Source organism: Opisthocomus hoazin, chromosome Z, assembly GCF_030867145.1.
Source record: "Opisthocomus hoazin isolate bOpiHoa1 chromosome Z, bOpiHoa1.hap1, whole genome shotgun sequence".
Lineage (NCBI taxonomy): Eukaryota > Metazoa > Chordata > Aves > Opisthocomiformes > Opisthocomidae > Opisthocomus > Opisthocomus hoazin.
In genome coordinates, this window is record NC_134454.1 from 64787635 (window position 1) to 64893242 (window position 105608).

General features: G+C 40.9%; 2 protein-coding genes across 5 annotated transcripts; both read left to right on the plus strand.

Moving 5' to 3' along the window:
• Window positions 1-3733: 3733 nt before the first annotated feature.
• On the plus strand, window positions 3734-47218 carry TENT2 (terminal nucleotidyltransferase 2). 2 transcript variants are annotated; one of them, XM_075411116.1, is made up of 15 exons: window positions 3735-3880; window positions 6148-6339; window positions 6945-7070; window positions 8979-9228; window positions 10367-10481; window positions 10602-10693; window positions 11522-11588; window positions 16625-16694; window positions 20624-20700; window positions 24006-24134; window positions 28099-28142; window positions 35100-35236; window positions 40336-40427; window positions 44827-44906; window positions 46791-47218. In XM_075411116.1, exons 2-15 carry the CDS (start codon window positions 6185-6187, stop codon window positions 46863-46865), a joined length of 1509 nt encoding a protein of 502 aa, XP_075267231.1. In that variant the 5' UTR covers window positions 3735-3880; window positions 6148-6184; the 3' UTR covers window positions 46866-47218. The 2 variants fall into 2 exon arrangements, with proteins under 2 accessions (XP_075267232.1, XP_075267231.1); XM_075411117.1 differs by lacking the exon at window positions 24006-24134 and having other exon boundaries at window positions 3734-3880.
• A 5096-nt stretch (window positions 47219-52314) lies between these two features.
• Window positions 52315-100845, plus strand: CMYA5 (cardiomyopathy associated 5). 3 transcript variants are annotated; one of them, XM_075410561.1, is made up of 14 exons: window positions 52315-52669; window positions 60255-67810; window positions 67895-72072; window positions 74382-74477; window positions 75135-75368; window positions 77087-77109; window positions 79047-79168; window positions 83392-83541; window positions 85129-85275; window positions 88720-88864; window positions 97007-97140; window positions 97930-98029; window positions 99067-99243; window positions 100202-100845. In XM_075410561.1, exons 1-14 carry the CDS (start codon window positions 52452-52454, stop codon window positions 100452-100454), a joined length of 13533 nt encoding a protein of 4510 aa, XP_075266676.1. In that variant the 5' UTR covers window positions 52315-52451; the 3' UTR covers window positions 100455-100845. The 3 variants fall into 3 exon arrangements, with proteins under 3 accessions (XP_075266676.1, XP_075266674.1, XP_075266675.1); XM_075410559.1 differs by having other exon boundaries at window positions 60255-72072; XM_075410560.1 differs by having other exon boundaries at window positions 52315-52615; window positions 60255-72072.
• Window positions 100846-105608: the final 4763 nt, after the last annotated feature.

A 105608-nucleotide genomic window follows, 5' to 3' on the forward strand; every position in this document is an offset into this window, starting at 1 on the left:
AGGCAATGGCCTCAAGTGGCGTCAGGGGAAGTTTAGACTGGATATTAGGAAAAATTTCTTTACTGAGAGAGTGGTCAGGCATTGGAACAGGCTGCCCAGGGAAGTGGTGGAGTCACCATCCCTGGAGGTGTTGAAAAAATGTGTAGGTGTGGCACTTCGGGACATGGTTTAGCAGGCATGGTGGTGCTAGGATGACAGCTGGACTTCACGATCTTAGAGGTCTTTTCCAAGCCATGATTCTATGATTCTATGTTTCAAGTAAGTTAAGCAATTTCCCAGTAGGGGAAGGATGAGTACATGAGTACAAGTTTTTAATCACTCTTAACCAGGTAACGCTTTTAAAATCACTAGTATCAAATGCTCTTTCATAAGGCTGCTGTGGTAAAGCACATTCTAAAGATATATCTGTCTTGGTTCCTATAGGCCTTGTCTGGTGCCAAGAGATAGAGAAAACAACCTATAGACTTTGTAAGATTAGACAAAGGTTTCAGAGGAATAGGGTTTTTTCCTTCATTTTCTCTCCTTGAACTGCTGAACACTGAGCTGCTTTGACCAAACTTTCCAGCACTTTCAGACAGCAACTATACTTGGTAGTACTTCGAATCTGAAAGTTTCAGAAAATTGCAAATAGCACCAAGCAGGAAATTTAATGTTGCATAATTGTTTCCACTGTATGAGATTGCAGCTGGCTTATCAGAGACCTCTTTGCTAATGACTGCTGGAAACCACTCTCTTTTCTATCTATCAGAACTAAATATTATTTATAGTTTTTAGAGACTGAATTCAGCCTCTGCTTCTGTTATAATCATAGATTACTTTCATTGGTCATTCAGTTTCTTTGTTGTTATTGCAATAAATTAGTTCCACAGACTGTTCTGTTACAATAAGTACAGCATTTTTATTCTAAAGCGGTATTTCTATTTGGAGGCAGAAACACAAGATGAGCCCTAATCCTATTCTATTTTGGGGGATCTGGTGAAATCTCAAATTCCTTGTTGTACAGTTGTGCAGCTGAGTATCTCTTGACCAGCGGTCTAATTCTTTGTTTGAATGACTAAAACCAGAAGTAAGGCTTTGCAGGTCTTTCCTGACAGAAGAGAATCTAACCTGTTAACTTTCTGAGATCACAGTTGGGGCCAGGAAGTAACGGCACATACTGAAAAAAACAGAACAGCTGTCAGCATGCCAAAGCACAGAGACTTGTCTCAGAAGGCTGTTGGCGATTAGTAAAATGTCAGGTTATTTCAGGTGCCTCACTGAAATGTGTAGTTGACAAGTGGATGCAAAAAAGACATGGGGAAAAATCCTTAAAAGTGAACAGTGCGTGCCAAAAAAAAAATGGTTAGATTTGGTATCTAGATTAAGGCAAACACAAAGTAACAGGTTACTTTGTGCCAAGGAGTGGAGGAAAATGAGACAAGGAAAAACATAGCAACACAAGTTACTTTAATGAGGTAAATGCATTCCTAAATGTTGTTTTTTTTTTCCTTTTCGCTGTACAGAAAATGTTGATGCTTAATACGCTGCTATAAACACCACCTGCTACCAGGTATATTGATTGTATCAGGTTATATTTATTGTAGGCCCCATGGCAAATATAAGAAACCTTGAAGAATAACATGTTATTGGTTAATGGATATATTATGGTGAGAAGAGTGGTTAAACGCTCTGGAGCACACTGTGTGAATGTGCCCAGTGGGGAACTCCAGCTACCAGCAGTCACATCACTGACTTTACCAGCTAAGACACAAAGTTTTGTGCCTTGAGCAGTGACTGGAAAGTGAAGTTTTGATTCCAGACAAACAGCATATAAAGATGGCTGAGTTCCAGAGGAAAATCAAAGTCCTGCACTAGTGGGGCACTGGTAGGATTCTCATGAAACTAAAGATCTATTATGCTACTCATGCTCTGTTTAAGCTTTCGTGGGACTAAATTCCTTCACAGGGGAGAACTCTTCCTTCATCCCAATACTTCCCATTTCAAATCCTGATCAACACCCCCCTCCTCCCTGAACAAACAACTCACACCAGGACTTTGTAACATTTCTAAACCACATCCCTTACCCTAGCCCTAATTTTAACTGTGGGTTGACCTTAGCCAAAGACCCCAAACCACAGCCATGATGGAAAAGCTCCCAGGAGAGAATTCTTTATGACGCACAAACGTGCCCTTAGTAGCCCTTTTGCAGGCCCACCACAACAGGACCTTCCAGCTTTGTCTCTCTTCTAATCCTAACTCTTGAAGCGGCCCTTAAGCCCATAAAATCCAAACCACGGCACAGATGAAAATGTTCTCAGAAGAGAGCTGGTTTGGCAGCCCACACCTTCCCCTGGCAGCCTGTCTGCAGCCCTGCTTCATCTAGATCCCTAGGCTTTGTCTATCTTTAAACCTTAACGCTAGAAGTGCACAGGGCTTGAACACCAGACAGCCCCAAATGTGGCCCAGATAAAAAAGTCCTCAGAGAATTCCTTCTGCACCCGAGAGCTTCCCTCAGCAGTCCCACTCCAGCGAGACCCCTAGGAACTGTCCTCTCCTCACCCAAAACATGCCCAGGACCTTAGCCCAGTTAAGCCCAAGCATGACCCTGATTGAAGTCTTTGAGGGTCATTTTTCTGCAGACCAAAGTGTTGCTCAGCAGCCCATTTGCAGACCCATCACAAGCAGACCCCTAGGAACTGTCTCTCTTCTAACCCTAAAATTGCCCAGAACCCACTTTCTGCAGCCCAAACTTTCCCTTGGCAGCTCCTCTGCAGTCCCACTCCACCTAGACCCCTAGGCTTTGTCTCTCTCTGGACGCAAACCTTGGCCTTACCCTAAGACCTCAAATAAGTAACAATAATAAAATAATAAAAATGGCCAAAAAAAAAAATTGTTAAGTGAACTTTCTTCGTGGCTAAACTTTCCCTTGGCACTACCTCTGCAGATTCACTCCATGCACGCCGCCAGGGTCTGTCCCTCATGAATGTAATGCTAACCACAGCCACGGGCTGACGCTTACAGAACGACCCCGAGCCACGGCCAAGATGAGAAAGTCCTGCGGGAAGGATCCTTTTTGCAGGCGAAATCTTCCCTCACCGGCCCATTTGCAGCCCCACTTCACCCAGGCCCCTTAAGTCTATCTATGAGCAGCCAGAGCCGTAGGCCATGCCAGCTCCAGCTGCAGCCTGCTCTCGGCTCAGCAACCCCTCCAGCAAGCAGCTCTCAGCCGAGCAAGCCTCAGCGTACTCCTTCCCCCTCAAAGACAGAAGCTTCAACAGCGTCTCCATCGCTTCGGTGCCTGCTCAGCGCCGAGAGTTCACCCCGGGAGACCGTCCCTCTCCAGGGGAAGGACCCGCATCCTGATGTGGTTCGCGCCTTCGGAACCCTTCATTCGTCAGGGAGCAAGCTCTTGACTTCGGATTTATCCCAGCACACCCACAATCGCTGTCACCTCTGCCTTCTGCTCCTTCGCCGGCACAGCAGGGCCGACAGAGCTCTGTCGCGCAAGCAGCCGGCGACTCGCGACAGCTGGGGACAGGGAGCGGGCAGGCCCCGAGGCCTTCGCAGGGACGCGACGCTGCCGCGGCCGCAGCGGAAGGCCCGAGCCGGTACCCGCCGCCCCCGGCACCCCGGCAGCCAGCCGCCCAGCCCCGGCCCGGGGCCCGCCCGCCGCCGTCGCGCATGCGCCGCGCCGCCCAGAGAAGGGGAAAGGCGGCACCGGGGCCGGAACCGGGGCAGGGTCGGCTGGCTGCTTCCTGTTGGTGTCTGTGCGTCCGGGTGAGGGGGCAGCGCTAGGCTGCGGCAGCCGTCGTCCGCTTGCATCCCGCGGGGAGAGCGAGGACGACGGGGCCGCTCGGCGCCGCTTGCGGGCCCGCCCCACCTGCCTCCGCCCAGGCCCGGCGTGAGTCTCCTGGCGGGGATGGGGAGAGGCGCCGGGGGGGGGGGGGGGCGGCGGGTGGCTGTGCGGCCGGGCGCGGCGGTGCGCAGCGGAGCGGACGGTTGGGCCTGTCCGGCCGTGCGGTGCAGCGGCAGTTACCTCTGTGCCTCCCCAGGAGGGGCCCGCCGGGACGGGCGGGGAGGCTGGGCGGGGGCCTGGCCGTGCCGCCGCGGGGGGCCCCGCCGAGAGTCGCGGCGAGTGCCGCTCCAGCCGCTGCTTTGGCTGGGGCGTGGGAAGGCGGGCGCTCCGCCGCTTCTCTTCCCGCTGTTCGCAGCTTCGGAGACTGGAAACGACGCGTTACTTTAGCGACCGAATCGTGAGTTCCGACGCACGGTTCCGCTGCTGGGGAGTGATGCCCGGAAACCGCTGGCGTGCGCCGTGTGTGACGCCCGGGCTGCGTGGGGCTGAGCGTGGTGCGGGGGCGGTGCGGGCGTTGCTGTCTGTGCCGGCAGCGCCGGGCCGCGCACGGGTATCGCCCCGGTCAGATGTGAACGTCGGGTGGCCTTCTTGTCGCGCAGTTCGGTTTCGTTTCCTCAGCAGAACTGAAACTAAGCTTTCGCTAATACATAACGCTTCCCCCCCCCCCCCCCCCACAAAAGAAAAAAAAAAACAAAGAAAAATCTGCGAGAGCATTAATCGTGACCGCTTGTTGTTGGAGGGGGTGCAGCCGCGTCCAGCTGGGCAGCGCCGGGTTTTCCCTAGCCTGGGCTGTCGTGACGGGACGCGGGGAAGGAAGTCAAACCTGAGCACGTAAGCTCCGTAGTGTTTATTTGCCCCGTGTTCCGCGCTGCCGCCTCCTGCAGCGACAGTCGGAGCTGTCTGAGCGGCTTGGAACATGACGGCAGTCCGCAGCGGTCGGTGAAAGAAGACTTTAGGGCTGTAGGGACACTGACACCTTACTACAGTAAAGTTAAAAATAGCTGCTTTTATTCAGTGTGTGAGAGAATGTCTATTAATGGAACTGTTAATGCAAATTTTTTTTTCCAAGTTTGGTGATTGAGAGAACCTAAAAGGGATACTTTATTCCAAACTTAGGCTGCTGTGTGGGTATAGGAGTTTCGTGCCAGGGCGTGCATCTGTCGGCACTTTTTCCAATTGCGTTGCTGAAACATTGGACTGATAAAAAGGGTTTAATGTAATAATTAGGGAAATACTGCCATTGCTCTTAGGGCTTCTAAATGTTCCAGTTAAAAGTTGTTTAAAGAAACTTCCTCTTGTATTTGAATCCTTATACTGCATTAGTTGGATAAATATTCCTATGCGGAGTGTTAAGGTCAATTACATACACCTGTGTTTGTTGGTGACACATCGTCTTTGTTTGCAGGGTGCTTATTTAAGACTGAAGTGAAAAACAAATGAAGAAACTTGAAAATAATGTCAGGTTTTCACTGCAGCAAAGAGATATTTATAGTACTGATAGCTGGTTTTAAAAAATCTTGTGGTGGTTTTTTTCCAGTGCAAACTCTAAACTTATTGTTTTCAACATGCAAGTTGAGCTTAAGGTAGAACACTGATGGTTTGCAAAATGGATCCTATTGTAGAGGCAAAAGTTTTGTTTCTCATCCAGACTTTCTGCTGATGCGTAATGCATACAAGATCAAACAGCTGTCAGTTGTGCCAGAATCAGTTTTAAATTTGAAAAACTGCAAATCTACATATTTCTATCACAGAATCCATTCAGTAAGCACAAACATAAAGTAACACTGTGTATGATATTCTTAAAGCATGAGTAGATTACTTTCCAAATGCTGTCGTCGTTTGGCTGCTTTTTTGTATATCATGTCACGAAAAATCAACTAATTTGACTTATAGTTCGTGATCAGCAGCATCTTCATGTTCTTATGATGTAGTCAAGTGTTTCTTCCCGTATATTGTGAACCTCATTGTGGAATGTTTGACGTAAGAAACATGTTCCATTGTAGTGTTATTTTTCCTTGAGATGAAAACTCTTGTGTTATGTAATTTTTGTAAAATTAAAATGAAGGGAAGCAAATAAAAATTCACTTTTAAGCATAAACAAAGTAAGTAGGAAATGTGAAACTTTAGAGTGTAGAGTATTTTTATTGTCTTGTCCTGAAAGGAGCTAAAACTAGTCCACAATCACAGTTCTTTTAAGCAATTTCTGGAAATCTGTTCTAGATGACTCAAGTTTTTAAAACAAGAGATTAAAAGGTACCTAGTGTTTCTTGTCACACAATGTAGAATTTGTTGTTGTCGTTGTTTTAATGTAGGTAAAAGGATACATGTTCTCTTCAAGCAGAAAGGAGCATGTTCCCAAATTCTTCCAACTTGGTTCGTCCACCTTTCCCTCCGAAACGTCAACGACAGAGCATTTTCTTCAATAAGCTTCCTGTAAATACACTGCCGGCTCTTGCCTCTCACCAGCAAATTATTGATGCTCAGTTTAATATTCAGAATACAGCGTAAGTACAGTAGAAGTTTATAGTGGGGATTGGGTTGAAAAAGAGTTAACGGTCTTTTGAAGGAAGTATTTCTGTTTGTGGAGGATATTTTTCACTGTTGTGTACAGTAAACTGCATTAAAACTTAAAAAATAGGGAAATGTCCTATGTAAAACAAAGCTGTATCATTTCTGTTGGTGACCTGCAAGTTTTAATGCTCTCCTGTGTTGTGCGTAGTGCATGAGATGCCATTGCATAATTAGTAATTCACAGTTCGGTTTTAGAGATCTTCAGTAGTGTTTGTTTACTAGGGAAAACAGGGAGGAGATGAGAAAGAAACATTTATTCTTGAAGCTAGATTTGAAGACACCATAGTATTCTTCAGGGTCTTAAATTTAACCGTACCTGAAGTTAGTTTGTTTGCTGTCCTCTTCTTACATGTGTACCAGAATGACCGTCTTCTACTTTTTAATGAAAAATACACTATATACTGAAATACCTCTTCGTTTTGGATAGAGAAGACAGATGTATTGCTTCTAAGAAAAAAATGACAGGACTCGCTGAGTTTTGTATTCACTTAAGAAGCAGCATCTTCGTTGTCATATGAATAACAGTTATGGATTGTAGTCTTTCCAGGGGTCTTTCAAGTGGGAGCCTTCCAGCTACTCCAGATGTTACACCGCAGCCAAAGATTTATGGAAATGGCAGTCCAGTACATACATCTGATGCCTCCACATCATTCCGAAGAAGAAAGTAAGTTCTCTGTGTGAGCATGATTAATTCTGATTGTAGTGTACCTGTGGTGAAGCTTGCCTAATACAGATTTCTTGTGCAGCTTGAATTTTGTTGGAATTTGCAAGAGTACTGAATAAAATTAAACAGGCCATGTGATGGCTCTTTAAAGCGTTCATATACCTCCCTTTTGAGAATTTTGAGAATCTGTGACTTACTACTTGTTTTATTGTAATACTATAATAGATTATAGTCTGTGTGTGCTTGGCAGTAAGAGAGTTTGTGTCAATAAATCAAGTGTTCTCTTCCTCTTAATTTGTCGAGTTAAGAGTAAGACCCCACCCTCAATGTTTTGTGGGAATTGTAATGTTTTTCTGACGACACACTAGATGTTTCTGCTGGTTTTCTTCATTATATGATGCTTTATTTTTCAAATAAAAAAGAAGACTTTACATGTGCTTGAATTCTGGTTTTGTAAGAGGAATTATATGGAAACACAGTTTTTCTGCTTTTCAAAAAACTAAACTTACTGGAATTTGTATCACTGCCTTTATTACGTTAGCTGCCACAGAAAGAGGAATTTCAGATGAATATGTGGTTTTATTTTCTTTTGACATTCTAGAAAAAAATCACCAGTTCAGAAGTATTAGTTGATATATGTTTGTAATAATTCTGTGAATCAGCTGATAGTTCTGAAGACAAAAGCTTCCTCCCTATTTCCTGTATTCTATTTCTCTTCCAGATTTAACAGATGAGGAAAATAAGTACAATTAAATGTGGTATTAAGTTATAGTTAAGTATATAACTGTCACATGAACTAAATAAGTTCCTAGTTTCATGCTGCATGCATCCTTTCCTCTTGACTAGTCTGGTTTATGGAAAGCTCTGCTTTGTGTTAGGAGATTTGCAGTCAATTAGATAATCCCTACTTTGATGCCAGCTTTTCTGACAAGAAATGACTGTAGTTTTATTAATAGTTAATACATTGATACATATGAACACTTGATTTCATGCTTTTTAATTTAAAAATATGTGAGTACCTCCATACCAGTTAACTTTATGCAATACTTGATGTGTAGACAAAACATCAATGTCCTCTCTTATTCTTTACTGTGGATGGACCACAGTATTCAACCACTGGTCAGCTTTCAGTACAACTTTTTTTAGTGAAGAGTTCAGATGCCAAGGGGCTGCCTGTAAGATCACTATATCTCTTTAAATATATTTGAATTCCTGTGACAAATGGCTTAATGAGGAGATACAGAGCAGTGTTTCAAAATGAGACATTAGGTTTATGAACTGTGTAGCTTAATATAATCGTTAGTTTGAGTTGTCAAATGAATAGTATTTCTTTTTTGCCCAGATTACCGTTTACTGTCTGTACAGTCTAAGAGACAGACGAATGCTACATTTTGAATGGCTATTGTGATACGTTTATTTTTCTCCACTACCAATTTTTTTTTCTTCATCAGTGAGTATTCAGAACTCCTAAAACTTCTTGCTGCACTTACATTGATTTAAGAGAAAAGTACCCTTACATAGTCTGTGGGTATCTTTTTTTAAAAAAAAGAAGTGTGACGTCACCAAAATAGTATGACCAGCTTTCTGAGTTGTCCTGCTTAACTGAACTTGCCGTTTAGGTTTCAGCTGGTTGATACAGACACTCTTGTAATGCAGTTGCATCAGTTCACTTCAAGGGTAGCTGCACTTCTGCGGTTGTGTATTGTTTTTTCCAGGTTTATTTCATCTAATATCTGAGATGGGCACGCCTTTTGTTCTGTAGAGTACTTGCTTTTAGTGAAATAATCATGTAATTAAGCATATGTTTTTGTACTTGTGCCAGCTGTCTTTTAGTCACAGGTTAGAGCTTGCAAACTAGAAGAATTACTGTCTCTCTTGGGTTTTTTTTGGGTTTTTTTTAATTTTTAGGCGAGTAAGTGAACAAAGTGTTACACGTGATGTCAAACGTCAGCGGATTCATTCACATCATTCTGAAACAACTGCAGTTAACCAAGCAGTGCCTTTAGCAGAGGAACGTAGATACTCCTTCCCAAGATCAATTCACTCTCCACTGTTGGATGCACATTATGTACCAGATTTACTTGGATGTGTCCCTCCATTGCGAGACACTTTGTTTCCAGACCCCATAGAAACCACACCCCCTGTGGCCAAAGATAAGGTAATACCTTTCCATGCCTGTGCTTTACATCTGCCTTCCGAGTAGGCAGGGTCCAATGATGCTGTGGGAGGCCACAAAAATTTCTGCAAGGTTCCTTCATGGTGTTGTGGGGTCTCTGTCGCCGAGGTGTCCTGTAGAAGGAATATCAGTAAATGTAGCTGCTGCTATGGGCCTGTATAGCTTCCTTGTTGTGTGTTTGGAGTGGTTTGGGGGAGTAGGGGTGGTGTTTGCTTGTGTTTGGTTTCCATACTGAAGTCAGGAAACCTGTATGTCTGCTCCAGGAAGTAGAAATTGGAGGGATGGTCCATTTGTCACCTGATTGGGAGGCAGAGAGAATCATCATGGGGGGAAAAAAAAAAAGAAAACCCACCCGAGTAAAGTGAGAGAAGCCTGTTCTGAATAAATACAGTACTGGACCTGTAAAGATGTCCTCTGCCTCTTTTCAGAAGGAGGTAAAAGTTATTGTCCTAGCTGTTTTGGAATATAGAAGAGGATGTCTTCTTTAAGTGGACAGTGGAGTTGGAACTGTGTTTTTTGTTGTTCTTTAATGGAAAAAAAGAAAAAACATGTGGCCAGTCAGTCTTCATGCTTTACTTGCACCAACATGACAGAAGACTTTTTTTTTTAGTATAAATATGCTGGTTGATTATAGCATGTATACAGTATTGTGAAAGAGAAACAGTTAATACCTCTTTCCACCAAAGACCTTTCTTTTTTTTTCCCCACACAAACTATTAAAGAAGTATTCAGATAACTTAAATGGGTTTTGATATTTGTTTTTCTTCCTATTACTGGTAGGCAAACTGTTGACGTCTACGGAAGATATCTCTACTCTTTCACTGCTTATTCCCTGAAAGGCTTGCAGATACTGATGAGGCAAAAGTTATTTTCTGTGGGTAGTCATTTTATAACAGGTTGAACAAATTTAAATTTAAAAACTTTGCAGAAATTTCTTCTGGGGAGTTGTTCAGTATGAATTCAAGCGTGGTAAAATTCTAGACAGTGGAATAGGTCATGTGAAAGGATGCTGGATTTTTTTTTTTTTAATGCAGTCTTATGTGTTTCATGTAATTGCATCTCTGAGAGGAAAAAATGTTCACTTCTCTGTATCTTTTGTGTTTTGAATGTGTGTGTCAAGTTAAGTCAGCAGGTTCTGGAGTTGTTTCAAGCATGTCAGCAACAGACCTGTGATTTGAACAGAAAAGAGCTCTGCAGAACAGAACTCCAGAGAGAAATTCAGCGAATTTTCCCACGTATGTTTTGAATTTGATTACTTAATATCAGTTTGAGTGTTATTCACATTCGCAGTTCTTCCTTCCTCTTAAACCATAATATGTCACATGAGTTTTTATTATGTGATTCTTCTGTTACAGAGAGCAGACTCTTTTTGGTTGGATCCTCACTGAATGGATTTGGGACTCGTAGCAGTGATGGTGACTTGTGCCTGGTGGTCAAAGAAGAGCCAGTAAGTAATTTAAAACATAATGTAGTTAAAAAAGAGTCTGTTAAAACAGTTCTTAAAATGTATGTGCTTTTGTAAGGCTGGATTCTAAAATGAGGAACTAATAGTCAAATCCTTTTGATTTAATAACATATTTTGCACTCACAATAGCTGTGAACTGTGGGCCTGATAATGTTGCAAGTATGAAATTAACCCTATAAACCATTTAACCCAGCAAAACATTCAAAAAAGGAGTGTTACCTTTACTCCATAACTGAAAAAAGCACAGCAAAACAGGGAAGTGCATTGCCTGGAATAATGAAGATAATTGTTTAGAGAACTTGAACTCATTTTAGATGCAGGAACAACTTTTAATAAGTACAGTCCTTTGTAATTTCATTATTTAGATTCATAGCCACTGATTTTAGAAAGCAGCCATAAGAAGGAATTTGATATGCAAGAGATCTGAAGTACTTCTGGTGAGAGAAAATGTTTGTGAGTAGGAGTTAGGTCGAGAGAAAAGATGTAGCAAAAAAGAAATCTAAATAAAGAATGATTCTGAAAGAGTTGAGGCATTAAAAAGCAACAAAAGGACATTGTTGTGTAAGTGGGGCTAGGTTTTCATTTTTTCTGATTTGTTAAAGTCTGTTAGTTACTCTGCATATTGAATATAAATTGTTCTGTCTGGCTTTTGCCATGCTAAATGTGTATGTAGGCTGTGGAATGTGCTGGTGTACATGTTCATGTCTTACTCTGAGAATGAATTTTGTTGGAGAAGTAAAGCATGCTTATTTGGAACATCTAAATGAGACATACCAACTTTTTTTCTTATATTTTAATGTCGTATTTCAGGTAAATCAGAAGACTGAAGCAAGGTATATACTCAGCTTAGTCCATAAACTCTTCAGTACTAAACTTTGTAAGTTCCCGGCTACAGTGAGGTGGTAAGATTATTGGCAATTCTGGAAGAAGTGTTGATGCACAGTTGTAACATGTTTATGTATTTGCATCTTGTCTAGCATCTAATCACAGTATTGTTTGGAGAACAGCTGTAGATATTTAGTAATCTTACTTATCTTGGTTCTGATGGGTAGTAATTGGAAAAACATAATGGTTACCTTGAAGACTAGTGGACTTCAAGAACGGGTAGTGTCTAAAATGAGTTTTGGATTGTGGACCACAGTGGGCAGGGGTATGGAAAGTAGATTTCTGTTTGGGAAACCTCTGTTAGAGAACTCTTACTGCTCTTTTAGATTACAGTGCCTTCCTGGGGGCAATACTCTTAAGAATCTGTAAAATAAGATGTTGCTCACAGTAGACTGTGTAGAATAGTTTTTTTCTGGGAGGGGCTTGATACCAGTGAAATACTTAACTTAGGTGCCTAGTGAAGAAAATACATTGACAGTACGAGCACTTAAAGGAGAAACAGGTCAATTCATAGTTCTTAAAAGTTGTTGTTTATAGACTCCCTTCAGATGAAGAATTCACTTGGGCAGTTCTTGACTTAAATGTGAAAGCCTCCTGTTTCAAAGAGGCTTTTGTACCATCCTCTGAATTATAAAAGACTGTCACTTACTGATATCAATGACTGTGTCCCCCTACTTCTCAGACTTGTGATACATTCTTTGATGCTGCTGCCTATGTTGCCGTTCTGAACAAACCTGCAGTGATAAAAGCAAACCATAAATTTAAATGCAGACTTCAAAATTTCTTCACTGGCAAATGTTCATACCCAGTTTTCAGCAGCTCACTTGAAGAGAGACTTGATGATCCATCGCAGAATAGGCATCTGATACTTAATGACTTACTACTGTTGTATATGGATGTTTGCATAAGAAGTTCAGAACTTAGTCTGGGTTTGCCTAGCATGCGGGTTGTTCCAGTGCTTTCTGAGAAGCACAATGGTAAAACAGTTGTGTTGTCAGAGAGCAGAAACAGAGCTTCTAGATAAACCATCACCTTCATTTTTCAAGAGATTGTGTTCTGTGACAGAGCTTTAGATGAAATCAGGTTTGTTTGACAGGGAGCATCAGAAAGACATGATGGCCATGTGGGAGTCATCCCTGAAGGTTATTGTTTGTGCCATTGCTCATTTTTGATGTTTTCCTAGTTCTCTGTTACCTTGCAAATGCCTTTGGTCAGCTTCATTTAATCAAAAAGTTCCTTGGAAGGTTAGGCAGGACAAAACACTACTGATATTACCACTTCTGTCAGACTCTTAGCTGTGGTATGTAGACCTCTTGGATCATCTCTTCGTAGTCTTAACATCACTATGGGCATGAATTCCTATACCTAGCCATTTGTCCTTGTGCCTGTGTGTGGATGTTCTGTGGATAGAACTGATAGACAAAAGTTGCTGGAAAATGTTCACCTGGTTCAAAATGAAAAGGCTTTGCCACATGGGTCTTTCCACTTGGGTTTAGTTCATTTACAAACTGTAGCCCAACTATGCTAAGGTTCAGTACTTCTGAAACAAGGATGTTGCCCAGTTATTTTGATTAAAGCTTATTTTGTCAAATGTAATTGCTGTCATCTGTCTCTTATCCTTTATATACAGTTAACTGTGATTGTTAGATTAGAGTTTCATTCTAGGAGGTTTGGGACGTAGATTCAAAATTTACCTAAGCTCCAGTTTATTTCATTTTCAGGCTTGAGAAAGGTAACAAGTGTGCAAGGAGTTTGAGCCCATCACATTTAAAGTGTTAGAGCAGAGGCTTTTCTGCATTGTCATTCTGCATCTAAAATACTGACTGAAATGAAGATGTGTACTTTTTTGAATAGTCACAGAATGAAGTAGGAAAAAGCTTATGATATTTATTCACTTGTTTTTGTGGGATGTGTTATTCTTAGAAGTATGTATTGTGCTTATCCTAGAGTAGAGAGATGTAAAGATAGCAGTAATATGTTCTGTTTAAGTTTGGCTGAGTAGGTGTAACTTCTCAGCTTGCTTGTTCAGATACCTGTGCATATCTGTTTTTTACAGTGTTGCCTAACTTTCCAAGAACTGTATGCTGAAGCCAGTGTCTTTTAGAAATGTGAAAGGTGAAACATGAATTTGGGATTACAACTGTTACACCATACTGAAGAGTGTATAATCCAAACCACCAAGAGTAAACATCAAACTGATTACTCTCTTCGTATTTGTCTAGACAGGATTCAGTTGAAAAACAGCTTAGCCATGCTGGGTTGACTGGTGTTTACCCTCGGAATAAATAACAAAGAGCTCATTTTCTCTTAGTTATGCGAAGAGGTATAGTAGTGTTGAGACTAGGATATTGGAGTGGAATCTGCCTATCAGCTGCCTAGTGGGGAGCATGCAACAGCTAGGGCAAGCAAGGTAACTTGAACTTAAATGAATGATTTCCAAGGACTGTGCAGGTGGGTGAGTGAATTCCAGTCATCAACAATTAGTTCATCTTGTTCTAGGCTGTACCCTCTTAGATTCTTCATGATTCTGGATCCAGACTTCTGTATTGCCCAGTTTCTCTTTCTATAGTATAACACTATGCATGAGTGCCAGCTACGTGTGCAGGATGCCAAAGATCTTTTTTTGCCTATACCATGTCTGGGTTTAATATTTTGTACAATTGCATAATCTTTCATTCTGTAAAGGAAAAGAGAGACTTAAGCTGTTTAATCTGAAATTCTGCATGAATGTTAGTTATGAAACAGTCTTCTTTGAAGTGGTTATATTCTTTTTCACTACAGCTGAAGTAGCATTTGTGACATGCCCAGAACTGTGGAGCAGCTATGTGGAATTCTTTACGTGTACTTTGGTGTAGCCTCTCTGGTCATAGCTTCAAGGTCAGATAGTCATTTTACTAAGGCTCTTACTCAACTTCATGTATTTCAGAATTCCACATCCTGTGTTTGTGACTGTTTCTTCCTTTGTATGTATGACAATCTAATGTATAATAGAGATTCTGGTGACAATCTCACCAGTACGAGCTGAGAATGAGTGTACCAGCAGTAAGTTACTGCCTTCCAACATCCTCTTTGCTTTGTTTCACCATGGGAAACAGATTGGAATGATGTTTGGGGCTTTTTTTTTTATTTTTCCTTGTTCAACTAATTTGGCACAAGCATTCATCAGGTGTTCGGAGGCATTTGCAGACAAGGATGTGTTTGGAAGTGGATTGCCACTAGAATGAGTTCAGTTAACTTCTGAAGGGCACTTGAGAAAGGGCATAGTGAGGAAAGTTGAATTGCTATGGCATGCAGATAGATACCCACCATTGTCTACCATGTGGTAATGCATTGGGCATCTTTGTCTGAAATTTGGTAGTGAAAGGGAAGGAGGCAGAGAGCTCTACATGCGTTATAGCTTTGCTTTAAGGATGATCTGGGATTTTGGAGGAGGGATGCTTGGATGTGTCTGCAGGTGCAGCTGGAAAGAGGGGACACATGTAAGTTGTACTAGATTGTGCATTCAGTGAACGTGGATTTGTGTTCTTTAAGATTCTTCCTTTAAAATTAGTAAGTTAATAAGTTTATCTTTTTTGAGTGTCAGTCCGTGTGTTGCATAGGGTCATACAATACATTCAAATCCAGATAAAAGATTACCTTAGACCAAATCTGTCTAAATATGCATATCCATAAAACGCTTTCAGAAAGTCTCAAAAAAAAGTAAAATTTGGTTTAGTTAAATATTGCACAGTAGGGTTTTACCAAACCTGAAATTGTCATCCAAATGCAAAGGAGATGACACCGTTTAATCAAGGTTGCTATCCAAACTGATAGAAATACCTCTTTTTCTTTTTCCCAAAATGTAAGGATCAGCTTTCATTTAAGGTTATTTTTAGTCTGTATTACTTCTAGTTTTATCATACGTATTTATGCTAATTTAAGGTTAATTTATAGAAGCAAGGGGAAAATATATGATATTACATATGGGCAAATTCAAGTGGTCCTAGGTTTTGCAACGGAAGAAATTACTAAAGTCATACTTTTTTTCCCGAATTCCTATCAAGTAACGTGCGGGCTCAGCTTTTTGTTGCCTATTCTATTACTTTCTTGGACATGTTTCTCATTTAGGATTATGTGCAACTACTAAATACAGCCTGAGATATCATCAAGACTAGGGGAACCGCAGATAATGACTGATGTAACAGTTTGGAGGAGCTGAGTGCAAAGGTGTGTTTGGTGGCACTGTAGGAGTCCGGCAGAGCTTAGTATGTTTGGGTTTGGATGGTCTGACATTGAGCCTGTTGTGTCTATACTGTGTGGATAACCATCTGAGGTGCAGTCCTGTGATTGTATTTTTATTGCATGTCCTATCACCATTAAAGCAAAATCTAAATAAAGCTTTTCCTGTCTTTGATGGAAAATATTGTCCTGTTTTCAGTAGCAAGTTGATTGAAAATGTATTTCTTGGTATGTACTTTAGCAGTAGAATAAACAATTTTTAAAGGAAGTTTTAATCATAGTCAGTGCATGGTGCAGATACAGTTATATCAATATTTTTTGATCAGTAAAATGTATAATTTCAGCTGTAAGCAAACTAAATGCAGTTAAAAAGTATGCAGCTGATCATTTGTCCACTGCTCTAGTGTAGTGCTGGACTTAAATGTCTGGCCATGCTGGATGGGGATGTTCTTGCTCTCTCTTTTCTGAACCTTAATTATAACTATTCAGGATTTCTATTACAAGTGAAAGCATTGCAGAACTGCATTCCTTATGTTCAAATTTGTTGGATGTACTTCCACAGATAAGTCTTGCGCCATTGTTTTTCTCTAATGTTTAGTGCATTTTTTTTGCCCACGCACTTTCCTAGATTGTATTTTTGCTGCAGTTGCTAAAGGTTACTTAGTTTAGCACAACCCTTCTGAGAATATTTTTGCTAAATGTAATAAGCTGCTATTTGCTATAAATCAGTCAATATGACTCCACTTTAGGATCTCATTTTAAGATCAGTGTCTTATGTGACACTTCTTTGTGTATTTTTCTCCATTTCAGCAAGCTACATTGAGCGACCTCAGCTGATTCGCGCGAAAGTGCCAATAGTGAAATTCAGGGATAAAGTCAGGCAAGTATTCTGCTTAACATCATATTTAGACTCTGACATGAGGAAGTGCTCTGTATATGTACTGTCCATGTGGGTAGTCCCACTGAAGTCACGCTACGTTTGTTTGTGTTGTGCTGTAGCTGTATTGCAAGTTTGTACAGATAGCGTGCAGCAGCAGTCAGCTTACTTCCTTCATGGCCTGAAACACCTCTCGTGGTTGAGATGCTGTTTAGTTTCTGTGATGTGAATTATTAGCAGTACGTCATGTATTTCTATAGGTTATTTGTACATGGTGGGCTCCAGTTGGCTAATGGTTCGTTATGTAAAAACAGTGGTGGGAAGAAAACTGTTGTGAAAGATAATTTTGCTTGCTGTGCAAACATAACTATTGAGCTATGTCAGGACTAACTCACAGCATTTCCACTATACAAACAACACTAAAACAAACTTTAGTTTCTTGTGATGACATTGTTTTCTTGATCAAAAAACTGTTTCATTTTAGACAAGTATGTTCTGCTGTCTTCTAGGTAGGTATTGTGTGTTTAACAAAGTAGTGTTACATGTTCTATTGACAGTGTTAGGTGCTAATTTTATGACTTTTTTTAGAAGAGGTAAGTAATTGGAGAGAAGTGGATGTGTTGTATATTATTGTGTTCGTTCTATCTTCATTATGAAGACATGAAAATGAATAATCAAGAGGGATATACTAGGACAGAGAACAATGTGTTTCTTGTTGTACGTGATAGAAGTATCTGACCAAGGAAAAAACTGCAAAGCACTCAAATTGGTTGAGAGAGACTGAGTAATGTTCATATCTTCCTGTATTTATGGGCTTAGACTTACGTGTATCACATTCATGTAATAACATAGCTTGACTGTTCTTTGCAAATAGGAGTTTGAACAACTCTCTTGTGTCTGAACTACCTTATCCTGCCTATATGCTGCTAAAATTCTGCAACTCTGTCTTTTAAAAACAGACAAGCCCACTTCTGTGGCATCTTAATAAAATCATATCATAGTGTGCTTTTATCACAATAGACCTTTATCAAGGCAGAAACCTTGCCGTGAGAAACTAAATCTATGTTTTTTACAACTTGAACTAATAAGTAAAGTCCATTTAAGCTTTTCTTGTATCTAAGATGATATAACACTTGTTAGGGTTTTTGCTTTACACTTTTCTCATTTACACCTAATCCCATATTTAATTCTCTATACTTGCCTACCTTTTAAAAGTTTGAATATTTTTTATCTAGTAACTTTCCCCTCTAACAGTACAGAAGGTTTTCTCCCATGCTTTTTGAAAGTATAAAACTCATCGAGCTAAAATTTGGGTTAAATGGCTTAGCTACATAAAACAGTGGTAGTGTACACTAAACAGTAAATTCCTGGTACAAATATTGAATAAATCATGGAGTTATAGTAAGAATTGTTTTTACTCATTTGAAATGAGATTTAAAAAGAAACCTTAGGTATGGAAGCGATTATGTCAAAAGATTGAAGTCTTTTTGTAGGCTTTTATAGTCCATACTACAGTCACTTGCAAAAATAACTAACAGTCATGATATTGCTATACCTTACAGACAGGATTTAAAGAACTCTTGATTTCCTACTAAATCAAAGTATAATCTTCTTAGACTAGAAGCTGCCCATTAGATTTTTCAGAGGAGAAAACAGTACTGTTCACCATCTGGTTTCCTGTGTTTTTTTGGAAGGGGAGAGTGGGAGGAATGAGATGACTTTGCACTGGGTTTTTTGTTTGTTTTTTTTAGTTTTTTTATCTCTTTCCAGTGATTTTTCTCTCATATAACCTGTCACCTCCACCCATGTTTAGGGGGTTTTAAAAATTGGTTTTTTATTTAAGCATCTGTCTCCAGGCTCTTAGCGGCCTCTGTCTTTTGTAGGCTCATATATGTGCACACTCATTCATTTTTTTCACAGAGGTCTTGAAAAATAGATTGGATTTTCTTTACCCAGCGGACTAAGCTTGTTTTAGCCAAAACCAGAACCTAAACATGACAAGCTTCCTGTGAAAGCCAGTTTTCTTAATGCCTGGCTGCTGGGAGAAGGTGGTAGAATTCAATGGGTGTAACCTCTGCATCTGGATTTTGATGTGTTGCCAGTGGTTCATATATACCTGAAAACTGCTATCTCCCCCTTAACTTTGATTTGGTGAAGAAGAAAGTGTCCAGTTTGTGTTTGTTCCCCTTTTCATCTTTAAAGCATTTTTCCTCTACAACCTACTGTAGGGTTACCCTGCTTCGGCAGGAGGGTTGGACTAGATGACCCACAGAGGTCCCTTCCGACCCTTACCATTCTGTGATTCAGTGCTTTAATGCTGAGAGAAGATCCAGTGAACTTAAAGACTTATGAATCTATTTGTTTGGTAGTCTTTCCCAGGAAAGAATTCCAATGCTGGCTCTCCTACCAGGCAAGCCTTTGATTAATTAACAAGATTTCTGTAGTACAGAGGGTATAAAAGCTTCCTCTTCTGCTACATTTGATGTGCAGTTGACCCTTTTCCTCTCCTTTAGTGCTTTTGGTAGAACTTGAGTCCTAACACTACAAAAACTTTTTCAGTTGCCAAAATTGCAACATGTATTAAATATGCATATTAAAGTACAAAATAACTGCAGTAGAACTTGCTTAATCAGCATCTGGTAAATAGTAATCTTGTCAATTGAGGTTAACTGGAATTACACGTGTAGCCTGACATATTTCCTAATTATATTTACACATGCAAATAATATTCTCACTGGTGTTTATGCTTATTTTTACAACTGTCAAGCGGTAGCTCAAGCTTGTTTATTTCCTGTACTATTATGTACGATGCTCTTAAAACATAGAATCACAGAATCACAGAATGGTAGGGGTTGGAAGAGACTTCCGTGGGTCATCTAGTCCAAGCCTCCTGCCGAAGCAGGCTCACCTACAGCAGGCTGCACAGGACCTTGTCCAGGTGGATCTAAAAAGTCATGTTTGATATTAATTCTAGTTTAAAATTGTGTGATATTTTTGATGCAAATAATGTTTTAATGTAGCTAATGGTGTCAAAAACCTTTTGTGGGCATCAAATTAATGTGTTTTCTCTTGTTTAATAAATTCCATATCAATGTTCCCCTTACAATAACTCAAGAAAATCCAAAGGAGGATTCAGGCAAACAAATGCTGTGTGGATGAGACTTGGATATATAAAATGTAAATAGCTGTACATTGTAGATAGCTACTTCTTTGTCGGTAATAGGCTCTTCATGTTGCGAGTTACAGTGTTGCTGTAGCTTATTAACTATTAATTTAATTTGTGGAGTATTATGAGTAGTTAAAGCTCTATATGCAGTATGAAATTCAAACTTTGGGGCGATAGAGCAGGTAGTATTTGTTTGCCTTGTTCTTATTTGCTGTTAACAGCATGAAGCAGTTATTAAAACTGTTTTATCACAAAACATGCAATCTTTACTAATAAACAGTTTTCATTTCAAAGTGCTTGCTAATTATCTCTGACCATCACTGCAGAAAAGAGATTCTTACCTTTTGACCTCTTCCAGTGCTCCTTCTCAGTTCATTGGCATGATTTCGTAAATCGGAGAGTCCTTCCTGGCGTCAAAAGTTGGTCATAGTGAATCACGTAGTTCAAATCTGGCTGGGAGAAGATTCGTTAAAAATCAAAAACATGTTTGATATATTAAGTTGTCATAAGGTCTGAATTTGAATCTATATATTTTCTCTATGTAAAACAACAATTAGATTTCTGTAGCAATGGAATTCAAGTCTGTAAGCAATTCAAGCACTGTCGACAAAACCAGAGTAGAAATCACAGCATCAAAATTCTGAAGAAAGTTTCTAGAGTAGCATCATAAGTTACATTTCTCTACCTCTGTCACTACGTAGGTAATAAATATTCTGAAATTGAATACCATGATTCTTGATTCTTTTTCTTTTCTCCTCCCCAATAGCTGTGTGGAGTTTGACTTGAATGTAAACAATGTTGTAGGAATAAGAAATACATTCCTTCTGAGAACCTATGCATACAGTAAGTTTCTATTGTATCTTCTTATTTCTATAATCTTTGATTTTTAAATCTGTTTAGCTATTGATAAACTATTAAAATTGAGTTCAATGTGTTAGGCTACTATATGTATAATTAGCAAATGAGCTGCATTAGGTAGCTTGAAGATAACTTATTGTTGCTCACTCTAAATATATGGAGAAAACTGATACATCAGCTAAGTATGTTTTTAATTGAATATTATAATATTCAGAAGATAACAATGGTTCTTTATATTAAGGTTCACATATCTGCTACAAGGGCTGCTTCAGTATTCTACAGATAACGAGATCAGTATACCAATGATTATCTAGTGGTATAATCTCCAGTTTCTTTTATTTCGTTACAGCCACTGATAGCTATGTGTGGCTGTATGCTGTCATAGAGTCTTTCCTTGGAAAATCCAAAATACCGCTTCGGTTTTTATGCTAACACCAAAACAAAACTGGTTTGTGTCTCCTTGGGAATTTGCATTTTAGGGAAAGATTGTGAAACAGACTTCTGAAGGGGAAGTAGTAAGAACAGCACGTTTGGTACTAAACTGAGGTTTTCTTACTTAGCATCACAATGTCATTTGGCAGATAAATACATAAGGAGTGGACCTCAGTCTAATTCTTCCAGGCCATTTACAGTTCTTCCTTTACCACCTTCTTCAGTTCTTGCATACGGGAGTTCCTTTCTATTTAGGGTTGGAAGTTATCAGTAGAAGTTACCTTTACTAGTTAATTTTCACTAATATTTCAGTTAGAGTAGTTTCAGTGTTGCATATTCGTGTTACTAGGATAATCTACAACTTGTCCTGGATCAGTTTATTAACTGTAATTTCTTCATACATCCACAAAGGCATGTGCCTGGAGAAGGATTTCCTTCCAAGCTTAAAAAGGTTAGGGAAGTCGTCTTTGTCATTCACGGCTACAGGTGAGGGGTCACTTCACCAAATCTACTGTTGATACAGTTGTTCCTGACTTCTGACACAGATTTCCCTTATTCCTCTCAGCAAATCACTGTAGGGCAGATAAGAACCCAGATGTGAAGAGAGCAGTGGAAGGGATCCTAGTGTCTCCCTTTCTGTTCTACCTTGGTGCCCAGTTCTATAAGGCCAGCAAAATTAACGTTGTCTCCTGATGAAGGATAAATACTGGTTTTCTTCTTGAGGTCACGGAGTGGGTTGGTAGCTAAGGCAGACTTGTGATTGAGATTATCTCCTTTATGTGCTAGACCTTCTTAAATAGGCAAACTGTATCAAGCATAGTCTGTCTTGTCTTCTTTGGATCAGAAAACTCTCAGGTGACAGAAGGCAAACAAAAAGTGGAAACTTTTATCAGACAATCTCTTTACGTACTTTTAGAAGTCGTATCAACCAGGGTGGATAGCATTAAAAGTATTAGCCTGCTTACCTTAAATTTGTGGCTGAAGGGTTTCACCCTGCATGGGAGAAAAAAAGATCAAACTACTTGTCATGTGGAAAATATATGGATCTCTATTCCATTAGAAAAAATTAGATGCTCAAGCAAGCAGGGACTGGTTATCTTAGTGAGCATGATAGAACAAAAAAAACCCTCATAAATATTTCTGTGGATGCTCTTGTGTCTTTTTTGAAATCAGCTCTTCTATGTTGGTGCATAGGTGCAGTAGAAAACATCAAAGATGATACGGCAGAGCGAAGCAGAACATCCACAGAAAATGTAGGCAGATTAAGCAGAGCTAGAAACTGAAGTCTGTGCTGTTGTGTTATCAGTTGTTTGCCTAAGGAGGCATGTCTGCAATTAAATCAGCAATTGATGGTAGGTATTTTTCAATTAGTAGAAACTGGACCTTTGAGCAAATGATGTTACTGAGCATTTTCTTGAGGGAGTAGCTTGTTGGCTGATGAAGGAGTATCAGGAAAAGTTTACTGGCCATGCTGCACACTAACTTTGTTATATACTAACTACAGGCACTAGCAGACAGAAAACCTTACTTCAGAATAAGATTCACGAAAGATCTTTTCTACTGTGGCACACACACACAAAATAGTCTCGTTTGGAATTTGAGCCTATTTGCATTTTTCTTTCATGGAAAAACCCCGTTTCAGTTAATGCATATTCAGATGATGTCTGTATAGTAATTCTTCTGCATCTCACAATTAGTCCTTTTTTTCGTTCAGCCAGTGGGAATGGTTGAACTAATGTCAGGAATGAGGTGACTGGCGGTAATGAGTTCTGCTGTTTCTAAGAGGTCTTCTGGATCTAGGACATTCATACTGAACAAAAGAGTACCACTTGCAGGGGCATGTGTGCTGAACCACTGTTAACAGGTTTTGAGAAAATCACCTGCTTGATTAGGGTACTCTGTTATTCTGAAAATCCTAACTGGTGGATGCCTGTTGTCGTGGATGAAGTGATTACCTATTGATATATTCCTGTCCTGATATACAGAATACAAAACTTTGCACAATATTATTAGGTTAGAAAAGATATTTCAGAACATTTAAGGCATTGTAAGGCCATCGTAAGCCACTTGACTGAGCTGAGGATCTGCTTCCACATATCTGTAAATAATAAATGAAGTACCCTGCAAGGTGCTTAGGAGCTGGTGATGAGTGACGTCTCCCTACAACACACTACTACCTTAATTAGAAGGCTGTCTATGTTCCCCAGAAATTCAGAAGATCATAGCTGGAATATGACTGTATTCATGTGTTTCCTCATGAAAAGCATATGTCTTGATTTAATGAGTTATTGTATCTAACATCTCATCTACATAAAAAGCTATTGAGGATGAGGCAAATTTAAAATTTATGTTTGTGTGCGAGGGTTACTGCTTTCATGGATCCTAAGGAAAACTTTAGAATGACTTCTGTCTTTTCCAACCAGGAGAATTCTTTTCCCTGTCCCCAAAGGTTATATAACCTAACAACAACAAAAAAAAGTTAGATGTGGTCCGTCCTGGCAGCAAGTTAATTCAGGGAAAATTAGTACAATGAACTGGAGAGAACTTAAAAGGAGAATGTGACACTGCTACATTGACTAATGCATCCAGTTTTGTCTTACCTGCAAGTTACCTGGCATAGCCCTTGTAATGTGTCTGTGGATCTTGGTACTCAAAAGACTGTTTTCAAATACAAGTATTTTTTTCTGATTTTTTGTAAGATGGATAGTAGTTGTAGAATAACTAAGTAAATTCTATAAAATGGTTGCAAAAGGTAACCTTAGAATTCAAGAGTATCATGTTGATCAGTTGGGAACAAATGATTCATTGCTGTCTAGTTCAATGTGCTTTTTTTTGAGATGTATTTATTTTACTTGCAGTTGAGAATCGAGTCCGTCCATTAGTACTTGTTGTTAAGAAGTGGGCACGTTTTCATGACATAAATGATGCCAGTCGTGGTACTTTAAGCAGCTATAGTCTTGTATTGATGGTTTTGCACTACTTACAGAGTAAGTATTTTTTCACATGTTGAAACTGTCCCTTTTAAGTTCGTATTTATGTAGTTCTTCTCTTTAATCAAATACAAGCAGGAGTCATCTTCCACACAGAAAAATTTGAAAATGAAGTGGGTTTGCTCCATTTCCTTAGTGCTATATTTTTCTTTAACAAGTGCACCTCTTCTCTAGAGGCAGTGTTATCAGCTTTAAAAAGGTTAAAAAAGACATCAATGGACCTGCAGGACACTATGTAACTATAAAATAAACTCAAGCACTAGTTAACAAAAATCTGCCTGTTAACAAAGAGAAAATAAACTCAAGCTCTAGTTAAGAGATCTGCCTTTTAACAAAAGGAAAAGCATAACAGTTTTAGTGGGTTTTGGTTGTTTGTTTTATCTGGGGACTTCGAAGAAAATTCAAAGGGATAACAGATGCTGTGGGATCATTTTTCTGTCTTCTGGTGAGCAAACGACTGAACATGCGACACATGTATATGCGAGAATGCACTACCATGTGGTTAGATTTTTTCCACTGATTACTGTCTTCTGTAAGGTGACAGATCTCAAAGACCACTAGAACCAGGGATATTTGACTGTCAGTGGCAGTATCTTTTCCTGTGATTTCAATATATTGAAACATTGAATATCTGTACAGAGCTGGAGTGATTTACCTGAGAAATTAAGGATCCCTGTTGAGAATTCGAGAAACCCATGCAGTCCAGAGATGCTTTCAAGGAACAGATTAAAATGAATCTCCCTGTTTATCCCCCTATTTCTTTCTCTCGTTAGAGGAAGTTCACACTTGTGATTTCTGTAGTTTGTAATTCTTGCTTAAGACTTAAGGATTATCATTTAAGAAATCATTTAGCTTGAGTTCTTGATTCTTTATTGGGAGATGAGTGGCTTCAGAAAGGAAGGCAAGGAGCCCCTGAGGTGTACATCTTGGAGTAACATGCATGTGGAACTATTTTCTTAAATCCTGTCAGTTCATGTACAGACTGTATATTTTGCTGCTTGTATTCACTCTGTCTTTGTTTTAATTTTTTTGTAACCTGCTGATTGTTCTTGTTCATGTTATTTTGATGGTAACTGGTTCTTCACATTTAATGATCATTGTATAATGATCAAATTGTGTAGGCTCTCATTTTAGACTTTTCCCCTTTGTCATTTTGTGTGCGTTTATAATTTTTTTTGTTAAATCTGGCAGAAACAACGTTTAGCTCCTCTGACAGCTTCTTTGGCCTGGAATGTAGAAAATTGCTGTAGAGTGGGTAGTCAACTATTTATTAGTTTCAAGGTCACACTACACCCACTCTGTGCTAGCGTGGAAAGCTTTTTATGACAGTTGACTCAAGCTAGTGGCTTTCTTTCAGCTGAATAGTATCTGTCGTAAAGGACCTAGGAAGGTGTTTAGTGTATTTGGGATCCAGTTGGCTGGGTTACTTCTGAATTCTTTGATGTCCATACTGTGTGCTTCTTGTTATTGTACCAGTCATCAGGACAGTAGGACATAAGCTAGTCTATCCAGTGACCGTTTTTTTTTTTTTCCCCCTACATCTGCTATAATGGAATTCCGTGGATTTTGTTGTTTCTGTGGAAAGAAAAGAAAATGTGGCCAGGTCTGCTGTCAGAGCTATGAAACCTCACTGTAGATGACAGAGTACTTCAATGTAGATCCTTAATACACATCTGGGGGAAAAAATCAATCAAAAAATGTTGATTGAGGACATGAAGTGGCACTGAACTTAAAAATGCCAAAGTGATTATTAGATACAAGACTGAAAATGTTGGGGACTACTGGATGTGAAGATTGCTATGCAAAGGTGAAGCACAAGCAGGATGGCAGAAAATGTATCTTTACATGGCGTAGCAATTAGCGACCACCTTAACAATGACTTGATAAGCATTTGATAGTTATTGTTACACTTTTAATGGAAACAGGCCTTTTCACTTGGAAATTTATTCTCCAAATCTATTTTCATTGTATTGCAGTTACTCTAGAGACTTGTATTGGGTGATGTGTGCAGTCATGGACAGCCAGTTACTGAGCTGAGCATAGAAGTAACACACAAAAGGGAAGAGAGTAGGAGTTACAAGGAAGTATAATTGTGTAGGCTTGCCAAGATGTTAACAATCGCGCAAGCATGAGGACATTTGCTGTAGTCATCTGTGGCAGCTGCCACAGCTGTCTAGGGAAAGGAAAAAAAGGTTCAAATAATCCTTTTCTGGCAAAACTCTGATTAGTCAACTGCCTGGGAAGCATCAGCAGTCCACAGACCAAAGAGGAGCCTTATACCTGTGCTTCATCAGCCTTTTCTGCTAAAAAAGGCTGAAGTGTGGCTATGGACCTGTATGTAGCGTGAGCTGTTTAGATTCTGATGTTTTATTCATGCAGATTTTAATGTTCCCCTGCCCCTTCCTTCCTTCCTGCTATATGCATGTGATGCTGCTGAAAGTAGCTTGTGTCCTGGTCATAGAATTTCTGATAGAGCTTTTGTTGATGTTGCTGGCGAGGAGGGAAAAAGCAAAAATAAAAGTAAATAGTGTCCCTGTCTTCACTAGGCAAATTTCTTTCCTTTACTACTTAATCCATTTCCATATTCTTACACAGGTATGGATATGTTTGGGCCTGAGGTTAGTGTGGCTTGAGTTTATTTTAGAGGTACGTCAGTGTCTTGTACATGGACTTTCCTCCAGGTAACAGGTCCAGCTATCTTGTACAGTAAGAAAGAGAAAACTCATGGTGAATGCTAATGGTAAGTGGTAACTTTTCACCTTAACTCTGTGCTCTTCGTATAGCATACAGCCCCGGATGAAATATTGACTGCTTGTATTACTCATATTTTGTTGCCTTTTATTTTAGTGTGGCAGAGGTCTGGAAATTATCCAAAATGTTGCAGAAATAAGATGCTTTTGCACATTTCTAATCACACACAAATAAAATAAAAACATTATTGAAGCAGCTGTGAGCATATTCTTAGTTGTTCTGGTTCTTGGTCCCTATGGAAAAAGGATTCTGTAACATCTCATCCCCTGTGAGACCGTGTCTGAAGGGTGAAAAGTCCCAAGTCAGTCCTGAGTGCTGAATTTAATTATTATTCTCCCTAGTGAATCATGTAGACCAATTGTTTAAAAAAAACATGCTGAAGACATGATGCTAAAGCTTTAACGTGAGGAGTGGTCTAACAGTTCTGTAGCGGCTGCAAGGCTTGAGGGGAATGTGAATACTTCAGGACTTTTTTCTGTCTATCTGTAGGACCACCTAACTTGGCAGATTAGTTTTTTCCTTGCCATTTGTGTTGTGCAATAGATGCTTTCCCCATCCATGACTTTCACAGAAGTTAGAATTGTTCAGTTTACTTTGTGTTTATTAGTATCATTGTCATCATAGTTTTTATAACCTGTTGGCTGTTTACTAGATCAGCTAACAGCATTAGACTGTATTTATGTATTTTGTGGGAATTTTGCTAGCAATGCCTGCTAAGTGTTGGGCATTTTATCGTTGGGTTACTTTTGGAGATTCAGTATGTAATACTTTGCAGCTGAAGAATGTGTGCTTTTGCGGTATCTGGAGAATTCCTGTGCTGTGGTAGAATCATATTAGATGTAGGAAAAAAAGAAAAATTAGTGAAGCTCTGGTTTTTCCTTTAGGGAATCTAGGTAAGTTTCTTGTAGCCATGAATTAACATGAATTTTAGACGCAAAGTCGTACCCAGCTGCTGTAGAATTTTTCATGTCTTTTACAAATAGTAGTAAAAATCTTACTGACAGCTTCCTGTAGCTGAATTAACTCCTTATAGTACTATATACAAAATATAGTCATATAAAGATTTCCTGAATAACTTTTATTTTACAAAGTACATGAAAGTGAAGGGGTTTTTAAGATGGAATTTCAGTCTAACGTGTTGGTGTAGTTGATATGATATTTTCCTGTGAATTGCATGAATCACAGCAACTTTAAACTTTTTTTTTTGTAGCCCTACCTGAACCCATCCTTCCATCCCTCCAAAAAAATTACCCAGTAAGTGTTTCTTATGAATTTACTACATGATGTATGTGTATGAACCTGCTTATCTAAAATATATGAATTCTTAAATATCTCTAGTGGATGAAGTTAAACACAGTCTAAGTCTGGTCATTGATACACTAAACATAAATATGAAAAAGGGTCATTGCTGCTCTTGATCATTTATTTAGTGAAAACAGCCTGTTATGTGTGAGAAGATTTCACAAGTAGTTGGAAACAAGTGCTAATGAGAGCTGCAGACCTAATTCTCTTTGTGTTGGCCTGGAAATACCTGTGTCATCTGTAACTTTGATTCCTATTTTGTAATACATTAAATAGTGTTTTTTCCATCCAGTAGTGTTTTTTCTAGTGTTTCAGAATTCCATACCCTTCCCACAGCTGTTGAGTCACCTGATATTTCTAGGGGCAGAGAGCAAATGATATATGTTTGCTGAAGATAATTTGACACTTCACAAAATAGGGCTTCAGTCCAACAAGAAAAAGGCTTTTTGGGAGTTTGCTGTTATGTCCAGATCATACTCTGTTGATTTCCAGAGGACACTCTGATTCAGTTTGCTTTGATCCTCTGCAGAATTAGGACGGTCATTAGTGAGACTTAATCTAAGGAAGATTATCTACAAATAAGAGCTACCCTCCTAAATGTTTGTCTGGGGACAAAAGAGCTATTGCTGAGTAGTTAGTCACAGAATCATAGAATGGTTTGGGTTGGAAGGGACCTTTATAGATCACCTAGTTCCAACCCCCCCTGCCATGGACAGGGACATCTTCCACTAGACCAAGTTGCTCAGAGCCCCATCCAACCTGGCCTTGTTCTGTGTTCTATAATAGTCTATGCTGTAACTCATTTACAGGAATTCCTCAGCTCCTTTCTGCTTACTTTTCCTTTCATAGTTGCCATAGTTTGGTATCTCTGTCTATTTCGGTTATTTAACTGTTGCTGGTAATTGTGCTGAGGTAGTATGAGAAAGCTATTCTTTCTTTTGCATATATTTCCTGTGATGCTTAACGGGGAATATTTGATGACACTGTATATTAGGGAGAAAAATATTGTGGTGTCAGCCATTTTAGATAATTAGGATAATCGAGATGCAGAAGAAAGCTTTGTGCTATAGTACACTGCAGGTTTTGATTTTTTTACTGTACTGTATACCTTCTAATTTTTTCACTGTTAGTGCTCAAAAGCATTTGAAGCTGTTTTTCATTTCTTGCACACTTGGCTCTATCTGAGGTTTATTAATTGCTAGATTTGCTAATTATGTTCACTTAAAGCTCGTATGCTGTAGCATTTTAAGTTTTGTGTAGCCTGTAATTCAAAGAGAACAACGGTAAGAATTGCTAACTTTTGAGTCCTTTGTAATAATAATGCAAACATTTATATTTGTAGTGTTTGAACTGTGTAAAGGCCTTCAGAGCACGATACAAATATTAGTGGTTTAAATGATTAAAGCAAAATTTAGAATACCATAAGTTGAAAAAACTAATTTGTACTAAATGCAAGGTTTTATCTTGTGTCATGTGAAAGGGGTAAATCACTTGCAGGTTCCTGTGTTTCTAGAATACTGCTGTAAGAATAACATTTTTTACTCTGTTTTAACATAGATTTTTTTTTTGTTTTGTTAGTTATGTTGCCTTTGGAGGATGGACTAAATATTCTAGGATTGCTAATAAAATAAAAAGAAGATTTTATACATGCTTACTAGAAAACCAAATCAAAACTATGGATTAAGATTTTAAAAAAAAATTATGCTAGAAACTTGCAAACATATTTTAAGACTACTGTCTCCATTAGCAATATAATTAAGTGTTTGAAAATTGTGAAAGTTAAAATTTCTAAATATTGGTACTGCAAAGAGATTTAAAATGAAAATGAGAAATACACCAAAATAATTCTGGTTTTGTAGCTTACTTGTAATAATTACAAAACATGGTCAAATGTCAGTATCCAAAAAACGATACTTTTTTCTTGTGGTTGTAGCTGTTCAAAGCCCTGTCTCCATCCTAATACTACACATAAATACTACTTCTTCCCTTCTGAAACAAATCATGCTACCTACAATATGTCTGGGTTTTTTTTCAAAATCAAATCTGTAGCGCTTTCTGCAGCCTGAAAATACTTCTGCACTTTGAAGGAAACTGCTTGTGTTAAATTGTAAGCACTATGTGAAAGAGACATGCTTATCTTGAGTGAGAAACAAAATGCAGATTCTGTGACTCAGTATATCCCTACTGCAGATGTGAAGGGCAAGAAGTCCTGGAAAGCCCCCAGATCTGCCCACCTGTGTATTCTGTTGCCATGGGGGAGTCTCCGGCTGGCACCAAGCTGACGTGTTCTGCTGACGTGTTTTGCATCTGCTAGTTTACAGGGAGTATTGAACCATATCCAACATGGGGTTAGATTCTGGGGATTCCTGCCCTCCCCCCCAGCTGGATAGGGTAGATGAGAGTAGCCCACAAAAATGTGTATCGGTACTGAAGTTCTTATTGAACTTGTCTCCGAGTCAGGACTTTTACAGCTGAGCAGTTGGGAACCTGTGGTGGCTTAGGCCATTATGGTTTCTGGTTGTTTAGCCTGTGCGTTTGTCAGAGGTGAACATTGCTGCAACTGGGAGTCAGACAGGAACGTGTGTCCGAGTCTCCAATGTTCTAGAGCAGCCTGGTGTAGTAGCTTAATTCCAGACAAAGATGTGTCTCCACTAGTGCTCTGGATTGTGAACTTCATGGACTCTAGCATGAGCACATCTTTGTTTCTGCTGCCTCAGCTTCATGAGCCATCATATCCTGTAAAGTATGGGGAGAATCATATGTTGGAAAAGAGCTCTAAGATCATCAAGTCCAGCCGTGGGATGGTGCTTACTGTATCTTCTTCATGCACAGGATTCAGTCATTGGACAGACGTAATTTGCTTCGCTCTTCGCGTTGCACTTTTTAAAAATTATGAACGAGTTAAATGTTCGTTTGTAAGACTAAGTAGGATATTTTATGTGTGTGAATATAGATACCTATCAAAAATGGCAAGGTCCTACGCTGGTGTTACCACTGTAAGCTTTTTTGAAGGAAGACTCTTCTACAGTCAGAGTTAAACTCATTATACATCAAGATACTCAAATGTAATGTCTTGTAAAGATTTTTTTGATGTACGCTTGTGTTCCTTTCTAGTGTGTAAGGTGGAACGAGAATATGTGTGATTGTAGTGTTATGTAGCTTGGAACACGAAGCATGTTGCTGAATGCTAGTGTTTCCTTCAGAAATTGGCTAACCAAGGTAAAGAGTAGAGATCTAGCAAAAAAGGAGAAAAGACTTCGGAGTCCCTTTTTCTGCGGTATTTTGAAATAATTGATAGTTCACTTATACTTCTTGCTAAATCAGACCCTGAATGTCTCTTGCATTTCTTAAACAGCATGAAGCAAAGACACAGAAAGCAAATTAGGGACTAATTTTAAAAGAAGCTGATTTTTTTTTTCCTTTTAGAGCAAGTTAAGAAGGGAAAGGTTACAGGGAAGGCCTACTTGAAACTAAGCTAGTTTGATGGTCTGTGGCAAAGCAGAAGAATGAGCGTAGGTATCCTGTGGCTGGTCTGGTGTCTTGTTCACTGGACACCGAGTGACTCCTTTTTTAAGAAATGACCTTAAACTACATTGTTGGTTATTAATATATTGAATATTGGTATATCTTGACAGAAGTTTTCATTAAGTCTTCCCCATACCCAATTTTAAGTAATAATTAATTTGGTTTTATGTATGAAACTTCCTAATCTCTAATAGTAGTTTCTTCCATAACAGATTTTGTGTATTTGAGAAAGATGAAACACTATTTTTTTTACTTCTACACGTGGTGATCAGCAACCTGCAGTGTTTAAAAAAAATAAGTTGACTGTCAGAGACATGATTAGCAGCTTGCTTTAGTGTAAAAAAAAAAAAACAAACAAAAAACCAAAAAATTCTTCTTTGCTTCCAAAGAAGTACTTTCAGTCATGCTTTGCATTTCGTAATATTAGTTGTCTTTTTAAGAGTCATTTTCATAGTGGTATGATCACTAAAACAGTGGAGATGGGAAGTATTTATACGTGTATCTCTTAAACTAGCTGGCTGAGGTTTTTAAATTAGTAACTGCTATAGACAGTAACTTGCATTTTTATTAGAGCCCTTGTATAGAATAATACGCGTTTATTTTTTGAAGGCAAATGCCTTTCTGAGTAAGGAAAACTTTGATTTACCTGACCTTTGTGAAGTAAGTGTATTTAATATATGTGGTAAAACTTGGAACTGCAGGTTTTGTGAAATTGAACTTGCTTTTGGAAAAAAATTTAAACATCGTAATTTTAGGTTGTAGAGTTGATAAGTTTTAATGCTAATTGCTAGACAAAGGTTTAGAAAATTGCCTTCTAATGCAGGTTAGGAATTTTATCTCTTCTGCCAGAGGTAGGAATCTTTGGAACATGATACATTTCCTGCTCCTCAAATGAGGAGTCTTTCACTTTTATCACTGCTGCTTACGTAACTCTTGATCAGTTGCAGACTCAGTGAATAAACAGACAAACTAAATGTTCAGATGAATGCATTTTTTAGGATTAGGATTCTATCATAATTACACTGGTCAAAGTACAGATTTGTGATTTGAAAGGTCTGCAAGATTTTGTGACTTCCTATTTCATTAGCTGCTAACAAATCTTACTGAAGAAATATCTTTGGATAAAGTTGGATTTTATATCCTTTTACTCTTTTTTTTTCTGGATGTAAGCATACACACACAGGCATACATGTATTCTCCTTTTTTTGCTCTAAGCTGTAGTGCAACTACATCTGATATATTATCTGTTGCTATAACTGTTGATTTTTTTTCTTAATCTAATGGTGTAGAAACACTAATAAAATTAATTGTGGTCAATATATAAAATGTAAATAAAAGGTACTTAAGGTGAAGAATGATAAGAAAAAGCAACGTCCTCTCTAAGATGGTAATAGTGCTAAAGAAAATAGCTTGCTTATTATTCTGAAAAATAATATCCATAAATCTAACATTTTAGCTGCTGAGTATGCCACCCTCATTGTGGTGGCAGATTCTTCTTGCAGGTGGGAAGTTGTCACGTGTTTGAACATTCAAAGCGTAGAAGGAAAATCGTTTTGTTCTTCTGTTCAAAAATGTCTGCTGCTTCCAAAAGCTTACTTATTAGTCTTAGTAGACATCTGTTGTAGTAATTTCATTGCGTTTGTGTTGTATTTTTTGGAGGTCAGCAGCCCTCGTGCTCATTGCTTTTTTTTTTTCCTCATGTCCATTTGCTCATGAGCTGTTATGCGGCTAATACTAAATTCGTTTGTTGTGACTCTTCTACAACTTTCTCTGGGAATGGTCAGAGTGACTTTCACTCAAGTACCTGTCTGATTGCCTTTAAGGTTAAACTGTATATACTGTATAACATAGGAACAACTGTTCCCCTGTCACGTCTTTATATGCTGCATATGTGCTTTTTGTGTCTGTCTGTCTCCATGTTTTTGGTGTGTTCTCTTGGATTATAAGATGTTAAATTCTGAGCTCTGCTAATTATTTTATATGCAGAGTTATGTTATATGAGAACAAGACCTGAAATTTTTCACAGCTGGAAGAATTGCCTCCACACCCCTCCCTTCAGAAGGTGTTGCAATAAGGTTCTAGGAAGTTTTGCCAGAATTGGCAAAAGACGACGGGGGTCCCAAACTTTCCAGTTCTACTGGTTTCATTGCTAACCATACTTTTCTCAGAGGAAGTAAGGCCAGCTGCGAACATGGAAATAGCATTACAGTGTATAGTGCTTCCAGTGATATTCCAATACTATAAAGTTTGAGTCATGCTGGATACTACTATTTAAAATAACAAAGGAGTGGGAGGTCACTAAGTGATCATTACATACAGTTATGGCTGAATAGGTGCCTGAATTTACATAGATGTATTTCTTTATGTGAATGAAAAGCTTGCTCTTGTGTATCTTGGGTTCATTTTCTTTAAAATACACAACACTGCTGTAAAATGTAATATCCTGATATTACGGGATTCTAAAAATTCTTTCTCTAGCAAGAGAACATATGTTCTTCTCCAGGTACACCATTCTCTCAGAAGAACCTAGAGGATGCAATGGACAGATCTAAAACCATGCTAATTTAGTCTTGTGCAGATTCCTTTTGAAAATGGCAGTAGGACAGGGCTCTGAGCAACCTGATCTAGTTAGTGGTGTCCCTGCTCGCTGCGGGGGTGTTGGACTAGATGACCTCTAGGGGTCCCTTCTGATCCAAAACTTTCTATGATTCTATGACTTTCATTTATAACAAACCTGACTTCTTTCCCCTCACCCCCCAAAGAAAAGCATACTTCAGATCAAATACTGCATTCTGTGTATTCAGTTTTTTGTATAACTTTTTTTTTATTCTTTCAGATAGGTTGGCTAGAGCAGGTGCTGCTGCAGTCTTTGAATTTATTATGTGGGAGGATGCAGGTTCATATTAGAGTCAATGGGTTTCATATGCAATTTCAACTCTGTGCTGTGGGAAAAACATCAGGCCTTCCTTTTGGATGTTTTCTGTACCACAGTTACGGGAACTTGGTGATAAGTGCATCAGCTTCATCTACCTTATCTCTGTCCAACTGCAGCCAGCTCAGTACAGGCTATGTTACTCAGCTTCTGCTCATGTGGTTTTACTAGCATATAAATGCAGGTCCAGTTCAGAGATCCTCCCATGTTAAAATTTTTAAGCAAACAGAAGGCAAGGGATGGTTGTAGACGCTCCTGTGCAAGATGATTCTGAGTTCAGGGGAAGTAATTATTATCCAACAGAGGAGCACAAGAGGTAGTCTGTTGCTTGTAAGTTGTCCTCGAACTTCTAATAAGGAAATGATAAGCAGCTTTTTTATTGTGAAAAATACATGCACCTAGATTAAGGCGTGCTCTGTGTGTATACATACTCTCTTATTTTATTTTGACAGGAATCTTTTGATCCTACTATGCAGTTGCATCTTGTTCATCAATCTCCATGCACTATTCCTCCTTACCTCTCAAAAAATGGATCAAGCCTTGGGGATTTGCTAATAGGCTTCTTCAAGTATTATGCTACAGAATTTGAGTAAGTAATAAGCCCATCTTAGTGTTTTAGAATTTGCAAAAAACTTTTAATCCTGCTATTTAATATAGCAACACTTTATAACCCTCAAAGAGAAAGAATAGTAGTAATGAAGGAGTGATAACTGACAGAGGAAATGGCTGAAAAGACTGAAGGACGATGGGAATGCTGATAGAGTGTCTGACATGTTTTGCTTAGCTGTTCTGCAAAATAGCTGCCAGCAGTTAGGGAGCTTTGTCTTTTAAAAATAGCTGGGTTTTGTTATGTTACACTATTCTAAAACTGCCTATCCATGTGTGAGAGAAATCTGATACTGATAGTAATATGAATTATTTGGACCTTAATAGCTGCACTTGTATACTTGTCACCCCGAGTCAGTGGAGGTAACTGACCAGGTGGCTCCTTAGTTTGACCATAATATACATCAATATAGGTCACAGCTAGTGAAGAATTCTCCCATATATAGTTGATTCACGAACTGTGGTGATTTTGCTAGAATTTGAGTTTAATTTTGGCATCTGGACTTTCTTGTAGAAGAAGAGAAGCTAGTTGTGAGGGCATCTGAAAAAGCTGTAGATTACAAAGATTTTGCCAAATTGTCCCTTGAGAAAATCTAAGAAAAAGTGCTTGTCCATATAAATTACAAAATGGTTGTATTTCAGTAAGCTTAAGGGTCTAAAAAATCTGTGAAAAATAGCCATTAGAATTCCTGTATTGAAAATGTTACATAGCTGAGAAGTGAGAAGTCGTATCAGGAAATGATACACCTAGTGCATCAGTTACCTTGTTGGTAACTTTCTGCTACAGAAATAAAACCTAGTCAGGTATGCTGTTTACTTGACCATCTGTGTATCCCTGACAACTATAAATCCTGTTTGAAAGGAGCAGGGTGTGTGTCTCGAAGATGCTAAGATTCCATATAGTTTCATAAAAACTGGTAATTGGCTGGAGAAACCAGTGCTCATGCTGGGGAAAAGGTGGGCAGAATGTAGTTTAAACATTTTTGTGTGTGTGATAGCCAGCTGATGAAAACAATTGCAGTGTCACACTGTCCACAGTATCATGTCATCTTTGCTTTGTGATTCCGGATGGAAACAATATTGTAGGTGGGAAAGAGGATAAGAGTTAATTATACACAACACAGGGCTCTGTTAGTTTTTCCATGAAAGGCAGAACTAATATTTTACTCCTGAATGTGTTGAATATTTTCATTGCTGTAATCAGTATTTTTTTCAGTGTTTGCTTTCCCTGTGAAACATTTACTAGTGTTTTTACGCACAGAAATTTTGAGATTATATTTCAGATACTGTGACTCTTAAGTTAGGTCACACTTAAAAGACCTGTACTGTGCCTGTGAATTTTCACTATTGAACTGTAATGTGATGAAAAGGCCGCTAAGGAGAATACTACAATTTTCATAAAGTGAGTTTTGTAGATTCCTATCTATGGAGTAGGACACAACACTACCAGGCTTGATTCACAGGATCTGCTTTGCTGAAAGAATAGTTAGATCACGTGTGGAGATCATAATTTTGCACAGAACGAGTCATTGGTGCCACCTGTCTGGAATGCTTAACTGGTCAACTATGTTACGTGTATTGATCAGGAAGGTGAAGGGAAGATGGAGACACGTTGTTTTAAACTTACCCTCAGTCTAGCCAGTAGGTATTTCAGCTAAAATCTATGTTTTGTTTTACGTGATGTAGTGAATAATATTTAAAGCCAGAACGGGCCGAAACAGTAGGCCACAAAGGAAGAAACAGATGCAGCACAGAGGTAGAAACAGGAACCTTGCATGCTGTGCAGCCATAAATAAGTTAATCTCCTTGTGCTGTGTGGTTTTTTGTTTTTTTTTTTTTTCCCTGCTGCTTTTAATCTGCTTTGTTTATTTAAACTACAAGCTCTTTCAGAAAATTGCTCATTACCATATATATTTATACAGTGCACATTCCACGGTCCTACTCTGGGATTTTTGGTGTGTCCATAAGAAGTAATTTTTATCCCCCCCTCGTGAGTTACCAGAAATGTGATAGGGAAATTGCTGCATGTATTGGACTTAGACACTGTGTAGGGCAAAGCTTGATTTGCCGACATGGTTGTATAATTAACTTGCCACAGGAGTTCACGTCAGCATAATATTTTTAATGGTGCAGTTGGCGAAAAGTATGCTTATAGCTCCATTTTAACTTCTAAGTATTTCGAACTGTCAAAGGTCTGCTGATCACGCAGTGAATGTCACCAAGTAAAAAAATGTATGGAGGTGTTCTCAAAAGGAAGTCGGTGGAAACTGGTCCATGTTTACCAGCCACTCTGGACAGAGTGTCCGATTTCATTTCTGCAGCTGTGAGTGAAGGCAGCAGGTTTTCACTTGGCTGTCTTTACAAAGTGAGACCTTGAAGCAAGGCCTTGCTCCCCTGGCGTTGCTGCTAGGGAACCTAGAGATTGTCCTGTGGGACTGTGCTCTTTAAATTTATTGCTTCCAATTATGTAGCACTTGTTTAAGATCATTCACTGATTAAGTTGTATTTGGTGGACTTGATAAAAGACTGGTTACGTTATAATGACAATATAAAAAATACAGTTAATCAAGGCTCTCTTCAGGGTAGGATTGGTGAGGTAATAAAGGGATAATTTTCAATAGTATATTGAATTAAACATGCTTTCAATTTGTACCCGTCTTAGTGTGTTTATGCAAGTGGCTTCACCTTTTCCAGAGTGTTCTTATAAGGCAAGATTTTTAACCTATTTGTAGTGTGTTCCTATGTACTTACACCTGGAAATGCCTGGTGTTTTCCTTGCAAATTCTTGCCTTCTCCATAATGAGCACATACCTAATGTGGGCAATGACACCAGAAACCACTGATAATTGAAATAGCTGTTTAAATGGTTATTGTTAACTTATGGATTGAAAGCATGTACACAGGGAATATTTGCTTTATGTTGGCAATAATGAAGTTATTGTGTGCAAGCTAAAATGGTTAAAATTGATACATGTATAATTTGCTATTGGTAATTCATTTCTAACTCGGGCTGATTTTTGGATACCAAGGCAGGGTTAGTGAAGGTTTAATGAGACTAGAAGATAAAGTAGTGGTTTTCAAATTTAAGTAAAAAGCTGTTTAAATGGCTAGAAATGTCACCTATTTTGCTGCTTTTTGCTAAACCAATTTAAACGCACTTATTTTTTGCTGAGGAATCAAATCAAGTATCACCTGGAGAAAAAGAAGCCAAGAGAAGAATTACATGTGTGAAGTGAAACAATACTGCCTGGCTTAACCAAAGACAGATCAAATACTTTGTGTGACTTTTTTTTCCCCCACTGCCCTGGATCTCTCTGGTTCTTAAATGAGGCTTTACAAAAAAGCCAGAGTTGAACTGTCAGCTGCTTCTGCTCCTGACCAGAGTTCTGGAGCTGCAATTTAAGTTTCTTTGCTGTAGTCACATGATTTTCTCTCTTGTCATTTTTTGTGTTTGGGTTTTTTAGAGCAGCTCATCTGAATTTCTTATTAAGCTTGTGTTGATGGTAGTTTATTAAAAAGGCATGATAGGAAAGGGTTTGGTGCTTCACAATGTATCTAATTCTTAGTCTACTATGGGAATTAAGGAGGGGGGGTGATGGGTTAGAATGAAAGCTTTAGCTTGCATTGAATGCTAGAAAATGTCATTACCTGTGCTAAATATCTGAATGCATTAAGAGAAATCTAAATATATGCAGCAGTGGGTGAATAAACAATCTGAGGTGTCCTAAACTATGCTTCATATGCTGTGTCCTGCACCTTTTTGAAGTAGACCCTGTTCATATTCTTAGAGTAATGTAGCTGTTCTATGGAAGTACAGTTATTCAAACAACGCACTTTCATAAGTGGTTTTAGTCATGAGTTGTGTCCAAGATCATTTGTAGAATTACAGGCACAGATATTTAGCTGGTGTGAACTGTCTTCTCACCACTGACTTAATGGAGTTCTGACAGCTGATCTGTGGCCTAGAGAGCACAGAGTTCTTCCAGATTTAACTGGTGAATGATAGACCGTATTTTGATGTACAGTTGATATTTACAGATTTACTGAAGGTGTTTTGATTCACCCAGCCAAGCTCCTCTCTCTTTGCATTACATCAAAAGATAGATTCAGTCAGGAGATCACGTCAGCTGTGCATAACACCAGTACAGCTAGCAGCATGCTACCCAGCTATTTCTAAGCCCCATTTAGTCAGGGCATATGGTGATGCATGATTGATGATCCAGGCATTTCGCTGATAATGGTAGTTCCCTGGTTTAGTTAAGAGCAGCTGAAAACTGGCTGGGTAGAGAAGAACATAAAACTTGAAGTGGTTGCTTTGGCTTCTATTGCATTTGGCATACTGTTGTGCCAGGCATCGTAAAGATCACAAAGATGCTTGGCACATTGTGAAGATTGCCCCATAAACTGCCTGCGGTTCCTGTTTCAGTGTGATCATTTCGTATGGTGGTGTTGTAAAATTGTGTGCAGAAAGCGGTAGAATATCTTCAAAATGCTTATTTGGGTTGTTGCTCTGTTACACTTGTAGGAAATCTAAAATTCAGCATGTACAAAGTATTGGGGCTTTCTAATAATAGGTTCCTTGCACCAGGAATGCTGGCCTGTAAGCAGACTGTCTTTATATATCTTTATACATCTTTATACTGAATGGAGTGCAGTATGTGACTTCATCTGCACTAAAACTCCTTACATTTCTTTTTTCCCCACAGAAAATTCTGAAAGATAGATTTGCGACTATAACTTCTATTGAACTTAGAAATGAATGTAGGTGTCCATATTCAAGTTGATGTTGTTTTCAGAAAAAAATATTCTGTTGTGAATATATGTTACTCATGGATACCTGTGATGTTCTGTTTTGCAGATGTTTTTGTAAATAAACTTATGTTTATGGAAAACTATTCTTGTTTCCTACCCATCATTCCTTACTCTTATACTGATTATATGACTGTTACACTAAGTTACTTATAAAGTACTGTGTTATCCAGGCTTATAACATAGCAATTTGACAATTTTTTAATGTAAACTGATATTATTAATTTAGAATCAAGAGTTATAAGTTCTGCAAATTGGTTTTCTTTTCCCTAGTTGGAGCCATCAGATGATTTCAGTTCGTGAGGCCAAAGCTATTCCAAGACCTGATGGTATTGAATGGAGAAACAAATATATTTGTGTAGAAGGTAAAATGTAAAGCTGCGTTATCATTTTTAACAGTTAAGACACTAAATACATAAATCTGTCGATTAGACTTTACCTTGGTTGTATTTTAATAATGCACAGGTGTAATATATTTATATAGAAAATGAAATTTAACCAATGCAAATAGTTTTGGAAACGGTCCTGCCAAAAACATTTGAGAAGGAAGCTTTATGTCCTATAGTGTTTAAAAATAGTTCTCTTGACCTTTTCTTCAAGAGCACTCGTTGCCCTGTTACTTTTGGAACAGCGATTAGGACTTTGACAAGGTGTGGCCTTTATGACAGTAGTGTGTGTTTCCTGCTCTGAAAATAGTCATCAGTTTTGCCAAGATTGAGCTTCTGAAAATTGTAGCAGGCACATATTCGGATTCCTCTCTAAGATTATTATTTGTTCTAGAAGTGCTCTGGCATCCTAACTCCTACCAGTGACTAGATTACGCGTATGTCAGTCCCCTTATGGCTACTGTTTTTCTCTGGCTTGTGAATGTACAGTTTCTGCAGAGACTGTATGATGCCCTCCAGAACCGGAAGGTAAACCCAGGCTACCTTTTGGAGTTGCGGGTCTCAGCCTTCTTAGTGCAGGCTAAACTGGTCAGTAGCACCACACAGGGAACCTGCTTCTTGTGCTCTTGATGCCTTTCAACTGCCGTAGGGAATTTACATGGAGCAGTTGATCTCCTGCGTAGGAGATGAACCTTGGACCAAGGAAAGACAAGATAATAGACCAAAAGAAGGATTGAGATGTTAGGAGAATGAAAAGAGAAGCAAGGAAGGGATTGAGAGGTGCTGTGTTACTGTGGGAACAGTTAACACAAAGAGGTAAGAAAGGGAAGTGAGAAACAATGCAGCAGATGAAGGGGAATTGGACAGATAATGGAACTGAGGTGGAGTGGGAGCAGAATTAGAAGTGGGTGGTTTAGGACACTGGGGTGAAGAGGAAAGGTTTGAAATGGGAAAGGTGGCCTGAGACCCGGCTGTACATAAATGGAGGCTATTAGGATGAGGATATCAAGGGCTGATGTGTTAGGGTAAAACAGGACTATAACCTGGACAGGGGCCAGATGGTACAGAAAGCGTTGTTAGACTGGGAAAATTTTGCTGGTGAAGGAGGGTGGTCAGAAGTCCTGTGGCTGGACAGACATTCCTCATGATTGCTGGGGTTGGGAGTGCACTCTGTGTGTGTGCTCATGTAATTTCCTGCGTGTTTGCTGCTCTCTGCAGAGAATAATTACCTGCTGGTGAAGTTAGTTATTCTGTGGCCCAGAGCTCACCAACTTCGCTGTAATCATACAGATGGCAGTGTGAAGCCATGTGACGGGATTCCTATTCTTTATTTTACTTTTGGGGGAAAAAATTAACTGCCAGTCATAGAGGAAGAAAATACACTGAAAGATGCCTGCACGCTTGGCTCTGCAGTCTCACCATTGAGAAATGTGAGAATTAGAGTATCTGCACAGCTGAAATGATCTGGGATAGCACGGTGCAGGCACTTCCAAGGCTCTGGTCTGAATGTGGGAGGTGGGAATGCTGGGCAGCTGTGTCTGCTGCTGTCACATGATGCTGATCCGCTGTGTGGCGAGGGGGCTGTGTGTTTCAAGCTATCGATTTTTTTTTTTTTTATGACATTACAAAGTTGTTGAATAATTAGGTTTTCTTTCTGTCAGGTTGGAAAATAGAATACCAGCGTACAAAATAGGCATTTTAGGATTTGTTTTAAATGGGCTTGATTACATACAACTTTTCCTTCAGTGTGCATCTTGCATTTGCACTGTTAAAAAAAGAAAATTATCTATAGGTGTCACATCTGACTGCTTCCTGGTACATGTTGCTTCAAGACGTTACTAAGAATGGGTTTTGGCCTCACATATCAAATTTTTACTTTGAAATTGGAAGGGAAAAATTGAATTTCCTGTTTCAACTCAAAAGTAGGCTTTATGTTTATAACAGCTGTTAAGCTGAACTAGTTTAACCAAGTATGTATATAAACTTCTGCATACTTTGAGAAGAAGCTTTTAAAAACTGGTTAAACATGTCAATGGAATCTGTTTTCCAAGTCTTTGTCAGATTTTCCAGTTAGTGGACTAAGATTTCAGTAATTGGTATTATTGCTTATATTTTTCAATATTTTAAATATATTTGTTGCTAGATTACATACTCTTTGTCTGCAAGTTGCCATAATTCTGCATGCAGCACTGTATTCAGGCTCACCGAAAGTAAGAATTGTGTTGTTTTAATTTTTATTGGCCTTAAGACTGATTTCTCACTTGTATTTCTGCTGTGAGAGAAACAAATAGCATAGCGATGCTCTTTTCAGACAGTTTAAAATCTGGCAGGCTGTTACCATAATGGGGATACAAGAGAGCACTTCTTTTAGCTGATGTTTGTGAACATTCCTTGTCAGAAGCTCTAAATTGCTAGTGACTACTGTGGATTCAGTTTAAATCTTGTCTGTACCAAATAATATTCTACAGTCACGTGCTGAAAAAGACACAGTTTGGAAAAGCTAGAAACATGGCAATTTTATGAGACAATTAAATTGATAGTCATTTAGTAAACTGTATCAAAAACTGTCTAAGCTGCACCTGATTCATGCTTATACTTGTTAATCTTTCAGATCCATGTTAAAAAGTAGTTCTAAAAATAATTCCTCAGGGCTTGGTTTGGATCGGTTCTGAAATCTTATGATTTCATGTATTTTCATTTGGAAAGATGATCCCCTGTAGCCTTTACCTCAGGCATCAGTGCTGAAGTTGTATTAGTCTTTCTTTTAATTTTCTCGTCTCTGTGTGTGAACAAAATAATTTATGATGTCTTGGTGGTTAGGAAATGTAGTGGTGTAAATAGTAGCTGATTGCAAAATTACTCTTGCTGCGCTTCAGGGAAAGAGTTTGTCTTTTGATAGTCAGTAAACAGGCAGGAAGAATAAAGGGAAGATGTGACTCAGCTTTTGTGACGAGGGTACCTTTATTCCGCACTGATGGTTTCAGCCAATTGTACAGCTTTGCTCTTGCTGCTTTAAAAAATATGTATCTCTTAATTCAACATGAAGTATGTAAAGGTCCTAGCATTAAAGAAACAGTTAACATCATGTTTGAGACACAAAAGAAATGCTGTACTACTTCACATGGTAAGGGACATGGAATTCTTAGTGGCATCAGGTCACTGTGTCAAATTATGTGACTGACTTCAGAGGACTATGTACATTTTTATTCGAATGCCAATTTTTCGTTCCAATCTAAATGTATGATGCATTCTAAAGTGAAATAAATCTGCCTGTAAACATCCGCTGAAAACTTTGTAGGTAGTTTGATGAGAAACCTCTCAGAAACCTGCCAAACACAACATCTATTGTGTGAAATAATTTCTTTCTGAATTTAAATAGCTTGCAGAAATAAAAACCCAATGCCATGGAGCATGTGCCAAATCTGAAGTTCCAACCTCCATAATGGTGTAAGCCCTTCTGATACCTGTTTAATGCCGTATTTTACTTGATGTCCCTGTCTGAATAAAAGCAATTCATAACCAGCTAAACAAAAAAGCTGCCTGTTCTAGCAAATACTTTTGTGGTTCTGTGGCCCTTAAGAACTTTCATACATTCTGCCAGAAATATACCATGTTACTTTTGCATTTATTGTAATGCATAGTCTTTGCATCGTAATTTTTTAATGTCTGTTGCGTTAATGTTGGCAGCCCTGTTAGTAGCAAGGAGTACTTTTTTAATCCTTCAATTTAAATTCAATTTAAAAAAAACCCCAAAGTTCCAAAGTATTAATTATGTTAGCAAAAAAAAGAGAAAGCAACATGTAAATTTGTAGTCTGTTAGAAGGTGGAGGCCCCAAATTGTTAACTTATGAATAGATATTGTAGAATAGATATGAACTCATAAAACATATTTTTACAGCAGTTGATACATTTTATATGAAAAGTAATAGTAAATATTGTACTGTACTCCTTGTATTTTGCTGAGAAGCTGTTGAATGAGGTTTATTTAAAGTGAACAGTTCCAAGAGGCACACGTGTAATAAGTTTCAAAATATTTTAATACGCAAAAACATACTGTGATATGTCATCACAGACTATTAAGCACTAACAAATAATTATTGGTGCATAAATTCGGCACAATCATAGTATGCTTCAATAGATACCTGACTTTGTTGTGTATTCCATACTGTTAGTCTGTTCAGGGTTTGGGTCTCTTTTTGGATGAACGTTAAGTAGAAATAAAGATTAAGAAGCAAAGTAGAATTGGCTGCATAAAACACTCTTGGGAAGCAATGATATGTTGAGTCTTCCGGGTTTTGTCTCATTACATGGTCAGTGAAGAAGGCATCCTAGCTCTAGGGTTTTTTAAATCTTTGAATGTTTGTGTTTGGTCTTGCAGAGCCCTTTGATAGGACAAACACTGCTAGAGCTGTACATGAAAAACAGAAGTTTGATGTTATCAAAGCTGAATTTCTGAAGGTAAAAAGTACATCTTGTTTAATATTTCTGGTGACTTTGGTTTTCAAGATAGTTTTGCAAATGATAGTCATTGAACCTGCTTGTTTCTGATGTTTGTGTTATGATTATTTTAATGGTTTGAACTATGTAAATAATAGAAACGTATTCTTAAAAATTGGGGAAAATTGTGTAAGAATACTTTTAATGTCTACTGTTATGCATCAGGCTTAAGTTGAAATGGGTGCTTGAAATTGTAAACACATTATAATTATATAATGTGTTTACAATTATATAATTATAAGACACATTTTCTTGTGTCTATAAAGTTTTAATGATAGTAGCTTTACAACTGCATCTTTATCTTCATTAATTATTTCTTCCTACATTAATTTGGCTGGTAATAATGTTTTATACTTACTATCTCTTTTTTGTAAGTATCACCACCAATGGTTTTCTTCTGTTTTTTGACAACTGAATTAAATTGGTACTTTTCTTTAGGGAGACCACACTCATAATTTTAGAACATGAGTAGTTCAAACTGGAGCTATCCCTGTACTAGTCTGTGGAGAAGGCTAGGACACTTTGAAGCAAGGAAAGATTTAGGTCTTGGTTAAACATCTTTTTTCTAAAAATCCTTGCTACCAACTTTTTTTTTTTATGCTTGTTTCCTATCATAGGCATTGCATTTGGAATTGAAGCTCATATCCTAGTTTTCTGAAGTCTCTGACTATTTGTAATATGGTAATGGCTAGTGATTAGTGTGCAGAACTGGCTTCCAGCTTTAACCAGTTGGACTCCCCTGTTGTACTGTCGTTGGAGGCTCCTGTTTACTCCAGTTAATCAGGTCCTTAAATATCCTGAGGGCTTCTCCAGCAAAAAGGAGATCAATGCCAGATATTTGTAGTAAAACAAATGCTGTAAGGTGTTACCTTAGTCAGAAAAGGATAAGTGTTTTTACTTTGTAATTCTGTTCAGAAATGTCAGTTTCCTTCTGTTTAACTGTGTTAGTGTACAAAATACTGAACTGTTCATACTTTCACATAAAATACTTGATTTTGTGAATCTGCTAAAGCAGTGGTTTACAAAGTAGTTGGGGCTTTCTCACTGTAAGTCAGGGTGAACTTCCCTTTTCAGAGTTTTCAGTTAAAAAATTGTTTTCAAGCCTGTATGGTTTTCTGAAAAACGTAAACACAGTTGTTTGATCCTAGCTGTCTGGAAGCTTATATCTAGACTGTTATGGCCCTGAAAAAATTTCCTGTTTAATAGGAACTGTAAGGAATGGTAGTTGCTTAGAACTGCAAGTACTTATTAATAATCTTGGCACTTTTTTAAGAAGCCCAAGGAATCTGTCTCATTGTCCTTGAGAGATTATTCTTCTTGTGGTTTTCATTACACATGGTGGCTTAAACAAATTCTGCGTAAAGACAGGATGGTCACTGCAGTTGTTTGCAGGTTTGTGGCCTAAAGACGTGACAGATGTGTCCTGGAATTCACAGTGGAATACAGAAGAAAATTGAAATAACCCATTTTAAAGACACAAAGTTCTGGAAATGTTGGAGTATAATATCTTGTATCAGGAATTTTGATATGTGTGAATTTGAGACAATTATTTTGTAGTCAGTGTATCAATATAATGCTTAAATAATGTTAGCATCTCAGTCTCCACAAATCCACTTTCTTTTTGAAAGGCTGTACCTTATTCAGTAGTTGATTGTGTTTTGTGTACTTTTTGAATTTTTTTTTTCCTTCCCTTAAACTCACAAAAACAAACCCCTTCTCTTTTCAAGAAGGGGAAGATGATCAGCCTTGTATTTGTGGATCTGTGGGGCTTACTGCATACAATGGTATTGAAGTATTAATCACAAAGATACTAAGCCTTTTAAAACCTTGTACTGTTTTCCCCAGACTTGGCAGGTGTTACGAGACAGGAAGGACCTGAACTGTATATTACCTTTAAGGACAACCATGCAGAAAAGATAACCAACTTCTTTCACTTTTCTTATTGGATCCTGCTGAAATAAAGAACAGTATCAAAATACAGAGGCAGTTACCCATGGGTTTTTATGACATGTTTTTCTCTGTAAACTTTTGTTAAGGAAATGTTTGTAAGAAAGATTGCATATTTTATTATTGACATTTGTTAATACAGCTATTTGTTCAAATATGTGTTTTCTGGAAATGCTTGCGTTGTTGACTTCTAGAAGAAACTTCAACAGCGAACCACAAGCATAAATCTGTTTTAAAGAAAGGATGGGAATATACTGATTTTTTTTTTGTTTTGATAATCTGTGTAATTGTTAATTCAAACATATTTAATGATGAAATAAAGATGTTCAGACCTAAACAATGTGCAAGTCCAACTATATCCTTAAGGCGTTGCGCACACTACCTGTTTCTTGATGAACAGACAGCCTGTGTTTTACATCTGCTTAATTGCAGTAAGCACTTTTGCTCAACTTGGCACTTTCCAGTTTTATTTCCCTTTTGCTTGGAACAACAAGCAACAGTTTATGAAATTTAAGCTATATTATGGTTGTGAGTGTTTTGGATGTCAAGAACTGTAATCTAAACTGGAATTTTCAAACAACAGTTCTACTACAAAGAAGCTGAAATAGAAAAGGACAAAGTAAATATCACAGAATGTTCAGGGTTGGAAGGGACCTCTGTGGGTCATGTAGTCCAACCGCCCTGCTGAAGCAGGGTCACCTGTGGCAGACTGTCCAGGCGGGTCTTGAATAGCTCCAGGGAAGGAGACTCCACAACCTCTCTGGGCAGCCTGTTCCAGTGCTCCATCACCCTCAGAGGGAAGAAGTTCTTCCTCATGTTCAGACGGAACTTCCTGTGGTTTCAGTTTGTGCCCATCGCCCCTTGTCCTGTCGCTGGGCACCACTGGAAAGAGTCTGGCCCTGTCCTCCTGACACCCACCCTTAAGATATTTGTAAGCATTTATGAGGTCCCCTCTCAGCCTTCTCTTCTTCAGGCTGAACAAGCCCAGCTCCCTCAGCCTCTCCTCGTAGGTGAGATGCTCCAGTCCCCTCATCATCCTCATAGCCCTATATAAGTGCTTCATACTCACAGAGAGTAGGGAAGGTACTTGTTAGTGCTTTTTTTTTACGTATTTGAAGTAGTAGTGATGTCTGCTTGGTGGGGGGAGGGGGCCAGGGAATAAGCACCCACCAAAACGCCCCACAACCCAACCACTGCTACAGTGAGCTGGGCTTCTGTTTTGATTTTGTGTAAATGTTTATAAATTGGTCAGCTACTGGAAACTTAATTTAAATAGGTAATCCTGAAAATTTTAGCTTTTCCAAAAAAGCTGTGAACCCTCTTTTAGACCTGCTGTAGCACAATTTGTGCCTCTCAGATATTTGTTATGGAAGACCCATTCATTGTAAAACTGTACTTACCATTGATGTCAAATTTGTATTTTCATTTTTTTAAGTTTAATATTTTGTATGTTTCCCAATGGCATAAAGTTTATATATGGAACATACAGCTTATTTTTCCAGTTCATGTTATTTTTTACTGCGTATTTAAAATATTTCTTCTAATTAAGTAGGAGACAACATGCCCTGTAAAGGTAAGGCCCCTGTGCATATCATAAACGTCTGTATGGCTATTCTGCACTGCGTTGGTGTGCAGGTAAAAGTTTCATCTGATACTGTCTCAAAGAAGATTGTGAAAACCCTTGTAGCTTTGTGAAATAAGTGTTATCTCTTCTTGTGGAAGCTTTTATGTTTAATTTATTTCAAGTTTTACAATTCAGAAGTTCTAGAAACTGAACTGTTTGCCTGCTGCGAGGTTACCTACTATGCACTTCGTCATGATCTAGTCTATGTAAGATTTTGGCTTGCTTCTTAAAACAGCTTCCTTCTGCAATTTAAAGAGTCTTTTAGTTTTCTTCCGACTCTAGCAATCCACCAAGATGTTCTCCCTCCATGCATATATTCCCTCTCAACTGCCCTTCCTCTTTATAAGATGGTAGGCTTAGTCTCCATGAAACGTTCACTTTGACCTGCTTTATGTAAAATGGAAGCACAAGTTTTTAGTACAGGATGGTATCTGGATTCAAAGATGCTCTGCAAGCCCTAGATGGATTTTGGGGATAGGGGAGGGCTGCTCTTTTTTTAAAAAGGTGCTGACTATTCTTTGTCTAGAAAATGTAAAACTTTCCTGGTGCAGAATAACTAACAGTAGACATAAATGTTCAAATCCAACAAAAATGTGTTTCAAGGGAGCTGGATATGAGGCACAGAACTTCATGCAAGTCTGTCTCTCAGGAGTTTGCACTGTATCAGCTAAGGTGTCAACATACCTCACACCTTAAATTACTGCTTAGTGTTTGAAACCACTTATTCCTAACTGTTATAAAGGAGACAGTTAAAATTGCAGTACTTCCATGCAACTTTGTAAAACTGACCGACCAACTCAGCGATCTTTTTAATACAAGCCAAGATCTCTAACCACAATGGACTGTGTCTTTCGAAAGAATCCTTCTGCTTTTTTTTTCCTCAAGTTCATGTGCTTCTGATAAGCTACGTTTATAATTGGAAATACAAGGTCTAGATGGTCGTTTTCCACAACTGTTTGGGGACAAGCCTGTTTGTCACATCGTCTTTAACAACGGAAAACTCCCCAGTCATTTACTGTCTTAGCTAAGCAAGGTGCAAGGTGGTGCAACCTGGCTTAGTTTATAGCAAAAGAAGCTAGTGGGTAATCTGGCAAGAGCATGGAAAGTGGCAGTGTTCTCAGATATTAAAAAATAATCTGAGAGGTTTGGAAAACAGATTTTACCAGATGTCATATTATATTATTCTCCTGTCAAGGCAAACAAGCAAAGCACCGCTTTCCGTGGAAGTGCCAGACAACTGGAAGGACGGTGAGTGAAAATACTGTTAGTTGTTAAATGATGGGCTGCAACTTTTGTCAGAAAACTTCAGCTAAAATACCACAAAACAAATGGTTTGGGAGAATGAATAGGAGCTGAAGTTTAACTAACTTTGAATTTAGTTCAGTATAGTCTGAAGTTGTCCAGAGGTTTAATGACCTGGATTTTCATTTACGCTGGGCAGGTACCCAGAGCGAGAAATCCACTAATGGCTATCATAAATCTTAGTGTGAAGATTTCGCTTCTCCTCAACTTGAAAATAAAAACCTTCACACACCTATCCCTTGGCATGCACCCCAGCAAGAACTTTTTCTGAGACACCTTTAGTAAAAGGTGTTTCCAATGGCTGACCAACGTTTCAGCATGTGTGCGAGTTGCTAACTTATCCGAGGCTTCTTACTGCCTTGAAACAAAGATGCTTTAGTTGAGCTCTGTTATGACTAGTTTTGACTACTTCTTTTGGCATTGGGTTTGCCTGTTCTTTCTCACCTTATATAATGTCAGAAACTACTAGTCTCTTGCCTTCGGTTTTAGGAACTCTTTTTAGTCTTCTAGCAGTGCTTTTGATTAACAGGCTCAGAGGTGCACGGGAGGACCAAATGTTAGCAAGAGCTTCCTGTTCAGTAACAGTAGTGCCAGACGTGGCATAGGCTGTATACTGTGAAACTTAATTAAAAGTTTCTCTTCTAGCTCTCTTGCTCTCGCTTCTGAAATGTGATTGTGCAAGTGTAGTCTCTGTACCTTAAGGTGTTCTGACAGTGTAAGAGGTTATTTTTTAAAAAATCCCTTACAAAGAATTCAATATATACCAATTTTAAGACTAAATTGAAGGGTGACGTTGTTATTTGGGAGAAGTGAGCAGCCAGGATAAAAGGATGTAAGGCAATTTGTAGATAATCTGAAGTTAGTGTTTGTGATTAGGGGCCCAAATTCTTATTGGAACCAGGGCTTTACGTGAACTTCGGTCACTGGATGCAGTTCACAGTACATTTGGTGTTAAATTTAAGTCCGTCAGAGATTTAGTGGACTCTGCTTGCTCTGGGTTACCTCGCATGTATTTTGCAGTGCTTGTTACAGTTGTCTTGTTTTCTCTGATCCTTGTGTGTTCTGATATAAATCTTTCCCTCATTGATTTTGCAGACTACATGCTTTTCCTAAAAGCATCATAAGAATATGCTGTTTTGGTCAACTTACAGGTCAAATTAAGTTGCGAGCAGTATAGAAGGGAGAGCACTAGGTCTGGAAATAATTTGAAGGGTTTCTGGTAAAAGGGTACTCACCTTCTGCTTGCTGTGCTGAAGATTGAATCAAAACTTGTGCAACACATGTATGCTTCGAATATAAGCATTTCTGGAAGATTGTAATGCTCTTGTCTTCCATGTGTAAGGAATATGAAATCCTCTACCGTAATGTCATTGTGCTGTGTACACTGGCTCTGTGCTCATCATAAAATCTGGCATTGAAGTTGATACCTATTTCAAGTATACTTCTTTGAGAAATTATGTTTTGACCTTGTAAATTGTGTACCTTAGTGGGCAGGTCAAGAGAGCAGACAGGTTTTGTCTGTACATACTCTTAGGGAAATATTTTACTTTAAGTGAATCTGTCAGTAGGACTTGAACTTAGCATTATGGAGACAGCTTGTACTCAGAAATACCTTCTTGTGTGTTTCTGTACTTGCAACACAAGGAAGAGTTTGCTGATTGATTTTTAACTAGCTATTTAGTTGAAGGACAAAAAATAAAAGAAAAAATGTGATTACACTTATACTGCGTATGCAATGTTTTACACCTGATAGAACTTGGAAGTTCTTTATTTAGAATCAGAGTTTCGGTGCTTCTCTCCCTCTTCCAAAAAATAATTTAAAAAAGAGCCCAGAGTCACTACTTTGGCTAGTACAGGTTGGAAATACTTCCATTGTGTCTGTGAAAGCACGGCATTTTGTGTGAAATGCAGAATAATGAAGGATAAATTTCACTTAACCTAAACCCTACACAGTAATGTAGTTTGTCTTTGCTTTAAATTGTAATTGGTTCAAGTCCAGTCAAAGAGGAAATTCGAAATGTCCTCTGATTTTACACATCAACAAATTTGGGGTTCAAATATATTCCCTGTGTATTGTTAAAAACTACGTTGCATCTGATACCTCTTACAGTACAGTCTTAATTATTAAAGCCATTTGTCCTAGGCTCACCCACCTGTAATTGTATTTGACCTCTCTAGCTCAGATATGAGGCATTCTAGGCTCAGGGGTGGAACTTGGTTTTGAACGTGCTAAATGTGCCTTTTCTGGGAGCCACAAGAGAACTCTCCCTCTGCTTCACCAGTGCTGTCCACCCCAGATTCACCGGCGGTGGCTCGGTCAGGTCTGCTGGGCCTCAGCCCCTTCCTCCCTGCCGCCATCGCCATCCCCATCTTTGCTCGGTGGTAGTGGGCAGGGCGAGCGGCTGGGGAGATGGCCGTTGGGCGTTGCCACATGTCCTAGCACCCGGTTGGTGCTAGGACCCAGGGTAGGACCAGCAGCGACTCGGCGCCGTGGCTTTGTTGCCTTCTATTTAAAGACTGCCCTGAGTCAGGAGAAGCGAGAGCTGCCGGGGATGACAGTTGCTTCAGGCAACCCTGGGGAGGACAGGGTCGGGGGGTAAAAATCACCGGCAACGGCCTGAGCTGGGAAGGACATGGAGGGGTACCATGGCGCCGAGTGCGACAGGGCATCCGAGACCTTGTCCTTTGTAGAGGATGAAGAAGAAGAGGAAGAAGAGGAGGAGGAGGAGGAGGAGGAAGAAGAAGAGGAGGAGGAGGAGGCTGTGGACCCAGAGGAAGCAGAGGAGCTGAGTAACAGGTACTGCCTCCCCCAGGACTCGAAGCTGCCAGCTCCATCCCAGAGCACAAGCCGGTAGTAGTTTTACTGCCTTTTTACAAGCAGTGCTGGTTTTACTGCCTTTCCCCCTTCCCCCCCTGCCGCAGACAAAGGTGTGGGGTGGGGGGGTGTCTGTTACTGGTGGGTGTTTCGGCTGGGTATGGCTGTAACTAGGTTTTGTGCAATGTCTGCCCTGAGCCCCCTGAAAGTTTTTCTATTTAAAGATCCTCTGGCATGCCAGCTCAAGTGGCATCTCCCTCTGCTCCCTCCCACTCTAACTGGCTCTTCGTCACATATCGATCTTAAATGCTCTGCAGATTTGCTTGTCAGGGAGAAAATGGTCAAAGATTATAAGGGCACGTTGAAATTTATTCCTTTTTACAGCCTTTTCTCCTTTGCCGCTTGTCCCTTCCTCTTCAGCCTCTTCCCGAAAAAAGGGAAAACATGCTCACCACTGCCCGTCATGATTTGTGTGGCTGACCTCTGGGGTGCAACGAGGAATATTTTATCACATTGATTTTTTTTTTTTTTTTAAAGTATTTTTTTTCTTAACACTTGCACAGAAACAGTTTGTTTTCCTGATGCTGCGCTCCTACCATCAGGAAAATAACGAACGAGGCGGTGGCTCGGTGCCCAGCGCATGGCAGTGGTCCTGTGCAGGATGTGGAGGCGTCTGCAACCTGATCCGTGTGGACGGACTCCTCTGGCCATGCCAGCGCTGGCGGGTTCAGAAAGAGACAGTGAGGCCTGAGAGTGCCCTGCCGTGTATCGGGTCACAAAGCTTCTTCATTGTCCTGACTAAAGCCTATTGGTTTGGGGTGGATACTGTAGGAATAACCAAAGACATGCATATTGACAGCTTAAGGTATTTCCAGAAATCATTTTTTTAAGAAATTTGGATCATACTGTTCCTAGAACCTCAGTGCTGTGGAGCCATGGTGGATTGACAGATTGCTCTGAGTGTATCACAGTTTAAAGCGCTTTGTAAAGTTGCATATGATCACTAGGAGAGAAAAAGATGGCAGAAGTGAGGCTGGGAGGCTCTGTGCAGCCCAGCCCACCCCGAGTGCTGCGGGAACAAAAGCCACACGTAGCCCAGGACTGTAGGAAAACCTCCTTGCAGAGGGAATAGAGAGCTAGTTTTCCAAAGATGCGGAGGGACACCCCAGGTACGTAACGGTGCTCTTCTCCCAAGGGAGACGTTGACGCTTCAGTCCCATACTGGCAGAGAGAGGAGTTACATGCTGGTAAATGCTGCCTGCGCATGAGTGCAGCCCTATGAGGAAACCAGCTGAAGTCGGTGGAGTGAAGCTACTGGCTGCAGGCAGCTAAAACGCAACTGACTGGATATTTTTTAAAGGAATCTGAAATTAAATAGCTAATAATAAAGCTCAAACTGTAAAACATAAGTGGAAGTGGCTAACTTTTCTCTTGAAGGGAGGGAAATCAATGTAGCCTCGCAGTTATTCACTGCTTGTGCTGGGAGGGCGGCTTCTCTGTGGGTGCCTGTTAGCAGCTCCCTGCAGCTGGGTCTTGCCTCTGGCCAGCAGCCTCTGCAACACAAACTTGGGCGTAGCATCTCACTGCTTAGTTAAATCACAGCAACCATTCCCTTTAGCTCTCAGTTATATTAAGCATTGCAGGGTTTATCTCTATTCTTAACTGTCTTACTAATAAGAGAGGTCAGAGTCTACTAGAGAGGTTTTAAACAGCTGTGCTCAGTGGTAGCGGAGTATAGTTAAATCCATTTGAATAATTTCATTAGATTAAAGGAGAAGTGCAATTTTGGGTTTCACACAGATCCGGCAACTGCACCAATCACTCAGCAATAGCTTAGTAAAGTTAAATAAAACTGACTCTTTAACTGCTTAAATGTTGTTGCAAATGCCAGCATGGTTGTGCTTAAGGGCTTCTCCTGTGCTGACTGCCTGGGCAGAGCTCCTGGGAGGTGCTGGCCAAGCAAGAACAGCCGGGCCGAGCACCTGAGACATACTTATGCAGGCTCTAAGCTAATTATTTGTGGATAAGCAGGTTTTCAAGCCCCTGTTGCAGAACAGATTTTTTTTTCTGTCTGTGCGCTTTGAAAACCTAGCTTATGCAAACTTGGCTGAAGACGGCGTGTCCTGGACCCTGCCGTCATTGATTTATTTTTAACAACCCCAACACTCTGCTGCATTTGTCTTCCTCTTCTGCATGCAGTTGAACAGCACCTGGTTGTGCAACACTGCAATCAGCAGGGAAATTCCCCATTGGCTCCTATTTCCACATTTCAAGCATGCTAAATATCTTCATACCTATTTTATAAGAGAGTTATGCAGGAAGACGGCTGGCCCAAGGACAGCAAGTGCCTGTGTGGAAAGAGGCAGAGGAGCCTGGTGTTCACCCAGGACACCAGCCCGTGAGCCCTGGCTGACCCACTCTGCTTCTACACCAGTCCCCCTGCAGCGGCCATGGGGAATAAAATCCTAAAAGCTGCAGCAAAGCTTATGACTAGCCCCGAAATTATGATACATGCATGTAAAAAGTGGAAAAGTTCAGGTTCCACATCTTTATTACCCTTTTTAATGTAATCTTTAAATAATTTGCTTTCCTAACACAGGTTTTTATGCAAGTAGTGAGACTAACATGCAGCATCAGAACCTATTGCAAAGGTAGGATAAGGCATCGTGTCCTTTTCAGCGTAAATAACCCACTGATCTTCAGAGGGTTCATGCAATATTTCTTACCTTTGGGCACTTTTACTATCCAAGACAGATGGATTGTGGCATATGTCTTTTATTTCTAGCTCAATGTAGAATTAATCATCTGAAAAGGGAAAATATTTTGAAGGCATGTATTGTGTGTTTTAAGGCAAACATGAGTCTGAAGTTCACAGGTTTTAGTTTTTGTGTTGGTAATGGTGAGAATAAAGTCCAGCTATAGGAAAACAGTTTACTGGTTAACCGGTTTACATGCTCACCTGAATATTCGTGTCTCTAACAACTACATGGTGGGTGAGCCACTCTGACACAGTTCTGTCTCCTGGGCCATTCCCGGCTTATTTGCTTTTGCAGCGGTAAGGTCTCCAGATGTGTCTGTGTGCAGGGCTTACGTAAAAATCGCTCTGTAGCCAATTCGTACAGGTTTCCAAGTAGCTGGTTTGCCTGGAATGGGTATGGGGCTGATTTTACCTGTTCATTTAGTGCTAACCAAAGATCAGCGAACGGAGAGAAAGTCCTGGATTATTTATTTATTTATTTATTTTTAAACGAAGAAGTCCTTCCACAAGGTGATTGAAGGTGTGGAAGCTTTAGAGCCAAGTCTACCTTAGAAAGACTGGTGAAGTGGAAGAAAGGGGAAGGACAGTAGAGAAGGGGACTGCCTGCCACGCAGGAGATGCTGCAGCATCTAGGAGACTGAGGGAGAGGAATGGTGGCAACTGGGATGGTGGGAAAGAAGGGGTGGGGAGGGGAGTGCTGGCAATTTGTCTTCCCAGGGTAAAGTTTATCATACCCTCCTCGCAGGGAAGGTGAGGGCGGTGGGAAGCAGGGGCCTGCCATTGCCCTACGCGAGCCGTTTTGAGGGTCAAATGCCGAGGCGGGGGCATTGCGGCAGGCAGTGGCACTGCTGGCGACCCCACCATGTGTCCCGGCCCCTGCCACAACTGGGAAATGCACTTCACTACTGTTTGTTCTCTTCAGCTTTTTAGATAATAAAATAAAGCCCTGGATTGACGTTTGTAGCTGAAATAACACTCAGACTCCAACAAGTTCCCTGTTAGGTCTCAACAAAGTGATTGTGATTAAATCGCTGTGTAAAGGTGGTCTCCCAACCAGACCAAAGTGTTTGTTCAATACCTGTGCTCCCTCCACGACCTGTATGGTGGAGAGTCCAGAATGCAGGAGCAAGGCAGTCCTCTGGGGCACACAGGTGCTGTGGTTTCTTCAGCAGCACCTGCAGCTGTGAACAGCAATGCCACCGGGCCATGCCACGACCTGACGTCCGGAAAAGAGACCAGCACTGCAGCAGGTTGTGTCACTTCCCAGGCATTTGCAAGCATCGGGGATGGAGCAAAATGCCTGAGTATGGCCCAGCTCCTGGCTCCCAGCTACTCTTAATAAAAATCAGCTTTGTGGCAGAGCAAGCAGCCATATTATTGCATATAGATAATCATTCATTTGAATTTGGACATATGCATGAGCCACCATGGTGCCAGAAGGGGCATCATTAATGCTGAAGGAAGGAAGGTGGCAGTAGGTCAACAAGTGAAAGGCTGTGTTAAAAGCAGCAACTTTCTGTAGCTCCTAATTCTCTTACCCTGAAGAAGCAGCGGATGAGCTATAGCCCTAGGAAATACAGAGCAATAGGCAGAGACCTGGCTGAGTGTACTGGTTGCTGTAGGGGGAGAGGGGCAGGGTGGTAAAGGCAGAAACTACAGGAATGCACAGAACAAACAGAAGAATAAAACATTTCCTTCAACTGTGAAGGCAAGCTGACCAATACCAATTCCCACCTCCCCTGCACTGTGCCTGCAGGGCTCATGCAGGAGCCTTCTGGGATTGAGAGATCCTGCTGGTGGAGGCCACTGCCACAGCTTGACGTCTCCATCATTTTGTCTGGGTTGTTTTCATCTTGCAAGGTGTTATGCGGCAAACAGCAACACATTTTGATGATACCAGGAGTGACAAGGTCTGATGTGAAGAGGATGAAGGGAGGCTCTGGAGGATATTAGAAAGCTGATGGGCTGGCTGGCTGTACTCCTCTTTGACGGGGTGGTGTAGCACAGATGGACGGACCTCACTCAACATTCTGAACACGACTGCTCCAGCAGCTGCACAGGAGAAAACTCCTCACTGGGATGATACATAAAGGAACATGTGCCCAGCCTGCCCAGCTGGACTAGAAACCTGAAATCCCATCGGGCACAGCGCAGAAGTCATAGTGAGAAGCAGAGGGCTGTGAGAAGCAAGGGGAGGCGATAACAAAAATCTGGTTTTGAGCTATTATGACAGGAAGCACAAAACCAGTTGTCAGTGCCTTCAAGAATAAGAAAAGGTTTGAGCCAATGTTCTAGCATGGAAATGACAGACTGACAGCACACGTGCCGATGGGACTGGGTGTGAAATGTCTGTGTGCTAAAAGAGCAGCACTGGCTTTTGTCCCTGGATGTCAGTGGCTTCACATCTGCATTTATGGAGCTGAAACATTGCAAACATCATTTTGCAGTGGCAGATACTTCCTCTGACAAGGGAGGGGTCTTTCAGGTGCTACTGTGCAGTGTGCGAATTGCATACAAAACTAGAGCAGCGTGTGGAAGTACACAGGAAGAAAATTCTTGACTTCTCTGTCTTCAATTCCAGTCTTAAAACTATAAAGCGCCACCTCATTACACAGTAGAGGAATATGGACTGTGACCGCAACCTTGAAAATGCGACAATGGTGTGAATAATGCAAGCTTTTTACGTAGGCAGGGTCAAGGCAGCACATTCTTATTCAGTAATGTTAGCTGAAGTGGCAATACTGCTCTGTTCTGCACGGGGTTTTGTTTAATAACACCAGGTAGTACAGAAAAATAGGTTAAAAATATATAAGGGTTATTTAGAAGTTGAAAAATCTAAGAAAAAGATTAGTGGTCTATTATCGTGGCCTCAGGTAAGACCTGAAAGTTTGCTTTGTACTGTTGCTATTATTTTATTTTGTTTTATTTTGCCTGAGTCAACATAATGCCAAGCTGTGAAACTGGCAAAGGAAAAGCTAGCAGCCAAGTTGGTATAGATTTGTTTGCTTTGCCTGTTCCTCCAACCTGTATATCTTACCTTATGGAGCAAGACTTGCTAGAGAATACTAACCAAGGCAGATAATCAGCTATATATCCCAGGGTTTTTATTTGTTTGAGGTCTGCTTTTGGGTTTATTTGGCTAAGATGTGATTATTATTGCATTGTCAGACTCTCTTTGAATCGTGGGCTTTAGTCCAAGCTGCCCTGCTAGTCATGGTCTGCAGGCCAGCCCACGCATCACAACTGGCTTTAAGGCTTACTGCTGGACTTTGATAGAGTGTTGTCCCACCACTGCCTACTCAGGCCGTTGTCCCACAGGGTGCATTCAGTCTTCAGTTATCACCGAGCACATCAGAGATGAGCTGGTCTTTGCACCAATCTGCATAGACCTCAGCGTGGGCCAGCCCAGGGCAGCCCTTCTTGTGCTGTGCTCTGGAAAGCAAATTCATGAAGAGGTAAGGCCAGCACTGCTAGTATCGGGGTTACCTTTCTGTTTCCAGTAGCTACTGAGCATTTTTGCTGAGGGCCTTTTACAAAAACCTTATGGTTCGGAGAGTTTGCTTGATGGAGTGATTATGACTGTCCTCAGGATGTCCTCTTCTCCTTCTTTAAAGCCTTCTGCCAGGTGCTCAGCGCCCTCCAAAGCAGTGCCGGCTGCTCCTCAGGGGTGTATCCCCCCATCTCTGCAGCCTGCAGGTGTCTCTGGCACCCATCTGCTGCTGGGTCGCAGCCTGTGGCAGCCAGTCAGCTGGGTTCTGCTTCTCTGATCCCACGGTCGGGAGCCAGGTTTCTTCATTCTTACCGAAGAAGTGCTTTTTCCTAATCACATGGAAAGTGACTCTTCCCCCTGTTTAGTGGAAGTAGGATGCAGTGTGGCCATATGTTTGCATCCTTCCATGCGAGTGACAGGCTTCACCACTTTGCTCTGCTGAAGTTTCTGCCTTTCTTTCCATCAGCTGCTAACACCATTTCCCTGAATGAACGACAGTCTACTCAAGTAATAGTGGAGTTGAGTGTTACAATTACCTTTTCTATGCTTTTTTTTTTTAAATAACTCTTGTAACCTTAAAAATAGTTTAGAAAACTAGTATGTCTTTTAATTGCTTTTGCTATTCTTTACACTCTCATTTCTACGACAGGGTTTTTTTCTGCAGCTTCCCAGAAAACGTTTCTCCAGCCTTTTTTTTACCTCAGAGATATTTAATTACAGCATATCATAGTGTACTGATTGCATATCATAAGGTTTGAAGTTAGCTTTATGACACATTGTTTCATTTGGGGAGGGCTCTGTATATTTTTATTGGTGAATGTATTCTAAATTACTTTGTTAAATATCTAAAGTGCTTAGAGGATGAAACATATGAGAGGACAGTAACAAACTAACAGATAGATTCTCTGCTCCTCTGAGCATTGTATAATCATTTACACTTGGGCAAAGCAAGTGTGAGTGCTATTAAAACACTGACGGTATCTTTGAACTGTTTAATGCAAGGTTTAAATTATACTGTGTGATAATCAGGGACGTGCAAATAGCCCCAGAATCAGCTCCATCTCACACTGGCAGAACAAGGTCAGACCAAAGACTGTTTTTCCTGCATTATCAATAGCATGTAAACGCCTCCCCTTCATTGAACTAACCTCGCAACATGCAACTTTACAAAAATTTATCTAAAACAGAGTTGTCAGATGAAATATGGCTTTGCCTATGAAATACAAGCTGTTTCAAAATTTGTACACATGTAGTATTTTTACAACTTTGAAAAGTATTTTTGCTTTAATGCAAAAATTTAGATATTACTGCATTAATTTAATTTGTTGTGTGAGTTTATGGCACTTTTTTTCTGTTGTTCTTTTTGTTTTTAGTTTGAAAGATCTTATCCAAAGTGAAGATGTGAAACCCAAGCTGCAGTACATCATGACTAATCCTTCCTTTTCTATGGTAACAGTTCAAAGTGAAGACAGTGGGATAACCTGGGAAACAAGCTCGAGCAGATGTTCTACTCCCTGGACCTCTGAAACTAGCACAACTTCTGATCTTTACAGTATGGAAAGTTCACCAGTAGGTTCTCCTCCAGGAAAAGTTATCTTTATTATGGATGAAGGTAAGATTGTTCGGAAAAGGAAGCGCAGACCTTCAAATAGGGTGCCAATGGCTACAAGCCTGAAGAGAGGCCAGGGCAATAAAAAACGTGACTCTTCTGGAATGCAGAGGCAAGAACAAAGAACTGTTCTAGGGGCTGTGCAGGCCTCCATGTTGAATGTTGAACAGGTGGAAGCGCAAGACACAGATGAGGAAATGCTGGAGGACAAAGAAGATCTAGAGAACATTGCAGAAGAGCCAGTCAAACGTGCTCCGATAAGATCAATATTTAGAGAGAGCAGGCTGAGAAAAGTAGGGCCGATCCTTGGAGGACCAGTACAAGCTAGAATCCAGCTGTTCAACTCAATTTTTGGAGGGACTGGGCTAGCCCCTGAAGCATTGGAGAAAATCAGAATTCAGAGAAGTATCTCAATTTCAGGAGATTCTGAAGCACTGCTTGAAACATCAGTAAAAGAAAAATTGCAGAAGTTCAGTTCACTTTCAGAAGCAACACATCCAAAACTTTTCCAAACAGTAAGAAGTAGAAATCTTGAAACACCATCTGAGAGAAGAAAGAAGCAAAGACAGCAACTCGCAGCACATTCAAATCAAAGTTATTCTTCACCATCAACACCTCTTAAAGAGCAGCTCACGAATACAGATGATGTGTCATCTGAAAATATTAAACCCATTAAAATGAAAGGTAAACCAAGCAGATTTTCAAGCTTTGATGCAGAAACAACTCTTAAACGTGAAGAAAGAAAAGACAGCCAGTCTCTTCTGGAGACTTCAGATCAGGTATCGGGGCAGTCATTGAAGTCCTGCCCTCCTGAAGAAGCCAGGAAGCAGCAAAGTTATTCACCTGCAACCAAAACATCCATAGCAGAGCAATCAACCTCCATTTTATTGGAGTCTGATGATAAATCAGAGACACAAGTGCCAGTTCCATCAGCTGAAACTGCAAACAAGAAATCAGACCAGTGCCTGCTGACAGCTTCAGGTCTGCTGGATGAACAGAAGGAGCAGAAAATTCAACCTAATTCTGCACCTCAGTCTGTTTCAGCAGATACTGTTGACGAATTAGGTAGGCAAAGTACCCAGCCTATTTTGCCTACAGCTTCTGTGTCAGAACTTTCTGAGAGGGAAGCATGGAAGGCAGCAGTTGAGTCTTATTTACCTAGTGCACCATCAGCTAAGCCCAAATATTCCACTCTATCTGAAACAATACAGGAGGATATTATTCCTCAGTCACCAGAAACTGCACAAACTCAATCTGCACAGGTGCTTTTACCACATTCTGTAGGTGAAACAGAGAAGCAAGAAACTCAGTGTCACTTATCAACAACTGCTCTGTCAGAAACTGAGCCTTCAGGTCTATTCTACTGTGCTGAAGAAAAACAGGTTCAGAAGACCCCACCACCAGAAACACAAAATGTTCACTTAGAGAAAAAAACAGAGTCTAAACGAGACCTTTCCTTCTCCCTTCAGGAAACAGAGGAGCACGGAATTAAACTAAATTCACCTATTCCTGAAAATATAGATTCTAAATACTTCAGCATTTCATATCCTATTCGCACAGAAACACAAGAATGTCAGAAAACTTCAGCTATAAGTAAAGCAGTAGATTTGGATCACTCTGACTTTTCCATCAAAAATAACAAACAAGCAGAGAGAGTGCAAATGGAGATGGAGCATCTAGACTTATACTCCAGCAAACAAACTGAGGAATCAGAGAGAACACAGGTGGAGAAAGGCCATCCAGACTTCTCTTTTTCTGGGGAAGAAACAGATGAATTGGAGGCTGCACAGCTGGAGATGGAGCATCCCGACTTTTCTTTTTCCAGGGAAGAAATGGAGGAACGAGGAAGTGCCCAACTAGAGACAGAACATCCCGATTTCTCATATGCCAGGGAAGAAATGGAGGAATTAAAGAGTGCCCAGCTGGAGACCGAGCATCCAGATTTCTCGTATTCCAGGGAAGAAGCAGAGGTATCAGAGAGTACAAAACTGAAGACAGAAAATCCAGAATTGCTTTTTTCCAGGAAAGAAACAAAGGAATCAAAGAGTGCCGAACTGGAGATAGAACAGCCCGATTTCTCATATGCCAGGGAAGAAATGGAGGAATTTGAGAGTGCCCAGCTGGAGACCGAGCATCCAGATTTCTCGTATTCCAGGGAAGAAGCAGAGGTATCAGAGAGTACAAAACTGAAGACAGAAAATCCAGAATTGCTTTTTTCCAGGAAAGAAACAAAGGAATCAAAGAGTGCCGAACTGGAGATAGAACAGCCCGATTTCTCATACGCCAGGGAAGTAATGGAGGAACTTGAGAGTGCCCAGCTGGAGACGAAGCATCCAGATTTCTCGTATTCCAGGGAAGAAACAGTGGAATTGGAGAGTTCACAACTGGAGAAAGAGCATCCAGAATTTTTTTCCACAAAAGAAACAGAAGAATCAGTGAGTGCACAGCTGGAAATGGAGCATCCAGACTTTTCTTTTTCCAGGGAAGAAGCGGAGGAATCAGAAAGTGCACAGTTGGAGACAGAGCACCCAGATTACTCATATTCCAAAAAAGAACCTGTAGAATCAGAAAGTGTACAACTGAAGATGGAGCACCCAGATTTAACATATTGCAGAGAAAAAATGGCAGAATCTGAGAGTGTACAGCTGGAGATGGAGCATCCAGACTTTTCTTTATCCAGGGAAGAAGTGGAGGAATCAGAAAGTGCACAGCTGGAAATGGAACATCAGGAATTTTTATTTTCCAGGGAAGAGACAGAAAAACAGAAATCTGTTCCTTTTGAAGTGGAACAGGCAGAGTCTTATTTCCCTGAAGAAGCAGAGCAAGAAGATACAGCACAGCTTGCACCTGTATCTTCAGATTTATCATGTTGGATGGAAGTAGTAGAGAAAGTAAGTGCTACGGAACTCAAATTGGTACCTCCCGGTATATCTGATTCCACTAGCAGAGCTGAGACACAGCAGACTGGGTATCTGGAAACACCATGTTCAGATTTACCATATCGCACAAACAAAACAAAGCAGCAAGAATTTGCACAAGCAGATTTGGACAATTCTCTTATGTCATATTTTGGTGACAAAGGAGAACAGCTGCAGCCTGTACAGCAGGTTTCACAACCTGGAGGTAAGCTGTATTCCTGTGCTGAGGGAGTGCAAGGAGAAACTACTCAGCTGCAGTCAGAGCACTCATTTTTGTCATATTCTGCTGAAACACTACAGCAACATAAAACCTCACAGCTGAGGGCAGAACAGCCAGAGACATTATGCTCCACTGACAAAAGAGAACAACAGGAAATACTGCAACCAAAGTTGGAACAAGCAGATTCACTATATTCCCACAGAGAAACAGCACAAGAAGCTGTAAAAAGAGACTTAGAAGGTCCAGAGCCATCATGTTTCATTAGTGAAGCAGAGCAACTTGAAAATGTACAACTAGCTTCAGAAAATAAGGATTTCTCATTTATCACTGGAGAAGTAATGCGAGAAGGCGTGGAATCAGGGATTTTTGGCTCCTTAGGCTCAGTTGACAGAGCAAAGCACTGGGAAATGGCACAAATGGAGCAGAAGCAGTTGCTTCCGTCCTGTTCCATTGCTGGTAGTCAGCAACAGGAACCAGAACCACTGGATGTGGCCCAGCCAGATATATCATATTCCTCTGGCAGAATGGAACAACAAGATACAGTACAACAAGATCTGGAACAGCAGGAAACAGCACAACAAAAAGCTATGAAAATGGAGTATTCAGATTTTTCAGAAACCTCGGGGAAAGGAGAGCCACAGGTCACAGACCAAACTGATGTGGCACAGCAAGAAATAGCTCAACAACAGTTAGTGCATCCATCTTTGCCATATTCTTTCAGTGAACCAATGCAAGAACAAATGCAAACAGAGCCAGCGTATCCAGGACAGGTATTTTGTCTAAGTACAGAAATGCAGGAGGAAATGACACAACACAAATCAGAGCAACCATTTCTTCCAGGTTTTGCTGGCGAAACAAAGCAACAAGAAATAGTACATCTAGAGCTGGAGCAAACACTTTTGCCATCTACCAGTGGAAAAGAAGCTCCACTGGAAATGGAAGTGAGTTCAGAATACCCAGGTTTGTCATATTCCTTTCATGAAGCTGAACAACAGAAAACATTGAAACATCCAACCTTACCATTTCGTTTGAAGCAACAAGAACCTGCACCACTGGTGAAGGAACATCCAGATTTTTCATGTGACACTGCTGAAGCAAAACCAGGCAACATCATAGAGCCAGAGTTGGGACATCCAGAGCTCTCATACTCCATGGGAGAAACACAACAACAATCAGAACATTTGGATTCACCAGGAACCCTGGGTGAAGCAGCACAAGATGAAAGTGTGGAAGCGGAATCTAAATACCCAAATTTGTCATGTACTTATGGCCAAAAAAACCACCAAGAAACTTCACAGTTGGATTCTAAATATCTGGATTTATCGTTTTCTTTTGGTAAAGCCAAAGAACAAGCAACTCAAGAGTTTGAGTCTAAACATCAAGAATTGCCTAAAGTGGCCAGAAAAAGAGCTTCTCCAGCAATGGCACAAATAGATTCGAAACATCCAGATTTGACATACTCCCCTGGCAAAGTAAATGAGCTGGAAGTTGCACCATGGGAAGTGACGCATCCTGATTTGTCACATTCCACCAATGAGACAAATCAACAAGAAGTAGCACTGTTGGATCAGAAACAGAGAAAAATTTCTGTCAGCAGAGAAAAGCAGCAGCAAACCACAAAACAGCAGTTAGAGCAAGAAAAGTTATTACATTCTCCTGGTAAAACAGAGAAATTAAAACAAGTCCAGGAGGATTCGGAAGAACCAGGCTTATCTTTTTCCACTGACAGGCTGAACGATCAAATGGCCTCACTAGAGGGAGAACATCCCGATGTGATATATCCTCTGGACAACGCAGGGGTGCAACGAAGAGTACAACACGAAATGGAGCAGACTTACCGCTTTGGAACAGCAGAACAGAAAACAGTTCAGCCAGAAGGGGAAATTCCACATTTGGCCCATCCTGTGGGTATGGCAGAAGAAGAAGAAGGAATGGCAGAACCAGGGCAGGGACATCTTGACTTGCCTAATTCAGTTTTCAAAGCAGGAGTGCAAACTGCGCAGCTGAAACCTGAACACCCTGGTCTAGCATGTTCCCTTGACGAAGTGCAGGAAACCACCCGGCTGGGGTTGGAACAGCCAGATGCTTTGTGTGTTTGTGACAAAACAGAGCAGCTCCCACCTGCCCAGCTGGACCTGGGCCACGCAGACTCGGCATCCCCTGCTGACAAAGTGGGGCAGCCAGGGATGGAGCACATAGCCATGGGATGTCCTGATGAGGGACAGTCTGTCAGCAAAGCAGAGCATCCACAAACTGCAGAAGATAAACTAGGAGCTCCAGATGCATCATCTCATAGTGGAAAAGTGGAGCAAAGAGAAGTGACAAAACCAGAGCCAAAGCATCCTGATTTACCATATTCCATTGACAAAACACAGACACAAGAAACTACACAACTGGCGTTAGGAAAATCAGATCTATCATCTTGGCTTGGCAAAACAGAACAAGCACGCACAGCTCAAGAAGAGCAGGCAGGTTTCTTGCATTCTTTCAAAAAAAATGCACGAGGAGAGAAAGCACAGCCAGAATTGGGACATTCACAGTTATCTTATTCTGTTGGTGAAGCAGAACAGGAAACTGCACATGAGAAATCAAACTATTCAGATGTATTTGCTGGCAGATTAGAACACCAGGAAATCATACAACCAGAGGCAGAAATAATGGATTTATCGTGCTCAATTGGTGAAACACAGCAACCTCAAATTGCTGAAGTGGATTTGGAGTATCCGGATTTATTGCATTCCACTGGCATAGTACAGCAACAAGAAAAGATTCAACCAGAGGGGGAACAGCCAGGCAATTTTTCATCATTGCTTAGCAAAGAGGAGCAATGCGAAAGTTCAGGAATGCAGGCAGAACACCCTGAGCTGCGGTGCTCTTCTGGGAAAACAGAAGGACTGCGGCATTCCCAAGCAAAATCAGAATATGCAGATTTGTCATTCTCTGTTGGCCCAGCAGAACCTCATAAAGCAACACAGCCAGACCTGAAAGAACAGAATTTGTTGCATTCTTTTGTCAAAACAAAGCCATCATGGGGTGCCCCATTGGAACCCGAACACCCAGATGTCACAGATGCCGTGGGCAAAGTACTGCACCCTGATTTGTCCTCTTCCGTTAGTGAAGAAAAACAAAATACACAACCAGAGGTCAAACAGGAGAGAGGAAGCTATACATTACACCCAGAGGAAACAGCACGACTGAAATTGGAACAGCCAATGTTTTCAAGTTCTCCCTGCACAGCAAAGCAACCCAACAGGGCCCTACCGGAAGGGGAATTCCCAGACTTCTTGTATTCCTCTGGCAAAAAAGAGCAACAAGAAATGGCAAAACAAGAGTTGGAGCATTCAGATTTATCATATTCCGCTGATAAAACACAGCAACAAGAAACCACACAACTTGGGTTAGGACAACTAGATTTATCATCTTGCCTTGGGAAGACAGAGAAACCACGAACTGTTCAAGTGGAAGCAGAGCATCAGGACTTGCTGCATTTCACTGGCAAAACAGAACATCGAGGAACAGCACAACCAGAGATTGAGCATCCAGATTTGTCAGATTCCAGTGACAAAGTAGAGCAGCCACCAGCCACACAACAGAAGTCAGAGCAGCCTGTAACACCCCATCCCACTGGAAAAACAGAGCAGCAGGGAACAGCACATCCAGAGCAGGAGCTTCCAAATGTATCATATTCCATTTGCAAAACACTGTCACAAGAAGCAACACAGATGGACTTAGGGCAACAAGATTTGACATATGCCCTTGGTAAAACAGATGAAATGCAAACTGTGCAAGGTGAACTGGAACATACAGGTTCGTTGTATTCTTCAGGCAAAAGAGAACAAGAAATGGTATTGCCAGAGTTGCAACATCCGCAGCTACCTTACACTGTTAGAGAAATAGGAGAAGAACCTACACATCAGAAATCAAGCTATCCAGATTTGTCATATTATATTGGTCGACAAGAGCACCAGGAAGTTGAACAACCAGAGATGGAAGACATGGATTTATCCAATCTAGTGGGTAAATCAGAGAACTTACATCCTGCCCAAGAAGTACTGCAACAGCCAGAGCTTTTGGAGTCTTTCAGCACTCTAGAGGAAAAGGGAATGTCCCAGCCTGGCTTTTTGCAGTCCTTTGGTGAAGAAAAGCAGAAACCAGCTTCACAGTTAGACTTAGTGCAACCAGGTTTGTCACATTTGCTTGGCAAAACAGAAAACCAGGAAACAGCACAAGCAGGGTTCATATCTTCTGATTTTTCATATTCCACAGGAAAAGCAGAGGAGCAGCAACTGGAACAACTAAAATCAAAATATCCAGATTTGTCGTATTCTCTTCGCAAAGCAGACACTCACGAAATGAAACCACCAGATTTATTGTACTCCTATGGAAAGACAGAGCAACCACAAACTGCCCAGCTGGAGCATCCAGAGACATATTTCATGGGTGAAACGGAGGGGAGGGATGGACCCCAACCTGAACTGCAGTGCATGAATTTGCAGTACTCTGTTGTTCAAACGGAGCAACCAGTAACATCTTCTATATCATATACCTTTGATAGGACTGAAGAGCCGGGAACTGCACAAATGCACTTCAAACAATCAGGTTTATTAAGTCCTACTGATAAAGCAGACGAGCATGGAATGACCCTTCTGAGAGCAGGGCATTCAGAGAAGCGACACACTGGTGCTCCTTCATCTCTAACTTCTCAGCTGGAAACTGAGCAAGAGATATCCTTTTCCACTGAGGAAGCAGAGACCCAAAAAATTCAACTCTATTCATCTCTTACTGAACAAACGATGTCTGTACCTTTGGCTGTTTCGCATTCTGTCACTGAAACAAAACCAGAAGGAAGTCCAAAGTCTTCACCTGTAACTGGAGGCCCATCCCCCAAGAACTTAAATTTATCTTACACCTGCTGTAAAACAGAGCAGTCAGAAACTGCCCAGCCTGAGTCAAGTTTGTTCTTTGCAAGAAAAGAAGCAGAGAATACAAATAATCACCTACATTTGTCCGGGGCTGCACCATCAGAGGCTGAACATATAATATTACCTGAAACACAGAGAGATAAGACTCCACATTACTTCCACACAACTACGCAATTACAATCTGAACAATTAAATGTATCATATTCTACAGATAAAGCAGAAGGTCTAGAAGGTCAAGAATGTTTAACTGTACCTTCGAAACTGGAATGTGAACCTTCAGTTCCATTTTATTCAGCTGATGAAACATGTCAGCAAGAAATTCCACCTTATTCAAAACCAGTCTCTGAGTATATGGCTCCCACACAGTCCCTTGCTGAAGAAGAAAAGCAAAACATGCAACCACTTATTCCCCAGTCTGCACAATCAGAGTGTAAACATGGAAGTCCACCACATGATGAAAAAGAGTTGCAAAAAACTTGGCTCCGTTCACCTAAAACAGCAAGCTTGAAGGCAGTGCAGTCAGAAAGTATGTCTCTAACACACACACAAGACCAAGATGAGCAAGAATCTCAAGATCTTTTGTTGGACACAAAATATTTATCATCAGAGCAGCTAAGAAGTCCCCCCAAATTCACTACTGAGCAGGATAAGCAAGAAATGCTGCCTGATGTACAGACAGTGCCAAGGTCAGTGACCACAGAGCTGAAGGTGGCTGCTGTAGCAGATGGGCAAGCAGTGTCATCAGATTCACTTGTACCTTTTGATACACTACATGAGAAGTCAGTATCAGTGGCTTTCACTGATGATGAAGAGAAACAAAATATTCCATCATCTTTGTCTGGTGTAGTAGGCATGCTTGGAAAGCAATCTAACATACTTTCAGGCATTTATACTGAAGGAGAGTATAGACATGAAATACAACGATATTTTGCAGACCAAAAGCATACATCCTTAGAGCATCCGGGAGCTGTTTCATCAGATCTTGCTCATGAAACTGTGACACAAAAACTTGAGCTTTATTCTGGTGAACAGGGCAGCCTTTCTTCATCAGAGATGAAGTCTGTTAGCTCTACTTCTGATGAAAAGCAGAATTCAGATATTCCACCTTTTGGGCTAGCTAGCTGGCTGGCAGAAGAGGTGAAATCTTGCTCAATTAGTCCAATAAGAGCTGCAGAAGAAGACAAGCAAGGAATTCAGCTCTCTCCAAATGAAGCTTCTGATTTTGAATCAAAAAAATTCCCAGCTGGAAGCTGCACAGAACTTACAGTTGGTGGTACTAGAAAGTACAAAAGACACATATTTAAAGTTTCTGATTCAGAGTCAAGTGAAATTTCTCACAGAATGTCCTCAGACACTGGTGACAGAACGCAAAGGTATGATGTACGATCTCCAGCAGGAGATAATCCAGGTCCAGACAAAGTTTCAGAGCGTGAAACTAGCATTGGAAACCCTACAAAAATGGAAGCAATGCAACATCTGGGGTTAGACAAAGTGTCTGAAGTGCCTGAACATTACCTGAGAGGAGAAGAGGAAGAAATGGAGCATGCGAGTACTGTAGAAGACAGTCAGCATGCACCAGAGACTACTGAACAAAAAGATCTATTTAATATAATTTCAGAAGGTTATGAAATACTCAATATTCATGCTTCTACATGTATTTCTTCTGTTGATCAAGAAGAAAGTAAGCACATGCCAGATAAATTAGAATACTTGGAAACAAATCCTTCACTTAAAAGAAAATTAGCTGATGATGGCCATAGAGCCCTAGCTTCTGGAACAACCACAGAAATTTCAGAAAGCTCAATGCTGGGAAAGCCTGCAAGCCATGAATTAAAAGAATTGGTCAAAAATGATGATGTTGAGGGAATTGGAGAAATACAACAAGAAAATCCCATGTTGCCAGAAAACAAGAACAATGCAGTGTTGGATCCTAAGAATGGTATGGCCGATATGGACTATTTTGAAAAATATACATTGATTGATGATAAATCCCCAATTAAGCCACATTTTGAAAGACCAAGTTCATTGTTTCCTGTGACAGAAGATCCCAAAGAACCTGTGGAAGAAGCCACAACTTCTAAAGAAAGTGCTGAGGTAGATACTTTGGAAGAAGAGTTTTCCTTACTTGAGGACCTGGATGAAGTCTTTTATGGTACTGTGAAAGGAGAAGACAAAATGCAATCCTATGCAGATGCTCCAGACCCTTTACCTCTGCAGAAATCAATTGATATTAGCAGTAAAAAGATTACAAATGTAGAAGATGAACAGAAGTCACCAGGGACCCCACTCTTTGATTCAGAAGAAGGGGTGCTAGAACGATCTCTGTTGTTCCCTACAACTGTTGCTGCAGTTAATCCAGAGCTTCTAGAGGAGCCCCCTGCTCTGTCATTTTTATACAAGGACCTCTATGCGGAAGCAGTAGGAGAAAAGACAAAGGATGAGACTCCCTCTGATGAGGAAAGTGGTAATTCTAATGTGTCTTTCCATAGTAGAAATTCAGACACAGATGATGGAACAGGAGTATACTTTGAAAAATATGTTCTTAAAGATGAAATTCTAAGTAAGGCCATAGGGCCTCGAAAGGACCAGATACCAGAGGATGAGTCCTTTAGTGGAGTAATTTCAGTTCAGAGTTCGGAGGACAAACACAGGCAGGGGTCTGGTGATGTTGAATGTGTCAGAACTGAGGATCTGCCAGAATGGGGTGTTGTGGAGAGAGAGAAAGTCCAGGTTGATAGTGACATTCAAGCAACAATTTGTAAACCAATGCATGCCATTCCTTTTGGAAGCAAAGTAATTCTTTCAGGTGCAATAATTGATACCACTGAACAAAGAGAAGAAGAAAATGTACCTGTAGAAACAACTGAGGAGTTGCCAGAGCAATCAAGTCATCAAGCGTATGGTCAAGTAGTGGATTATCAGGGAGCTGCATACCAAGAAGCTGGTAATAAGCAGGAAGAAAAGCATGACATAACAGCAGTTCCTCAAATGGAAAAATATGTCCCATATGTCAGGACTCCTGTTGAAGACAGTGAAGATGATCAGTATACTCAGGAAAATCTTTCCTGTGTCCCTACCATTCAGCAAACAGAGAAACCAGACATGCAAAGAGAGGAACACCACCCTGATGTTTATGAAGATCTCGCTGTATCAATGGACTATGATGTGATTACACAAGAAGAACTTTTGCAAGATGAAATATCATCTCAATTAACACACGAGGAGCTATTATTTGAAGAAAGGGACTCTTTTGATCATGCTGGTGATAGTTATGAATTTGTTAATGAGCCAGAGCAAAGAACACCTGTTGAGCTCGAAGATTCAGGTTTTGTGGTGATGTATCCTGAAAAATCAGCAACAAACGTTCCTCAAGTTGAGAGCCCACAAAAAGAACCGAAGAAAGCGCAAGCAGACACATATTGTTACCACTGCAAATGCCCAATATCTGCTATTGACAAGCTTTTTGGAGAACATAAAGACCATGAAGTCACAGCACTAGATGATGCTGCAACCAAGATGAAGGTAAGACTCAATTTGGGTGAGGGAAGAAGCTACTGAGGCTAATTTCTCCAGACCTCCTGTGTTGTTGGGAGAGAGGCTTCAGAGAGCAGTCCACAGGCTAAATCACATTGTTTATAAAATAAAAACTATTCCTAAACATCTGTTAGAGATGATGAAGGGACACTCTCTTATTAAGATATTCTCTACAGTACTAGGCTTGCTAAGCTGATATTTTTGTTTGTTCAGAAGTTTGAATGACCTTGTCTATATTGTAGCTTTTACCAGACTATCCGTCTTTTAGCCTTCTTATCTGTGTAAGTTTGTTCTGGTTTGTATGTGTAGAGGGAGAAATGGGAAGAGTGTTGTTTCCATGAAAAGAAAATTTTAGTAACAGCAGCTCGTTTCACTTCACGAAGTACAGAAACCTCCATATGTGAGGACCAGGATCATTATAAAGTTCTCCCTGTCCCAGTTACATGTGTTGGTTGCTCACAGATGTTAGAAAAGTTACACAGTTTACACTACATACTTTTGTTGAAATGGCATCCTCATTTTCTGTTCAGTTCATGTTCATCTGTGCTAATGGTGTTTTAGCTGCAGTGCAGGTAGCAGCTTCGCAAGTCCTACTTCTTCCCACTATCTCTAAGCTGTATCACTCTAAAAGACAGGTGAAAATGCCCTTCATGATAGTCCTCTGCTGGAAATACTAGTGAAAATGCTTTCATTTCTATGGAAGTCATTCTTCATTAGATTGCAGTTCTGCTTGTGAGAACAGCATGCATGTGATGTCTCATTTTTCCCATCTTAGATTTGTTAATGTACAAGTATACAGATGTTCCTTTTTTGGTTACCAGCTATTTAATCTCACTGCAGTGTCTGAAAAATGAGGTCTCTTTCCTGGCACATGTTCAGTTGATGGTAATACTAATTTTGTGTAAATTCACTACAATTCCAGCAGAGTTTGTATGGATGGTATTCATGTGATTTTTATGTTAACTTATATGCAAAAAAAAGAAAACAATAGTAGGAGGAGTCAATGTGGCCGTTTCAAATATCAGTATTTACAAACCATCTCCATGGTGTGCAGGTATATGACAGCAGAGTTGCCTTTTATATATGGCCATTCATGCTTGACTTAGAAGTGATAATTAGCCATCAGTAAGTTAGTAATAAAGTCACAGACCCCAGCCATCCTTTGAATGTACCTGCTTTGCAGTGAGTCCAGTTAAGCCACAAATAAACATCCCATGATATCACTCCCTGGCTGTGGAGCACGGACACGAAGCCAGTATTCAATCTGACCACAACACAGGCTTGGCTTCACATGACTTCTAGCGCTCAGGGCTCAGGTCACTCTGAGATGGCATTTGTATGTTTCTTGTTGTTTCTGTATAATTAACAAGAAAACATTAAGACAGCAAAATGCTTGTTGCTTGAATTTTAATTGTAGAAACGTAGCTTCACTGTAAATGAAAGGAACTATGGATGACACCTGTCAGATTCTACATGTTATCTTGGCAAAGAGAAGTTTGCCTCTGAATTTTGGTGATTGACCCTAAATATTTATAAAATGAGCTTTCAATTTTACAGGCCAATGTGACATTTATAATTAATGGAAACTCATATGCTAGTTTTCAACATATCTAGCTGTAGAATTTTGCCATAATAGGAAGCTGTTACCAAAGGAATTTAACCTTCCTTTTAGATTTATACCAAGTAATTAACACTGAGTATTTTCATAAATTATAAATTACAAATTGCACCTGAGCAAATGTCCAGCTTGCTTTCACAAAAGGTCAAGAAGGACTAAGAAAAAGTTCTGAGTCGTCTCTGATGCCTGTTGTCCCTTGGACTGCTTTTTTTTCCACATCCAATTCAACTGCTGTTTTTGACAAATTCTGGTTTATAGGAAATACCTTTAAAATTCTGATTTAAAAAATCATGACACTGCATTATCTATTAGCCTCATAATTACCTGCATTATCTTCCTTTTTATGGGCTTGTTTCTGTGATCTCTTGAGGACCCTCATGAGGCTCTGAGTACCCTCAACCTCTGGCAAAGCTGCACTGGAATCCATAACAATCAACAGCTTGTACAGACACTCAGCATCTTGTTGAACTAAGCTTACTCTTTTTGCTTTGGAAACAATTGTGTGTCGGTTCCAGTTGCTATTTCTGTGTTTGTCTTTGTAGCCAGGGAGATACTTGAACTTAATTTAGCAATTGTTCTAATGGTGGCTCATGGCAAAACAAAAATATTCACCTAAAATAAGTTGCATGTAAAATCTTTATGAAATATGCTTATGTTACTGAAACATTTTAAATTTCAGGATCAGTTAAGTGAATTGCTAATAGCACTGGAAGAAAAGTCGATGAAGATTGAAGAGTTTGTGAGTGATATTGAATTGCTGTTTAACACTGTTGAGGTAAGTCCAGTGGTTTTCGTTTTCTTTCCCTCTTTGAAATTACTTCTAAAATATGCTTGCCTTGTTTTGTAGCATCATTACTTCCACTAAAATGGGCTGTTTCTCCAGTCCTCAAATTGACTTCTCCCACTGGAAGGTGCTAACTTTAGAAGAAGATTGCTTTTTTTGCACATTATTGCAGAGTGGAATATGTGACTGCCAAGCACTGAAGGAAAAGGTTGCCTTAAGTTTATAGGTGTAAAAAACTCACATTGTTTTCTGTCGTTATTTAGAATCCTGTGTGAAGCATCTGAATGAGTTGCCCAATGTCTTAAGTTCTTAATGTCCGAGTTTTTAAGCCTTGAGGACTGTATTAATTTCAGTTGAAATATGGATTTTTAGCTATTTTGTAGTCAGACTTTCTGTCTCAGAGCTTAAATATAGAAGTTTAATTTTAAACACTAACAATGAAAAAAAAAATCTGCCATTGTTTTTAATATATTTCTCTAGCATTATTTCTCCCAGATGAGCTTGCTTACAGAAATAAAGTTCTCTTATTGTCAGGATCCCAGGAGTCTGGTGGATGGCTCCTGTATGGGTAATTCAGAATTTCTGTGTATTCATTAAATATTGTAATTTTATTCTGCAGATCAATTTACATTTGTTTTTATTTTGCAGGAAAACTGTAAGAAAAATGCAGAGTTATTAGAAAAGCAGAATGAAGAGATGCTTAAGAAAGTGGTAGCACAGTATGATGAGAAATCAGAGAACTTTGAGGAAGTGAAGAAGATGAAAATGGAGTACCTGTATGAGCAGATGGTTAACTTCCAGCAAACTGTTGATTCAGCAAAGGAAACTTTGGAGACAACAGTAAAAGAAATGGAAGAGCTTGATGGATTTGTCTTCCTAAACGTGAGTAAAAATGGCTTTCATCTTGTAGTTTTTCTGATACTAGTTAGGAAAGCACTTGTACTGTACCTAGGCTGAGAATGAGTTATTTACTTTCCTCTTTTTTTTTTTTTTTTATATCTAAATCCGGCAAGCTCAGCTATTCCACTCTGAAACTGCTTTTGTTATGTGAATGCTGAGAGAGAATTGCAAAGATGATGCACAGGATGAAAACATGACCTATACCATTAAAATGGTTCTGTTTTGTTTTGTGAAGAGAAGACTAAGAGACAGTTTAATAATTTATCTAGAATTAATTATCCACTAAGGAATAAGAAATGTTAGAGTAAAAGGTACTTTACTGTATGAAAACAAAGATGAAACAACAAAGTGTAACTGAAAATTATCCAAAGCAGAGTTGTTGCTAGGCTGTGGGGTTTTTGTGTTTTGTTTAAATGAGCAGACACAGACAGTAGTTCTGCACTCATATTATGAGGCTGTGATAAATGTTTACTGCTGAAAAACAGTGAGCAGCTGTGTGGTGAAAATGCGATAATGGGCTAGGTTTAGGAATGTGCATGTTAGGTGCATGGCTGTAATGGTCCTTTCTGGATGCAAAAAAAATCCCTTGTGAGTCTGGATGACTGGAGATACCTAGATCATATAGTCCTCAGTCGTAACCAGACAGGTTTCAGAGGGTCTTGCATGTTAATGATTAACGGTCTCCAAGATTGTTCTTGTGCTGCAAGACTTGTCTGTAAGTGAGCTGTGGCACCTTCTGCTCAATAGAAGCATATCAACAGTTGTGAAGCGGATGGGTTTTCTGGGACAACAATCTTCTCTCATTAAGGAATTAGTACATAGTCTGGAAGTTGCAGAGATCCTGGGAAGCAAGAGATGAAATGTTCAAATTACTGTCTAAAGGCTGTCATTCATGCAAAATAAAGCAGCTTTCCAAATACAAGCCAGCAGCCCGTATATCAGCAGTTATAGAAATGGTGGAGCAATGTTTGTCTTTCTCCGCTGGTCCAAGCTGTGCAGTGTCTTAGTATCCTGTAACCAAGTGAATGCTGTGGCACATTGGCCATTTCGGGATGGATGAAGAATATAGCTTATTTTCCTCACCTTTGTGACGTACTGGATCAGTGCTTTGGCAGAAAGATGACTTTGTAAGCTGAAATTCTTTTGTGGGGTGTGAAAAATATTAGATTCCCTGCCCCTTTCAGTTAGTGATAAAGGGCGGGAACTTTTCTGTCCATGAGCCAGGAATCTTAGCTTTAGCTAAAGATTCATGGCATGGAGCAGCTGAGAAGATCTCACTCCTTGGGTACAAATCTCACCAATCTCTTCTAGCAATAAGAAGTTACGAAGGAGATTTCAGCCAGAATTTGGATTTAAGTGTACTTAATGTGCAGGTGATTTCTTTCTGTGAAAGCCTTGGTTTAAGAAACTAATTGACTGTGCTCTGGTCTTTAAGTCTGGTTGTTGAATACTGACCCCTCAGGAGCTTAAAACCGGATTTAGACTCTAACAGCCTGCTGGGCCAGAGCTTTGAAGTGGAATGTTCTTAAGGAACAAAATTCTCTGGTGGTGTGAATGAACAGCATCCCAGATAACATCAGGTTAATAAAACCGTGTGTATTTTACGTCTGTGGAGAGTAGCAAGACTGGTAGATGAGTAGCTCTTCAATATTTTCAGCGTTTTGAAAACTGTTAATATATTTCTTTTTTCCCTCCTCTAGTCATCTAAAGAATTGAATAAAAGGTATGTGAAGTATGAGTTAAGTGCACTGTAGTGAGTACTATGCCTAGCATGCTGGATGCTTCATTTAGTATTTGCAGGCTTTGAAAACACACTGCTAAATTCATAGCTACTTTTATAAACCTTGCAAAGAATGAAATTAAGAGAAGAGGTTTTGTACTTGTTGCTGTAACTGACTGGTTTTGAAGTGTTTTGTACGTGTTCTGTTATACATCAGTTAAACAAGTAGCATTTTAAAATGTCAGCTCAATTTTAAATCTCTACACAGATGTTTTTAAACAGATGTTTCTTGTAGTTATTATTATACACAGGTATACTAAAAAAACCATTTTGACCATGCTTCCATCTCTTAGATGTCACTGTTATGTTCTTTTTTCACTTGTCTAGTTCTGTATTACCTGGTCTTTGAAAGGTTACAATGCAAAGTGTCACTCACATGGCCGGGGTTGTTGGGCTACATTGCTGAATGCAATTCCAGAAAAAAATAAGATTAAGTAGCTTGCAAAAGCTTATCAGGAGACCATGGGCTGATGTTTTCCCATGCCTCTTCATCGGCACTGCCTGATTCAGAATGTATCAGAGGGCTGGTGCCTCAACACAGCTGCATCCTGGCCCGCCTGCACATGCCAGTATATACATACAATTGCAAACAAGTCTCTGCTTTTGGTGACTTCCTCAAGGAAGTCATTTTGGTCAGACCCATCCATTACGAGAGAAGTGTTCGATTATAAGCCTGTATTGCCCCAACAGATTTTCCAAGCTGAACTGCGAATATTCAGAGAGGCTGGCTGCAGGCTTCTCCTGTGCAAGCCCCAAAACCTACTTTGGCCACACCAGCAGCGCTCCCTAAAGTGCCTGGGCGTTGTACAGTGCATATCACACATACCCTTGTCCCTGCTGCCTCAGCCATCACAGCGGTAAGTGTGCTGACATGGACTGGGGTATAGCAATGACACGAGGGTTCCAGTCTGTGATCAAATTACAACCCCGGGAGAGTGGTCTGAAGAGAATGTGCCAAACGCCCCTTCATGGTTCCCATTAATGTGCAGAATTAGGACTATAATTTTGGACTCGCCTGTTGTAAGTCAAAATGTGAGAGTCTGACCACATATCTGCCTGTAGTTTATTGTGTAAGGATAGAGCAAGTATAATGGGACAAAACAATTTTCCAAGGTTTTCTGTATACTTGGTCTAGCATACTTACACACTAAACCTAAAGTTTATTCTGTTTTGTGCACGGGTTTTGTTATTACTTTGCTTTGATAATATCTGACTTGCTAAAAAAGGTTAAGAACAAGTCTATATAACAATGCTTGTTTTTCTAAAGAAAGTATATTTTATATTTGTTGTGCTTTGTTAAGATTATGCATAACTAAATACTTTGGTGACTGAAAAGAAAGAAAGGGAGAGAAAATTCAGTTGCCTTGAGAAAAAAAATCTTTCATTCCCTTGAAGCTGCTTCTGCCTCAGAGTTAAAAATATGTTGGGTTTTTTTCCTATGATGCACTCAACAAATATGCACTAATTAAGTGGAATCTATCTTCCTTCTCTTTTTTTTTTTTGCTTGCCACAAGCAGCTGCTTTACATTATGTCTCTGGAGTCAGCTGCTGTAGTTTAGCTCTAAGGTTTGTAACCTTTAAAGGCACTGCATTAGTAAGTCCAAACCCCTGTGCTCTTGGGAGTCTTGCTGTGAACTTCAAATCCTCATGTTCTCAAGAATCAAGGGTGTACAGACCGCGTGCACTCTCACCGTGCTGCTAATCTGAAATTGCAGTATGCTCTAAATGTTTAAAATGAGGGAAACAGCTTCTCCTTGCATGTTGTCTTCAAGTTCACGTGAAATATTCAGAGAAGTGTATGTCGCATGGTCTTTGCTTCTGAAAGCTATGTGATGCCACAAGGGATTCACACAGACAGCCATGTGTTTTCTTCCAACTAGGTTACTTTCTGCAATGGATACTACTCTCTCTTTAGAAAAGGTGCCCAGTGCTTTTTCACTGTTTGAGCACTACATGGACAGTCCAGGACAAAGCAACCAGCACTCCTTAAAACATGTGGCTGGTAAGAATCTCTGAATATCGTCTTCACAAAAGCTAATGTTCTAGCAATGCTTTGGAAATTTTAGGAAGCTAAAAACAGAATCTATTTGAGCAGCATAAATTTGCAAACCATGTTAATTAGCCATCAGAGTTGAATGTAGAATGAAGTCTAATTGTGCACAAGTGTTTGGCTTATCGTAGGACACCAAGATGAGCAACAGAGGGAAATGTGCTAAAGTGGGGGATTCTTGCATCATTTCAGATATTTGTACCTCAGACTAGGAGAAGATGTCTGTCTGTAAATCTCCCAGGGCTAAAGAAGTTGTGTTCCCTTGCAGGCAGGGAAAGAAGAGGCAATGAAACGGTCTCCTGAGCTCTCCTCCTCCAAGGGGGGCAGCCCCAGCATCGCTGGTGTGGGGAGGAGAGCAGGGGGCTGGCTGACGGCCAAGGTCCCAGGGCTTGTGCCAAGGGAATGGAGGCACCTGAAACCCCCATGGGATGTGAAGGGAAAATGGGTAGCTGTAGCCGGAAACAGCCTTTGCTGCGGAGGGCAGCAGTGAAAATTGTGCATGAGAAGTGGGTTTGTTCACCTCTATCTGATATTTCATGAACTGTAAAAAGCCTGCCTGTGTGGGCTTTCTGCTCTGCCTGTACGTGCACCTATAGAAATTATCTGGATCTGGACAGCTGTCAGTGAAGAGTTTCTGTTGCCTAATGGGACACTGGAGATGTGCCATCTTGCGCAGACTCTCCGGTATGTAATAAGAGCCGAGTGAACTCTGCGTTGTCGCTATGGGGAGACCACCTCTCTTCTCCACACCACTACTTTTATTAGACCTAGAGGAACTTAATATCTCTGAGACCTTAACTGCTTTGTCACGTTTGTATGATTTTGCCTGTGGCAGTCAAAGCTTCGCAGGTGAAGTTGGACAGGCACTTGTGCATGCAGTGTTATCTCAGTGTTGTTTTTTTAGGAAGTCAGAAAGATCGTTTTTGTAACCCACTCTGTCAGAGTTAACTTAGTGGTGCAAATGTGCTGTGTGTCTTGGTTTAGTTCATAAACTTCCTTTTGCAGTCCCATGGGTACAACCATGCCTTCCTCCTGGGCTGCTACCTACTGGCAAGGTCATCCGGGAGGACAGACTTGTTTTGTCATGCTGTATTTCCTTTTCCCGCAAGGCACTCCAACATGTTTTTCCCTAAACTGCTGAGATCAGCTCTTCGGTTTGATTTACACTAGCTACTGTGTTTGCTGAACACCAGGTGACTCCAGACCACTTTGCGTTGACAAACTGGAAATGAATGACTGTTCACTAGCAAGCGACCTTCAAAGCTCCTCATCCTTTATACTTTCTTCTCTTTCTAAAATACCTGGTTTTCTTTCGTCACTTCCACTACAAAGTATTTCAATCACTATTGTGATTTTTACTTTGGTAAGCAGTAGACAATTTTTTTTCTCCCAAGATTGCACCCTTCCCAAAGGAAAATAGAGGTAAATGCCTACATGAAGGTTTATTTGGAATTGAACGCCTTGAGTACATTATTTGTAACATACTGCAGGCAAATGCCAGACACTCAGAATTTTTTTCTACTCAAGCCATTTGATGAAATACATGTGAATTTGCAATGTTTCTTCAATCCACATATTTTTCCTTCAGAAAGTATAGTCTTTTACTGAACAATTTCACAGAACTTTATTTTCACCACTTCAGAAGCGTCTTCCCTTCAAAATGTCCTCCATTTTCAAGTTTTCCATATCCACTAATGAAAAGCCCTTTTCCCTCATATTCTTCCTCCTTTCACGTAAGCCACCCACAGGAACAAACACATGAGCATAAAAAAACCCTTGCAGCATGCCATTGAGCATATTGGAACCCAGGCTCTGCCACAAGAAGGGTGGGAATAATTTAAAAATCATAAAATTATTAATTCCAAAGCCTGCCATGAGCCCTGCCTGTTTATACCAGGAAGCAAGGACCTTTGCTGGTTGTAACAATCTTCTATTAAAGTCACAGAGCTCATAACTGCTGTCCTTCTAGTCCACCAAGCCAAGGAATTGTTATTTCTCATTACATTGTAAAGGGGAAAATATCCATGAAACATTTGGGATTATTAATTTTTCACCCTGGGGCTGTGGAGATCAGGTAGCATGAAGGAAGAACTTCTGTACACCACCGCACTTCAATGAAAACCAAACTGGCGAGAAGATGTCACACATTTCTGTTGAAAAATATGCTTTAGTCACACTTGTGGTCCAAATATCTCATTTCTTTGACTAAAATTCATTTAGAAAGGGACGAGTGTTTTGATGACTCATAAATGTTCTGTTTCCAAAGAAAATAGTTTGACTTCTTGCTTTGATATTACTTCCTTTCAAAAGTTTATTTCATATTGTGCAAAAGAAAATTAGAAATCAATGTTTCTCAATGTTACCAAGCTGAATTTTGATCCATAATTTTTTTTTCAGAAGTTTCATTCATTAAGCTAGCTTCTGTTCAGATTTGGCATAATAAGAAATCTTGCAGTTATGGGGTTTCTATGATCATAAATCACAGTTTCTAGGCAGCTTCACAGGAAAAAAACCCCTGGTTTCCCCACCGTGTCCACTGAAAGGAAGTCTTGTCCTAAGACTGTAAGTTTTTAAATTGACTAGCTCTAGATGTAGTCAAAAGACAAAATGCAGATTGCTTTTAGCAGTGAGAAGGATGTTTTTTTTCAATGGGAAGCAGATGTAATCCTACTGTACTGGTAGTTCTCTGTGTAAATCATAAGAAAAGAGACAGCATCTGCATTTGCCTTGTTCATACCACAGGGGATCAACATCATTACTGTGAAGATAACTGGAAAGAAAAGCAAAAGCTTTCTGCTGAGATTCTAAGAGAATTCATGCAATATGGAAATTTACTGGGAGAAGAAATAGAACCATGTATTTTCATTCCCTGCAATCACTTGAAAATGAACATTTTTTGGGGCTTTTTGCTTCTTTTTTTCCCCTCCCTCTCTTTTAAGCTGTCATTGTAGAGGGGAACAATACCTCATCAGGGATGGATCTGTGCCAATCGGCAGACAAAGTTTGTATAATATCTGGGGAGCCTTGGAGATCTATGAAGCAGTCTTTGTGAGGGTTGCTCCAGGTTGTCGCATGGGGTTCAGGTGCTTTGGCAGAGCTTAGGTTCACCTGCGCACCAAAGATTCTCTGTCCACTGGGTCTGTGGGGAAAATGACCATGCCAGGCAGGAGCACCTAGCTGTGCACCTGCAGCAGGAGTCCACTGCAGAGCAGGGGTGGACCCGAGGCTGCAGGGAGCGGAGCCTCTGGCTCCCCAGTGCTGGTAGAGCCTTCCTTTACCTAAAGCACATCCCTGCCGGTGTCAGTGTGAGTGGATTCGATACACTGCATGAATCCTTTCCAGGTGTGGCAGGTCCTTTCCCCTGCCCACATTTCTGAGATCAGCTACTTACATCTGTCTCTGGAGGAAGCTTCCTTCTTCTGCAAGCTCCCTCTCCACATCAGTGAGCTACCCCCTGCTGTTTGCTACAAACAAGTGCTTTTAGTCTCTGCTTGCGTGGACACCCTCTTCACAGGGTGTCCTCTCCTGTGGTGCCTGTGCTGCAAGGCAAGGTGAAGTGATGGAGAAGGTGGTTACCCAAAGGATTAGGCTCCAGGGTCTTCTGGTCTTTCTGAGGAGGTGGCCTGAAGATATCAGGAGTCTTTGGGGTTTCATCAGCACGTGTGCCTCAAAGTGGAGCACAGAGCTAGAGAGCTCTCCCTGTGACTGAAGGGAGCAAGTCTCTTGGGGAAAGGAGAGCAAGCACTGGAGCTGTACGACAGCTCTGCATGTCTAGGATCACCACAGCCCTGGGACCCTTCCCTGGTGGAGGTCTGAAGCGAACAGCAGTGCCATAAGTCATCTACATGATGGTCCTGCTGTACGGGGAGGGACGGCAAGAGCTGGGTGGGCACATGCAGATGGTTTCAGTGCTAGGACTGGATCTTATTTTGTCCAGACTGTCAGGGAAATGGACAGATTCCAACTCTGAGCAATTACTTTTTTCTGTTCCTAGTTTAGGAGGACCTATGGCTATAAAACTGAACCAGTATTCCATATTTCATGTACTTGCTGTACTTGTTCTGTGGAAATAAGCAACCTGAGTGAAAATAAGCAACTGCATTGCCTTGCAAACCTGCATGTTATTTGGCTGAAAATACAGGAGTGAGAATAATGACAGAAGACTTTCCTCTCAGTCCCACAGACACCAACTGTTGTACCCCAGGAACCAAACTCAGCCACCAGCACCTCTATTGCCATCTACTGGGCTGTGAACGATGGGGACACCATTGACTGTTTCCAGGTCTACTGTATGGAGGAGCCACAAGCCAGCAAAGATGCAGGGGGTGCGTAAGGTCCTGCCTTCATGATGGTGGATGTTCTTTCTTCTCTGGTCTGGGATCAGCAGAGGAGAGGCCAAGCTGCGTGGGAGGGCCCAGGATGCAAAGGGAAGAGGGGCTGTGAAAACATCACGTGTAGGATTAAAGATGGGTAACAGTGGAGGAGAGCGTGAGGTAGATGCCTTTCCTTCTCCTTCCCTTCATCCTCCAAAATGCAAGATAAATAGAACAGTCTGTAAAGTGCAGGTCAGTTGTTTGCAGAGAAGCAGCAACATCATTGCTGAATTGTGCTTTTATGAAGTGGCCTGACCTTCATAGAGGATGTGTCCATGCTGCCCCATGGTTGCTCATGGGGACTGCAGATAGAGCTCCCTAAGGGATGGGCTTCATTAGATTTTTAGGGCCCTGTAAGTACTTTGGAAATGTGCCCTAATAAAAAAATTACAGGAAAAGGCAATCGGTATTTCCACAGTATCTCCACATGTAGTCAAAGATTTTTTTCAAAATGACATTAAAATATTTTGAATGTTGACTATGAAATTGAGAAAAGAGGATTCATTAAAAAGCACTGACTGATGGTAAAGTCACTTTAAGCAACAGGGCTCTGCACAAATCCATGTATGTATGTGGGTGCATGCTAAAAGATGCTGAGGGCTTTTTACAATAGGTGATTTATAACTAAGGGCTATAAAGTCCGTCATTAGAAATTGTCCTGTTACAGAGCGGTGAAACCAGGGTTGATAACTGCTGATTGTACGTCCCAAATTTGCAGACTACTCCCCAGCAGGACTGAGGGTCATAATCTCCCGTTGCCATCAATGGGGTTTGAGTGCACTCAACTCAAGGGCCCATCAGAAACTTTCTGTCAAAACTGAGTCAGAGTAAAATATGGAGCTCTTAGCTAGTAACGCTATCTGGATTTTTTTAATTGACCATTTTTTGCATGTTAGTTGTGGCCAGTAGGTCAAGGGAGGTTCTCCTTCCCCTCTACACTGCCCTAGTGAGGCCCCATCTGGAGTACTGTGTCCAGTTCTGGGCTCCCCACTTCAAGAAAGATGAAGAGCCACTGGAGAGAATCCAGAGGAGGGCTACGAGGATGGTGAGGGGCCTGGAGCATCTCTTCTACAAGGAGAGGCTGAGGGAGCTGGGCTTGTTCAGCCTGGAGAAGAGAAGGCTGCGAGGGGACCTCATAAATGCTTATAAATATCTGAAGGGTGGGTGTCAGGAGGATGGGGCCAAACTCTTTTCAGTGGTGCCCAGCGACAGGACAAGGGGCAATGGGCACAAACTGAAGCACAGGAAGTTCCGTCTGAACATGAGGAAGAACTTCTTCCCTCTGAGGGTGACGGAGCACTGGAACAGGCTGCCCAGGGAGGTTGTGGAGTCTGCTTCTCTGGAGATATTCAAGACCCGCCTGGACAAGGTCCTGTGCAGCCTGCTGTAGGTGACCCTGCTTCGGCAGGAGGGTTGGACTAGATGACCCACAGAGGTCCCTTCCAACCCCTACCATTCTGTGATTCTGTGAAAGGCACAATTGTAGGGCCTACCAGTGCGACATGTGTGATGTCCTGTGCATGTGTGTGTTCCTCCCAGGTCTGGTGGAAGAATACAGAGTGACGGTGAAGGAGAGCCACTGCATTCTGGAGGACCTCGAGCCAGATCGCTGCTACAGTGTGTGGGTCATGGCTGTGAATGGCACAGGCTGTAGCTTACCCAGTGAAAAATCCATTTTTAAAACAGGTATGTACATGTTTTGGCATCCTCAGACCAGTTCTAGTCCATAGTGTTACTGAATCACAGGAAACTGCTTCAGTTAGCCTATCTGGCAGACAGGAGGCAATCAGTCACAGTGGTGCCCCTTTTTGCTAAGAGATAGCGGCATAATTGTTCCTGGGAGGAGGCTTGCAATCATTCAGATTTGAAGACGTTTCCAGGCTCAGGCCTCGTGACCGAGGCGTTGGGGCAGCACATTATGAATTTCTCTTCTGAGTGCTCTGCAGTGCTCTGGGGCAGCTCTGGGAAAGCCACCCAGCTGCTCCCTGCTACTTCTCCGGTGGAAAATGGAGGCAATGGCTGCATTGCTTTGGCTCTCTGCCATCCTGCCAAATAAATCTACATTGCATTGGTTTAAATTATTAACTTTTCAAGGGAAAGCCTGCTTTACCGAGGTTACACACTGCGTCTAGCTCAGTGGGACACAAATCTCAGGTGTGGCTGAGAGGTTCTGCTGCTGTTTGTGTGGCATAAATTAAGATGAATATTTAGACAAATATTGTCTGTGAGCTTCATTTGACTGATTAATTTTTCTGAGCTTTTATTTCTTTAATAATTTGTATTAACAAAACTAGCTTTAATTTCTTTAATAATCTGTATTAACAAAACTATTGCTTCTTGAATTGTGAGCAAAGTGAAGCATCTTGTGTCTGAGGCCCTCTTGCCAGACACTTTTTTTGGTGCTACAGGATAAAAACAATCATTCTGTTCTTGCAGTCACAAAACACAGACAAGGGTATTTAACAATTTTGTAATGAGTTAACTTTGTACAACACTGACTGTATTGTTGAAATCACTTGGCAGCAACCACAGCTTCAAGGCTTTTGCTTAATCCACTAGACTTCAATTTTATTGATAATTCTACTTGATATTCAATTTGTTGTTCATATTTTTAGCAAAGATTATTTTCCAGAGCATTCAATGTAGAAATTCAAATTTTATGGCCTTAACAATGGAATTGTGATCATGGTGCAGAATTCCTGTGAAAAGGTCAAATAATAATGAGTTGTTATTAGCTAATAAATCATGATTTAAGAAGGGGTTCTCACCTCTCTGAAGTCATTATTTTTAAGAACTGTCTCTGCCTTTTGGCATCAAGTTCACCATTCTTTTTCCCAAAACTGAAGCCTTCTGAAGAAGTTAATTTTCTCAAGTCTTTGATGCCATCCATTGGCCTGTTTCTTTAAGAAAACAAATAAACTAAATCAAATGAGGCATGATTTAACACCTTCCTTCAAGCTGAGGTGAACTCCCTTTGGAGTGCACTGAGCCCCAGATGGACTTGTGGGGACACTGATGAGCACGGACTGATGCAAAACCGTTGCATCCCCATAACACCACAGGCAGATAGATGAGCACTGGTAATGGAAACCAGTTCTTCAGCGTGAGCCTAGCTACTTTGATATAAACCTAGAGTGCTTTGATCCTTCAAGTAGCCCAGTGAACTCAGAAGCAAGAATTTAGAGTTCATTTTCAGTAATTCAGATAAAAGTTGGCACATGCAAGAAAATAATCTGCTGCTACATGCAGTTACAGGAACTTACGCATTAATGGTGGACCAAAGCTGTGCCTCCTCCAGGAGTTGTGAACACCCACAAGGTTTCTCTGTTGGGATTACACCTGTGGACATGGCTGTGGGCCTGGGGAATTCTGGGGAGTGGAGGTGGGTGCTGCTGCACCATCCCCCCAGTACCTCCTGCCTCCTGCTCCTCCACCTCCCAAACTGTCCTCCCCTCCCTTGGGGAACGCGCTGTTTCCAAGCACTATTGTCTGTGACGGAATGGTGCTGAAGGCAGCAAGGATCCCTCTACCCACTCTCCTCCCTGTCCATCTCAGAATGACCTCCAGATGAAAACTCTTCGCAATCCTAAAGACATAGGGGTGAACGCAGCTTCTTCTGTTGTTCGAAACCTGTGTGATTCTCACCCTGTATCTGAGAGACAGAGTAATATCTTACCCTTTTTGGCTGTTTGCCTTTTATAAGATCACTTACATGAGTGCTGGAATACTATGAGGAAATCAGATATATATTCTAACTGCAGTTAACTCATTAAAAACATCTCAGAAGCACAGCAACAACTTTTTCTGGTATGCTCGCTCCGTCTACTCTTTAGATAAATAGTTTCAAATAAAATAAAAAAAGCTTGATGTCCTTTGGCACACTGTTCGCACATACGTGAATGTGGATATGTGTGCCAGTTGCTGAATGCAGGTATTAGGGGATTTAGCTTTTAATTTTTCATTCTTTAGGAACAGATGCATTTAAAACCAGACAATAATCACATATGTCAGAAGAGAATGAAGGGATTATTGCTAAGGGAGCTATGCAACTGTATTACCAGATGAGAATCTATCCCACAGATTCATTGTTCTCCTGAATACCTAGATTAGCTGTTCCTGTAGTAAAACATCGAGTACGTCTTAACCTGAACTGCTGACCTCCTGATTTTCACTAAACCAGGAAATTGATATGTACTTGTGGGTGTTTTTCTTTCCTTTTCTACCAGTAAAAAATTATTTTTCTTGCAAAACAGAAAGCATCTGGAATGCTGTTTGCAGTTCTATAAGATTATCTTGTGATAAAATTGTCTAATTTCTACTTTTGTTTCACTCCTCCTATTTCGAATCCAGTCTCTTTAAAAGCAAACAACTTTCTCTGATCTTTTATTAATTAATAACCTTTCTTTTAGGGATTGGTACTAGGACTGTTTATATGAGTTTCAACAACAGGTCTTAAGGTTGGCTGATGTTGCTGTTCCCTGGAAAGCGAAAGAGCAAATGAATACAACTAATCCATTTTCAGCCTAAGATGTTGGATGTGCAATGTCACACAATTGCTTTTGATTACTTGCATTCAGTGCAGTATTTTACATTCCATTGCAGTTGAGCCTGTAGTTCTTAAATTGACGCTCTAAAATGAGAAATTACAGGAACAAATTTTAGCATTGCAAAAATAAACAGGACATAATTAAGCACAAAGTCAGCATCTCCCCATCAGTTCTACAGCAGCACATTTGTTTCTGATGCAGTTCATGCAGGGACTGCTGAGCACAGGATTAAGGTGATGTAGGGAGACCTGTAGACAGTACTGACTTAGTGCTCTGCTCCTAGAAGATTGGTAGAAATGAGGAAGACGTGCTAGAGAATAGTCGTAAAAATCTACATGGGGTTCTAAGGATGTGCAGAAATGCACAAATATTCACAGTGACTTTCCCAGGGTGGGGTTTTTCCCCCCCACAATGTAACCCTCTGTGATCAAAATGCAGACAAGCAAAAGATCACTGCTGCATGGGCAAAACTAATTATCCCATGTTTTTTTGGGGAGGTCACTCCTCCTTTCCCTCACGAGCATCCCCCTCCAGCCTCTGGCACTGTCCTCACAGTATAGCTAACTTCTCCCTGTGTCCTCAGCACCCGCCATCCCCACCATCAAGGCCGAGGACTGCACGGTGTGTTGGGACACGGCCACTGTCCGCTGGCGTGCCAGGTCAGCGTCGGCAGAGTCCTTCACCCTGGAGTACTGCCGACAGCACTCGTTGGAAGGAGAGGGTCTCAGGTCAGTGCCACGGTCGTGTGTGCCGCGCAGCTGGGTTAGGCAGCCGCTAATGAGCGTTGCCCAGACCGCGGGTCGTCTTGCAAGAGATTGTTCTGTCTTCAGCTGCGCGAGGAAGAAATCTGCTTCTGCGTGCTGAGGAATTTACAGGACGGACACTAATCTGTGAGATTAGGCTGAGACATAAAAGTACTTCCTTTTTGTTCTGCTTAACCAGGCAATCCCTTTCATATGGGGCCAAAACCCTGGAGACATTGCGCTGTATGCAGTCAAGCAGAAGTTGCAGGGCTCTGCTGGCTGGGGAAACAATCACTGCCCTGCCATGGCCCGGGACAGGGCAGCTGAGCTCCATGGGAAGGAGACGGATGGAGGACCCCAGCACAGCTTTGTGCTTTCTGGTGAACAAGATAGGAGCCAGCCTGGGGCATTGCAAGGGTGGTGCGGGTGTCCCAGTAATACTGGTGACCCATCTGCGCTGTCTGGATGCCTCTCAAAGCATAGTGGAGCTCAGCGCTGCCCAGCTGTGCCGGTGTGCCACAGGGGCCAAAGAGCAGCTTTGAAACTGGGGGTGGTGTCTGCTTATGCCACATCCGATCTGCTTTCCCTGACGCTAAGTCTGTGCTGCATAGAGGAGAGGGCGAGGAGGGATGTAGGCACCATTGAGCCATGAAACCATGCGCTGTGTTGAAATGCAGAGAAAATGATGTGGTGCTCTGTATGTCCTGGCTTCGGGTTTTTTGTTTGGTTCCTTTCTTAAAAACAGTGACAACAGTATTGCAGCAAAATGCAGTTGCAAAGGTCTGAGAAGCTTTGGGAGGTGGGGGCCTGACATGCCATATGGAACCCTGTGAAAGACCTGTGGCCCAGCTGAGTTTGTCTTCTTCACCTCCCGGGGAGCCTGATTAGGGTCCTTAGCTTGGGACTTGTTCATCTGGACGTCATGGAGATGTGGTAGAGAGGGAAGAGCTCCACCCCCTGCAGTCAAATTAGTTAAGTGGACTAAAGAGTTCACAGGTTTCTAGTAGACAAGTGTGACACTGAAATTGTATGCACCTTGCTCCTTGCAAAATTAGGCTAAAAATATGAAATAAAAAATTCTGCAGGGTTGGTAAATGATTTTTTCATGCAGTACCAGCGTGCTGCATTCATGCAATCAAGGAAATGCCCTGCCCAGCTCTTCTGCCTCTCGGAGGGTAGCCAGACCTGCTCCATTTCATATATATTTCATCAGGCCATCAGGTCACTGACAACCTGCCAGAGTCGCTGTTGGTCAGGAATAATGGAGCTGCTCCCAAAACCTGTGCTGTGTGTTTGCCCTCAGGTTTCTTTGCCGTTAACTGGAATAGCCTCTTTTTCTTGAAGCTGAACCAGAAAGTGTGCTGGTTTCTGTAATCTGTGAGCGAGGTGTCGATAACACCAAGCAGTTTGCCTGTGTGGTGATAACTGTGGCAAAAAGCTGCGAGAACTGACCCACTGCCTTTCTCAAGAGACCTTGTGGAAAATCTAACATGTTTATAGTTATAGTGAGTCGTATTTGACTTTTTGAGTGTCTCTGTGGGCAGAAGCTGGCTGTTTACTGTGACAAGTGTGAAAAATTCCCATGGGACATAATCATTAATTTTCTCAGAATTGCTGTAGTTCAAATTTCTGTATTTGCAGAAGGGCTATGACCTCTTTTTACAGTGTCAAAGACCACCTTTTACCACTTATTTTACCTCAGAGCAGTGCCTCTCTCTCCTTTTCCAAAAGCAACCCCCTGAGATTAACCTGGAAAGCTGCTGTAATGACATAAGACTTTTCAGTGATGAAGATTTTTTTTTTAAGATTTCTGGGGGTTTTAAAACTTTTTTTTTTTTGCATAAACCCAAGAAAAAATAGTATTTCTCCCATTCAAGGCCCCCAGGGTGCAATTTAGGACTAGAAATCAGTTCCTTATATAGCTGATATAGTGAGAAGCTGCCTTCTGGAAGTACCTGTAAGGAGCTTAGAGTTCCTGTGTCAGATACATATATCAGGTGGAATAAAACTCTGTCTTTATACCACCCAGCATCTGGCCCTGGAAATGCCGTACTTTCTTCTGGTTGCTTTCCTTGAAAGCTTGGAATTTGTCCTTCACAGGTTTCCTGAGCAACGCTAGTCTTGGGTACCAGCCAAATGTGGAGCCCTTTGACAGACAGCCTGTGCCTCTTGCTTGGGGCAGCCCTGTAGCTAAACGATTTCCCAGTCTCTGAGTGGGAGTCCAAACACATTTCTCAGCAACCCTGGAAAGTTCATACGACTGCTGCTGGGGGCACAGCATGAAAGCAGAGGTCAGGGAAGCACATCCAAAGGAAGTCCTGGAAAAAGTGGTACAGTCCCATCCTGCAAAGCCGTTTTCACAGATACCATTCTGGGAGCTCACCCAAGTGAAGGGGCACCACCAAGGGATAAGAGAGGGACAAATGCCCCCATCGAACAGCTGGAGATGAGTGTGGTGCCCCTGGTCTGGGCCAGCCCTCAGTAGCCTTTGGCATGCCACAAAATCACAGGATGGTTGAGGTTGGAAGGGATCTTTGGAGGACATCTGGTTGAACACTGCTGCTTGAGCAGGGCAACCTAGAGCCATTTGCCAAGATGGCTTTTGAATATCTGCAAGGAGGTCCTTGAGCTGTCCTGGAGCAGTCTCAGCTCTCTAGGGAGAAATTTTAAAGTACATCTGAAATGGAATCCTCATTAAAAGTTTCCTTGTGAATACCATAAAAAAACCACTATATTTTCCCCTCAGGGTTCTCTGTCCTTGCCAGCTTGCCACCTGAGGGACATGTTTTCATATAAAACCATTTGAAATCTTCTGCAACAGTGAGTCCCTGGCCTGCTGCTGTGGTTTTAAAGCTCCTTCCTGGGATGATTCTTTTTCTAGAATCTTTATGAGGCTTTGCAAGGTTTCTTTCAGTTTCCAGAGCTCTGCGATTTTCTCGTTGTTCAACCTCTTTGTGTTGAGAAGTCAATGGAGCTGTGGGTGGAAGATGGAAAACTGCAAGAAATGTAGTCCAGGGATTAGGTGTGTGGGCTGTTCAGATGGAAACCATGTATCACATGATGAGAAATCTGTTAGACTCAGGGAGGCAGAAATTAGTACAGTATGCAGTGAGTTCTTGAAAGTGGAAGGGACTGAGTGTCATCCTCTCCACCAATGTGAGACCTTCACTGATAGTAACTGAAATTTTCTATCTACTTACAAAGCAGGTCCAAAGCTAAAGAGGAGCAAGCCTCGATTCTGTTGCCTTGCTCACATACAGTCCTGCCAGCTCAGGAAACAAGGTGTGGAAAACAATGAATCTTCGTCCCCTCTGGCTGTGCTGGGCTTGCTGTCTCAGGTAGCAGCGAGGACCATTGCAGGTGGTGCTTTGGTGATCTAACCCCAAAACAGCCAGAGCTGGGACAGAGAAGGGGAAAGAAAGCATGCAGCACAGATGGGATAAAATTCGGAGCTATTTGTTCTTTATTTTTAGCTTCAAGAGCTTTTTTCCCTCACCCTTCACAGAAGGGTGCACCCCTTCTGTGTGCTTCTACAAGTACATTGAGAAGCTTGCATACTTTCAGCTCTAACTGCACATCAGTGGTACCAGCACAGGTCTGGAGGTGCTGTTTCAGTGGGATCTTGGGGGGTGGAAATGACAATTATGGCACAGAGGGCCTTCTGCATCACTGCGAGACGTATTATTTGCTGGGTTGGTGCAATATTAAAAAATATCTTCTAGACGTTGTTTCCTTGAAATAAAAGAAGATGCTGATGAGAGAAACATGCATCAAAACACACCATCAGATTTCCATAAAACCAAAGAAATCACAAATTTAACAGACAACTGCTACTATAATATTCCTTGGCAATTTAAGGGTGAAGAAGCATGTAATTCCTTTCTGTTCTGCTTTGAATAGCACGTACCTGAAATTTGGTGACTGGATTTTGAGACTTACAGGTTCCTTTTATAAAAAGATGGATTAAGAGGAGATACTTAAAGTATTTAAATTCAAATATTTCTTGAATTTCTATGGACTGAATTTTGTATTGTGATGCCATGTGGGGACAGTGCAAATACGATAACATTTAGGCTAAAGGCCAGGATGCCTCATGCTTTGATAATAACATTATTACATTTCCAATCATCTATAAAGTGGGCAGGTGTATTTAAAGTAGAAAATAGCTGACATTAAAAATGTTGTAGGTGGATTTCTCTTACTTTCATGACCAAAATTACGCAGTTCAATACTTAATGTTGAACTTGAGGAAGATATAGCTGCAATGCTTGTTACAAGAACTTCGAAATGAAACAGGCTTCCCCCAACAGAGTCAGGATCCATTTTCCCTTCCTTTCTCCTACGCATGACCTGTATGGTGTAAGCAAAGCAGAATTCATACCTTCTCCTCATCCTTGCTTTTTTTATCCCTGGTTGCAGAGTCAACCTGAAGTATGACAAACTGCAATGATTGCTGTGGAGCTCTCAGTATTCACTTTCCCCCTCCACCCTACGCTCTAGACAGAAGGAGAGGCGATAGCAAGACCTGTTTCTTCTTTGCACACAGCCTCCTGTGAGCTTCGACCTGGCTCAGAGTGTTGCAAATGAAATTTCTTCTTGTTGACATATTCTGTTTCATTAGCTGGCAGCAGCAGGACTGTTTTTTAAGCCTTAATTGTAGATAAAATTGATGGGGTCTTATTCTCAGGCAGCTTAAAGCTGGCTAAAATAGATTACCAAGCAGAGAATGCAATTTGAAAATCTGATCACTGTTTTGCTGACCAGTTCTGCTTAAAGTCCAGTCTTTTCTGTTTCACCACTATGACTGAAAAGAGGCATGCTATTCCTCTCAGATTTAAACATGTGACCAAATCCTGATTTGGATAATTTCAGATTTGAAAGAGACTCAAGTCTGAGTTTGATGGCTGATCCTGTTCTGCAATTGGCTGGACTGAAAAGCTTCTCTGAATACCCAGGCTCTGGACTCCAGAATATGAACACTCCAGATCTGCTCATTACACCAGAATGTACCTATCTACTTGGATTTAGAAACAATTTTGTGTTTTATTAACTAATCATCAGTTAAATAGCACATAGTGAAAAAGAGCATCTCCTAATTTCTTTGGAAGGATACTGATTTATATGGCATTTTCCAGAAGACAGATGAAGAAGCCACACAGAGGGCATCACTGTGCCTAAGACATGTTGATCTACATATTGCTACAGCCAGCTTCCGACAAATAGCTTAGCATATTCTCCCTTCATCTCACTTCTGTTTGCTCAAAACTTCTTTCTGGTGGTCTGTGCTTCAGATTCATATCAGAGATGTCAGGATGGTACTTTTAAGGAACAGATTGGGTGAGGCTTGTCTGGGAAGCATGGACAAATTCCTTCAGAGTTTGGGTGCCCACTTCTTTTCCCCTGTCTCTGCTTCCATCACAGTTTTTCGTTCTTACACTTCTTGTATATTTGCCTCCTTGCTCAGTTCTCATCTTGTATTTTTCTTTGACTCATCTTTCCTTTTTCTCTTGTTCCCTATACTCAGATGAGCCTTTAAAGTCTAAAGATCTCAGGTTCTCATCACGTTGCACCTCTTCCCTGAACCTTTCAGTAAGAAGTGAGCAGCCTGCCAAACTCCCAGTGCCTTGCTGAAGTGCTCTCATGGTTGGGGCTTTGGTTAGTTGCAGGGGTGAAGCGAACCACGCAGTTGCTACCATGTTTGGGCAACCCACTTCTATTTACTGCATCAGTTCCAGCATTAATGTAGCACATTCCCCAAAGGCAGCATGGCTCCACGCTGATCACACAAGAGCCACAAACCCTCTGAAATTCTTTCAAAGTAAAAAGACAGATCACTGGAGCACCCAATGCTTTTTCTCAATGCCTTCAATCAATTTTATTGGCAGCTGTCAGTACAAAATACCTGTTACAGACTAGTGAGGATGATGTGCCAGTGTTTCCCCAGGTTGCCATTCTCCTTGACACAGAGCTTTATGTGGTATTAGCATTAATTTGGTGTGTGTAGGGCTGTGGGATTTTACCTTTATGTGACAAATGCAGCAGAGGCAGGCATGTGAAAAATCCTGATGGAAAAGCACTGGTTATTCTTCAGATTGTACTGCTCTCTGGTGGGACTAATGCAGAAAAACAGTCACCACAAACGAATGCCAGTTATCTGATCTGACTGCTGATTTGCCTGCCTTACATCCTCTAGGGTCACAGTAATTAGTGCTGGAAAAGGTTATTTGTTTAATCTAGCTTCCTGTAGAGACACTACCTGCAGCAGGGAGACCATTCCAGTCTCCACTCTCAAACCTGAGGTGGAAGGGAAAGTGCCTTGGACACTGTAGAGGCATGTCTTCTGTTCATGAATTTGAATACTTGCCTCGAAGATTCTTATAAGTTTTTCTGGGAGGAAATTATCTAATTTATACAGTCTTTACCTGCAAATGTACAATGCGGTGTGTATATACTGTCTGGTTTTGCCATTATTACATGAGGAAAAAATGAGGAAAACCAGGATCCAGCGTATGAGAATTTGTTAAGCCAATATTTCATACTCCTGACAATATAGAAGATAAAACTGGCATCTTTCTAGACATCCAAAGTACTTTCACTGGCACTTGTAATTGCCTGCAAAGCAGATTGAGTGGGTGCTGGCTCTCACTTTCCGGCAGTGTGTGAAGACATGAGTGGTTGAGGATGTGAGGGCTGGAGCTTTTGAGGTACCACAAAGGAGAGACTTCGTCAAAGCAGGGCACTGTGCAAAGGCGGTTCCCCTGCTGCTGCTGCCTCTTGCAAAACCAGCCTGCTGGATTGCACAGCAGCACGAGGGAGACAGAACCAAGACTGTTGATGAGCAATTTGTGAGCAAAAATTTCATAATAAGTAGTGCACTGTTTCGTGCAGTCTCAGATAAGGATATCCATTCTTTTGGATCTGAAACACATGCCCAGACAGTACAAACACAATAAATACGTTCACTGTCCTGCAACTGAATTAATTACAAGGGTTTTTTTTTTACTTCAGAAGCCTGTTTATTTTGGAATGCAGACTTTTTATGGGAGGTAGATGAGAATTTGATTCTGTGCTGCTTGCATTTTATGTGATGAATTATGCTGTGAGATGAACATAAAGTGAGCATTACACCAAATGACTGCACTGAGCGAGGTGGTGGTACAGGAACAAAGGCCTGAGAGTTTGTCAAAGTATGGAGGATCCCTCAAGTAAAATGCCAAAGTTCACAGAATCATAGAAGCATAGGTTGGAAAACACCTCTACGATCATCAAATCCAACCATCTACCCAGCACCACCACTCTGACTAAACCATACCCTGAAGCACCACATCTATGCGTTTTTTTAAACACCTCCAGGGATGGTGACTCAACCACCTCCCTGGGCAGCCTATTCCAATGTCTGAACACTCTTTCCATAAAGAAATTTTTCCTAATATCTAGTCTAAACCTCCCCTGATGCAACTTGAGGCCATTGCCTCTCATTCTATCGCTAGGAGAAGAGACCAACACCTGCCTCACCACAACCTCCTTTCAGGTAGTTGTAGAGAGCAATAAGGTCCTCCCTCAGCCTCCTCCAGACTAAACAGTCCCAGTTTCCTCAGCCACTCCTCGTAACACTTGTTCTCTAGACCCCTCACCAGCCTCGTTGCCCTTCTTTGGACACGCTCCAGCAACTCCATGTCTTTCTTGGGAGTGAGGGGCCCAAAACTGAACACAGTACTCCAGGTGCGGCCTCACCAGTGCTGAGTACGGGGGCACAATCACCTCCCTACTCCTGCTGGCCACACTATTCCTGATACAAGCCAGGATGCCATTGGCCTTCTTGGCCACCTGAGCACACTGCTGGCTCATGTTCAGCTGGCTGTTGACCGACACCCCAAGGTCCTTTTCTGGCAGGCAGATTTCCAGCCACTCCTCCCCGAGCTTGTAGTGTTGCATGGTTAAGTTTCTATATAACCCAGTTGTTTGTGAAAACGGTGTTTGCCTTTCCAGTTTGGAGTTTCCCTATGGTGCCTGTCATTTCAGTAGTCCACAATACTGCTAGGAGGTTTAGCTGTTCGCGTAAATTATTCTTTCCTGATTTGGATATCTGCATACATTTTCATGTATGAAAATCTTCAAAATTTGCAGATCTTTTGCTGGTATAAAGACACCTGAACTGAAAGTATCCCTGGAGCCCAATGTGAACTATTTCTTCTACTTGAGGGCTGTCAACCCGTTTGGGATAAGTGAACAAAGTGAAGCAGCTCTCATCTCAACTAAAGGTAGATTACTATTTTCTTATGTCAAAACAATGGGATTGAAGGGCCGAGCAGTCAAACATGGCATTTTCCTCTGGAAATTGTACCGAAACTTTCCAATATGGGAGTGTGCAAGTTATTGAGATAAAAGGGACCGTATTTTATGTGCTTAAAACTAGCACAAGAAGGGATTACTTCACTTGAAGTTGGCATGTTTATATCAATGTAAAACTGATGTGAACTCAGTAGCAAAAATGTTAAATTCTGTCAAACATATGAAATTATTAGATATTCTTCATAGATCTCAGTGTGCTGGAGTTTGGCAGAGCACGTTCTGATAAAAGATGCCATGACCTTGAAGAAAAAAACCCTCTCACAACTAAAACCTTATGGACTTTGGGTTTCAAGGATGACGAAGCATGCACAGCAGATTTAAAACATAATGGATGATTTAAACTTTAAGTTTTCCAGATAAATAGTGTTAAATCATGTATGATTCTTCCAAATCAGCCTCAAAGTTCAAATTTGCTATTTTGAAAAAGCAATTGGTTTAAAATTATTCAGCCTTTGTGAATACTGAAGACTTTTGTATCACCTAGCTACATTTCTGAACATTGGACTGCCATCCCAGTTGGGCAAAGGCTGGAAGACTCCTTGCGTTTTCACCCAATTTTCTGTTACTCCTACCTGCCAGCAGACACAACTCTGTCCAGCTAAGACAGCAGTTGTTATTGCTTTACTTTTTATGATTCATCTTATGTTAACATTGCCAGCCTCTCAGAACTGGTGTTTCTTTGTCATGAATTGTACCAGGAACTCGATTTCGCCTGCTGAGCGACACAGCCCATCCCGCTTTGCAAATCTCCTCTAATGCAACGGTGATCCGCCTTCCTGACAAAGCCAAATTCACTGGGTGAGTAGCAGCATGACAAGCACGGCCATCCTACAAGGTTCAGGATGGGTCCCTCGCTCTTACTTTTGCCTACAGGTAGCTTTCACATGGCACTAACCAATTTTGTAGAAATGAATCATTTCAGAACTTTGTGTGATTGACCCCCACACCTCCTTTCGAGCACTGCAACATCTGAAGAAAACCAGTAACAGCATTGATGTAGGTGCTGGGAAGAGTTCAGTGTTGCACTGAGGAACTACCAGAAAGTCAAAGGCAGTGGTATCTACGGGGACTGCTGGGTTTGCCTCAGTCCGTGGTCACTGCTTAATCCTCTAGACCCTTTCAGTTTCAAAACAATTTGTTGCTGCCCTGAGAAGACCAGATTTGTGGGCTTACTTTTGAACATGTGGCTAAAAGTAATCCATCTGCCATATTTTGCCCCCTTCTGGGGGCTTTATTGGCAACATTTTCCAAAGCACCTGTGGCTTTGCAGAAGTAGGAAGGGCTCCTGGGATATGTTTAGAATGGTTGTACCAGGCTAACTCCATCCATTGAAAACATGAATTTTTTTTGACATTCTGATATCAGTCTCATCACAAGCAGAGGTCTGCTTGTATAATTTGTGCCATACTGATATGGCTTCTTAAAAGATAATGAGGTGTTACTTGTTTAAGCACTTTTTTTACTGTTACAGCTGAATGCACACAAGATGTTTGTCACTGTGTTAATTAAAACAGCCATACTTTCTAGTTTGAACAAACCTTGTAAATTTGAGGTCCATTTTTTGCCTCCAAAGTCACCTTTTCCACCTTTTGCTAGTTTCATATAGCTCTGGATAAAGAGTTTTTTCTCCTTAAGATGAGTTCATCTCGGTGCAAAGACGAAATGACTCTCAGTGACAACAATCAAAAATCTTTGATAAAACTGTGCAGTTAGAAGAACAGAGTGCAATCTTTCAGTAATTTTAGGTGATGCTGCATGACGTAACTATAAGAAATATTGCAATATGGCTGGCCTACCACCACACTCACTTTACTGTATGCCTCTTCCACAAACAGGTTTCCTTCAGTCCTGGGTGAACTGCTGCCTGCTCAGGGACATCATTATTGGGAAATCATTGTCTCTGCCTGCAGAAGCTACAGAATTGGGATTTGCTATGAGGCAATATCACAGAGCAGCATTCTGGGGCTGAGTGATACCTCCTGGTGCCTGTGGTGCTGTCCTACACAAACCAGGTAAAGCTGAGTCAGTCTAGTTGCCTCCGAAGTCACTTGTGCTTCACATAAATAAAGCTGGCCAGCTTCAAGAATCATGAGAGCAGAAAGGCTACATCTGCTTGCTTTCTGTAAATTTGAGTAATAAGAAAAGCACAGATACAAAGGAACTTTAGATCTCCTCTTAATTAAAAAAACAACTTATAAAGCACTTCAAAAAATAAGATTAATCTCAAACAGACCAGTTTACCACCTTCGCCCAGACAGTGAATAAAACTTTAAAAAATAATTTGCCACTGCTTTCTCATTCCAGGCTCATATCCTGAACTGCTTCGCAAAATCCAAGGAAGTGTGTTCATTTCCATAAATGCAGTCTTTTTAGAATCTATTTCCATCTGCAGGAGACGTCAAACCTCCATAGGGAATGCCTTCTCCTGCCTTGTCCTTCACAGTGATAGGAACCCACCTGCCACTGTGGCAGGACTGTAGGGTGCTGGGGTGGTCTTCAGCAGGCTAATGCAACACTGCCTGGAGGTTTGTAAGGCATAGCCCCGTTAATGGTGTAAAGGTGCTCTTGATCTCAACAAGTGTGCTTTTTTATTGTGAAATCATATAGATGCACAAACAAAACTAGCTAAATGAAACATCTGAGATGCAAAGGGTTTTTCCAAAGCAAAGCCCATGCTTTAATCCCCACAAATACATGTAATAAGAAAGATATAGATTAATATGATTACAGCAAGTCTGCTTTTATCCTGAGAGTCCAAAGCTGCCAAGTGTAAAGGGCTCATCAGCATGCAAGGCAGGGCTGTGAAGCGATGCCGCATTTGCTTTGCTTACGTACTGAGCAAAATGCTGTTGCCACATGATACGCTGCTGTATGCAGCCACCTGTTAATAGGTGGGAATTAAGCCGTAGGCTATTTCTGGTAAATCGCCATGAGGAGGCTCACTCTGTTCTGGTTTCCCTTTTCCTGCAGCTTTCTCTACAGATCTCTTCACACTGGTGTGATGAGTGATGTCCATGTGACAGAACACCCATGCAGGATCGGCATCCTGTTGGATTACAGCGGTGGCAGACTGTTGTTCTTCAATGCAGAGCGAGGACTGGTGCTGTTCACCATCAGGCACAAATTCACTGATGCTGCTCACCCGGCCTTTGCCCTGGAGAAGGCTGGGGTGCTTACCCTGCGCACAGGAATGGAGCTGCCGGAGTTTGTGAAGCACAGCTAATCCCCTGCTTCACACTTTCAGGAAAACTGATAATTACAGCGTCAGGGGACAGGGAAGGGAAGAGGGGTGCCAGGGAGTAATGTCTAGTCATCACTGATCAATGCTACTCACACAGCTCTCCCCTACATCATTATCAATTGTAGTTAGTGCTCAGCCATGTAATCACCCTGAGCCTGGAGACAAAATCAATTCCTTCAAATAGAGTGCTCACATATTGATGTACACAGAATTAATCTTGAGTGGAAAAAAAAAGTTTTGTTAGACATGAGCATTAAGTGGGGGGGAGGAATGTACTTTCCCTGTGAAAATAATGACAGTGCTAACTGTCTTTTTAAAGTTGATGATGAGCCTGTGTATAAAATAAATGTATTTCTCACTGCAATACATGAAAGACATTGTTTCATCATTTGCCAGGACACTCAAAGCCCAAATCCAAGCTGATGTGTTTGAAAAATGTGCAAAACTTTCAACAACTGAAACATTATACAGGTTAATGTATCTTGTAGTATTGTTTGCCAACTCTTTTCTTTAAATGCACAAACTAAGCAAACCTTGAAATCTGCACGTTTGCAAAACGAGTGAGTCTCAGAGTAGTCTTCATATCAATCACGTAAAGTTTGAGCACACAACACCTACCTAACCTGCTCACAGGAGACACACAGACAGCTACCTGGCTGTGTCAGTAAATATCTGTGCCTGTGAATAGCTACTCATGAAACACATGTACGTGGGAACTCGACAGTAGTAGTAAAAGTCTTACCCTATGTTTTTTATCCTCTATTTTTTGGGTAAGCGGTTTTGATGGTGAAGGGAAGGTTGCCACCCGGGACCTTAGAGAAGGTCTAATTGCCAGTGACCTTCTTGTGGATCACCCTTTTTTCCATCACTGCTTTTTAGCTTTGGATCTACAGATTTGATGCTCCTGATTTCAGGCCTCGGTCCTGGTCTCTCCCGTTGTCTACACCACCACCAGCATCACGGCAGTGAGGGGCAGTGTTTCAGGGCCATCAACACAGGCTAAAAATGGTTGGTTCTCAGCAGAGAAATAGGATGCTGATATTCCCCCTTGTCTTTTTCAAACCATTTTTCCAAGCACTTCACACGTTGGTGGTATGGCTGTTGTCTCGCTTGCCCCAAGGGCTGAATGCACGAATGCCAGTGGTGCTGAACTCCGGTGAATGCTGGGGGGAAATTAATCTTAAGGCAGGCAGGCAATGCTTTTCATGCTGTGCCTGCTCTGGAGATTTCTGCCACAGGGGACAGTGCTGCCGGGCTCACTTCTAAGCTCAGCTGAAGAGCTGTACTCCCCGAAATAAAGCAGATTTCAGGAGTCTAACAGAGAGATTTTGCCTCTAAAGAGAGGACTTAAATGAGTTATAGGGAAGCTTCTGCTTTTTATGCTCAGAGGAGGTGCTGCCTGGTGCTGTTTTATTTATGATTTAACACCACCAAGGCATGTCCTTGCTGCTCTAGCCTTCTATATACTTGGTGTCCCAGAGGAGCCACGCTGTCATAGCAGGCTCAAGTGAGATGGTTGAGGCAAGATAAACAAGATCTTGTGACCATTTATTTTAAGCCAGAGCTCTTTTTGGCATTTCAATTAAAGAGTGCAAGTTCTGAGTCCCTGCTGGAGAGAGAGCGGAATGAAAATGCAGGGTAGTGCCCTGTTGGCTCAAGTGAGTGCTTTGTAGAGATGTGGAGGATGGTGAGAAGAAAGTCCAGGATTAACTGGGAAAGAAAAACAGAAAGGGTATCGGGGGTAGCATTATCATGAAGGCTGAGGAGAAGGAGGTAGAAGGCAGACTGGAAACTCACACAGAGCAGATGGTAAGGTAAGCTAAGAGGCAGGTCAGTGGTGTTGGCAGGGTGCATTGCTCAGGACCCCACAGCCAGTGAGTTCGCCAGAGGTTTAGCTGTCTCCAAGCTTAATGTGGCACTTTGAATTAAACCTGAAAAATCCCGGCACTGGGGCTGTTTTACCTGGGTTCTCCTGACCCTGGTCACTGCTGTCCCAAATGAGGGATTGCTTCATGGACGTCAGTGTGATGTATTGTCAAGGGGACAGCCAGTGAGATGAAGCAAAATGACATTAAATTATTTGGGTGGTTTCTGTAATGAAGACAAGAAGCAGTTGCCTTGTCAAAGGCTACTGTGTTTTAGTAAAGTGCAATTTTATCACGAGGAGCGAAAGCCTCAGCTATTGCCATGCATTATTACTCAGGTACTATTGCAAAATTTGAGCTTGGAAAAATATTTTTATTGGAGGCACATCATTCTTAGAAATACTTGGTTCCTTTTGAAAACTGCCTGTTTTCTGGCTAATTTTTGTAGAAGGTTCAGCTTTTATATTGGGCAGTATCAAAAAGTGTATTCACTGTTTGTGTGAAATCTGGATAAATTATTTTAGCTTGAAAATGACACTCAGAGGACCTAAACAGTACTAATTTGAATGTCTATGTCTAGTCTGCATAAACTCATGCCAGATGAACAAATGCCTAGAGAGAATATCCTGTTCGAGAGATGAAACAAAGGGCACACAAAACAGACAACAATATATAAGATTTAAGATTCAGTACAGGGAAAAAAATTATGTTAGTGAGGAAAGCAGATCCTGAAAGCCACAATTAAGCTGCTAGGACTTATAATACCTGGTGTAAACTCTCCTCCTTTTGGAAAGCCTAGAGGTACACCTGCAGTGAACTTTTACTTGCCTGATGGGCATGAAGTGGCACCAAGTTCAGGAATTCACTCTCCAGGAGGTAATGGTCCACAGATGCTTGAATGAGCACAGCAGTCCATATGACTTTGCTTTCAGATGAACTGAGATTTTGCGGCTTTTGTGTCCAGTTTTTTCTGGCCATTGTAGTTCATAATCATATACTAGAAGAGAAAGACAAAAAACTCCGAGTCACTGTATTTTTCTTGTGCTTGATGAATTTAGCATTTAGAAATACCTCAAAAACCGTGTGACTTATTTTTCAGCAAAGGGTATTAGTTAGCTTGTCTGATAGTAACTAGGACTGTGTGTACATGGTCTGGTCATCATTGCATGCCTAGAACTACATCGAAATACATTTTAAGGGTTACACAAAGAATTGTAAAAGAGTTCACCAGTAATTTGGTGTTTATTTTCATCCTGAAAGTACAAAAGCTGACACCTAACACTGTAAGTATTGTTAATAAATATTTGGACTGATCTGAAATGCATTGAAAGGAACGATTTCTTTTCACATCAGCAGGTTTTAGATTAGGTTCGTAAACCCTTGTGCTCTGAGATGAGAATATAGGCCTGACTGTAAGAAGAGAAACATTAATTTCTACTGTCAAAAGTAGTGCTGAACTGGGATATTGCTAGCATCAGTAGTATTGATCCACAAACCTCGCTTAGGTCTTTCCACTCCAGAGAGAATTTAATGCTTCCATGCGAGGTCAGGCAGAGGAACCTGGCAACATGTCTGCAGACCACAGTGCATGTGGTGTGCGTGCGTGTAGGCACAACTTTGTGCTTGCACTAGTTCTTTTTAAAGAGGGAACTGTCACTGAAATATAACTGAAAATAGTCTAGCAACAACTTATATGAGAAATAGGTACATTAACACACACACACACACACACATTATTGTGGAACTTAATTACATGTTATCACTTAGTCTGTTGCAAGACATAGACCCAGAAAGGCACAGTACCAATAAACTGTTGCTAAATCCACAGTACTGTGATACTGTCTGTGATATACACGTGAAATACTATTTCTATTAGCACTACAGGGTTTTGATTAAGTATGTTAAGACGGATTTAAGAATAATATGAAATGATGAGCTTCCTGAATCATCCTCATTTCAGAATAATAAATAGGACATCTGCCATGTTGAGGTTTGAATTGGATTTGAAAAATCACATTCTGTGGTGGAATCACAATTACATTACTGTCATTTTGCTGACGGATTTACTAGCTATCAAAAAGCTCAGTATGCTCTCATAGTCACACAACCAGCTAGGAAGCGAGAGCGTCACTTCTACTTCCAGCCACATGCTGTGGAAGAGCGATTGAACTAGAAAAGTACCTTCATTTTTCACGTTGAGTTTGTCCAATTTTGTGCCATAGGGGAAAGTAACGTCTTCTGACCAGAGACCACTCTGCAGCGCAGTTCCTACAGGAGCATAACATGGGAGGAAATAGAACAGACGTCTATCCCAGACCCTGCAATGATTTTGTGAGCAGTTAAAAAATGCATAATTTCCTCTCTAGAAAGTATCTGTGCAGAAACGACACTTTCCTTTTCAGGACTTCTATTACAGAGACACTATTTCTAATGAATACATGCTCTTCTGAATCCCGAAGAAACAGTGCTGCAAGCAGAGATGGAATTCATCCATAGCATTCTTAATGCAGCAGTCAGCTGAATTTCAACCTGCCAGACCATTACTACACTACTGAGGAGTATGGGATGTAGAGCTGGACCCCAGCCACAACAGGTACTGGAGCGAGTTGGATTTTGCTGAGCAAGCAAGAAGCCAGTTTGGCTTTTAATGCTGGGACTGGCAAAAGGACGCTTTTATCTGAGCATCCCTTTGCATAGCCCAGCCTTCTGAGGTTATAAATTCTACATCCCACCATTTCATAAGCCCAGGCTCAGAAGGCACAGTGCATATATAGTCCCACGACTCTTATTTTCATATTCACCATGAAGTAGAGGACTATATTTTGAAGTAAAATTAACAGACATTATTTTACTTAATTCTGTAATTGTGTTTTAGGTATGTGTCTGTCTGCTTCCTGCTATCTTTAAAAAAAAAAAGAAAGAAAAAGAAAATTACTGGAAAATTATACTTGTAGAATGAAGCATAGCCTTCAGAAAAAAAGTAACAAATACAAAAAAGAATGAACAATTTGTAACAAGAGAGAGAGTTCTGCGAATACTCCAACAGCGTCCACTGGTGTTGGTGTCCCTCGCTGGCTACCGGTATCATTCTCTGTCCTCACAAAGGGTGTTTTCGTGAAACACATATTAGTAAAAAATACTATGTGCAAGATGTGCAATTAGCAGTGTAAACAACTGTTAAATGACTGCTGGTGATTAGGAAGTAATCTGTATCAGTATTTAATGTACCAAGCAAGGGCTTATGTTCCCAAAGCCAAGAACGTGCTGTTTT

Bases quoted from the DNA above. Each gene is read 5' to 3' on its own strand.
- TENT2 (XM_075411116.1), top strand. From the start codon at position 6,185: ATGTTCCCAAATTCTTCCAACTTGGTTCGTCCACCTTTCCCTCCGAAA. The intron at 9,229-10,366 runs GTAATACCTTTC...GTGTGTGTCAAG, and splicing joins CCCCTGTGGCCAAAGATAAG to TTAAGTCAGCAGGTTCTGGA. The intron at 35,237-40,335 runs GTAAGTAATAAG...TCTTTTCCCTAG, and splicing joins TATTATGCTACAGAATTTGA to TTGGAGCCATCAGATGATTT.
- CMYA5 (XM_075410559.1), top strand. From the start codon at position 52,452: ATGGAGGGGTACCATGGCGCCGAGTGCGACAGGGCATCCGAGACCTTG. The intron at 83,542-85,128 runs GTGCGTAAGGTC...TGTTCCTCCCAG, and splicing joins AGCCAGCAAAGATGCAGGGG to GTCTGGTGGAAGAATACAGA. The intron at 97,141-97,929 runs GTAGATTACTAT...GAATTGTACCAG, and splicing joins AGCTCTCATCTCAACTAAAG to GAACTCGATTTCGCCTGCTG.